This window comes from Rousettus aegyptiacus, unplaced genomic scaffold (genome assembly GCF_014176215.1).
Source record: "Rousettus aegyptiacus isolate mRouAeg1 unplaced genomic scaffold, mRouAeg1.p scaffold_m13_p_15, whole genome shotgun sequence".
Taxonomy (NCBI): domain Eukaryota; kingdom Metazoa; phylum Chordata; class Mammalia; order Chiroptera; family Pteropodidae; genus Rousettus; species Rousettus aegyptiacus.
This window is the reverse complement of record NW_023416290.1, coordinates 3,681,165-3,825,343: the sequence shown is the minus strand read 5'-3', so window position 1 is coordinate 3,825,343 and position 144,179 is coordinate 3,681,165. Positions and strand designations below refer to the sequence as shown.

Sequence of the window (144,179 nt, the reverse complement as noted above, 5' to 3'; positions counted from 1 at the left end):
TCTCCTTCCTTTATTTTCCAAGGGGCGGTATCATTACAAAATCAAGTCCCTTTGCACAATTTAACGATTTCAAAATCCCTCACCCCTGTTACCTCACGAGCACAAAGTAAGATTAAAATTAGAAAGTCACTGGCTACATGCTGAGAAATGACTCTGCAGAGACCACTCGGAGCCAACTAGCGCTCAGGCCGAACCAAACTCCAAAGTGGACCACACATCCACAACTCACCCTCTGTCATGAAAGCCACTGAAAATGAACCTGCCACCTGACTTTTGAGATTCTGCGAAGAGACCCTACTTAGAACCTTTGTCGCTTTCAACTTCCCAAGTCTCCTTCTCTAGATTCAGGAATGATGATTCCCAGATAAGCAAAATGAGCACAAACAGTGAGGTTAGAAGAATTTAGTCTACTGCTACAGCCGAGTTACTCACGGCATAAACAAACCGGCTCCCACATTGGTAAGTTTCTCTGAGGCTTTGTTTAGAGGGGTCTGAGCTAAGCCCACCGGCTTGTCAGCAGTTTGAAACAGCTCTGTGGAAATCAAATTGCGTACATATATATATGAAATGTGTCTACAAAGCCTTTTATTCAAACTTAGATGGAGAATTTTATTACCTCTTTAAGCTTAGAAAAATATATTCAGTTAATAAAAAGGAGGAAAGATAAAATTTGTATGACTCTTGCCCTTTCTATCCACTAGCACCTTATTTTCCCCCTATTTCATCAGAAAATAATATATTCTGTAAGAAGGGTTTTTTTCCCTAAGTATTAGACCAAATATTTAAGTATACTAAATCTCTATATTTATTAAAGTTCCTCAGATATAGTTACCTTCCTAAAAAAAAGGCAAAAGGTTCAATTTTTTTAGGACTAAAGGTTTGTGAATATTAATGATTACACTCTCTTGAAATCCAGGCTTGTGTTTAGGAAGCTTTTGAGCCATTCCAAGCTATTTGTTCCCATGCTAAAGGGAGCTTGTTTCTCCTCTACCTTCTGCTTGTACTTTTCCTGCTGAAGCAATATCTTACTGAGGCTGCGACCTGTCATTATTTGATCTGAGGTTCTGAAGGTCAGACTGTATATTTTCCCTTCCACAAAATAATAAGGGTAGGTTCTGGAATGACTGTTTGCCTTCAGAAGCCTCCTTTCCCACTCATTCCCACTTTCTGTCTATGGCGAGGTGTCTAAAACAGATGAGTACACTCTGTCCTGGTCACATATGAATCAATCATTTGATTTATTTGACTCATATTCAAAGCAGCAACTCCTCAAACAGGCCCCTTCTTCCCGTGGGCGCAGACTATTCGACAGCCAGGATCTACTGCTACCATCGGGAAGTTTTCTCCAAAATAGTGCCGCCAAGATTTTTGTCTCTTGTAACTTAGCCACTTGCAGGAATTGACTGAGCTTCTGTTATTATAATGTCCATCAACGAATGGATAAAGAAAATATGATATGGGTAAAAAATGGAATGTTATTCGGTCATGAGAAAGAAGAAAATACTGCCATGTGTGACAATATGGATGAACCTCGAGGACATCGTGTTAAGTGAAATAAGTCAGACAGAGAAAGACAAATGCTCTACGACCTCATTTATGTGCAGGGTCTCATGTACGTTAAACTCGAAGACACAGAGGCCGGAGGGCAGCGGAAATAGGGAGATGCTGGCCGATGCACACGCTTCCAGCTACGAGAGGGGCGCGTCCCAGGCCTCGTGCGCAGCACGGCGACGGTACTAAACCACACTGCCCGTGCTGTAAGGGAGCAGATCTTAAGTGTGCTCGCCACACACGCTCGCCAGGCAGTTATGGGAAGCGATGGGTGTGTTAACCAACCTCATTTTGGTTGCCTGTGTGGCCATAAACACGTGTAGCGAATCATCACACTGTGCACCTTAAACTTACACAGTGTTATATGCCAGTCACACCTCTATAAAGCTGGAGGGGTGGGGGGGGACAGCCAAACGGAGCAGGGCGGGGCTGGTGGAGGAAGCCACCGCCCGGAGCAGTGCCGAGGCCTGTCCCCTGCTGCTGGGCAGGCTGTTCCCAGCTGCGGGGAGGGCGTGGGGGCGGCTCCACCGTAGACTCTAGTGGGCTCCAGGCCGCTTTCAAAGCTAGATGCTGAAAAACGTATAAATGACGTTAAGAAAAAGAATAGCGCCAATGCCTCTGTTCTGTTTATGGTCCCCTTGGCAACTTTTCCCTTCGAAACGCTCCTCTCTGCATTTCTCAAATCGGAAAAACTAACATGAAACAGTGGTGTCCAAACTTTTCATCACCGACCTCTACACCAAAAGAAAAGGTGAAATTTTACGGCTCCTAGTAAATAAGCCATCTTTAGATTTCTAATATTTATCAAGAGAACAACGAACAGTTAGTTGCCTGCTATGTGCCAGAAGAAGGTAAAAATAAAACACAGAGTTTGTTTCCAGATTTTTCTTCCTGTGCCTTTAGCATAAGAGCTATTTGGCGTCTGCAGGGGTTAAGCAGACCATGACAGAACCCAGATAACTCTTCCCACATCTTATTTCTATAAAGTTGGTCCTAGAAGTGTTCAATAGCCTTGCACTCTGATTTAAGGGGATATGAAAAGAGCTGCCAGCCCCAAAGTATCTATCTCTGTTACGTGCACACTGGAGGTGCCCTGCCATTGGCTCAGGACGCTGTTTGTTTGTTTAAACAGTAAGAGTATTTTCTATTTAATGAATGGGTACAGATCTTCACCAGAGCACCTACCCCACCACATAGCTCAAGAAGAACTCCGAAGGGAAGGAAAGCTATATCAGCAAAATTTCAAGGTTCCATCCCTTGCTTAAGAGATGCTGATGAGCTTGTGAGACTTATAGAGGAACCTAGGAGCGCTGGGTATTCACCAACTAGATTAGCAAAAGATGATGGAAAATAAGACTACCGCCAGGCCAGGGGTACATTAAGTAGGTGAAGTTTGTCTCTTACACTCTTTCCTCTCTCACAGACCGCTGCTCTTCCCTGTCAAGGGTCTCTCTTGTATCTTTGGTAGGCCTACACACACACATACAAACACATGCACGCGCACACACACACAAACATGTAGGCACGCATGCTCATACACATACATAGAACCGCAGTCTGCTCTGTTGATATTCAGCTTATAAAGAAGGTGTAAAACACTCTGTATTTTACAGACATTGAAATTACTTGCATTTTAATTAAAAAAAAAAAAAAAACTTTTAGTGTCTCAGAACCTTTTCCGACAGGAAGTTACTTCTCATACTGGCGGCTGGCAGTTATAAGAGAACATTTGGGGAGCACAGAGACTGCCTGACCTCTTCCCACCCACCATCTCCCACACCCCCTGGAAAATTCATCGACACACAGGTCGCGGTCCCTTCTGCTAAGTCAAAATCGAGCTTTCTCAGCATCGCGGTTTCACACGGAGCCCCGAACTCATATTATGCTCTCGACATGCATTTCATTTGTTGACAGAAGGAAGAAAATATAAGGGCGAAGTCCTCCGAAATTAGTTACAACATTTAAGTCAATATAGATATAAATTCTGAAATTTAAGGTGAAATAAAGTTATAATTTGAAATTATTTTTTAATTTTTAAAAAACTCTTTTGGAAAATCCAACCACTAGTTTAACTCTATATTTTTAGAGAAGGCATTTGGTCCAAATGAAGAAAACCTTAAATTATTATTCTTTTATTCCAAAGCAAACAAGGACTTATGTCTTCTTTTCATGAAATATAATTAACAAAAAGAGAATAAATATTTCATATCCTTGAAAATTGTCAAAATATTCACCTTTTTCATCGTTTCCATAAATCTGAGTGTTTCCCATCACGTCCTCTTTGGCCTATACTATGGAGCTGAATATCTACTTTGCTCCTCAAAAATAACTCCATCAGACTTCTAAAAATACAGTTCACAGAACCCACCACCAGAGGGCAATAAAGATGTTAAATCATGAAGCTGTGCGGATGCTGAAAGTCGTGGCAGTTGAAAGCATTTCGCAGTCTGCTTTTCTGATGAGCGCTGCATGTAATAACTTAATGGGTTGCACGTACGTGAATTCAGAAAAGTCATCAGCGCACTTCACTGGTTGATTTCCACGACCAGGGGAGTTTAGTTTGAGCGCAGAAAAACAGTATACTCACATCTCACAACACCTCCCCCGCCAAATCTACTCACTATTCAAAAATTGTAGGAATAATAGCTTTCTGTGACTCAGTGACCGGGCTACCATTATCAAGAGTAGAATTTATCTCCTAGTGATGCTCAAATGCACAGGAAAAATGCATATCTGGGAGAAATAAACCCTCGAGTGACATAGGAAAATAAAACCAATTCTTCAAATAGAAGATGCATTTTAGCTAGAAGGAACAGTTAGCTCTGTACTAGTGGGGATGGAGATATACATAAAGAGTCTCCAAGAAAAATAAAAATCACTTCCAGGAAGTAATTTTAGGTAGAAGAGAATTAACGGTTGAGAGAGAATAGAGCTGGTTTTTAAGATATTTTCGTTTGATTAATGTGCTTCTATCTTTGGAATACAAGGAAATGGTGGCTTTCAGACCAGTATCCCAAATGGAACCGAAAACCGAGGACTATGCTGGAGACCAGCCAGCGTCTGACCACCTTGCAGTAATACTGGTGAAATACGGCCAAATCACTTGAACTGTAAGTATCTGCTTGGAAAATAATCTTAAAGCATCGATCAGTAGCACAAATAAATGCTACTTATTTAACACGAATATATATTGTGCTACTTACTATGTTTTCTTTAGAGAGAAAACACAGACTCTAGATCAAATAAATGATAATGTCGGCAAACCTCACGGATATAAAATATTCTGAATCCTATCATTTAGAACATGCCCCTAGAAAGGAACACTGGGTGATAATTTTCCCAGATTTCATATTCCATGGATACTTTTTTAGATAAGAAGCAGCACTAGTAAAGTAGAGTGTTAGACTTTTTTTCTTGGATGGTCTCCACTCAACAAGTGACAAGAGTTCTTGTCCCTTCCCAAACACATATGGGGAAGTGGAGGTAGCTGTGGCTTAGAGGAATTGTCTAAACAGAGCAAAGTAATCAATACTTTGGTTTTTTAAAAAAATAGAAACTTCTGTTTAAATAAAGTGTTTGCACTGAACAACACTTAACACCAGTTCTTGAAACCTGGGGTAACAAATACTTTAAGCTTGTACATACAGTCAAGACCATCTATAAATTATGTTCCTTTCTCTCAATATTGATTGGTAAAATATTAGATGACTATAATTTCAACTATGAATTACAGTTTTGTGGAGTTGATAACTGTGTCTTATTCGTCTGTGTATTTCTTACAAAAATACACAGTGTGTTTAGCCAGAATTTAATAAAATTTGATTGGCTGTATCACTGACTTAAAAGAATATGTACAAGAGATATAAAACAACTCTAAATTGTATGCATCATAACGGTTTTTACATTTAATAACATTGTGAAATTATCTGAATTTCTTAACAACCATGATTTAAAATTATTGATGTATTTTTAAGGACTCATGTAATTAAAGATAAATATAAAAATCTTTTAAAAAATTCAGGTCTTAAGGTTTTTTTTTAAAATAGTAATTATAGGGGAAAAAAGCATTCTAATCACAGATATCCCTCTACAATGCAAGCAAGTCGTGATAACTTTACTGCTTAAATGGCACCCTTATCTTTCAATGAGGAAACCTGTTCCTACGCAGTGGCCTATTCCTGCTGTTTTCCTCCTTTACACATTCGCCCTAGTTAACAGAAATCCCCAGAAGGGCTGGGGACACTGAGTCTCAGTGACACACGGAAGTGTGCGGATCGAGGGGGCCAGCTGGAGGGCGGCCGACTGTCTTGCTCTGATGTTAAGCCTCATTCCTTAGACTCCAGAGCGTAACTCTGGGAGATTAATTTTCTCACTGAATGGGCATTCATGCACGCGGGGCCTCGCCAATTTTGAGTTAAACAAAAGTGAGACTTAGTCTCCCCGCAGTGTGCTTACACCCCGTGCGAAGGAAAGGCCACTGTCAATACACCAAGAGTCGCCCACGCTGACAGGAGAGAAGGGGCAGGGGACATTTGCCCTGCAGCCCATGGGATCTGAGGGGTCAGCGCCGCCTCCACCCTACGAGGGGCAGCGCAGCGACTCAGCACGCGCGGTCCTGTCGCAGTCACACACAGACCAGACCCCCGCAGCCCTCTTCTGGATGGGGCTGCAGGGCGTTCACGTGCCCAGGCACTGGGGACCAGTCTGCCAATAAAAATGTGACCTGCCATCTTTTTAAACTATATTGCTAAGACCAATCGCTCACACATACACACACACACACACACACACACATGCTTCAAACACACACCTTGCAAAAATTTCATCAATTATTTCATAATTAAGTAGTATAAGTCTGCTTGGGTTACAGAGAGGAGTGACAAAGGGAGAAATTTAATTGTAAAATGGCAATTATTTGGTGGGCTCAGATTCCTAGAGCATTGTAAAGGACAGTATATGTGCAGCACATGAGTTAAGATTAAGCAATCCCCAAATCTTTATTCTATCCTCTGCTCGATGAATTCTTTCAGTAAATATAAAACTCTAGGTTAAATTTCATTTTCTTTCAGAATATTGAACACATGAATCCATCAATCTACCTTCCAACATTGCCGCCGAGACTTCTGAAGCAAGTTTTACTCTTTTTTTTTTAATTTTTTATTTTAGACGAGGCGACCCTTGGTTGACCTCACAGATTGCAAAGACCTTGTCACCTTACAATCCCTTATTTTTTATTTTTTTTACGCTTACGGCACCTGGTTTTCCTAGGTGGTCTCCCATCCAAGTACCAACCAGGCCTGACTCTGCTTAGCTTCCGAGATCAGACGGGATCGGGCGTGTTCAGGGTGGCGTGGCCATAGCAGGTCTTACTCTTAATATTACATGTGTGTTTCTTTAGTTCTTCTCTTTTCGTTGAGTGAGTAGAGCCATAAATTTGTTCCTAAATGTTGTTTCCAACTTCACAATGATATCTTAATTGAATCCATTCTCTTGGGCACATGCTGGGTCTTTCTGTAGAGAATTTCAGGCTCTTTCTCTGGGAAAACCACCCCTCTGATTCCTCCTTCCATCTTTTCTAGGCTCTGTCCTTCCGAAACTCACAGCATTCACAGGGTGCATCCCTCGAATGGGCCTTCCGATTTCCTCCCCTCTCATCCATCCGTTTGTCTTTTTGTTTGATTTCTTTAAAGATTTTCCAAATTAATTTCCCAGACCTTACTGTGTTTTCTGTTTCTTCTCTGACGCATTTAGAATGTTTTTATGAAGCGGAGGGGGTTGCCTAGAAGCGTTGGTGTCCAGGGCGAGGGGCCGAGCTCATGAGACAGATTTGTCTTTATTTCTTCAGGTTCCATGAGAAGTGCTTGGCTCATCACAGAGTCTCAACAACGAAATGGTTGTGGGATAAATAAACAAGCAATCAGGCCCCTGACAGTTCTTTCCCACTTCATCATTGGCAAGCTGCGCCCTCTATTGGTCTGTTTCTAACTAGCAATTTCGGATTCCATTTCCTCTGCCCCAGACAGCTCTGACCTTTCATTCTACCAAGATAATGAATCTCTACTTTTTGTTAACTGCACGCTGTTTGATCCTTGTGACTGTTCCCTAATCATAAATACAATGTACACACACACACACACACACACACACACACACACACACACACGCATGCATCAACTTCGGTTAACTAAAACTTTTAAACTATTTCATATACAGAAATTATTATCCAGGTAGAAAACAACTAAGGAGAGATAAAAGAACTGAGCTCTCTAGTAATTGAAATCCACTAAAAATCCATCTCAATTTATAATATTTTTGCTGGATCTTAACGATATACTTATAGCAAATATACCAGGAAAAGCAGTAGCATGGCGGTTCGGTATACTGAGGTCTTCTTGGAATAAATTTCAAAATAATTTCTTATATCATGTATCAGACATCCAGCTATCCACATTAGTTCATTAAGATGTGAACTAATTTTATATAATTTTACTCATTAAGCAGGGATCACATGAAGAATTTTCTTATGACATGGAACAGTGCAAAATATCTTGATTCTGATTACAGAGAAGCTTTCGAGCCTTGCTATACAGTTATTTCATTTTGTAAAAAAAAGAGTTTAAAAGTAAGTCTTCTAAATTCTAGATTTCTATACCTTTAAATCAGTCGGGTAACAGCCAGATCTTCTAAAACCTTGACTTCGTTTGCAAATTCACTGGTTCGAAAAGCTCATTTTCCATTCCTCTCGTTAAATAAAAGCAGCCCGTAGGCAGTGATTTCATCGTCTCCGGTGAAATTGTTTATCTACAAAACGAAACGAAAAGAGTACAAATTAGAAACACTGATACATCTTCTGACATTATTCATTTAGAAGCTCGTTCTCAAGTTATCGTTAGATTTACCGCATAAAAATCAGAAATGATTTGTTTGGAGAGCTACAGCTATTTCTAGACTCAAAATGTTTGGACAACTGTAGATAAAGTTTCATCATCAGACTGAACTAAACATGCTATAATTACATATAAATCAGGGTGATTTTTGCTCCATGAACCTAAGTTATTCTTCTTCTCAGGCTGAACATCCGCGATACCTAAAATTATACAAGTGTATTTATCAGCCAAGAATGTTAAAAGTGATGGTTGGAAATAAGAATAAAGACTGATTGGATGAAGCCATGTTCCTGTCATGCGACCGTCTCCATCTTTCTTCTTGTTTCACAGGCCGCCCTCGTCCTTCCACAAAACCTTGTGTTTCCCCATCCGTTACTGCTCATCACGCTTGAAATTACTAGTTAGACGTTTATTTCCTCCAATAAACAATAGGTTCACTAGGCCGGGGGACTCTGCTATCTTGTTTTCTTCTGTATTTCTAGTATTACCACACTAAGAATCAATATTTTTTTGAATGAATTAATTAATGATAAATGAAGGAAGGAGGGGAAAGTAACTTCTCAGGCTGGTAACTGAATCAGGGAACAGAAGCTGGAACGTGTGAATTGACCCTGTGCTCTCCAAACATTTTCCGCGGCAGCAGTTTGCCGGAAATTTGGTAAGCAAAACGTTATGTGCATGAAGTTAGCAAACAGTAAAGAACGTTGTTGGCACAGGCGACTGTAAAGGTGGGTTTCAGCTTACCCAGGGCCTAGGAAAAGTGAGAAAGTAAAATAACGTTCATATTCTGGACTTCGCTATCTAAGAAACAGGATTTAAGAATTCATCAGTATACTGATTTTTTATGATTTCTAGACTAACTGGCATCATAATTCACTCAAATGACATGGGATGCAGACTCCTCATAAAATTTACCATGTTCATCAAATGAAGAATGACAATGAAATTTGCATTTACCTCCCCAGTCTGTTGAAATTTTATTCTATGGTAAAGATGGGATTGACATTTTTGATAACTTTTTTTTTTCCAGAATAAAAACTGTTCACTAATTTTGCATTTGTGTTCTTCTTAGAATGATTTCCTAATGTTTTCTTTGCAAATGTTAAGATATTTTACGTAATGTTTCCCCGTAGGCATACAACAGAACTGGAATGCCACAAAGCAGTGTTTCAGACATAATCTAAAATATGTTCTCATGTGCAACAGCAGAGCCCAATGATTCATGAAATTGCTCAGCACCGGGTATGTCCTTTCTTACAGAACTAATGGTTTGTATGAGACGTTTTTCTTCAAACTTTGTAATCAAAGTATAAACTCCACTCAGTATGGCAGCATTCACATTACAATGAAATTCTTACTCATGGGAAAGGCTTTAATTAAGTGTATTTAGAAGTCTGGAAATCAGCAGCATAGCATGGCAAACAATTTAAATACTTCTCTTCTCACTTGGGTTGGAATAAAACAAAAAACATAGAGGAAAAAAACAGGAGGGAGGTCCTTCTTCAGCCTGTCAAGAAAACTATTAATGTATCTGCATCTGCCCTGGCAAACTCAGCGTCCCTGGTCTAGAACAACTATCCATTCCCCACCAAAGGCTGCTGCTGTCACTGCGTCACTCACTGTCAGGATTCTAGTTTTGAAATGATCTCCAATTGATCCATTGGCCAATTGATTGATTGATTAGATTCCCCTTTTAAGAGAGATCATGCAGTATTTGTCTTTCTCTTGTCTGACTTAATCACTTAGCATAATGCCCTTGAGGTCCATCCATGTTTTCACGAATCCCAAGATTTCATTCTATTTTATGGTTGAATAATATTCCACTTAGTGCATACACACCACATCTGTATCCCTTCATTCATCGATGGACACTTAGGCTGTTTCCATGTCTTTATTATTGTAAATAATGCTGCAATAAACATAGTGGTGTAGTTATCTTTTCGAATTAGTGTTTTCATTTTCTTTGTATAAAAACCCAGAAGTAGAATTGCTGGTTTATATCTTATTTTTAATTTTATATCTATTTTTAATTTTGTGAGACATCCTAAATTGGCTGCACCAATTTACATTTCCACTGGCAGTGCATGAGGGTTCCCTTTTCTAAACATTCTTGCCAACATTTGGTAAAGATTATATTGCATCCATATATTGCTTTGGGTAGTGTAGACATTTTAACAATATGAACTTTTCCAGTCCATTAGCAGAGAATATCTCAATTTAATTGTGCATTCTTCTACTTCTTTCATTAATGTCTTATACTTTTTAATATACAATTATTTCACTTTCTTGGTTAAATTTATTCCTGGGAATTTAATTCTTCGTGACGGAATTGTAAATGAAATTACTTTCTTAATTTTTTTCTTATACATCATTACTGGTGTTTAGAAATGCACCCGATTTTTGTGTATTGATTTCATATCCTGCAACCTTGCTGAATTTGTTGAATAGTTCTAGCAGTTTTTCTTCTTTCTTTTTTGTGGAGTCTTTAGGGTTCTCTCTATATACTATCACATCATCTGCAAAGAGTAACAATTGTATTTCCTTTTCAATTGAGATACTTCTTAATGATTTTTCTTGCCCAATTGCTCTGGCTAGAACTTGCAATACTACATTCAATAAAAGCAGAAGGGTGGGCGTTCTTGTCCTGTTTCTGGTCTTAGAGGAAAGGCTTTCAGCTTTCACCATTGACTATGATGTTAGCTATGAGCTTGTCCTAGATGGTCTTTATTATGTTGAGGTACGTTCCAGCTATATCCACTTGGTTGAGAGTTTGTTTAATCACAAATGAATGTTGAATTTTGTCAAATTCTTTTCCTCCATCTATTAAGATGCTCATAAATTTTTGTCTCTTTTGTTGTTGTCATTGTTAATTGAGTAATTTGTGTATATTGAACCATTTTTGCATCCCTGGAATAAAACCAACTTGATCAGGGTGTATGGTCCTTTTAATGTATGTCAAATTCAGTTTGCTAATATTTTGCTGAGAATTTTTGCATCTACGTTCTTCAGGGTCATTGGCCTATAATTTTCTTGGAGCATCCTTGTCTGCTTTTGGCACCTGGGTAATGATGGCCTCATAAAATTATTTGAAAGCATTCCCTCCCTTCTCTATTTTGGGAGAGTTTGAAAAGGATTAGTATTAATTCTTCTGTGGATGTTTGGTCAGATTTACCAATGAAGCTGTTTAGTCCTGGACTTTTGTTTCTTGGGAGGTTTTTGATTCCTGATTCAATCTACTTTCATCATGATTCATGTTTCTAGGAATTTATCCATTTATTTTAGGTTGTCCCATTCATTGATGTATAACTGTTGATATATAATTGTTAGGTTGTCCAGTTTTCTGATGTGTAATTGTTCATAATTCTTTGTATTTCTGTGATATCAGTGATAACATATTTCTTCTATTTCTGATTTTATTGGAGTCCTTTTTCCTTTTTTCCTTAGTGACATTGCTAAAGGTTGGTCAGTTTCGTTCATCTTTTCAAAGAATCAGCTCTTAGTTTCTATTTTTTTTTATTCTCTTTTTATACTCTATTTCCTTTATTTCTGCTTAGATTTTTATTTCCTTCCTTTTACAACCTTGGGGCTTCATTCGTCCTTCTTTTTCTAGTTCCTTAAGGTAGATAGTTCGGTTGTTTATTTGAGACTTTTCTTATTTCTTGGGGTAGGCAACTCACTATGAACTCCCTTCATAGAATTGTTTTTGCTGCATCCATAAATTTTATGTAACTTTTCCACTTTAATTTCTCTCAAGGTATTTTTTTTTATTTCTCTTCTCCTTTCTTTGTCGATCCATTTGTCGTTTAGTAATATGTTTTTTAATCTCCACACACTCGTGAATTTTCCAGTTTTCATCGGGTAATTCATTTCTAGTTTCATACCATTGTGTTTGGAAAAGATACTTGACATGATCTCAATCCTCGTAAATTTATTAAGATTTGTTTTGAGGCCTAACATATGATCTACCTTGTTCCATGTGCACCTAGGAAAGATGTGTATTCTTTTGCTTCTGGATGGAATGTTCTTTAAATATCTAAATCCATATATTCTAATGTGTCATTTGAGGCTGATGTTTCCTTAATTTTAAATTTTTTTAAATTTTCAATTACAGTTGATATTCAATGTTATATTAGCTTTGCACACACAGCCTAGCGTTAGAGAGTCATGTAACTGACAAAGTTATCCCCCAATAAGTCTTGCACCCATCCACCTGACACCATGTACAGTTATTAAGATATCACTGACTATATTCCCTAAGTTGTACTTTACATCCCCATAACTATTCAAAACTGCTAATTTGTACTTTTTAATCTCTTCATCTTTTAAAACAATATTTTAAAAATAACTATATACCTATCAACAATTACTTTAAATGTAAATAGATTAAATATTCCAATCAAAAGGTAAATAGATAAAGAAGTGGTAAATATATATGATGGGATATTATTATTTGGCCATAGGGAAAAAAAAATGATGTCTTATAATTTGTGACAATATGGATGGACCTAGAGAGTATTGTACTGAGTGAAATAGGTTGGACAGAGAAAGACAAATACCATATGATCTCATTTATATGTGGAATCTAAAAAACAATATTCCCTTTTTGATTTTCTGTCTGGATGGTCTATTCATGGATATAAAAGAGGGACTTAAAGTCTATTATTCTATTTTTATCTATTTCTACCTTTAGGTCTGTTAATATATGCTTTATATATTTAGGTGACCTATTTGGAGTGCATATATATATATATATATTTATAAATATCATGTCTTGTCGGAAAGACTCTTTTATCATTTTATAATGTCTTTCTCTGTCTTTTATTCCAGTCTTTGTCCTAAAGCCTTTTTTGTCTGCTATAACTATAGCTACTCCGGCTTTACTTTGGTTTTTGTTTGCAGGCGATATCTTTTTCCACACCTTCAGCGTTAGGGTGTGTGTCTTTGTGAAATGAGTCTCTCATCAGTGGAATATAGATGGGTCTTGTTTTTTCTAATCCAGTCAGTCTCCCTATGTCTTTTGATTGGATTGCTTAGTCCATTTATGTGTAAAGTAATTATCAATAGATATGTCCTTATTGTCATTTCGTTGATTGTGTTCTGGCTATTTTTGTGCCTCCTCCCTGTTTCTGTATTCTTCTCTTGCTCTCTTCCTTTATCATTGGGTGACTTTCTTCAGTGGTGGCATGCTTACACTCCTATCTCTTTTGTGCATTTACTATAAGTTTTTGCTTTGTGGCTACCGTGATGATTACATAACACATGGGGATTACATAATAATCAGTTAATTCTGAACATACGTTTATTGCAAGTAGTTAGAACTCATAAAAATCTTGGCGCAATAGATTACTATGTACTTTTATATTATCTAAATGTCCTCTATCTTGATAGAAGGACAAGTTTAGCTCTTGTGACTGGCACGGTGCATGGACACGCATTCTATAAACAGTTAGGCTCTGACAGTCAAAACGAGTAACTGAGAAGAGCCCAGTCCAAATTATGAATGCTGGAGACGCCCCAGTGACCTGGAGAAGGCGTGAACGTAAGCATGGAGGTTCTCATATTGCATTATCCTTCATCTGCTTTTAGACACCAGGTATCGATAAAGCCACAGGTGTTCGCTGTCCCGCTAGGCTGTCACTAGAGAGTTTTCTGCCTTTTTGGGCTTTTCAGTTTCTATAATAACATTATTCAAAAGATGAACCAATTTCAATTTTAGTAACTAGGAAGGGCTTAAATATGGACAATTTAAAATATTCTTTCTAAAATAACACCTTTTATGACAAATCTATTCTTGGAGTTTTAGGGTCTGATAAGTGACAATTTGGACCATTATCACTCATTGCAAAGTGGTCAAAGGCAAAGTCTAGTCTAACTTTTAATAATTCTCCCATTAAAAACCCAAATGTAATCATGTCAATCCCAGAGACAGAACACATAAACAGGGCAATCTGTTTAAAATAGTATTCTTGCTGAGAAACACAAGAAGGAAAAAAAAAATCTCTACTGGAAGAAAAAGGCGAATAGCAAAAATAATGAGCTTTCAAGTTAGAGACAGACAAAAACTTTTTAAATAACTACTTATATACAGTGTCGATGGGCTATAATTCAGAATAAAACCAAATAAAAGTCATAATTATTGTATTGTTGTTGTCAGTGATAATTTTTTTAAAACACGCTCTTTTTCAAATTAAAATCCGAGAACATGTATTTACTGATACGGCTGACACGTGGTATTTCACTGGCCTTCTCATCGTTATAATTACTATCAAATTCATGTGGTCAAAAACATCAGAGCGACTATGAACTGAGATGCGCCAGGTTAAAGGCGGGTGAGCCGGCAAGCCCCCTGAGTGACAGCCGATCGGGGCCGGAGCTCCTCATGTCACCGCATGCCGGCCGGGCTGATTCTGGCAAGATGGGCCCCTTCCCTTTCACTGTCCCACACTTATGGCATGGCGCACGTTCCAAGACAGGTGAGGTCATAGGTCGCTGGGCTACACCGCCGCTGTCGCCAGCATTACTTTCCTTCTGCTGTTTTTATACCCGTCTTGAACGTGAGCCTCCCGGGGGCGGGGACAGGGACTGCGTGGCTTATGTCATTGTCTCGTCTCCATTGCCTGACACAGCGGCTGGAGCGTGAAAGGCGCTGAGCGAAGGTTTGCTGGACGGACAGACAAAGGTTGGTACGCCTATGCCTTTCAAGCGCGTATAACGATGTTTCAATAAAATAGCAAAGACAGAGAACCGGAAGGTCCTTAGTAGATATTCGTTCTAATCTACTCAGATGCAAACCTCCACAACAGCAGCAGCGGGCCCACCTGCACGTCAGCACCAGGCTCAGTGCGACGCGGACGGTAGGACTTTCCACGCCAGCGTCGAAGCACGCGTGATTATCTCCCTTTCACCGACGGGACAATGAGGCGTAGGAAGTTCAAGACACACGCCAACGGCCCACGGCTAGAGAGTGATGAAGCCAGGACTCTAACTGACGCTGGAAACGCTCGCACATCAGCTCGGATGAAGTGACGGCGGACTTCGCGGTGGCGGGGGCTGAAGCCCAGGGCCGGCATGGCAGCTGCGCTCCGCAGGGTTCTTAGCAAGCCAGGTCACTGCTCCGCCAGCCGTGAGCAGTGGCTGTCATCCTCCGATTCCAAGGCGGGTGCTCTCTCCCGGGGAGCGCGACGCAGGGCGAGGCGAGCCGGAGCGGCGACGCACCCGGGGCACTGTGTCTTACGGACGGCTCTGCTCGCTGGCCCGCTCGCCTCCCACGCGTCACTGGCCGCCATGGAGTCACTGTCACGGGTTGAATCGCGCCCCTCGAAATTCGTATGTCGAAGTTCTAACACTCCATACCTCAGAATATAAATAGAGCCATCGAAAAGGTCATTCTTAGGCTAAAATTCTGAAAAAGGGGCGAAATGTTTATTCCAGGACAACAGGCAGTCTCTGCCGAAGTGTGCTGCACCCTGAGAGAGGGTCGCAATACTCGACATTTTGTTGTATCTGTCACTATTAATTACGAAGAGTATATTGCGCTGAGGGGGCCAAAGTTTTGCTACCCAGATATGCCTTTTGGGGCATTGATTTTAAGCTGGTGATTAAGTAACAAAAGCCTCAAAGAGAACCTTTGACCCTCCCCCCCTCACCTGCCTGAAGGAATTCAGGTAGCAACACCTGCTTAGAGGAAGGGAGCGTCCCCTCGGCTTCATTATAAAAACCGATCGTGGCAGAAAGGGAGGATCTAGCGGAGCCTGTGCTGGGCTTCCATCCGCGTCCCATGGAGTCCGGGCGGCCCGGCGAGCACTTGTTCCCCGCACGCGCGCGCCTTCTTGTCTCCCTGTGAGCTGTCTGCTCCTCCTTCGAAATCCAGACCCCTGAACCCTTCCTCTTTGTTCAGAATGGCACGTCGACCTCAACGGCCCAGCGCGCCTCCGCGCCTCATGGCCTCGTGACACTTGCACTTGCGCGTCTGCAGTACGCTCTGGACACTTCCTCCTTCAACCTGTCTCGGATGAATTTGATTATGAGCCCAGCCAGGAGAACTTAGAAAGTGGGAGACAAGCTATTTTTGACCTTCACAGCACATCATATTTTGAACCACCTAGAAATAAAAAATGCTAGCGATTTAATTATGATAAGCCACCTACTGGAAGGTACATCCTTATGTCGGAGAAGATACAAAGCAAAATGGGCATCTTAGAACCAATGAAATATAGCAAATGATCTATAGACAAGTAAATTATAAGTACAGAAAAAAATAGTTTACTTGGGTTCCAAGTCGATAGTTTATTGTTTTATACTCTAGCTTATATAAAACAAAATGACTCATCTTTTACAGGATTAAGAAAACTATATATGTCATTATCAGACACAGAGGCTATGAAAATGTCAATACGGATATGTACCTGTTCTTTGATTAACCTTTTTCGAAAGACGTCCGCAATATTAGTGGATGTGGACTCAGCAGTATCACATATTCCCTTTGAATCAAAGTAAAATGTAATACCAGTCATGCTTATTCTGGAAAAGAAAGATAATTTGGGGTGGTAGCTTCATGAAAGAAATGTACTGTCCCTTTCTCCACCAAGTAAAAAACAATAATACTGCTTCAATTTGGAATAATAAAAACAAATGATCCAATATGTGAGATTATAAAAACTGTAAAATCATCAAATATAGTAATAATTAATTTCCTTGTTAAAAAAAAATGTTGGCTTTTATTTTCCTTTTCTCTACAAAACTCAGTCCCATTTACTTGAATTATTCTTCTCATTATGTAGTGGCTAAACTTCTTTAGAAGCAACTGGGATTTATCTCCTTAGGCTCAAAGGAAAGTTTTAATTGTATGTTGCCATGACGAATTGAAATATTGACACATATTACTAGGTAATTCTACAACTTTCTAATTTTAGAGGGCCTTATCAAGAAAGCCACTTTATTTAGATATAGCTGGGATCTAAAAAAATGCAAAGCATCCATTTCACAATTAGAAACAATGCAAGGGTCAGTTTACTTATCTGGCAAGGGCCAGGGAAAGGAACCCAGGACCTCCCACTGTGCAAATTTTGATCATTTTACATTTGTGAACCCATAACTGAGATAAATTCAGCAACCGAACTGTGAAACAGCACCAGTATTAATATTAATACTAACAATTATTGTTGTATTTAGAGCGTATTTACAGAACATAATAAAAACAATCTGGAATTCAATTACCTCAATAAGCAGCTAAAACATTTGTAAAGATCTGAGCTAATGCAAAGAAGAAATTGTTTAGAGGCTAAAGGTGGCATTTGGGAGGCAAGGAGCAAGGCTTCTCGCAAGGACAGCTGGAGAGTGTGGCTTTAAGCAGAGCAGCCTCTGGGGAGAGTCGTTCCTAACTCATTCTAATAACTTAAATTAATTTAAATATTCGTTAAGCAAGTAGGAGGAGAATGCAAAAGCAGGAACACGAATCCAGAACAACTTAAGAGCTCTACACAAGAGGTCCGTCTTCAGCAGAAATCCATTTACGAGAAAAAATTGTAAATCATAAAATTATTATCAAAGTTTGGATCCATTAGACTTTAAGGAATCAACAAAAGTAATAAAGCAGTTGTCTTCCCCAAAATTTTTATTACTAAACTCAGTTTTAAAAATACCTAACAAGGAGAAGGGAGGAGAGGGGAGGAAAGAAAGAGCTTAGAGCAGAACGCCGCCACCTTATTTTAAAGCAAATAATTAAAGGAAAGCAAGAATCGGCGGCTAAAGAAACAAGATAAAGAGCACGTCTTGGAAACAAAAGCGGCGGAGCAGTTCGAAGGGCAGAGTTTAACAGGTTCACACACGGCGACGATGACATTTAACATAGATAGTGACGTGAGTCCATCACTTACTGGGAAAGAGGTCAGCGGCGATTTGGGAAAGGTTTGGCGGAACGGAAGGGGAAGGAATGAGAGGAGAGAAACGGAGTGAGGAGGCACGGTCTGTTCTTTCCGGCAGCTTGACGCCGAAGGAAAGAGTAAGGATGGGCCGGACCTCGGGAAGGGGTTTTGGTCAGAAGGGATGCTGTAAAGGTTCTGGCTGTGCATCCCCTTACCCCCTCCTCATTCCTCTACCCCCCACCACGCACACACACACACACGTGCCCTCACTCACAGCCCAGAAGCTCCCCCACTTCGAGCGGCAGAGGGACCATTGGCTGGGAACCTTCTCGGCTCAGTACAACCTGCCCCCCACATCCCAAAACCCCACACGTCTGACCTTCTGCCTTGCTGTCGCAGAAGTGATAAACCTTCCCAACGAAATGAAAAAAATAAGCAGGTGGGATTGCACCAAACTAAAAATTCGCTGCGTAGAAGACAGTTACCTTAGAGAGTCACCCAAGTCTCAGCTGAGTTTAAGGGAATAAAAGGAACGTTTTGGTCAGCATTGCATTTTGCCATGGCAGAGTCTGGTCTAATGCAAATTCTCACTCTCCCGACCATTGCAAATTCCAATTTGATCTCTTTCAACTCTGGTTATTGTTTTGTATCTTCTTATTCTTTGGTCACTTTTTTGGATAGACATTTTATCCTTTCTTATTTTATATTCTGTACGCAATGATTTCAATACCTGATGTCTCGAGGTTTAAATTTGTTTGTTGTTGTTTCCTCCTGAATGTATTTGACGTTTTTTTAGTTGTATATTCACATTCGATTGAATTTCATCTGTGGAAGAATATGAGGGACCTGGGTTAAGGACAATTCCCTCCAGAGAGGATTTGCACAGGCCACTGCAGCAGACAGGACATCTGAACAAACGGAGGCTCCTGTGACTGACCCTCTCGGCTTCCGGTTTCCCCGACCCCCCAGGTAGAAGAATAAAGCAGAAGCCCTGACAGTGTGCGGCAAGCCTAGGGCACACATTCCAGGGATGCATTTTACCGCCACCCTCGTCACCTGTCAGCGAGGCTGAAACAGACAGATTTTCACGTCTGTTTCCATATCTGGCCGGCGGATTTTCCCAGCCCGCCCTTTCCCTGAGAGAATACGCCTTCGGAGAAGCAGGATTTTATGGAAATTCTACTGACTTCCTCCACTTCCATAGGCCCAAGACCTAACATCCTGATCCCCACTTAGCCTAAAATTCCGGGTTGGTAGGTCACCGCGTTTTCCCTCCCCCGGCCCCCAGAGATGCTCTGGACTTCATACTGGCCTACATTTCTGATGACAATTTTAAATGCTTCTGCGTTGTTAGGGAAAGAGGAAGAACCTGACAATTTCCTTTACTTTCCCGAGAAATCAGCTATGAATTTTAAAATGTATTTATTTTAGCTTGGTTCATGCATATGTGTTTTTCAGAGGAAGCACTTGAAAGAAACAAAATTTTATATGTTTTCACACACAGCTATATTCCCACCCCTTAGTACTGTGTGAACATAAAAATATTTAATAAAGTTACAGAACTGTTAATATTTTTTTAAAAACAACAACATAAAAATAAGACATAATAAATGTTTTTAAAAATTCCTAGTCTATGGCCATGCCACCCTGAACGAGCCCAATCCCGTCTGATCCCGGAAGCTAAGAGAGGTCAGACCTGGCTAGTACTTGGATGGGAGACCACCTGGGAAGACCAGGTGCTGTAGGAGTAAAAAATAAATAAATAAGAGATTGTAAGATAACAAAGTCCTCGCAATTTGCAAGGTCAACCAAGGATTGTCTCGCCTAAAAAAAAAAAAAAAAAAATCCTAAATATTTGAAACGTATAGAAAAATAAGGAGAGTAAAATAAGACAAACAGCCAAGTTCTGACCGCCCGGGTATTATAAATGTTGACATTCTTCCAAATGTGTTTCAATCTTCTTTTATAGTTGTGCGGTGTTACCAAAACAAACAACTCCCAATTAGAGTTCATTGAAGAGTGGAGGAATTATTTATGCATTCTTTTAATTATCATACACTGATTCAAAATAAAAAATTTTATACAATGCTCATCACTACAGATTTAAATAATATATTTTAGGTCAGTACTGAAACTATTCCTTTCAAAATAAAATCTTCCTATGGCTGGGTTATTGGCGATTCAGTCTTATTCCTTTAACATCTCTTGAGTGCCTAAGGAAGATCTAGCAGTGAAAATAAAGGGGAAGAAAATGCTCTAATTATGAGGAAACTTCTTTACTACTTACTGAAACTATATATCTAAAAAAAATGAACTCATATATACATTATTCCCTGCCTTTCACCTCTATTTATATTATTAATCCTTGACAAAAAGATCAATATATTGTAAATTCATTTCTATACACTCAAAATCAGTGAGATAAAATACAATTATGAAAGTACTATTACATAAAGAAGTACCAGATAGAACTATTATAGATACTTAGAGATGAGCTATGCCTCTCTCATTTCCTGTACTTTACGAGTACATACAATACTATTTCTTCCATTATGAATTGAAATATTCTTAAATTTGCTGAAGAATTTCAATAAAGCCAATGAAAAGAATTATTAATCCCCTTGGATAGTAGTGGGAAATGCACTGTAATCGGTAGGCTTCATATCAGAGTTCTTGGACTTTCTCCAAGTGCATTAGCAATTGGTCATCTTAATTACACGGTCCATTAGCCGAAATCTGCATCACAAAACTACCATCCACCATTCTCGCCAACTCTGCTCCATTCATTGTAAGGTCAAAGTTTTCTTGCTCATTGTAAAATGAAACTAGATATATTAAGTTAAAGTATTTCAAGCTCATTAAATATGCAACCTCAAGTTAGTCACTGTATCACATACAGAAAATAACTGCATTCTAGATAATGCCTCTGATACTTCCAGCTTTTTCTGATGTCAGGCAGTTCTGCAAAAGATCTGGGTACATTCAACAAATTTTAAAAGAGCATAGCAATTATTCTACTTTCTGCGCATTATAGATATAACTACCTACAATGAAGACACGAATGTCTCAGTCTAACCGCTAATAATCATTAGTGTGTTTCTAAATAAAAAGTAGATTCAGAGCCAACCTCATCACTGCCGGCAAGTATTTCATCCAAAAATATCCACGGACCCTTAACCAAAGCCACTTGCAATGTTTCTCTCAGCTCGGTCCCTACTCAGAAGTGTTCAAGTAACCAGCTCATACTGAACGGGTCTCTTCAATCTTTTTTCCTTCACTCAGTCAGACATCAACATTTTTGGAGCATATACTACGTGCTCCGTGCTGGCGTACCAGGGCAAATAAAAGACATTCTCGGTCCTCAAAACGCTAGCGACCCAGCTCATTCTATGTCATTTTTTCAAAAGGGCACAAATTTATCGTGCATTGTTTTTTATCATTTCTCCGTTTTCTTTCAAAAGGTATGATTCAAAACTTATTCAGGTTCCTCCCTAACACCCAAAGACTATGTCTACACATTTCTTGAGTCTCATTATATAATTTATCAAAATATGGAGGCTTGCCTAGAATACAGCATGTGATGAACTCAGGCTAGCACTGTTCTAAATCGTCACTATTCTTGCCAATTGCCTGTATGACGAGCCACTCTAGGCTTTTCCCCAGTACCGAAGCCGTGCGTAATGATGGATACGTCGCTGCCTCAGGCTTTCCCTTAATGAACATGGGGACAGTGGGTGTCTGTGTCCCCCCTTCCTGTCTTTCCTTTCGGTACCAGTGAATCCTTAGCGATCACCGAGAAAACCCCGAGCGCACACGCAGGTCGTCCCAGTAGCTGCCCTTCGATTATTCCCCGCTTCTCACGCAACTGTGATTTCGTCTCGGAGCTTACTCTGAACTTCCCCACCTAGAACCTGTGCCCTTTGGCATGAAGAAGAAACGGGAATGGTTGAGCACGTGTACTTCCTTTAGCTCTACGTTACGCATCTGGCTTCACTGCGTAGTCATGCCGCAGTCTTTACAAAGTAGTAGTGGGAATTAACAAAATCACAAAAACAAGCCCCCCCCCAAAAAAATAAAGCCTTATTGTTGTCCACACATTTTTCTCATCATAATTCTCAGTGTGCATCTGATATTGTTGTTACTCTAACATGTCTAAATATCATCTAGTCTATCTTTCTCTGAATTCTTTTAAAATTATCTCTTACTAAATTGTTCTCTGTGCAGCTAGATCCATTTCTATATAGTATCTCCATTTTCTTTCACATTTATTTGAATCAGTTGCAATTGTAGAGTCTGGAATTCTTTGGGCGAGGCTCCCAGCCTCCTTAACTCAGCCTCCCTTTTAGTGGGTCAAGCAATGGGATCAAATCTGCTATGTGGAAGCTTAAAGATGATATGACTTAAGTCAAATCATCTTATACAACTCTGTCTGGAAACAGGAATAAAGCCGTTTCCTGGAAGGAACCGTGTAGATAGGATGAGCTCTGTGGTGTTCAATCTAATTTCTAATCTTATTAGTCCCAGGGGAGATAGATAAAAGGACCATCGAAGTGGTCCAGACGCGTGCTGGCCTTGTGACTGCACCTCCATCTCTGACAATGGCTGCCTCCTCGTGGTCAGCAAAGAGGCTGCTAGTTCCAGAGAATTTCAGCAAAGGTGATCTTTGGTGGTGACAAAGATAAAGGGAACAAAACCGTGTGCGCTTATTAAACTGTAGCCGCCATGTCACATAGTGTTACTAAAATAGGCTAGACACACTGGCTCCACCTTCCAACACCCTGCGAGCCAAGAAACAAGTCGGAGTGCGGACAGGGGGGGGATTTTAAAGACGTTACCAAAAAGCGAGGGGATGATCATGTCGATGATGATGACAATGACCATGACGATGATGATACAGCACCAGAGCCACACCCTCGGGCTAACATTGTCAGGGAACCATCTCCCTCGGAAGAATCTGAACCCTCCTTTCATAGCACTTGAGGCTCCCGTCTGCTTATAACCAGCCGTTCACCAACATTTGGGACCTTTAAGGTGCTACAACCCTCCTCGCAAGGTCTCCATTATTCTCATATCAAACAACTTTCCCATTTTAAAAGTTAGGGTGACAGCAGGTCGCAAAACTCCCTTTACCTTCTCACTGTTCAGACACAAATAAGGATTCAAGCAGCTGTCTGAAGTGTTGATGCTTTGCTTAAAGAAATAAACACTATTTGAGCGTCTGCTTTGTTCTAAGCACCTATGTTTTGTATTTTTGCATATGTTAACATATGTCATCTTTTAGTGACTCAGATCTTACTTTTTGGGCACACTGATCCTCATGGAGTTCAAAAGGTGAACGAGAGCCACGTGGCTTTCTACGCTGCACTCCTGAGCCTCATCTCCACCCACTCTGGCCCGCCCAGGTGATGGTCTGAGGTCGGCATCTCCCATCATTCCTGCTCCTCCTCCTTACCTGGCTACATCGGTGTTTTGCTATGGTGACAAAACCCCTATTTCCTCCTTGCTAATTTTCATCCCTGGTGGACTCTGTTTAAAAGCAGAGAGTGACTATGCGGGGTCCTTTGGCTTTTCTCCCTGCAGACCTGGCTCTCTCTCTCTCCATCTGCCCGCTGCGAACCTTTCTAACCCGAACACGCTTGCATTCATGGCAATGTCCATTCTCGTCTCAGGACTCAGCTCTTCCCCGCATACCCCCCACCCCATTCCAGCGAAGCTCTACTTGGCTCTTCGGAGGAATGAGTATTTTGTTAACGATAATAAAGGAATTAATCGAAGGGCTTCCCATAACTCAGGGCATGCAAATTGACCTCAAAATTCCCATTTTCCTTCCACATTAGGTCCACGGCCTCCAGCCCCGTCTCTGTTTTAAAGTCGCTCCCTGGAGCATCCCACCCCCTCCCCCCAACACGCGTCACTGCCATCTTGACCCGTTTCTGTCTTTCTTTTTTTCAAATGTGGCTTAATTTGTCTCTTCTAACATATCACATCCCCCGGTCATCAATAACACTGTCTTCAAGTTGACAAAAAGGCAGCAAAATAAAAGATCCTCCCATTTGTTATCCGGACCCACGCTCCTTACAAAGTGACTATGAGCGGATCGGACCACATTTTTCTCCTGCATATTTAACGCTTTTCGAATGCACTTTATGTGCAGACCCCATGGGAAGTGCTAGGAAAACGGAAGGGAGGGATATACCGTCGCATAGTAATCGATAAATATTAGCTATAATTATCATCTCTCGAACTTCATCTCTCCTACTATTTCTATGCTTGCGTCTGAAAAATCTCTTTGTTGTCCCTCTAAGTCACCATATTTCCTCATCTTTGTGTCTTTCACCTGCTTCTTCCTCTACCTGCATCTCCCTTCCACGCTTCCTCCAAACTTCCTTCCAGCAACTTCTCTCTCAGGTCTAACTGTGGATCTCATTTCCTGCCTCAAATTCCCTAGTGCCGAGGTGATGCCTTTATTGGTTTCCATCAGTCTCTTGCACAACTTATCCAAGCACTAATCACTGTGTTCTCCTTCATTGGATTATAAATTCCTCACTATCTCCCCAACAACCACCACTGCCACTGGCTAATATGGGCATAGCATTAGCTTTTTAGAACAAATAATCTAATTTTCAAGGGCATATATGATTTAATTTGATCTGACCAAGAGCCATATCACTATTATAAGCTCTCGAATTGCCAAGCTTTATGAACCGTGATTTTTGAAATATGTATTTCTTTAATGTTAAGATCTGTGTCTTATTCACTTTTACCTCTCATAACTAGCAACTAGAGGAGTATCATCTATGTACAGAATAAATATTCAATATGCATTAGTGTAAATAAAAAAGAAAATATATCTTTTAATTACACAATTACAAGATGCTTTCTGTGTGCATGAAGCATGGAAAAGTCAGTCTGGGACCAAATTTATTTTTCCATAAATAAATGCCACTGGGTTTTATGTCTTTAATCCTGATGGTTTATATTATTTTTAGAGTGAACATTTAAAAAAAAAAAAACTAATGGACATGGTATTATTCAAAGAGAAATTTTGAAAAAAAGAAAATCTGAGGATTAATGTCCTTGATATTCATTTCTGACAGCCTATGTTCAAGTTCAGGTTATCTGGTCAACATTTGGGTCTGACTCGTAGTTTCCAAATCATGGTGTGTCGTGTTCTTAATCATCTCTCCAGGAGAGCGTTGGAGATCGCTTTCCACAGGTTTTCTCAATTAAAGATGCATCTAGTTTTTACCCACATCACCCACATCTGCTCATAAAAAATGAATAATAGAACACACATGTGCTGACTTGCGATTCATCTCAGCCTTTCGCAGGTGCAAATGCAAGTTTTAAGGTGCAAAGTGGAGCCACAAACGTCGTGGGCTTGTCCGGCTGAAATTCTAGCCTCTAATCACATCTAAATAACTCCTCAGGTGATGCAATCACGGGATTTTGCTCACAAAAAGGGTGTAATAAATATTGCAGATTGAACTGGTATATAGCAACAGATGAGGCTACATTATTTAGAGAAAATGAAATCCAGCTAATTTTCACCAATCTGGTATTTGACAAAGCATTCTTTTTATATATTAACCGAAAATTCACCGTATGTTTTGAAGCAACTTCGACCAAATGAAACAGGAAATAAAATACTTTTATTTGTATATATAACTGATTTAGAGATTTACATTGACAGATAACCCAAATCTATTGTAATTACCACACATCTCTGCAGCTGGGAGAGACTTCTAGCAGACACTAAGTCAACACTCGGGTACAAGAAGTAAGAGAGGCCAGGGGGCCTACTGGCGCGGATAATCCTAAAAGGCAGAAAATCCCAAAATTGTTTCTTTTCAGCTTGGATATGCATTCAGGAGACTTTTTTTCCCCCCAGCAGACTTCCATTCCTAATTTAATTTTCTTAGGTTAAATTCTGTGAATTACACACCTTACTAATGATTAACTCGTCACACAACTTTCATTAGACAATGTACACGAAAGTGTGTCTCTTGCCAGTTAAGGTCATGTAGGTAACAGAGCTGTTTGAAGATGGAGCGTTTTCTGAGGGGACAAATATCCCCACAGTCACCCTTCGTGGCCAGATTTCCATGAAGTTTATTAAACACAGTATGCTCTGTGTCTTCTGATGCCCACCCGGACTCCCATCGTTATTTGCTGGAGTAGACAATACTTTTCCCTCCCTACTCTGGTAGGAAAAAACGGACTGCATTCTCCTTGTTTATGAACTAGAGAAACCCAGGTTACAAAGCACATACGCGTGCGCGCACGCACACATACACACACACACACGCTTGGTTTCATTACGACATTGTAAATATAAAATAGTATCATAATTATAGAAATCTATTATTTTCTAAACAGATATGAACATATCATTATCCAAGGGAGCAAAATAGAAAAGAAAAATTTTCCAGGGAGCCTCATTTTGACAAATCTAGTGATAGTGAAAGAGAGATAAAAAGCCAGGGAAAGAGAAAAGGAAATCCCCTTTGGCTTCGTGCTTAAACATATTCATCTTCTCAACCCCAAGGCAGAGAAAAATGACAATTAAGTTCTGCCTTTACACTCTGCTGCCGTGGTAGCACCTCTCACGCCGACCCTCCTTGCTCTGTTTATCTGGATCCAGCCCGTTTTTCAAAGCGCAGCCCGAATCCTGCGTCTCTGGCACAGCAAATCCCCGGCCGCTTCATCTGGAAGCAACCCGTCCTCCTCCTAAACGTCCACGGGACTTCTCCATTCTGCTCACTTAGCACTTATTATTTACTGACTGGTAGACATGTCACGTTTGTAGAAACATCGCTGCCATGGTGGAGACTTTTTTTGTTTTAATCCTTTTGTATAGGAAATAAATTTATATTTTTAGGCGCAAAATAGGCCTATGTGTTTTTACTGTTCTTCGTGGATCCAAAATCTGGTTTGTTAGGTCACACACTACAGCATCATAGCAAAAGGCAGCGTGTACGTGACGCTTACAATATGCCAGACAGTGTTCTGAGAGCCTTAGAAATACTAAAAGTTCTAAATACACACACTAATAGTCCTAAATACACGTGAGTTCTAAATACACATAATGATAGAAGTTTTATGTGTGCGTGTTACTTTTTTGTGCACCTTATTTCATATGTGCACGTGTATGTATGTGTTTGACTATAGATGTGGACATATATATACATGTTTTGCTCTTATAAATACATATTGGAGAATTAAAGCAAAACAATATTTATTCAGGCATTTATCGCAAATACATCAGTAAATTATTAACAAATATAAATTTGTCATTGAATTGATGCTCCTTTTTCACTTTATAATAGACAAGGGAAACAGGATATCTCAGCATTTTCCATCTTTGAGGAAGAGATGGAAATTTTAGAGGAAAATAATCCATATATTTGGGTAACACAATATTAGATTTTATGTTACCGAATTTTGGGCCCTCTTCTTTTCATCCAGCAGATAAAATATGTTGGTTTTATTTTTCTTGGGAAAATAAATATGGATAAAAACAAAAATACTCAACAATTACCTAAAAGTCCTCGATTCACCATCGATTTGCTACAAATAATTAACCTTTCTGTCGCTCGATGTCTTCATCTAAAAATGAGGGGTGCCGATTTAATAGAATTATTTCAGTTTCAAATTTCAAAATCCACACATGATTTTGTCCATATAGAAGACAGTATATTTAAATGAATTTTAAGAACCATGTCTGCTACCAGTTTCTACCATTATGTAATTTGATTTTTAATGTAATCCAGGCAATACTCTCCATTTTCAGAGGCTGATAAAGATGAAAGTGATTAAAATAAAAATTATAAGAACATTATATCTATACCTACATTATCCTTTTACAGGTTTGAATTCTTCCTGAATTGGCAAGATTATGAGCGTGCTGGAGATGATGGAAATCATTTAAAGCAGATGAGCAGAAAAAGGTCATTCGAAGTCCCCGCGTCTGTGCTGGGTACATTCTGGAAAAAAACTCCACAATCACCTGCATCACGGATACGTTACCTTTTCCTAGATGTCTTCAACATCTAACACTGAGTGTACTGCTTGCTACACAAGCCAGTCAAATACAATCGCATTTATGTCACTGGTAATCCACGCTTCTGGATTACGTCTAACATTTCTTTGAAGAAGATTTTGAATTTAAAATACATTTGTTTTTTATTTAAAAAAAAAAAGTCATGTCATGAAACAAATAGATGAAAAGAAAATATCTCCCTGCCTGTATCAAAGTCAGGGAGTTTTCAAACTCCTTTTTTATATTTCTTGTTAAAATAACAGTGACTTATGAAAAAGAAATTTTTTAACGTGACAGGTCGTTCTATATTGCATTACTTTACTAATAATCTGACACTAAAGATCATTTCCAATGAAAGAGACAACCCAGAGTGAGGGTCTAAGCTAGACGAATGCTAAGAATAATATATAAGCATGTATTAGTAATATATACACATATGCAATCTATAAACACACATATATTCTCAGTGTTCGTGTACCCAGTTACCCGGCAGGCTGATGCCACCAAGGATTTATTTTAAAGAGACTGTTAATAATCCTCAGAAATAGTGATTCAGACACTAAGAGCAAACCCTGGACGCACAAACCTCTGAAATGAATGCACCAGGCTACGGAGGGACAAAGCCCACCCCTCAGCTACCCAGGCACTGTGCTCGATAGAGAAGGAACTTTCCTTAAAAGGGAGAGCTAGGGATGCAAGGTCTGCTTCTCAGACTGCCCAACCTCAAGGGCCTCGGGGATCTTAGGAGGAAAGAAAATGTGGAAAGTTTCAAATGCAAATTCTGATGAGAAAGCAGGAGTAAAGAACTTTTTTTTTTTTCACAAATGTCAGTAACGGATGGTTTGTTTACTGCCGTGACTATAGGAATTAAAAAAGGAGGAAAGACAGTTATTATGTCAAAGCAGAGAACACTATGCAGGCAGCTAAGGCAGGGTCTTTGGGGGAGCAGAGAAGATGCTTCCCACCAAAGCTCGTTGTTGGTAACGAGACACTACAAACAGGAGGCGGAAGGTACCAGGTGACAGGCCCCAAAGCCCACAGAAACGAGCAGGAATGCTGGGTGCTGTACTAGAAACTATTTCTGTGATGCTCTGAACCCGCCCAAAAGATTATGACAAATGAAGAAACAGGAAAACATGGGAAAACCTTTATATTCCATAGATTGAGGAAGTCACTTGCTCATCTAATTTACTCGTCCTGAAACTGTGTTTTTGTTTGACATTCGGGAAGGGTGGGAATCCATTATATAGCATCTTAAGTTTTTCTTAATCAAAAGCCATTTTGTATTATTTTTATTTCCTAATATTCAAGCCCTCCCAGTTGATATTGACTGTTATTGTTAGTTGTTTTTAAGCACACGCATGTTTTCTAACTCGAGCTGGGTTACAGGTATCCTTGGAGGGAAAACGAACACACCGTACACGTATTTCGCCCCGTCCTCATGTGCAGCAGAAACCTAGTGTGCGGGTTGCACACGTGGAGGAGCACGCAAGGCGGGGTGTCCCCCTGAACGCACCCATTTCCCATGTCCAGTCTCCCCGTGGGAGATACGACGGCTGGGATGGCCGCCATTAATCTTGAGTAAAGATTTATTACGGTGTCAAATTAGATTCTGAATTTTGAGTCTCTAAAAAATTAGAAAATGGGAGAGCTATCACCTCGACGGGCATTTTTTATATCTATATACATTTTATGAGATACATTTCCTTCTGTCTTAGTCTTCTTTTGGCCATCTGCTGCTTCTGTCTTCCGCAGTTATTCAGATGCAAGTTTATTGTTATGATCAGATCAAGCAAATCTTTTTTTTTTTTTATCGGCATTTTCTTTTCTTGACACAACAGAAGAGATGAATTGTGAGCAGGAGAGAGTCCTGCGTAGACAAAAGTAGGAAGGAATTGAAAGCTTCGATTACTAAGGGGGGTAGAACCGAAATTGTACCAACCCCCCAAGCGTCTCTGTAGGAAAGGTTGAACAAACTTGCCCGTCCTTTGCTCGTATTATTTATTTTTTATTGCAATTCAGTAAGTAAACTGGAACGCAGGTAACAATTTCCTACCCTTTGGTGCCATCAAGAGGCCAGAATCATAAAGCACCGAGAAAAGTAGATCTCCAGGGTCACTCACGGTTTTGATATTTTCTTTTCGTCCAAGATGCAATTATCCAGAGAATGAAAGTTTATTTCAGAATGAAATACAATTACCTTTACTATAATTGAAACCCTCCAACCAACAAATCATAGCTCCTATATCTACATAGGTAGTTTATTGAGTGGAATAACACGTACCTTAAGTTTTTAAGCAACTGTGAAATTACAGTTTGGTGAATTTGGAGTCAATAAAATATTCATGTCTGGAGGTCACATAGCCATGACCTGAAGCTTTTAGAGTATTTTAAACCAATCACAGCAATATCCTAGCTTTATTTATTCATTTTTTTTCACTCTATGGTGTCATAGAGGAGCATGTCAGACAGTATAACAAAGGACGTGGGAGGTGTCAACACACGTTATGATATCTCAAGAAGAGAAGACGCTATTTCAGGATGGAAGATCTAACAACAGGAAGAATGTGACAAAGCAATGCGCTGGCGAGAAGAGCTAACGGATACGCGAGGACTTCACAGCGAGACGGAATCAAAGTACAAATCGCTACCGCGTTATTCGAACTCGAAACTGTCGTCACAAAGCACAACTAAAAAAAGTTACCAAAATGCTCTATTAAAGGTCTCAACCACACCTACCTGTCCTGCTATTCGTGCTGTGTCTGTACTATTATCCCTGGGCTCATATCAGCCTGTTTTACAAGTACTTTCGTCTGCTTTCCCAGCCCGTTTAAGTTTTTTGTCTGAATTCTTAACGTTTTCTCCTGTGATGAAAATACGGTCTCAGATGATGGTGCCTCCATCTGACTTCTTCCCATCGGTCCCCAGACTTCCGCCCACTGCCCTCTCGTTTCACCTCCACGGCGGGGATAAACCTCGAAGACCCCACGCATTCCGTCCGTAAGGTGTGGGATGGGAAGTGGGTTCCGCAGCTCTTCTCACTCACTGGAAAAGCCACAGACAGGGCAAAAGCAAAACCCCAGAACTGGTTTGAACAGCCTTTGCCCGTGGCGCGTTCTCTTCCCTCCCTGCTCGGACCCGGCCGCATCCTCACGGTTTCGGAACGATGGAAACCAGAGGCGCCATCACTGACTTCGGTGACAAGAAAGGCGCCCGAATTGCTTTCTTTTCTCTCTCTCATCTTCAAAACAGATGTGGTTTTTTTTTTTTAATGTTGAATTTAACACGAGAACTTCCCATACCTTAGCACCTTTCAAACGCGCACCGCAGCAGCTACCCGTTGTCACCACGCCGTGTGCGACATCCCACGACTTACTTCGTAGCCGGAAGCGTGCACCGTTTGGTCCCCGGACCCCTTCACCCACCCCACAGCCCACCCTGCACGCCTGGCAGCCACCGATCCGGTCTGCGTGTCCGTGACTCTGGGCACACAGATGCAGAGACGGACCTTCCACGCGTGTGACTCAGCCCCGTGCAAAGTCAGTGGCATCTCCCCCGGCGACCTGGCCGCTGGCATCTTTCACTAGAATCACAGTACAAAACCGAACTTGGCCTTGGGCCTGTGGCCCCATTTGACCCCTGTAACTGCGCTCATTACCTTTCCCAGGGACAAAGTGCAGTTAAATCTCCATTGCAATGGCCACAAAGGCCCCCCCCCCGCACGGGAGTCATCAGCATCAGACCGGTTTCTGGTTTCTTTTTGGTCCAGATAAAATTCTCCAAAGCCCCAGTTTGATGGTCATTGTCATTAGAGCTAAAATGGAGCACTCAAGTCACCTAGAACCTCCTTCAGGCAGGACGAGACTACTCTATGTCACTTGTTGTACAATGTCCAAATATTTAAATGCCACCTCATCATAATTCTACTCATCTCACAGGTGGAGATGGTTTCTTTCCATCCCAAAGTCATTGTCTCTTACTTTTACTTCATTATGTAGTTTTGGGGAAGAGAAATAAATTTAGGAGAGAACCAAGCATACGAGTATTCGATTTAATTGGGATTTAAGACAAAGGTTCAATTACATACACGGAAAGTATTGAATGCATGAAGTGAGTCACACGGGTTACGGAACGAAGCGGTAAAGAAACGCAGAGATTGTCGATGGCAGGGGCCAGTTCGAATCCCCTGGTGAAGACAAAAGTGGAGACAGTGTCCGGGAAGCCCAGAGAAGGGGGAACCACATCACTCTACCCAGGAGGAGCTGGGGCCAGGTAGGCCCCAGACGGAAAGGCACACCTGAGTTCTCTGCTCTTTCTCCCCCCCCTCCACGGCCTTCCAATTTCTGGCCAACGACTCTCCCTGCGTCAACCTACCAAGACCCCCGCATACGGGAGCCTGAGTCACGTGGCCGGCCGGAATCAGCCTCCCAGACACGTGGACAGGACAGTGGAACTGGGAGGAACGGGTCTGGGTCAAATGCTCGGGACTGGCACCGAACCCTGGGTGGGTGGAAAAAAGGGTTGCTGGCTATTTGTTGGAAGGAAAAGAGGAAAATCTAAAAGGCTATAAATGCCTGGTTTACACCTCCTTAGTTCACATATTTCCCTTTTGTGTTCGGTATTATTGTTTTAAAACAATCTATAATTTTTTTTCCCCAAAACCAAATACCTTCTTTTATCAGAAAAAAATGGCACATAAATATTTTTATTTCTTTGACACCTTGCAATTAAGAATGATGTATAATTTAATATTAATTTCTCTTTTTAAAAGATAAACTGTTCTTTCCCTGCTTAAAATGGAGTTACTGTAAAAATAATTTTCAACCGAATTAGTTTTCCATTTTATTCCCTGCTGCTAGTAATAAAAACACATCTCCCAGCTGTGATGAAAGCGTAATTTCTAGTGGTTCACAGCAAAGAGAGTTCATTTTTTGATAAAGTGGGGACAGCCAAAAGCAAAATCACAACTCATTTGAATGCCACTTGAAACAAAATTACTGAAGGGCTCTTTGTTCCACTAAGAACCATACTAAAATTGTCAAGATTTTTTAAATTACCAAATTCAGCAAATTTTTAGCCTAAGAAAACAGATTCATATTATTACTTTGCATAATGCCTGTAAAACATATATAACAGACATACCAAAAAAACACGTATCCTAAATATAGCCCATTCCAATTTCCCATTCCATTTTTTTTTTCACGGCATTTTGCATAACATCTATAAAATTTAATCTAAAGACTCTATGATTTTGGTAGTAATCTGTCGCAAAGTACAAGTTAAAAAGATAGTAAGCTGACCCACCGTGGTATAAATTCACTAAATGAACCACATAACCGATGCGTGTGCTGTGACTTTCACGGTGATGAATGAAGTATTTGTTTCTCGTACTCGTGAAAAATCTGTAACGTGGGCCCTCTGCAGCAGCTGTGCCCTAGCAAGTTGCTCATGTGGCATGCTTCCCCTTCCTACGTCTGCATGGTACCTAACCCCACCCGCGGATAACCGAGGGAGTGCGCCATGCTCTATTCTGACACTGCATGGTAGGTGACGTTTTACACTAAGACAGGCGGCTCACGTGCTCCGACCTCAGTCGGCGGCAGTTAGGGGTCTGCCCGCCTCCCTTCTTTAAGCCACCGTCTTCTCCTCGTTCAGGACGTCCCCGCCCTTCACGGTTACCTGACTTCCCAACCTCCTCTTTCTTTCTCCACTGTTGTGAGCTTGGCGGAAATGCCATCTCCAATCACCCATTGACTCCCTGTTGCCTTAGCAAACAAAGCTTCGTCTCATTCATATGGCATGAGAAGCCCGTCATGAGGCGGCCCCGTGAGCCTCCCCGCCCACCGTTCTCCTTTCCTGTTCCAACTGCGACATCATCAACTTGCTTACAACCCTCAGAACATGCCCCCAGAGGAAGATCGCGGTTGGTTGCTCAGTCTGATGCACCCCCAGATGAGAAGTACCCCTAGAAGAGAAGTACCCCCAGACCAGCTTCACAGAAACCATGGTCGCCCAAGGGAGGAAAACCTCCTCCCGTCTCCTCTGTTCCTGGATCAGTGCTGGCCCCGTGGCTCACTGTGTCGCCTGCACATCAGACGCCTTCCTGTGACCCCCAGGAAAAGCCGACCCCCATGCCCCAGGCCATGGCATTTCATCCGAGTGAGGAAGTGGAAAGAAGGGGAAAATGTGTGACCTGCAATGTTTCAGAAGGTATCCAAACGCATTTCCTCACCGCTTGTGGTGCTTTGGGTTTTTTTTTTTTTTGAAGGATTTAAGAATTTTTTAACATGAAACAAAAAGGCGCTCTTCGGTAAATCATGAACCTAAACCTCTCCCGGGAGCTGGCTCCTGTCCCTGCCCCAGGACACGCTCCTACGCCAGCGAATCCCGCCCTCCGCTCCCACAGGCACGTTTTCATCTGTGGTTGGAAAGAAAACGACTCCTCTTTAAGTTTCACCTTTCATCGTTAAGAGCTGTCTACGCTGCCATCGAAATGCCCGCCAGAGCTCGCGGAGAAGAGGGTTGGCAAATCCATTTCCAGCTCTCTGTTTTTTATTGGGAGCGTGAGAAACAAAGGAGCCAGATTTGGTGAAGCGCCCTCATCACCTAGATCATACCTGTCACCAGTTCTGATTTCAAAGGCGCTCTTGCTGGCCCCTCCCCGCACTCGGCCGCAGGCCACACAGGCGCCCTGAGCATCTCCCACCTGGCTCAGGGCAAATCTCTCTCCATCTCCCTTCTCAGCTCTTCTCTCCCCCGTTCCTGCTGATGAATTTTAAATTGCTATTTCCTACATTAAAAAAAAAAAAAAAATCCAGGTTCCTAACCTTAGTTTCAAAGTCTTGCCATCGGCTGTCCCCCATTTTACCTCCTCCCATCCACTTAATAAATTGTCCCTCCTGGTCAATAAGACAGCCAACTCGTCATGCTTTTCTCTAAAACACAGGTTCTTAATACATTCCTAGCCTCGTTCTTGAGGTCAAAGCGTGCTATCTGGACCTGCTATAGCATTGTAGTTGAGAAACCAGACTTTTCAAAGAGTTAAAAATAAGAGGAAGAATCTCAAGAGAGGCTAAGAGAGAAATTCAGCCGTTCACAGCTAGAGCGGAGTCGTTAGCAGCTGCCAGTCCCACCAGAACCAGCTTCACAGGCACTAAGGATCGACAATTGTTTGTAAACCTGGGGAGGGCGGTCATCGTCTGGAATCTGCTCGTTCCCACTGGAAAAACTACAGTTTTCCTTTGAAAGTGACAAATACTACCTTGGGCCATCTGGTATCTGGACAGCATCAATTTCAAATACCAATCAAGCTCAATTCAGCCTGGGCCATTAGTATATACGGGCTTGTTGCCCAAAAGTTATAGTTTCAGGAATCGAATGAAAATGAGTCTCTTCCAGTATTACGAGTGGGCCATGTTTTGAAAATATGCTACTAAAAGTTATTCAGATAAAATGCTTTAATGGTAAGCATATGGTTTTATTTACTATTACTCTTTCATCCCTAAGTAATTATATTCAATATTCATTTTGAAATTGGTCTGGAGCCATGACAAAGAGGCCTAAGTATTTGGCAGCGCAGAGCTGCACAATTTATCAATATTTGGTGAAGCAGAAACAGCATTTATAGAGATGAGACAGTCTCTGCATATGAAATTTTAAGTAACGGGCATCACTTACACGTGAAGTAGAAGGTGAAAATAGGGGTAGAAAGGGTACTTTAGGAATACGGCAGGAACGCGGTTTTCTATGCAACGCTCTGTCCCTTACTCACAAGGTCATAAATAACTTCAGTTGCTCCTATGTAAGAATACAGCAGGACTAGATGACGAGAATTACTACCAAAGTTTAGATGCCGGAGCTGCAGGAGACATCACAGATCATCGGGTCTCCCAGTTTTGTAGATTATGAAATTGAGATTCAGAAAATGTAAGTGACTGAATTGTCCGGTTGCGGGTATGGGGACCCCGAGTGGGCGGCTTGTCCTTCCCACCAACCGTGCCACGTCAAGCTTCCTCTTCAGACAAAATGTCACTGGTTAGCGTCCCGCTAATATTCACTAAGTAGTGACAATTGATTAGGTACGAGCCCGAAGACACATACACACAAAGCTTGGTACACCCGGTAAATAGGAAAGAAAAGCGTGAGATCGAGGAGAGACCATCGGTTTAGCATTTGTCAAGAAGCAGCTTGGGTGGCGGCAAATGTGTCCTCGCTGCTCATAGCTTAAGTCAGCTTCGGGTATAACACTCGGAAAGTCAGACACGGCTTTCCAAACCAGTATCGTGATCCGTTTCTGATTGGCAGGCCTGAGTTTAATACTGCCGATGCTCTAAAATGTTCACACACGAACATGAACAAATTACGTGTTCCGCTTGTTAGAATATCAATAATTATAGAAACCTTTATCTGAAATTAAAATATAATTCTGTTTCTGATTTGAAACATCAGAGCCAACTTGCACTATTTTCTGAAGAATAAATGTGAGCATAATTCGTCCAAAGAGAATTCGCAGTCTGATTCCTGACTTAACTACAAAATGCAAGCTACAACGAATGAAATAACTTTGCTTCGAATGACAAGAGAAGGAATTTCAACTCGATGGAATATGTTTGAAATCGCGTTTCAATAAAAGAAAAGTAAAACCTCTCATGTAAGTCACTGATATCAGCATGTTATACTGATGCCTGTTCACTTCCTGATCCAAAATCTAATAAAGTTAGTTCTGAGGCCGAAGCATCCCATCCACTACAATGAAAGGAAAATTACAGGTTAGTGATGTAGAGCAAATAATAAATGTCAACACGAGGACAATACATTCCTCTCTATTTCAAATAAATACATCAAATGCATATCAAATGTCTATTTTCACTAATAAAATGATCATTGAAATCTTGGCGATTTCCACACTAAGGTGTCTAAAGAAAGATGTCTATAGTCCTTTCATTTGTGCCAGTTAAAATTGCTAAAGGTGAAAAATAAAAGAAACACTTCTTTTTCTTAAGAAAACTAAAAGACAGGATTGACTCTGTAGCATAATCTATGATTGACTGGTGCCGAATGCCACGTAATGAATGCCGAATTGAGATCAGGTGCCGAGAACGTTTGCGCATGTGCAGAATTCATTCAGAGGGCACACTTATCTGAAATTCGAAGGCACAGACCTGGACAGCGCTGCCTTTAATCACTTTAAACACCACTTGAGCAGAAAAACCCATAAGAGATGGGAAACACAGAGGTGCCTCTGTGTTTAAGCCTGCTATACAGAGCCGAAACCCTCTGGATGTTGTTTGGAACTCGGGTGTAAATAACGCGGATAGACTCGAAAGAGTGAGCTCTAGTAAGGTGGGAGGACATCAAAAAAGGAAGCCGAAACCTCAAGATATGCTAGCATTGCCAAAAGAACAAAGACTAGAAACCTAGAAGAACGAAGTTTTCAGGAACTCGGCTCGGCAGTGCTTTATTAACATCTATTGAATATAAATAAACTGTAGATCATCTCATAAAAGAATTAGAAAGGAGATCTCCTGCTCGCCTCAACTCAAACGCGAATACGGAACAAAGAGCAAAGACATATCCGCTCCAGGCAAAAGACGACGACAAGTCACCTTAGCCACCTCCACCCTGGCCGGAACATGCTGCTGCTTTCTCCCCGATGGTCTCTTCTCGCACCACTGTCTTCTCTGCCCCAAATGAGTTAAATACAACAACCACCAATGAGACGATGATTGCAGTAAAAGCCAAGTAAACAGACTCTCGTAAATTTGGCTTCTTAGAACGCTGAGATTTACATGGAGCAGGTCACTGGGGATGTCTCTCTGAAACACTGAGAAAGGGACAAAATGTGTCTTCCAGTATCTTTTCTATTGTTAGCTTTGCATAAATTCTCAATGGCTGCACTGGAAAAAGAAACATAAGATCACCTAGGTAGAATCATTGCCAAACACGTATAACGTGGATTCGGGAATGAAGGAAATAACAGAAAAATAGATATCGAGGGACATTTTGCAAAATGACTGACCTATACTCTATAAAAATGTAAATGTCTTAAAAATTAACTAAGACAACAACAAAAATTTGAGAAAACTTCTAGAATATCAGACACTAAATTGACAAACCTCCTTGATTAGTTTTCAGCATACGATTCTGGTATATTTTTTGTTACATGTATCCTTAAGAATTTCTTAATTATCGTGCCATTTCAAATGATGCTGCATTTTTAATATCCAGTCACACATTGTTTAACGTTGATCTTATATGCCAAAATCACTTTTCAATTTTCAGCATAAGTGCTCTACACAATAATATGCAAAAATGCAGAATGATTACAGCCTGTGCATCGTGACAGCATAAAAGCAGTGTCTTGACAACACACGCATTGTCGGATGATGAGAAAAAAGTTTCCGAAACCATTTGTTAACAAAACAGCAACAGAACAGACTTTCATATGATCGCTGAATAAACGACGGACTGGGTCACGTGCAGGTGGAATGCAAAAGCTTGGTTTCTAACTTGTGATAGTTCTTTAGCAGTTAAGAAACTTAAATCGGTTTCTATATTGATTAGATATTATTAAGCCCTCTTATCCAAATCAAAATCAATAAACGGGGGGTCTCCTCAATAATATCCAGCCTTTTATCAATCAAAGTCCAACTCTTGCAGACTTAGAGAGAGAGGAAGCTCAGACAGTAAAATCTCAGATAACAAATCTCAGGAGGTTTTAAGTAGTAATATGGAGAAACAAAATCCGGGAGAAAGGAGGGGTTGGAGGGGGACAGAAAGACAGAGAGACAGACAGTTCTATACTGACTAATTGATTTTGGGGGGCCTGGGGCAAGGGCGGGCTCAGAGGTCCGAATATATTGAGCACGAAGTAATAACAACCTGAGTAACAGACACAACATTTTCCCTGATCATCCCTTATCACATGGTTTCACAAGATCATCATCCATAAGAAGGGAAGAATCTATTTTCCAATCACTTCTGTGGAAGAAAAATACACACCCTTCCACCCCCTCCATCCTTAATTGTAGCTTTGCATTCAGCATGGTTTCAGCTTGGGCATTTCACAGTGTATAGATAAGAGGAAAATATAGTTCTAGAATTTCCCCAGGCAAACTGGATACAAATCAACTAACTAGTCATTTTTTTAAGTTAATTAAAATAAATAACACTTACTAAAAAAAAACCATGAGATGAAAAATATCATTTGGAGTTGGTTAGGACTACAGAATAAGAAGGGATGAATAATTTTCTGTATTTAGGAACATCGCAAATTCTTTATAGACTGATGTATTTTATAATTATTCCCATTTAAAATAAAATCCATGTTTTGTGTTCCATGTGAATTTTAAAATGGTTTGCATGCTTCCATATTTTTTGGGAATAGAACTCCAATCAAGTCTATTCAAAGGTTGAAAATTGAGGAAACAAAATATGAATTAACAAAATATGCAATATGGTTTTCTAGACCAAATTTCACATACTCTTTTTAAAATTATAAATCACACATAATATACCTGGAAAAAATATCTGTTTAGCAAGGCACATACTATCATTATTATATATTAAGAAAATAAATGATTATAAATGTGATGATGATCAATTACAAAGTGACCGATTTGCATCAGACATCCTAACACCAAAAAGACATACTTAATTAAAAATCCATATAATTCTTCAAAAAAGGGCAATGTGTACCACTATCTTTAAAGCCAATGAAAAATAGAACATAAATGCTCATTGAGTTTAGCACTCGCATACACTGCAGTAGAGTGGATCTCAATAAGTAATCTCTCCACGTCCCTCCCTTCCAGACGCATCAAACATCCCTGTAACGAGTCCAGGGCTGCCTTCCAAATCAAATGTTATCCCCCTGACACCACTAGGTTGGATGGCTCCACCTGCTGTCCCCACTTTAAGCATGGGTAGTTCTAGAATCTAAAGGTCTGACCAGACAGGGCGAAACCCTTGATATCCTCCTTAAACAATGCTAAGTCAGCTACATTGCTATTTAAAACTGTTTCTTCTAATTCCATGCTTTTTGCGGATAGATTAACAGGAATCTATTTCATTTAACATAACTTCTTAAAGGCAACTTTTCAGAAACGATGGCCTTTTCCTCCTGAGAAAATACCATTGTCTGTACCTATTTTGGGTCCAAGAAAGCATGTGTCTCTATTTAATTGTTAAGTCGTATTTTCCTCCTTCAGGACTCACCTTGAGTATCATTTTCTACATGAAACTTTATCTTCCCCTTTTAACCTTTATGCATAATTCTGTTTTATGAACTTATAATACTTATTTTTCCTCATATTGCCACACAATCATACAAATTTCTTAAGAGAAAAAAATATTCAACTTTTCTATATTCACTAGAGAAAACAGAAGTATAGTAAGCATACAGCAGGGATTAAATGTTTATTAAACTAAATTAAGAGAAACCATTGCTTTATGGAAGTCGTCCATACATGCTGGAGTAATCACGACTCCGATTTCGTGACACATCCTGACGCGTTTCCTCTGCCCTTATTGTCGTCCCGCCCTGCACCCACGAACCAACCCCATCTATTTTGTTAGGCTTTTCTGGCCTTTCAGGGCTCCCCTGGAATAGCTAATGACTAGCTCAACAAGTGAAACGGAAAGGCAGTCTGGAGTATTGGAACAAGCAAAGACTTCGAGTGAGCTGGGCTGGGGTTCAAGTTTAGGTTCTACTATCTCAGAAATAAGCGATTTTGCATAATTCGCACTCACAGACTCAGTTATCTGTGAAAGGAGGATATAAATAATAACTGCGTCGCCATCACCGTCCTCCTCGGCCTGACTTTGTTTTGAGTGTTTACTGTACTAACACTTCCGGGACCTCCACATATATGATCTCGTCTAATTCTCAGTATAACCATATTACATAGACACTGGTATTATCCTAATTTTATATATTAGAAATCTGAAGACAAAGAGAATAAATTATTTTGTAGACTTGACATAAGTATTAAGTAAATATGTAAAATACTCAATAAACAGTAAAATTCCATCCCTTATTTAGGCTATCAAGGAAATCAAATCAGAAAAGTATCTTTATAACCAAGGAAAATAGAACGGTTGTGACGGTCATCCTTTGCCTGCAAAATCAAAATATTATCCCCAGAAAGACTAATTTGTCTTTTCTTAAAGACTTCATTAGTGAACTTATCACATCGTATTGTTACTTTTAAGCCCACTGATAAAACGACAGGAAGAGGGATGTGAATTTTTCTTCCATTTTCCCACTTTAAAGCTGAACAGTGTCATTCCTTGGCAGTTTAACTTGCTGTCTACTGTAGCTCTTCCTAATGGCAATCGCCTTTAGAAACAATCGATATCAACATGGCAATATCTCCGCTTTATGTGAAGCCTTAAATGTCTCCGCACCGATTTGAAAGCAAAACGCCCTTAGAACTGCCAACGTGAAAAGAAGAGACAGAAAGAGACGTTTGCTATTAAAAATGGTTTCTTCCAAAACATTCCTAAATTCAAGGCAATCCTTACGGGGCTATGTAGTCACCCACCTCAGTTTCTTTCCTTCAAATTTACGATCTGTCCTTAAATATTCAGATAAGCATCTTCAGCATGGTAGGTAGGACATAGGCTTCATAAACTAAATTAGAACTTCTTAATCCTGGTCGCACACAGAACCTCTAAGTGCCTTGCAAAAAAACAATCATGTGCACACCTTACTCTTGATCAATCAAATGAAAATATCTGGGTAGAAACTATAATTATTTTTTTTAATTAAAATATCTGAATGGGAGTCTGGACATAAGTATTTTATAAAAACTTTCTAAGTTGAGCTTCCTGTGTAATGAAGAATGCAAATGTTCAGTCCGTGGCACCCACTTGCAGGGCCACCCGTGACAAAGCACTTGTCGGCTCATGCACACCCGAAATCCCGGCTTAAATAACAGACGATCTGAGGCAGGTATATATGCAAAAATGGTTACCAAGGTTAGTTAACATCTTTAGCCCCTACATTACTGCCAGTGTGTGTGTGTGTGCGCGCGTGTGTGTGTGTGGTGCGCATGCATGTGTCGCATTCTCTTTATCCATTCACCATTGACGGACATGGGTAGTTTTCATGTCTTGGCCACTGTGAACAACGCTGCAGTGAACTCGGGGTGCAGACATCTCTTCCAGATGGTGTTTTCAGTATCTTCAGATACACCCCCAGAAGCGAGACTGATGGATCACAGGGTGGGAGCCCACAGGGTGCCAGCACTGCCGCCTTGGGGTCCACTTCAGCGCCCTCCCACATGGGTCGGGTCCCCCTCCTGGTCTGGGAGGTGGGTCGTGGCCCCAGGGTGTGAATCGACCTCAGAGCATCCTTCCCCATCTCTGTGCTTCGCTGGGGGCTGGAACCTTCCGCGCTGCGAGGGTTTGTTCCTGCGCAGATGGTGACTCGGGTCGTGGGGTGGTGAGTGGGAGAAATTCCTGTGTGGCCAGTTTTCAGCCCACACTTCCCCACAGTCCTGGTCTGCAAGCCGGGAACTGTGGGGGCAGCTGAGTGACAAACTGCTCGTCACCATCTGACCAAACGGGCCCCAGCCCTCCCCGCGGAAACGCAGGTGGTCCAGAGAGGCGCGCCACACTTCTGGGCTCTTACAGGACACCGCGGGACGCCCACATCACTTAGGCCTGCTTCTTCCTGTCCTCCAAGCTCACGTCACTGCTTTCTCTCCCCCATTGTTCCTTCAATGCATTCCCTTAATTCCTGTTCCTTTCATGCATTCCGGACACACCTTTTCTCTGTTCTCAGAACATGCAGTAACAGCTCGAATTCCAGGCACCAAGACGACAGCAAACCTTAAAGGGACAAAGAGAAAATGCTGGTGGCGTCTTGTTTACGGAGCCTCTGCTGCGAATCCAGTCCGCAGGGGGTTCGCTCCACACACCTGTCATGCACAGCATCGAGTTTGAGGTCACTAAACACTGTGCTTCACCACGCATCATCTGGGCAGGGCATGAACTTCGCTTTTCTTGCCTTTTCAGTCCATTTTCTTTACTCACATCACCTTTTCGGCACCACTGCACCCCGCTTCTGCGTCCCACTGCGTCAGGGGGCACCCACCCCAGCTCACCGCCGAGCCTTCGCCTCTGAATCTTGTGTGACTGCCAAACCCAGCGGCAGGGCCGTGACATCAGGTCTGGCGGTGCGCATGGAACTTACCAGAAATTACTAGTGGTGCCTCATTTCACCCCTACGACCTGAACAGAACGAGTCAAATACATTAGGCCACTCAAATCAAGCACAGTGACAGGTTATTGTGGTATCTTCCTGGATTATCGTCTAGTTTTAAGAATAGGTCCTTAGGAAATAACTCAGTCACCTGTCTAGAAATTTAATGTCCCCTGTTGTGGTCATTAAGGGTTATATAAGGCGGAGGAGACAGGATGGACTGTGCTACGGCGAGCTGGAAGCAGGGGCTAGAGATTTGCCCTATTCTTAGTGATCCGAACATTATGGAACCACCACTGTGCGTTAGATATGAGTGGAGAACGGGATAGTAAACCTGTAGAAACCACACGGCATGAGCATGTGGATGAGGAACTAACAACACACAAGCTCTAAGGTAAACCTGGGAAGGACGTCCACACCGCAGGCCATGGGAAGTTGTGTCGGGACCTGCTCAGTCTGCCGTTATTCTTAGAAAACTGAATAATTTAAAGCTCCGTTAATGGAGGCAGCTCGATCTTCAGTCTGGGTGCAGTGTCGAAGACGTGAATTGCCCTTGAGAGAAATGTGTTTATAAGGGAAAAAAAACAACCAAAGTTTCTAGGGTCCTGGTAGTATTCTGTGAAGTTTCGCTGTGCATAGGTATGGCGCATGTGGCGTGTTTATACATATATGCATATGTCAATTTTAAATGTTTTTTTTTAGAACGTGACAAGAATTTTGAAGTGAGATCTTGTTTATTTTATTTTATTTTATTTTATTAATTAAGTTTGTCTCTTTCCCATTAAGTGTTGGCTTAGTCATTCCAACTTTGTACTACTTTTAGTCCTTTTCCAATTTGTGGTTTTTTGTTGTTTTGTTTTTTTGGTTTTGGGGGGGGTTTTAGTTTATACAATTCTAAGTGGACAATAACTTGGTTTAGCGGGTTTGCTGACTTGAAAAATCAATTAAATGTGCAGTAGTAAATCCGTTCAGACAGAATAAGTCCATAAACCATCACGACCTCTCTGCCCCAGGGGGCAGCCTCGACGCGAATCAGCGATAAGAACCACTTATATCTGAAAGCTGTAAAAACGTTTTTACTGGCCCTGAATAGCTCGAGGTCCTCTATTCCTTCAAACATAAGTGAGGATAAAAACCCAAAGTCAGACAAATTCACGGGAATTGAACATTTCAACACATTTCAGAAATTCCAATTCTTTCATTTCATAAGTAAACAGTAACCAAGAAATTAAGTGACTTCTTTGGTTCTGCTAAATAGCGACAGAAATAGAATCAGACCTCAAATCTCTCAACTTCCAGGCCAGCACGTTTTACTCCTCTGGGCTTCCTCTCCACAAAAACTTCTTTTACAATCAATCAATCAATCGATCGATCGATCAGTGTGTGTGTGTGTGTGTGTGTGTGTGTGTGTTTCTTAATTAGTATTTACATTTTTCATGCATTCCCAACAGATTCCTCTTCAATAATAAAATGTTTCGCTTGTCATGGAATTATCTTATTTATCGCCCTTCAAATAACTCCTCTAAAATTGCTTTCGAGCCATTTCTGCATCTCTGACTGTTAAATGGTCGTCTTATTCATTTATTTGACGTTTTTGAGAACCTACTTACACCACGTTCTACAACCGGAGCTTGGTCTTCAGACGTGGAGGAGGTATTTGCCCTTGCAGTACTTTATGTCACGTGAGGGATGGATAGATGCTAAAATAATTAACATAAAGATGAACAGGTGTAATAAAGAGCCTGACTCCATTTTCAAGGTTGGATTGCTAACGGCTTTCGAGGTTACCACTTCCTCTTTCTTTACGCCCCGCATCTGGACAAACAGATAAGAAAGCTCTGGCGGTTCCTCCTTTCTATGGTGCCAGTGTGTGTGTGTGTGTGTGTGTGTGTGTGTGAGAGAGAGAGAGAGAGAGAGAGAGAGAGAGAGACTGACTCTGTAGAGGCTTCTATATCATATATATGAAAAAATATCAACAAGAAAAATGGATTTTATTTTTAACCACCACTCAGTTATTTCAGAATATTAATGACCACTTTCTAAGTGCTGGGACAGCACTAGGTGTGGACAATTACACAGTAAACAAGACAGTCGTGGCCCCAACCAACCTCCACTCCCACGCACGGTCCACAGGGTCCTGCGTGTAGAAAGGAGAAAACGTGTAGTTATCCTGTGGACGGTGGCTCACTCCCTCGGGAGTCACACTTTGTACCCCACCTGAGGGCCCCGAGGGGACAAGCCTAGTTACAGGACTGGAAGCAACTAAGGTGGTGGGAGTGGGTCCCAGGAACACCCTCCTGGCTTTGCTTGGGGACCGGCTCAGGGGAGGCCACCGTGCTCTCCTCGCGCATGCACACCTGAGCGCCTCACGCCGACACGGAGCGCCCCTGCAGCAGGGGCGGGGAGACCCCTGCCGCCGGCAAAGAAGGCTCAGAATTTAGGGCTCAGTGTCCCCCGCTGCGGCAGGGCCTTCCCGCACGTCCCTGGGGCAACGTAAAGAACCCCGTTTCTCCCCCCATCAGTGCTGGCACCTGGCCACCGACACGCTAGGAGGCCCGGAGGCCAGGTGCGTCGCAAGTCTGCCAGTGGCCGGCTAAGGCCTGCCCTTGACTTTCGGCGATCTCGGCCCTGGCTTCCGGGGCCGGGTCTCCTTCGGGTCCTGCCCGTGCCATGGGCTGGGCGGCGACACCTGAGCTCCCCCTTTCATTTCGCCGCTTTGTCCAGGGGCGCCAGGAGCAGCCACCAACCGCGTCCCATTTCCCTGCTGCCCAAAATGTTCGCGGTCACCGTGAGTCGCTTGGCGCCCAGCTCCAGTGGTGGCTTCGCCCTCCGCTGGAGCTAGACGACAACAGCCGTTCCAGGCATCAACCCAGACATGTCCACGGTCACAGGAAGAAAGAAAACAGTGGCTCTTCCCGAAGTCCCCTCCCAGCATGAACCTCCTCCCGAAAAGCTGAGCACCGGGCGTGACAGGAAGGGCTCAAGCCCTGTTAGCACATTGGGCCGCGTGTAACAGACCCAGAATAATGCTGTCTCTAAAGATAAGCCTTTTCCTTTTCTTTTTAATCTCTAAGCTAAGTGTTTAGATGTAGACATCTCGAGACTAGTGCCGGGGTTTTGCCCTTGCACCCCACCACGCCTGGGAGACGTATGGGGCCTCTGGGTGAAGAGAAGAGGCCTGTGTCTAAAGAAGTGGGGTGTCCCGCCCAGTGACTGGCGGTTTGGAGAAAATCTAGGCGAGGATGCTGACTTGGAAGCCGTAGTTAGTAAGTGATTCGAGGAGGGAGAGATTGACCGTGTCAGATGCTCCTGACCAGGTGGAAAATGCATTCTGAGAACTGACTGTTGGGTTTCGTGACGAGGTGACCAGGAGTGACAGCGATGGGAAATGCTTCTCATAAAAGTAGGTCTCTAGGCTCCGTGTTTTTCAGGGAATGTCAATTGATCCCATGGAAACTTTCTACGCTCCTTAAAAATAGAAAAGAGTGTCCATGCTTTTTAGCATAACGGGAATGATGTGCAACAAGCAGAACGAACAGGATTCGTGAAAAACAGGTCAATCCTCAAACCTAACGACATTTACCCAAAATAGAATTTCAAAAGTTCCACATGTTTAAAATAAAACAATTGTTTCTGGGACATTTTTTTTTAAATAAACATTTGCCAATAATGGGAAAGGGCATCAATTTCTAATTCTTGGAATTATAAAATTATTACTATAATCTAATTAAATGTCACAGGACCCCAGTCCATACTTTAAAAATAGGAGTTTTAGTAATAAACAATGTTAATGACTTTATGAAGAAAGCCAACGAGAAATCATAGCCCCAAATCTGATTTTCTAATATTTCTCTAAGGATCTCAAGAGAACTGTGATATTCACAATCGATTTTTTCACTTCAATTAAAAATAGCTACCATCACTCAGTATTTGGCAAAGCAGAGGAAATCTGTCACTACAGGTGACCTAACCAAAGAACTGTAGACAGGATTTCTTACTGACATGATATACATATATCACTATGTATGACATTTATATAATTCCATGTATTATAAAAAATCACGGCAGACTTTGATCAGGACTTTTAAATGAGTGTGACTTAAGCAGTTAGTAAAGCTGCCCAACTCCATGGAAATAACTCACTTGCATTCTCTATTCTTTTCTCTTTTTTTATTTTTTTAATAAAGGACAGACCGGGTTTCCCAAGGGGACTTCTTAAAGTCGTTAGATACATGATCTTCATTATAATTAGCTTCATTTACCACCACAAACTGGGCTTCTACACAGTCTACCTCATTCTCCCTTCTAGACTATTAGGTAGCTTCGTTTCTAAATGGAAGACACACTCTAGATATTTCGATGCAGGGCATCTCTTCTTTCCAACCTCAGAAAGAGGTGTGTCTCGGCTTCTCTATGGGAAGCTCCAGCATCTTCCCCTCTTTTGAAAGGTCAAGGACCCAGCGTTCCCTGTTCTTCTTTGTCCACCTACATCCACCAGCGCTGAGCCTTCTTAACCCTTTTTCAGCCCAAAGGATAAACTGCCTCATTCGAGACCGTTCAAAAATTGTACATTATGAAGTAAATACGAAGTCAATCTTTCACGATAAAAATGGGGCAGTTGTGGCTATCAGTTCCTAAATAGTATGCAATTTGGATCCCTTACTACATCAAAACGCCTTCTTAAGAGTTCAGTGAAAGACAATAAACAAAAATGTTCTGGTGACTCATTTGACATCTTTACTAAAAAGTTAATATTCACGGTAGTGAACAAAAGGAATATATTTGTGCTAGGCAATCAAAATTAAATAATATTCAGACACATTTTAAATTGCCTTATTAATATTAAACAATCTTAAAACTCATCTTTAAGTTAAAGTGTACTTTTACACTTTAGAATGAGAAAACTAAGGAAATGTGCCTATACGCAGAGATGATGTATTATGATACAAATTAATATTAACTTGTCCCTTTCATAAGTGCCCAATGAAGTACTTACATGCATTTTTTCCCATTAACTCTGAATATCAATACTTTTAACATCGTTTATAAATAAAGCCACTAAGGCCCAGAGAGATGAATGACTTGCGGAAGGTACAAAGCTTGTAAGAAATAGGTTTGGGCTCGACCCAGATCTCTGATTCTGATTTCTTGCATTAGGCACATTGCAAAAGATCAGAGGCAGAATTTGACTCGAGAAGCCCAGATTCCAGTTCTAGCGAGACTTCTTCATCATGCCTTCAAGTCCAAGAAAAAAAATCTGGTTTGCACTGCCCCTGATAGTAATACTACTTTAGAAGAATGTTCTGGAAGGAAAGAATACTAGTCAAACTTACTTTTAAAGTCTAATTCTTTTTTTGGGGGGGAGGAGGAGTATTTCCTAATTTTCCTATGCTAGGATAGGAGGGAAAACAAAGCCTAATCTTACAATACCAACCACGTGTGTGTGTGTGTGTGTGTGTGTGTGTGTGTGCGCGCGCGCGTGCACATCTGAATGCATTTGTATTTGTGAATATAAAAATACAATGCATGAGAGAGGCAAGGTCGGTGTCTATGCAGCAAGTAGTAAACACAGGGGAAGCCAACAGTCTCCATTACAATTACCGGTCACTTTCCTTTTGCTGTGAATCAAGCTGAGTATATTTAAAATTCACAGCATTTTGGTGAAGCCACCGCCCAGCTCCTTGCTAGTCGTGTCCCGTCTCGTCTCATCTATTTGCAGTTCCTTCCGTTACTTATTTTATTTACATTTTAGAGTTCAGACACTTTACCACGCTGATCATTTTCTTCAACATAACAACTCATTTGTCAAATGTGGTATATTAAACCCGAAAGGAGTTGTTTACTGTTATGTGTAAAAAATTTAAACATAAAATTTCCAATCGACCCGTAATTCTTCACCAGACTAACATAATTCACGTACACCGTTTGATAAGTAAAATGAAAAATCCCCAACTATTTCATTCTGAAAGAGAGATCGTAGTACGTACTGCTCTATAATATGCGGGCAAAGTGGATTTTCTTTCTGTTCATCTGTAATATTGCCTCGTTACATGGTACAAGGGGATGGTCCATTGACACTGCCTAACGATGATAAATGAACGTGTCATCCCGCTACGTACTAAGCAGTCAGACATTTGAAAGGATCCTTTGTTCCCAATAGACATACGTAGTACACGTTTTTATTCTCTATTCTCTGAGTACCTTTTCACTTTTATTATTCATCATGGATACTTAACTGCATTCACTAAACTGCATCGTAAATACAAAAGTAGACTACTTCGCTCTACCTTTTATGAGAATATTATACCAATATTTGAACACTTGGTATGGGCAAATCATCCCAGCCAGTAAAAGTGCAGAGAGGTTCAGAGCATGGAGTTGAGAGTGCGTGCTCCTAGATTGTAGCAAATCACTTAATCTCTCTGAGGCTTCATGTTCGCATGTGCAATATTAGAATAATTACATTACTGAACTCATACGGCATATGGTAGAAAACGTTTAGGTATTACGTACACACAAAGAGTTTATCTCGCTGCCTGACAGTAAGGATTCATTCATTAATTGTTAACATGATAACGACGATGATAATGAACCTGCCAGATGGCACCCCTGTTAGACCTGCAAGAACGGGCGACTAAGCCGCAAGGCCTTGTCTGTGCACATTTGCTTTCCAAGGCCAGGCTGCCTCTGCCTTCCCGCCCCCGGCTCCCACTTCCCGTCTGTGTAGACTACCGTGATGACTCGGGTCTTCTCTTCTGCGACGCTTCTCTGAACTACTCCTTTAGAACAAACTGCAAATATGTTGCTCGCATTTGCATTGTGTACAGATTTCTGCAGTGAAATTTATAGTGCTTCGATGCAACTTTTGTCTCTACATCAGACAGCAACCATTTTGAGGAAAGAAACTGGGTCTTATTCCCACGGCCTAAAACAGTGCCGAGCACATAGTCAGTGCTCTGTGGTCACTATTGTGGTGGTCGTTCAATGAACGAAGTCGTGAAGAAAGGAGGGAACACCTGTTATAAGAGACGCTGCTTTCTAGAAGCGAAGTCATAAACACTTAGCTGAGCACGCCAAAGCTGTCTTTTCTAGAACGTTACAGAAAACGCTTAAAGACAGGTCAGCCTCACTGATGTGTACAGTCTTAGGCACAGCCTGTCTCATAACATGTGTGACTCCATGCGTAGCAAGAAAAGATTAACCAGTGACAGGCTTTCCTTTTTTATATATTTATATAATCTTACACTAAGAAGAGCCATCTCTTTCTTCTCAGCTAACTCGTAAGTATTCAGGGTTTCAATACTAAAATAAAACTGAGACTAGCTTTCCTTCATAATTCTGTCTTCTCGTATTTAAAAAGAATGTCATATTTTTAATTTCTTTGACTATCATCCTCTTCCAGATTTAAAATGTGGTTCTTACCGTAAGCCCAAGTTTCAAAACTAATAGGAGAGAGTTCAACATATAATGATTTCAACCTCTGGTCAGTCTCAGCATTTCTTTAAAAAGAATTCCCATTGACCATAATGCCTATATTTCAGTCTTTTTTTTTCCTACTAAAAATAAGAAAAATTTCATAGTGACAGTTCCAGAATTATCCACGAGAGGGCAACCACGCTTCACACACACAATGAGGGGGACTGAGCAGTCATCAGTTTCATTGGCAATGAGTCAATAGTGAGGTTTGGCCCATATTACATAGAAAAAGGGCTGCAGAGGAGATATTGTTTTTATTTTTGCTTTTTATTCCTATTTCAATGCTGAGGAAGTACCTCTGAAAGATGGAGACAGGTAACAGTCAGACAAATGTCTCCAGAGATCAGCCGAGGACTTGAAACCGTACTGCAAGCTCCGCTACTATCAGTCTAACGAACTGCAAATTAAAAAGGAGTTTTGTAAAATGCACTTCCGAAAGACTCTCATATAACGCCTACCTCAGCTCAGACGATGTGGCTGACGCAGGAGTCACGAAACTGCACACCGAAGGTCCGCCGACAGCACCATGGACAAGTCCCGCGTGGCAGGGTGTCCTCCGGCGGTTCTAGTGGGTTCGCGCCCAACAGATCGCGATGAGTGGGGATTCCCAGCTCTTGGGACCCAACGCACAGTCCCAACCCAGGGCGGACCCGGGGAAGCCCCCACTCCCAGTCGCACTGGTCGCGCCCAGTGCTGACCCTAGTGAGAAAGAGCCGTGGGCCGCTTCGGCCGCGGCGCTGAGCCGCCAGGCGCGGCCAGCGAAACCGTGCTCGGGGGTCTCCTCTGAATTCAACTCTCTTTCCCTCCATTCCAGCCAGCAATGTCACGACCTCCCCTGCTCCACCTCTCCAGCTCCTCTTCCTCTCTCTGAATTCTCAGTTGCTTCTTATCTCCCTGAGAAGACAGGCAGGATCAGAACAGAAGCCGCACGGGCTCCAAACCCCCCGTCTGCCCACCGAGGCGGGCGCCTGAAACCGCGAGCTCTGCCTTCCTCCTCCCGTGGAAGAATCTCGTGTCCTCTGAGCTGAGGCCAAACCCCTCCCCACCCCGCCCCATCCCTCCCTCCTTCCCGCATCTCCAGTTATTTGCCCTCTACTGTATGTTCCCATCGGCACAGAGACGCCATGACTCCCATCTTAAGGAAAGAAAATCCTCTCTCCGTTCCCATACCCCGTTCCAACTACCGTCCCGTTGCTCTGATCCTCTTTATTCGACCATAACTACTCAAAGAAGAGCTCTACTTGATGCTTTCACTCTCTCTCTCCCACGGACCCACTTCCGTCCTCCCCACTACGCAGACGACATCCTTCTCAAACGAGTTAGTTATCTCTGTGTTGCCAAATCCCATACTAAAGGCCCAGTTCTCATCCTTCTCAACTTTCTGGTAGCGTGAGACTCACGATCACCCCTTTTTCTTGTTAACGCTTTTCCGCTCGGCTTCTGGGGCACGGCTTCTTACCTCCCGCTCACTTCTCCGTGTGTTCGGACCCTCTGGATCCTGCGCGTCCCACAGCTCACTCCCCCAACGCCATCTGCTCTCTGCCTTCGCTTGCTGCCAATGTGACTCCATCTCATCTAAAGACCATAAACACCAAGATGACCCCTAAATTTTCTTCCGCCGCCATGACGCCTTCCTCTCCTGAATTTTGTATATCTAGTCAAGACTGAAAGGCACCACAAATGGGATCCTAAATCCACCTCTTAATCACCCGAAGCCCTCTCTTGCCCATTGCCTGAAAGGCCCTAGATGATTCTTCGCTCACCTACCTTTCCAGTCTCGCCTTCTAAGAATTTCTGCCTTTGATCATTTCGCTACAAACGAAGCCCCCTGGAACGCACGAAGGAGAAGCCCAACTCCCCAGATGTGCCGGGGCACCTTCTCGAGGTAGTCGCAGGGTTCGCCCCCGCGTCCTCCGCATTCCCACCCAGGTGCCCCTCAGCCGCCCGCGTGGCCGCCCCGCCGCGCATGCTCCCGCGGCCCCTTCGGCGTCTTCTCCACCAACTGCCGCTAAATTTGTGTCACCTCCTTCCACCAAACGAGCGCCAGGAAGAAGAGATTTATTCGTTTGCTCTATATCTCCAGTGCCTAGAACGGTCAGTCCATAGACATCTACTGACTGAATGCCGACCAAGCACAGAGCATTGAAACCTCCTTTTTAATCAAATTTTAATGTCTTTTTTATTAGTCTAAATAAGATTTGAGGAATCAAATATTCCTTTTTAACTAAAAAAAATGAAGAATTATAAAGACACAATTCTTTATAAATACTATTCGATAATCTATTCATTACGATGGAAGTTTTCGTCGAAGAGTACTTTTCTGCAGAAAGGATTTATGGGTCTCGTCAGACTCTTTCAAAGACTTGAGGTTAAGAGGATAAAGAGCATTGCCTAAGTGGATCGTTTTACTTTATGACTTCATAACGATGATTATTTAAAAAAGGTTTGCCTGAGAATTGCTTCTACCGCGCTATTAAATGCATCATATGCCATGTACTAAGCATTTCACCAAAGCGAATATGCATTTCACAATTCAATGCGGAGCTGCAGTTACAGACTAGGACCTGTACTACACAGACCCGGTATTGTACGCCAACTCCTTACAGGAAAAGCCAGGCGAGTCCTTAGCGATGCCGACAGAAAGCTTCTGTTCCGTGCAATCGCTCCCTCTTCTCGCATTGTCCTGTTTCTGTTATATCCGCCGATACTATTCAATGTCTGATACCGATCTTTACATGAATGAGTGTTTTCTTGGACTGTTGCATCAGTAATCTCATATTTATGCAGAAAATTCTTATTCAATCTCTAATTACTTGAAGGCAACTCGATTTCTATTACTATTCTAGAGCTTTGCTCTCCCTGAATTACATCTGTACATGTTCTACATGACATGCTTTCTGACCTACTGAAGAGAGTAGATGTTTGTCATAAAACTGTAAGATCTCCAGAGAGCATAATTCATCAACCCGAGCCCAGCACCTACACACACACACACACATACACACACACACACACACACACACACGCATGCACATACCCCACATGTACTATGATTACAGAAATTCTCCTCCCATCCTTCCACATAAGTCAAATCATATCAAACAATACTGATCGCTGTGCACTACTATATGCTCGAGTCTTTCCTAGTAAAATAAGTCCGCAGCTTCAGGCAGACCCCGGTGGAGGGCTGAGAGCGGGAGGCCTGGAAGTCAGTGGGTGACAGATGCTGGGGCCAAATCACCCTGAGGACTCCTCTCCAGAATAAATCCAAGAAGCTAATCTCTGCTAAATTGTTAATGGCTGCTAATGAGATACCTGATATTTGGTCACCCCTCCTGAGGCTGTATTTGCATTTAAATGGGCCCTTCTGGAAGGCCTCCCAGGCCCAAGGAGAGCTTCTGAGGCAGACAGCCTGGGGTGAGCAGGGCCACTGGCTCTGGTTTCCTGTTGTCCCTTGCTGAGACTCATGACATCATTCAGCCACTTGATCTCTAATTCCAGAATATTAGAAGGGAAGCTTGCGGATCTCAGAGTCACAGTCCAAAAATTAGTTAAAAAAATAATAATCATAATCATAAAAGGATTGTGCAACGAAGAGTTATAAAGTAAAAATGTCGATATCCTTCGCCTCACTTCAGCGTCCAATCATTAAACTAAACTGTCTGGCACATTGGTGTATGTCAAGTCACACGACACTAGATTCAGACCCAGTGTGTTGACAAAGGACATTTCTCACTTTTTAGTCTTCTCTTTTACGGTTCCCTTTTGCCTCCTGTCACGATATAACAGCAGATACCAAGTCTGCTCAGAGACACCGAGATGTTGATTCCTGTCATTTAACATCTTTGCTTCTTGTCATTTCCCCGGCGCCATCAACGCTCCTTCCGGCACGTGCAGTCTGATGGGTGGAGGAGCCTAAATTGCCCCGAGAAACTGTCTGCCCCTCCAGTGAGTGTGGCTTCGCGGGATGGAGACTCCACCAAGAAGGACACGAAGTCGTGCTCTCAGACTCTCCCGAGTCACCACGCTCAACTCCCACTGCCTGGGACACATTGAAGGAACGCCACCTTCGCTCTTAAAAACAAGCCTACGTGACAGCCACTGTCCTCATTTCAAAAGTGAGACAAAGTCGGGCTGGGGACGGAAGGGTCCAAGCCCAGGTCTGCTCAGCAGCCAAAGCCCCGACCTTCAGAGCCATCCGGTCCTCTGATCCTCTCCCCTTCCTCCTCTCTCCCCTCAGCCTTCTGCGAACCGTGACCTGATACCCAGTACCTAGCGGATCCTTCAACTACGTTATGAACGATGGATTCTTGACCAAAAGGTTTAGCATGTTCTCCCTCCCAAGGCACTTAGAACTTTAAAAGGAGATGGCAGCCTGCACGAGTGGACAAGGGGACCCTTGTCAAGCATCAGCGTCTCCTCACACCTGTGCCAGGCAATTTCCCGCAATGTCATTATAACTCCAACGGTTGGCAGCCTCACCTCTTAACCAAGGATCCCGTCCACAATCTGGAGCAGCCTATGTAACTCTTCTTAAAACAACATGTTTGAATTCATAAACTATAATATATAGAATTTCAAAGGAAACTACCAACTTCAAAAAACGCAGTTTTAGTTTGTTTAAACATTTCTAAAACCAGATTTGTGATATAGAAACATATGGAATGAAATGAAATGAGGTATTTAAACTCATTAAATAACAAGCCGTAAGTGTTTCTATTAACTACTCTGATTTAAATGGCAATGCTGGGGCAACAGGTTAAGGATTCTCACACTGCTGTCCTTGCCCTGGACCTGAATGGCTAAGTCAACGGGTGGACGGAAGGAGGCGCACTTCTCACTGCTGGAGCAGGAATTTACAGATAAGGGGAGGAAGCCAATGGCCCATGTATTAGTGGATTAGAGTTGGAGACATCAGTCTGCACTTATTTAGCTCAGTACAGATACAAATGGTTCATGCAGAGATATTTACAGACACGTGTCCGTACATGGGCCAGTATACGGATGTATTTCTCTGCTCTCTCAGTTAAGATGAGCCTAAAGGAATGAGGCCCCATCAGAATCAGCCCATCTAGAGCTCAGGCCTAGTTTCTATTAACGTTTTCCCATAAAAGGGAACAGGGCTCCTTGGAGAAATGGCTGATTCTAGGACTGGGGCGGGGAATATATAAGACAGGCTTGGAGGATCTAGGACTGCCAGATAGTAAAGAAATGCTAACATACACATACAAATGCGCACACGCACACACACACACACACGTCATGGTACTCAGGAGCCCACAGGAAGCGCTCTCAATGGCCGAAGCTGGAACAATTACTACAACAAAACAAAGCAGTGTTGGATTAAAACCCAAAAGATAAAATAAATGTGCACAAGTCTATAAGAATATAAATAAATAACTGAATAGATTAATATTTAGTGAGAAAAGACACATCTGTGCAGAAGAATTCCAAGTCCGTCAGGTTGTACTCTACCCTCATCGAGGCGGGTGACCCCACCCCTGGGCGAGGGCTTCGCATAGTGACTTCCTTCTCACCGGCACGTAGCCGAGGGTGGAGGGGCAGCTTTCCAGTGGACAAGTCCAAGACACTCCTTCAACCAGGTAGTCAAGGTCACCATCAACAGCCACGAGTCCCACTGATAGTATGTACCTTTGATACGTTATAAAAATGACAATGGCACTTTATCAACGTGGTCATTCTCCCAATAAACCTTAACGCCAGCCTCACCGTGAGAAAAGCATCCAACAGATGATAACGATGAGGGCCAGAGACCTGGCTCGGCCTCCTCAGAACTGAGAGGCGCATCAAAAGCAAGACAAGCCTGAGGAAAGACCAGAGGAGCCTAAGGGGACATGACAAGTGTAATGTGTTGCGGTGTCCTAAATGGGAGCCTGGAACAGAATTAAAGACACTTGGTAAAACCCAAGAAAATCCGCAGAAAGCACAGACTTTGGTTAACATTAACGAATCAAAACCGGTTCATTAACCGTAACGAAGTCCCCACACCGACGTAAGATGTTAATAAATGAGAAAAGTGGGAAATGGGGTACACGGGGGCTCGTAATATCGCCGTAATGTTTCTGTATAAATTCCAAAACCACTCCAGAAATATAGTTTATTAAATAAAACAAAAAAACATAGTGGCAATTTCATCAGAGTAATATTTTGAAATATCTATAAACAAACTGCAGTAGAAAATTGTCTATGACTTCCACTGGTGACAAAGTCACAAAGACTTCTAATACTGCTGTCTGTTGTGCGCATGTATACTTAAAGGAAATGCTAAATGCTAAATTTCAGTGAGAGGTTAGTAGGACTAAAGACGTAATATTTCCACCCAGATCCCACTCGCCCCTTAGATACAAATTAAGACCCCACTGAGCCATGACATCAATGACCTAATTACAAAAGTGAGGCTCAGAGAGATGAATTCGCTTGCTCTAGCTTTCAAAAAGCATACATTTAAACAATAAAAGACGATATTTAAAAAGCATAGATTTTAGGGCCAAGGATTCTTGCTGAGTTTTGTAATTCTGTTTCACTACCCACCCCCCCGCCCCGATTTGGGGGTAAGCAAAGGGATGGGAACCTCGCTGAGCAAAGGTGCTCCCCAGCCGGCTTATGCAGCGCTGTTCAGGTCGCTGGACAAAAATCCACACTGTGAAGCCAGCGGGGACCTGGTGACGGGCAATCCCAAAGCGACGCAAGTCGAATGAGGGAACCGCACTCACTCAGAGCCCCTGGTGTCAAGGGGCCTCTCTCTGTGGGTTCGGCGGGAGAAGAACTCAGGCTGGCTGTAAAGAGAGCAAAGCCTTGGCGCCCCGCCCCCCATCCCCTTAAAATCCCAAACCGATCTGGCCAGCAGAGGAGGGGCTGGAGGGAAAGGAGCGGAGGGAGAGCGAACAGGCCTGTTGGGACCTGGTGGCAGCTCTGAGAGAGAGGAAAGAGGCTTGGATGCTTAGATGCTCACACTGTTGCTAAGGCCCATCCTGATAAATCCTTTGGGAAAGACGGAGATAAAGCCATCGGCTAGTGTGGATTCTGCCTCCTGGCCCCCAACTGTCACAGCTGTCACCAGGGCGGCCGGCGCAAGGGCAGGGGGGGTTACGGCAGGAAACCTCTGCGCACTGAGCGCCCCTCTAAACGGCAACGGAGCCTCAGTTTCCCCGAGCGCCGGCTCGGGCCCCGGCGTCTCCCCTCCTTCGGGGGTTCCCCGCTCCGTGACGTAGGCGAGAGGGCGCGAGGTCCCGGCTCCCCGCCCGTGTCGCCGCGCACGCGGGGGCGCGCTTGTGAGTGGGCCGCGGGGGGCTCCGGATAAACGGATTCGGGTCTGAACCATTCCGGATCGCGGAATGTTCGTCCCAAAAGTCAGCCGGGTCTCGAATCCAGCGAAAGGAACCGTGCAGAGGAGGAAGCCGCCGAGGGCGGGGAGCCCCGCGGGGACTGGAGCGGTCCATGCCGCCGGGGAGACGGGGGCGCACGGCCGGCACGGCGCGCCGCGGGGACCGTCGCGCTGGCTCTTCCCTGGCGGCCCGCGGCCGGGCGACGCTCCCGACGCGAAAGCGCCCGCGGGAAACGCACCCGACGCCCGGGGCGGGGGGCAGGGGCGCCGGGCGCGCGTCCCCGCGGCCCGGGAGGCGCCGGTCCCCCCGCGCCGGCGCGCAGTGCGGCGGCCCGGCCCGGCCGGGATGACTTCATGCGCTCGCGGCGCCGGAGCGGGAGGCGGCAGCTGCGGCAGGCGGGCCGGGCGGGGCGCAGGTGGCGCCAGACGCGGAGGCTCTGCGGCCGGCGGCCCGGCGCGCGGACCCGACCCGGAGCAGGTAAGCGCCGCGCCGGCCCGGGCCCGCGGGTCGCAGCGGGCAGCGCGCGCGGGCAACGCGGCCGCCCCCTGCCCTGCGCGGCGGCGAGGGACGGAGCGGCCACGGGTCGGGGACCCTAACCCGCCGAGCGCCCGGATCCGAGGCGCGGGGTCCCCGGCGAACAAAGGGCGCCGCCGCCCCGGGGCGCCTAGGCTGCGGGGCTCCAAAGGCTCGATGCCGGTGCAGCTCGGCCACCTCCGCCCTCGGCCTCCCGCGGCCGGTCCCCGTGGGAGCGGCGGGTCCTCGGCGACAGCCCGGGGGCCAGCAGAGCCTCGTCTCCCTCGGGCGTCCCCGGCCTCCGCGCTCCGCGTCGGACGGGTCTGGGCGCGTCCCGGTGTCGCTCGCCTGCTCCCGGGCTGACCCCGTAGGAAGTGTCACAGCGCAGAAGGGACCCCGCTTGTGCCCCGGCGCTCGGCGTGCGGCCAGCCGCACCTGCCGCCGCGTCTCGCTTCTTGACCATCTCCTGTCAGTCACCTCATTGGGTTTTTTTTTTTTGGGGGGGGGGGTGCCGTGCCCACCCGCAGGCCCCCTCGGTCAGCTCCCGCCCACCACCCCTGACCCGTGGCCGATTCTGTCAAGGACCCCGAGAGGGCCCTGGCCCAGCCGCTCTGGGCGTCTCTCTGCATCCCGTCGCCGGCGTCCCCCTCCAAATACATGGCCCGAAGAAAGTCCGCCTTTGGCTCAGCACCAACATGGTTCCCGACTCGCGCTTCGCCGCTGTCCGCGCCGCCGGCAAGGTGTGTGTGTGTGGGGGTGGGGGGACGCCAGCCTCTGCGGGGTGGGGGCGCGGAGGCCGCACCTGCACGACCTGCCGCCGTGAACGTCGGGCTCTCCGGTTGTTCTAAAGCTCGGCTGCGAGGCCCCTAGCCGGGTAGGATCGGGGGCCAGGTCTCCCCAGAAAGCCAGCAGCGCGTTTGTCCCAGGATTCCCCAGGACCTCGAAGAGCTGCCAGAGAGGCTTTCCCCCGGGCGCTCAGAGAGCCAGCGGGGCGGCCGGTCTCGGCCTCCAGTTCCTCGAGCATCCTCCAGTCCGTCTCTCCCCGGTCAGGGGTTCGGAGCTTGTCCTAGGGCTCCCCCACAGAGCCCTGCTGCGCAGCCCAAGTGCCTGCTCCCGTTGCCACCTACCTAGGCTGCACATCTGAATAATGCGCTGTGCAGCGGTTAAGATGGCTGTGATGGGGACTGCAAATGTGCCACTCGGCCGACGGGGAGCACTTGCCATGAGCCAGACAGTGGAGTGTCGGTGCGCCAGGATTCTGTGTAAGAGGAGATCTGTTATCCTTAAACTCGAGATTGGACAGACAGTCTGACTCAACCGCCGTGTAATTTCATTGCAGCAAATTAAAATAGGAGGTCGGTGGGGAAAGGGACGGGGTTTCCAGCCCAAACCCTGACCTCTGCTTTCCTTGCTTTCGAAATATTGCTCATAGACAAAAATGCCGGTTCTGAAAGATCGTGTTAATTCTGTTCTTATTGCTTTTCTGATTACAAATCCTTTTTATAAAATACACTTTAGAAAGATTTGCGCTGGTTTCTTTGTTTCCGTCTTCAGTGTACGAGGCGCGAGGAGGGGGGCAAATCCCACGCCAAATGGGATCACGAACGCCTCAAGGTGATTTCGTTTTGAGCTCGTAGTTATCATCATGTGTTGAATGTGATTTGAGTTTGAAATATAAAATTTTCAAAATTCAAGAATTTTGACTGAGGCTCACCAACCAGAAGAGGGAACAAAGAACAAGAACAAAAAAAAAAAAATCCCTTTATTCTATCACCCTTTCTTCTCTAATCTTAAAATATTTAACTATACAAATGACTCATCTGAATATTAAGTAGTAACAAATATGAATCATTCATTAAGAAATCTGCCCAAGGCATACGAAATACGGGTTAGTGCAACTGATCTTAAGTACAGTACAAATTTCTTTAATTTTAAGAGGCGTCTTTATGGTGAAGAACAGTGCATGAGAACATCCTCATGATGGCTAGAAATTGAAAGTGTCTGTTACTTGGTTTCTGAAGAAACTTAAATCTTTGGCGAGAAATGAGTCAAGATTAGCAGACCGTCAAGATTCGCTGCCTAAATTGGCATCATACCTTCTGGTAATGTCACACGTGAGACGAATCTACTAAGTTATGGACTAGAGAAGTTATGGATTAGAGGTGCCTTTTCAGGAAGGAAGAAAATGAGTCAGAAATTTTAATTTTCTATTTCAGAGCCACTGGGGAAGATAATGAAATTTAAGGGATTTCTGAATTTGGACTTTGTTATGTTTAAACAATTTCTCTGAGGACAGTTTCTAAATTCAGGGCCCTAAAAAGAAACCTGAGGATGATTCCAAGACCGAAACTGCTTCACGACTTTATTTCCTTTTCTTTAAACATCTACTGGGGAAAGGAAAAATTAATTGCCTGGGGTTCAGACCCTATGGAGAAGGAATGAAGTGTAGAATGATACGAAATATTACATGCCGAGCGAACTGCAGACACTTTTGCACGGTTGACATGGCAGAATCTACTGCTTTCCAGTCATGTCAAATACAGAGTCTGGAGGCAGTCGGGGTTGTCAGGAACTCAGAGGGTACAAATCGAGGAGTCAATGTTCCCTCTTGTCACAAAAGGCGTTTTCTGGCACTGTATTGCTGCCATCAGCTACAGTCAAAATAGCCTCGTCTTGAGATGTTGAAAAATGGGAAAGAAAGAAAAGTAAAAATAATAAAGCTGAAGAAATGTCGTTTCTATACGACCGGTGCCTCCACTGAGAACAGCAAAAAAGTGCTATTTTGAAAGCCGTCACTAGCCTCTGAATCGCCAGACTTCTGTACCGGTGCTTCCTGTTCGCGTGCTTGTCTTTTTGAGTGCTCTTTGATGTTATTTTTTGTAAGATACTGACATTTAAAGTTATTAATAAGTGGTGCGTGTCAGGTACTGTGATCCCTCTTTATCCGGTGTCTTACTAATCCCCTAGGAATCCCCCAGGATCAGACTAAACCAAGTGGTCTTTATTTTTGTGCCCCGTGATGTCACGTCTGTGTGCCTTCACTCGCTCCTTTCGCTCACCCTGCTGCACGTGGACCCTTGCTCACAGTAGTCGCGGCCCCGTCCGTGAGGCCCTCCCTCACCCGCCCTCCCTCCCCTATCAGAGTCGTTTTCTCCCTTGCTTCATATCCTCCGGCACTTTCTATCTTGAGCTGTCCTTTTGTGTGAACACGCTTTGCTCGTCTAAAACAGCCTTGGAGAGCGGGGTCTGTGACTGACAATTTTTTATTGCCTGCAAAGAATACTACAGTGCCTCGCTATGTATCTGCATATGCATAGTAGATATTCAGCAATTTGATCTTAGTAAAGATATTTGTTATTATTTCCCAGGGCGCATAGCTACCTACTTTCTCCACTAGCCAAGCTAGGCTCTGAATACATGCACAAGTCCCAACAAAGTTGTTTAAGTGTCTTATATAATAATAAACACAGCGAAAGTACATTCAAATAGTCATATCAACGGAAGTTATTGCGTCCTTGCATGCCATTAAGTGGAAATTAGCTCATACATATTCAAAAGCATCATACGCATACCAAAAGAAAAAACTTTACCGAAGATGCTGTACCTGCCTTCAGTATGTTTGCATTCTGTTCGTAAGGAGTGGGCACTTATCTAGTGTCAAGGCACGCTGCCGGGGACTCGCACCATGGTATCATCCTTTCAGCCTTCTGCTGTATGACAGTTTCACATCGAGGAAACTAAGACTCAGAGTTGTCACCTAAATGGCAGAGCTTCCTCATCACCATGCTGCTCTCTGGAGCATCACAGTGAAGGAAAGCATTATGGAGACATAAGGTCAGAGCCGTCAGAATAGTTTAAAATTGTTCTGTGATTCATCCTTCCCGTGCTTCTTAACCATCTGGGTCTTAACATCCCCTTTGGTGATTCAATGAAGATAACGCGCTCATGTCCCACACACACACACACACACACACACACACACACACACACACACACACAGATTCTGCACAAAACCACAGGTATTGTATAAGGACCCAATAAAGCCTCCCTTGGAAAATGGTTTGAGGACATCCCCTGTGGGCTCACCTGGACAACATGCATGTCCCTTATGAGCCCAGAGATTTCTGGCACTTGCCATGAGGCCCCCGTTCCATGCGCCATGCTTCAGGATCTAAACAGACAGCTCTTCATGGGCACAAAGTCTCCCCAGAGGCCTAGGAAGCAAGTGCCAGTGAGAAGAGTGAGTCAGAGAACCTCGACTCCTGGAAAAGGAATCCCAGAAGGAGCTCTGTGACACATTCCAAATGGCTTATTTAGGGTTTTCCAATCAAAACAATTTTTACGGAAAGAAATAGTTCTCAGACTCAGTACCAGCCTGCCAAACATGCAGAAGAGCAATGCCAGGCGCTGAGTGGTTTTTCTCCTTTGAGATCCATTTGGTTTTCTTGGGATGGATGTGCGTCTGCCTCCGAGTTACTGTTTACTCCCGGTAATATCATCCGCAGGACTAGATTCGCTTTTGCCAAGTTAAGAAAGGAAGGGCAAGGCACGTCCACACCTCTGAGGTTCTAAAACAACTACCACATCAAAATGCATGAAAATTCAGAGCTCATACTTGAGACCGGTACTAGCGAGCACGGTTCCTTCTGAGGCTAGTAGTCAAAGATGTGTGAGTCAAGAACAACGATAAACTAGACAAAAAAGAGATGGAGAGATGGAGCACTCAGGAGGACGATCTCAGCTGCCGCTTTCTGTATATTTCCCAAAATGTGACGATGACCGTACACATAAGCTCTGAGAATGAGTGCAGTTTTATGAGAACTTCACAATATGCCTAATATGAGGCAAACGTGTGCTCTATTATATAGATTTTCGTTTTTTATTGTGGTAAAATATGCAACAGAAAATCTTACCATGTTTAAGAGTACAATTCACTGGATTAACTGATATTTTCACAAAGTTGAGCAACTATCACCATTATCCATTTTCAGAACTTTCTCAGCATCACAAATAGAAACTCTGGACCCATTAACCCCCATCCTCACTCCCCTCGGCCTCTGGTGGACACTACTCTACTTTCCGTGTCTGCGAATTTGTCTGTTTTACATGGGTCATATGAGTGGAATCATAGGATATTTGTCCTTTCGTGTCTGGCTTCTTTCATTTAGAATAATGTCCTCAAGGTTTATCCATATTATAGCTTGTGACGAGATTTCACTCCTTTTTAAGGCTGAATGATATTTCATCATATATATGCCATGGATAGAAATTTTCAGTTGCCAAACACTGAGGGCACTGCCTTTCCGTTATATTAACGACATCTCACATAAAGCGCTACCCTATCACCTTTACTAGGTGCCCAACGTGTACTATGAGGGAGCCAGAATTTTATTCAATCAAAACCCCTTGGAAGTCATTTATTATGTCCCAAATTGTTTCATGATTTCAAGCTACGCGGTAATGGACGTAGAGGTACATGCCTATTCTGGCACTTCTACTTTTGATGGAAAAAGTCTTGGAGTGGTATGGAGTGGTACTGCTGAGTCAGATTACACTCAAAGACTTATCGTTTGAATACGTACATTGACTATAAGAATCATACACTTCTTAAACAGATAGTATTTTTCTAATTTCTGTAACCATTTCTAACAATCTTAAAAGTGAATACGTGTTCTCTAAAGGAACCCATGTGACATGACTTGAGCAAGGAAATACTTTTTATTTTTTTTTTCATTTGTAGTTCATGCAGGGAAATTACTATACACAAGTATTGAGAGATTTCAAGTCTCTCAATCACCCATTGCATCATTTCAAAAACATTACAGAGCACACTACAGACGTCAGTGGAGACTTCTAACTACGTAGAAAACGAGAAACATGTATAGTTATTTTATTATTATTATTATTTATTTAAATCTCCAGCAATGAGCTATTTGTATCCAGCTTAATCTGATATTGGTCTATGTTGCTGGGTTTTGTTTTGTTCGTTTGTTTGTTTGTTTTTTACAGTAGTTTCTCTTCTATGTATTCTTTCTACTTCATCCTGAAAGAGAATAATTAAAGCCCAATGATAGAGGAGTCTTATTTAAGCTAAACTACAGAACACTGGACTATCTGAAGTGTGCAGAGAATGGGCAAGACTTTTAACCACGCTTCTCAGACGGAGACTGTCTCGATTTGTATTGAGAGCAGCAGAGAGCTTGCTGGGGATTGCATCATGCTTTACAGGAATCAGACATTAATATGCTAACAGGGTGAGCGACTTAAAACTGCAGAGCTGCAGGGACATAAACACACCCCGGACATTCAGGACAGCATTTTAGGGTATGCTTTTTCTTTGATCGATTGACTTACTAATAAACGTTTCTCCTGTTACCTACTCTGGTCTTCGTTGCTGTCTGATCAAAAAGATAGACATAGAACAAATAAGTATTCTGATTTTTGCCTGAATAAGCAACAAGAAGCCCGCATTTTAACAGTGCACTACCGTGGCTGTGGGCCTCGGGGTTGTGGTCATTGAGATCATAGCGGAAACACAACCCGCTCCGTGCTTTCTGTTGTATACTGCAGAATCGGACTGAGTGGACACGGAGAAGTCAGTAATAAACCCCTAACGCCATTTTTTACACTCCCCTCCACGACCTCGCACACCCAGGTTCTCTGATCACTGACATGCAGTGGAAAGCAGCCAGGACGTGAAGACCTTCGATCCACTCACAGACGGTCCTGCCACGATGTGCAGAAGCAGTGTCGAATCGGGGCTGCTGGTGACACACTGGTCAGACTCCCCAAGTCCAAATGCACATTTAAAGACTATCAAATGTTAAAGATGGTAAAGATTTAAGGAGTTTGATATTTGTTACATATGGTAATATATATATAAAAAAGAAAATTAAAATGATATGTATGGATTTCTAATTCTAACATATGCTCACTTAGATAAGAATGCATTTCAGAAGGATTCACCCTGAAAAGATGGCATTCGCACTTTTTTTAAACCACAGCTTTCAAAAATAAGTTGCGACAAGTCATTTTTCATCCAAGTTATTCTGTCATCTCAAGGAAGTGAGTTGTTTTGGGGGAAACTGACTTTATCCGTTGCGTGCTTTCCCGCAGTGGACGAAGCCAAAATGAAATGGGGCTGATGCCCCCCCAACTGCTGGGGCACCCGCACATTTACTGAAATTGCCTGAGGACCACACAGAATGGTTTTATGACGAACACGTAGGTACCAACTGAGAGTCTCCGCTGATAAAAGCGAGGTGAGACATGGGGCGACCTTGCAGAAGAGAAATCTAGGCTGCTCTTCCTACACCGTCTCCACGTGAGAGACCGCCCAGGACTGCAAAGACGCATTTCTAGGGACCTTATTGGTGGCACCTACTATGCTGAGCACTCGATAAATGTAAACCGTTATTTTAAAACAGTAAAATATCAAGAACATCAAAATTTCCGCAACTCGAATGGTCAGTTTGGTGTTTGCCTTTATTATAGGCATTTACAAAATACTTGTTGAATGACAAAATGAATCAATACCATTTCATTTCAAAAGCTGCCCTCTAATACAAAAGAACGAGTATTCTACACAAGTTCAATGTGATTATTTTTGTAGGTGTGGTGAGGAGGGGTGAATGAAGGACAGGCCCACATTCACATTTTTTTTTTTTTTTTTTTTTTGCAAAATTGTACTCTCTTCCCTCTGAGGTTTTGGTAAAGTGGGAATTAGAGGCGATGCATATTAAAGTTTGGGAAAATAGCTAGGCAGCAGTTTAAGCCACGTAGCCAAGAGCAGTCCGCTCACCCAGGACCCTTCTTTCTCCAACTACAACGGATTTGGACTTTTAGAAAATTCAAAATGCAGGCTACAGATTTCGATATTAAAATATTAGTCAGTGGTTATCTTACCTCCATGCCTCTTTCAGTCTCATTTATTGTGAAGAACACGATCACGGATTGGAAATTTTTTCTACCTGCATGCAGGTTAGAGATAATGGACCTGTAACATAGGGCTTTATGATGTCACTTTTTCACCATAAAATGACGTGACACTAAACAGTCCATCGAGTAAGCAGAGGAAGGCTAACACCTTTATCATGGTTTGCAAAAAAAAAAAAAAAAAAAAAATTCATTACCCCATTCAGTCAAGATAAAATGTTTAAATTTCTCCCCAATAAATAAAATAAAAAATGAAATAAAATGGCAGCAGAATGTCATGAAAGCAAAGCAGTTGGGTTGCTCTCAAAATGTCTGGCTCTAAAATCAATGTATTTGGTTCAGATTGAAAATAATCTTATTCTTAGAGCTCTCAGGCAGCTTTTGCTCATTGTCAAGATCAGTCAAAAAGCTCTCAGCATAATCTTCAAACGGACCCCCACCCTTCCCTTCCACTCTCTAGTTTTTACTTATTTTCGGAAATGGCTGCCACTTCTGTCCAAATCATTTCTCTCGGGAGGTGAACTGGAGCTTTCGTTCCCACCTAAGCCCGAACCCCGCCTCCACCACTGTCCAGTTCCGCAACTTGGGGACCACTCCGCAGGCTCTGCCAGTCGTTTCTTGATATTTAAAACGGGAAAATCACGGGGGTATTGTGAAGATGAGGGGAGATAGCCCAGAGGAGAACTTAGTGCAACGTCTGAAGCATAGGAAGGGTGAATAAATGTTTTCAGTTTTTATTGTTTCAAACCTCATGGGCGGTTGACGACGAGATCTCATTACCAAAACGTGTATGAACATGTTCTCCTACCTCTGCCCACGTCAGTTAAAATGAGCCTTGAGATGACTTCACACCTCACAGGGTGACGTCTCAATGCTCGCAAGGGCAGCAAGGGGAGAGGCTGAGGCCACCACCGTGCAGAGCTGTCAGCTCTGACCTGACAGTTGCTGTGGGAATTAGACTTTGCTTCTATTTTTAACTCTGCAAGTAGTTGATCGGATGACCTGGGAAAAGTCAACAGACTCTTAATTCTGCATCCTATTTTCTTTCTGAATTGTACCCTATGGTCGATCACTCTTTTCACTGACTCAGGATCAGAACTGATATTAAGGTTGTGGAATAAAGGGGTTGATTTCAGAAGCAAGTGTCACATAAAATGGGAATGCTCCCTTTCTTAAAATCAACCGTTGACTCCTCCCCTCACCTGACCCCCAATACAGTGTTGAATCTTCTGGGGAGAACAGCTTCCATTCATAAAGAGTTGTTAACATACACTCTGTCTAACAAAAGCGTTTGAAAATCCTGCTAATTATCTGTCCTATATCCAAATATATTTTTTAATGTGTAACTACTGAAGAAGTTTCTTATGGTTAATCAATACTGCTAAGTTGTCCAAAGAGAAAATTAACCTGGAACTCCATTGTACATCACATACAAAGAACTCCTTTGGCATATGATACCTTTCTACTGACTGAAGCTCAAAGAATATAAGGGAACATGCAAGCATTTTAATATTCAGGGTCTTGTCCATTACTAGGTGCTACTGAATAGATTTGACCAGTAGCAACGTCTTTAAATAAACTGAAATAAAAAATAGATCCTCAATTCATGTGAAAACTTTAGTACCAGAAATCCCTGCATTGTTAGCATCCACATGCTTTCACGTGATAACGTTTTTTATTGATCTTGAAAAGCACGCAACTTTACATTTTTGCGCATTGCATTCTGATTATCGATATGGGCCGTTCGGGTTTAAGGAAATAAGTACAGAAGCCACCCAGAGCCCTAGTTTTAATTCACAGCTGAGAACTCTGCGGTGACCGACAACACCAGCCAAATTTGCAGTAATTTATCTCGAGCAGTAGAGTCTGTTTCTGTCGACCTAACTTTATTCCTTCAAGTAACAAGAGCAAATCATTGGTAGGAGTAAGTCTGTCCTAAATTTCCAAGCAATACTGGATTCATTAGCTGTTCTCTCAAGGCTACAGATTTGGGGCAGAGTCTGATGCTAAGATAAGATGCTGCAAACAGCGAGAATACCTGTTTTAAATACACAGGTATACACATATGTATATATGTATTATCAATACATTTTACATATTTATGTGTATTATATATTATATTAGACCAATTACCTATGTGAAGCTACATACATATATGCACATGTCTATTTTCATGAACGTTTTCCTTCTATTTCAAATATTTGATGATGTTACAGTTGGATTTCATTTAAAGAGACAAATTCTTGGAGAAACATTTGAAGATTTGTTTTCAGAGTCGAGTTTTGCAAAAAAAAAAAAAACCTTATTTTTTCACTTCCTGTTTATTTTTCATAAGTTCAAAATCCATTTAAAATTTCAAAGTGATTATTTAATATACGAATATGTGTTTACCTACTTCAGATTGCTACGTTATGTACAAATATACATAACTATATGCCAATGTAAACGCATATATTGTTTCGCTTTGATTTCACGGGGTAATATTTACCATGTGAGAACAGGATTTTCCTGCCTTTCAGCCAGGAACGCTCTCATACCATGTGATTATATCTATCCGTTAAGTTCTCAGGCCTTCCGTCAGCTCTCTGCTTTGAGGGATACATTTTACATTGCATAAGAATATTCTTCTATATCTGTGCATCACGCCATAATTTCCCAGTGTCTCTCAAAATCCTAATATAAAATGTTCTCATTTGCATAGCGTTTCAGAATAGAGACTTGTCCTGTTGTGAATCATCAGATCAGCGCGTTAGGTGTTTCTCATTTTTTCTGTTGGAGAGGGAGTAGAGAAAGAAGGAAGGAAACTGTTTGCACTGTGGAACATTCCAGTCCTTTTTCTACACTTTTATACTTAAAAAATGCTCTCTCATGGAACACTAGAAACGCGACTGGCCGTTATGTAGCTCCAAATTAGGGCGTAGGCACAAAATACTACAACTTTTTCAAGAGAACCAAACTCGGTCTGCTGTTTATTTCAGTCTTCCTCACCACCCTGACCCGGGGAGTACACTATTAACGAGATGTTTTTAAGCCATTTGTTTATTAATGATGTCTATTTTTGGTTCTGATTCGATTTAACTTAGTTTCATAAAACTTTTATGGAGGCCGATATTAACACATCCATGAGTGGGTCGTTGGGTTTCCTCTTGCTCTGCGTCTGATTAGCTCTACAATTATAAATGCTTAAACGCCAGACTCCTATCGAGAAAATATATGCACGAGAGAAGCAGTGCTTTTAACATTAATTATAGAATACATTTCTCTTAATTTTAAAGACATATCTTATAGAGGGAAGTTCAGATGCTTTATAAGTAATGTAATTAAGCATGTATTAACTTATACTACCAGAAATTCCCTCTAAAACTTTTCCACGATACAAATATTTGTGACATTTCTTTACGGTTTTCATTTTATTAGTTTATCGAAGTATTATCTATGTGATATTTTACATAAACACATCCATTGTAATACTAATTTAAGGATTTTAATTTGGTATGGAAATCTACTAACTTCTGTTGAAATTGCTACAATTAATTTGATGGTACTGGTATTATTTTTCTGGTTTCTAATAATTGCTACCTCAAATAAATGTGTTACAAAGATAAAAATATCCCTGGCTTAGGGCTTCTGCCCCGGGAAGAACATACTATGACGTCTCTTGGATTTCAGTAAAATGACATATTTTAGAACATAGCCTATGAAATGACCTGCCAGTTGACAGACAACTTCTAACAATAAATAAGGGATTGTCCCCTCATGCTGAAATAACAATGATAAGTAATATTTTTAAAGCACTGATATACTTTTACGTCCCTCTTCTCATTGGACCATCCTAGCTCTCTGAAGCTGGGTCCTCCTTTTGCAGAGGGTTAGGGAAGCGAAGGTCATGAAGTTGACTCATTTGCCTACTTCCTCAGTGCACGGAGGTATTAAGCGCACAGACGCATTAAGTGACAGGGCCAGAATTCACACCCGTTTCTTATCACGGCCGATCGAATCCTTCCGCTGTGCTGTGGGAACGGGACAGGTCTGAGAGGTCGGGACAGGTCTGAGAGGTCGGCGCAGTGATGGAAACGAGCCTGGATCCCCCTCTAGTTACAGATTTGCCTGTAGATCCCACTGGAGCCTGAACCAGGAAAGCCTATATTAGTTACTTTCTTCAACCCAAAAGAAACGGACACGTTAAACAAGTTCCTAGGTTTGGAAAAAAATCTATATTGTCTATTTTTTTGCCGGCCACATTCCAGTGTGTATAGCTTGTGTCTGTCAGTCTCTTCTCCAGAGAAGCACGCAAGCCTTCCACCTGAAGTCCTGCCCTGCTTAATAAAGACATTGACAGTGCTGACGGCTTCCCTGAGTTAAATACTATACCAGTCTGCTTCGCACCGACGTAATGTTGACAGGCATGGGATTGTATCACTTCATTTGCACGTGCGCGCGCGCACACACACACACACACAGTTTACCAAGTCTAAATTAAAAAGTAATTTTTGCTCCAAACTAGAACATTATTTGTATAATTTGCAACCTAATTGGGACACTTGGCCATATAATCTACCACTTTTAAAGGTAATAACTAAAATGCACAGAAAATTCTCTCCTGTAGTTACATTGAACAATTTTAATGCATCTCTGCTAATTTTCTGTTAAGCAAAAAATTATTTTAAACAGGTCATTTGCGAGAGCTGCCTCAGTATTTATATGCTCCTGATATATCACCACTATAACCTGCTTTTTAAAATAGTCTGACACCCACCGAGTACTCTTTCACCTCCTACAAGAAAGCAAGAAAAAGAAAGCATTTATGTTTTTAATTTTAGTGAAGCTTCTTGATTTAAGAATTAGTCATTTGCTGCCATTTGAATTTCAAGTATGCTCTAAGTACTTGAGTTTCTTTCTCTGTGACTTTTCTGCAGAGTTTTCACATACATCACCATTAATTTCCTCTTTCACTTGGGATTAGTAAAATCAAACCGTTAATTTTCTACTATTTTTAGTTCCTTTCACTTTAAATATTCACTGCCTTCTCAAAAAATATTATTGTGGTTTTGGCTGTTTGGTAACAGATAATGCCAGGAAGTGGTGATTCTGGTTTTCAGTTTAAAAAAGAAAGAAACTAAAGGAACAATTAGTACAGCAATTTTTTCTCCAGTTAGCTAATCAGCCATTCACGACAGTGAATGTTAGATCTTGAGACTCTGGATCCAAATACTAAACATTTTACATGTTCAGATAAGTGAAAAATAATACATCCTGAGCTTATTCTGTGCTAAATGCTGTTTAAAACCAACAGGTCCCAGTCCTCCCAATGACCCGAGGAGGCAGGTACTACTGGTACCTATTTGACAGACAGACGAACTGAGACACAGACTGAATGAACACATTGCCCACGGTCACAGGCCACCGAGGCACATAAAAGGACTTAATGTCAGGTCGTCTGTTACTCTGAGAGTCCGCATTCCCAGCGCCCGTAATGAGCATGGGAGTTTTGATCCCTACTATTTGTCCATTTGCGTGCTTTGTCGAACTAAAAGGAGGTAAGGAGAGAGAGGGGCAGGGAGAGAGAGAGGGGCAGGAGGAAGAGGGAGACAGGAGAGAGGTCGAAATTCCGCCAGCTTGTGGCACTGTGTACGGCAGCGCACAGGGAAACCCAACTACGGGACTGCTAGAGATTTCAGTAGAATAAATAGTTTTAAATGTCCCCAAGTGAAGTCTCAGGAAATGTTATCAGATGGAGACAGCGAGTAAACTTCTATTGAATTATCACTGCAATACTACCGTGGTCTCATATTTGGAGCAATAACAATTCTGTAATGTTCACAACAATAATTCGATCTTTTCTTAGAATTATTATCAGATTTTTTCACCCTCAACACTGTCAGCTTGTTTAATTCTAGTACCTACCCTTTTTAAAAAAAAAAAAAAAATTTGCACATTTTAATTAAGTTTTAAGTTGGACTCAAACCACTGGAAAACGGAAGAAAGATTAGGGTCTGCACCCCTCCCCCTCTCCCCCAGCACAGCCCCCGCGGTCCATTCCATCAGAGCTACTCTGCCAGAAAGGAGGAGGGACTCTGATTGGTTAGATTTCACTGAGCATTCACCGAGCCACATTCTACTGTTACCTAGGGTCACTGTAGATTAATCGGGACACAGCAGCAGGTCCCAGGTGCTTTCTCTCGCCCTTCATAGTGATCCTTCATAGGATCACTATGAAAAGCAAGGCAGGGGACCTAGGCGGCAGGCTCCTCTCTCCTCCCTGTCAGGTGCCAGGTGGGCTTCCTGCATTAAAACAGAACAGCACCTCCCCCACTCCCCCCACTCCTCCCACCAACCTCACTCTACCCCCAGCCCGTGCAGATGAGTTGAGCTCCATTCGAAGCCCGGAAAATCTTGCCTGTTCTCCAGTCAACTTCTTCCTTCGGTATATCCTCAGAAAGTGGTGCCATGCCTCCAATAAGCCTTTATCTCAGCGCTGAACTCAGCGTTATCAGGATGTAAGTCCAAATCTCAGATGTGTTCTGCATCTTCACAGCTAAATTATACTTAGAGTTCACATTTATTCTGGATTATTCACACATTCTCGTGCAGTTAGAACCTATTTCCATCGTAGGTGCTTAAAGCTAGGCTAAGTACAGATCATAATTAAGGTAACATGGGAATCGTACCACGTGTTTATTATGTGCCAGCCACGTCCTGGGTCCTGACTGCTGAGCGTTAACAGAATAGTTACAAACTACACTCTAGTTTTCAACAAGATTGTCAAGAAAGAGTACTTGACATTCAAATTCAAACAGGAAAGGGAAGCACAGAAATCATGCACCAAAAAAAAAAAAAAAATCTCAGTTTAATATGTGTGGTTGGCATTTAGGTGAGAGAAAAAATCTAACAGGAAGTTTTATGAGATTTGATGACGTATAGGCATTTCAGTTGGACTTTGTTTTATTAAAAACAAGCAACTTTTTTTCAAATAAGGTCAAAAAATCATTGATAGTAATCATGCAACTTTCAAGTTCCTCATTTTAAAAAGATAAGGTGCTTCGACTTATGACGTGTGATAATTTTAATATTTCTAGAAACTAACCTTAAGCTTTGCAAATTAGGGTTTTTCTATGATGAAAATTCTAATGTTTATCCATCAGTATACGCCTCCAAAATTGCACTAAAAATTTCCAATTTTAAATGACAAACCGGCAGATTGTCTGTTCATTCTAAGGTTCCCAGTGTTAGCATAAGAAACAGTAGGTGAGAGGAAGTTGTCATGCTGAAAGCGGACTGAAATTTGAACTCTGAAACTCTGGTTAGTCGATATTATCACAGTATCATATGCAGTGGAAGAGGGCGCAGTCAAGTTATCAGCATCTAGTCCAGCAGTAGGTTTGAGAACTTAGTAGTGTTTAAGCTACCTGATCACATATCCCATTCCAGGTACCATGCTGGTCGCCGGGTAGTCAAGGATGACCAAGGCACAGTCTTGGCTCTCAAGGATTCCCCAATGCAGTTAGTCTTGGCTTCTCGCCCTTCAAGTGGCACCCATCCCATGCAGCCGAAAGTACCACAATTTGTACCACAATTAAATGTAGATTGGGTCAGACGAGTTCTCAAAAGTCAAGTTTAATCATAGAAAGTGCAAGGACATCCTTTGGAATGTTCCTTGATGAGCATCATTATCTAGCTCCCTGAGATGTAATCATGGAAGTCAGTGAGTCATCACGGACAGTCCTCTGGGAACCAAAATGACAAACACAGCCAAGGCGCTTCAATTTTCCCATGCCAAGAAATCACCAGTAAATGCCGGTGATGGTGGGTGCGGGCTGCTTACTGCCATGGGGTTGAGAAAGCATTCTGTCCAGCATTTTGGCATCTTGGACCAGAAAGTGGTGTTTAAATGTAAAGAGCGTTTTCTATTGAATTGCTATTCATCACCCTATGAGGAAATGACCTATTAAGAAAGAGGACAGAGTACAGGAGAGCTATCATGACACGAGATTGATTTCTGCTAAAGAGACCCCAGAGTAACTACGTGTTCAATTTGTGGTTGTTTCCAATCATTTGTAAAATACCACAGTAAAAACCCAATATAAAAAAAGGCTATTCGAATTTGCTTTCCAGCATAATTTCCTGGGCAGTCATATTTCATTCTTATTCTCTGTCTCTCTCTTTTTTTTCTCTCTCTCTCTCTCAGAGCAGTGGGTCTCAAGCTTTAGTGAGAATCAGAAGGCTCATCAAAACAATAATTTTTGGGGCCCCCCCTGGGCATTCTAACAAGTTCCTAGGAAATGTTATTTGCTGCTGGTACACATTCGATGAACCTGCTCAGGTAAAAGGATTTTGGATGGGAGAGGGAGGTATGGAAACTCGAGGCCAGCCTGGATCTTACTCCCTCAGCCACCCAAGCCATTGGAAACATAATCACCGCTGCCCCAGGGAGCCCACTGAGAGTCACTGGTCCTCCTCCAGGTGGGCAGTGGCCATGGGCAGCAGGTAGAACATGCCTACACCGCCACCCCCCTCACTGGCAAGCCCAGGTTTACAGTTACTGAGCCATTTAGACTCTCTGCTTCCGTTTTTCTTAGATATAAAATAGTAATGGTAATTTCTCTTCTCTGTTATTAAACACACACACGCACACGCACACACGCGCACACACATCCTGATGGTGCTTTCTCTACATGAAAAATTCTTTGGATTCATCTGTTATTCTGATGCAGTAAAGAAGAGCTATAAAAACTCAACAAAATCTCTCCCGAACATTTCAGGCTTTTAAGTTTAACTATTTAGCTAAACATACCAAAAACCATGCTCTCCTGCCAGGCGCCGGGCACCTCCCTGGCTCTAAGAGGTGGGAAGCCGTGCGGGACCAATCGTGTAAGGAGACCCCCAGGGCGCCGTCTGGCCTGCGCCCCCCACCAGCCCCCGCTCCCTGCTCACCCACCGCTCTCCTCCTTCCACAGACAGGATGCCAGTCTCCTGTGCTTGCAACACATAGCACTATCCTGCCCCAAGGCTCGTGCATGTACCATTTCATCTGCCGGGATCGTCTAGAAAAGTATTCCGCATGCGTACAGATGGCACGTCATGACAGAGGGCGTGATAACAGGGAGGATAAGGCCACCTTCAAGGCTGTGGTCAAACATCGCCTCATGAGTGAGGCCTTGCTCGTCCTCTACCCTTGCGCACATTGTAATTCACCCATTCCCTACCCCATCTCGGGTAGTTTTCTCCCTTGGTTTTCACCTGACAAACACGATATTTTCGTATCGGTTTATTTTCTGTCCCCTCCCGAGCTAGAAGGCAAATTCCGAGAGGCCGGGGTCTAGTCTTCTCATTGCAGAACCTACGTCAATCAACGGGCACATCTGTGCCACTAAGTAAATATCTGTAGAATGAAAGGAAGAGAGGCGTTGTGGCCTGACAGCTGATTGTCCTCTGAAAGCGTCGGCATCTCTAGTGCCACCTGCTCAAATGGTTCTGACACTGCAGCTGTTCACAGCTGTCGGTGGCTCCGGACGCCCCCACTGCTCACCACGCCGCCTCCGTGACCTCACGCGATGGCCTCTGCCTCCGTCGTTCATTTCTAAAACTTTTCCGTGTTTTACACTCCTATGTGTGTGAGTGAATCATGCGTGGTATTAGGAGAGGACTTTTAAATATGAGAAATATGATTTGTAAAGTTGAGCTTTTAATGATGCTATTGTTTGTCCAGTCCCAAACGCTGGAGAAAACTTTGGGAATATTGCCCAGAATCGTATAAGATGACACCCACCAAGCAGAACCGGGTTACTCTGGGTAACAGCTGAACAATATGAATCATGGGCTGAACTGGAAATGCTGTGGTCACAGCCACCTCCACAGATTTCAGAGAAAAGGAATGGCTTGCATTTTTCTTTTTTTATGGAGGTGGCTAACAGCATGCCTTTTGATACAGTTCTGATATAGTGAGGAATAAGATATAATAAGTCTGCTAAAAAGTTCCACTAAAAAGTTGGGATAAACTAACAAGACCTTAATATCAGAAATGAGACTCCCTCGTGTAGACCCAGCATGTGTTATGATACCAAGCTGTCTTCACTGTGTATAATTATTATTTAATAAAATATTAATAATAACATGATAATAATGGTTATTATCAATAAAAGAGCTCAGTTCACCTTGTCAAGAGAAATTTAACGCATTTGTCTGATTCTTTACAAAGACTCAGGTGCGTGTTCTCAGCGTTCTAGAAACGGAAGCCTGTGGACATACTGACCGCATCAGGAGAAGCGACTGACTTCTCCTTAGAAATGGCGTGTGGCATCCGCCCCACTGCTCATTTATGAAGCCGAATTCCCACCCTACGTGACAAATCTTTTCAGTGTCCAAATGTCTCGTAAGGATTTATGTACCTAATCCCACTCTGTTTGAGTTGAGATCAAGAATGCCTCTAGGACCAGTGTTCGAATCCAGGCTTGCTACAGCTCATAAGAGCCAGCTCGGCCCGCTGGCCACCCGGTGCTTCTTCCCACACGGGGAAGGTTTCCACACAGTGGATGAAACCCGGCCTCTGTCTCTTTAGCAGCTAATGCACCAAAATGGATAATTTTATGATCATGCTAAAAACATGAACAGTTTCTTGACTTCACTTGGAAAATCTGTCTCTCTGGTGGCATCGTCTGGCGTCACAACTCTGATATCTTGCACAAATAAGCAGCTTATATAGAGGACCATATGGTTGAGGAAAAAGAGATTGTCAGTAATTCCATTTATGAAGAAAATTCTAACTAGCATTTTTTTTCAGTTTGAGGTTAATTTGTTTACATTCGAGTTTATCATAAATAGCTATACACTCAAAGTACCATGTTTCTCACCCCAAAGACTTTTGATTTTAGTTTCCTGGATAACATTCTCTCTCTCTCTCTCTCACACACACACACACACACACACACACACACACACACACGAGTCAAGTCATCTATTACCTCAAAATAAGGGCTAAGGCTGTGTGGCAGCATCGAGAAGCCCTGTAAAATAAGCCAAAATTAACAAAGTTTGGGCCAAGTTCAAAACCCATGCATTTCAGTCCTTTTCATTGAAACTGGCACTTGATTGTCCTTAGAAATAACACCTGTTCAGTTCTCAAACCAACTACACATATACTGTAAATATCTTGGTTCTTCTCGCTGTAAAGTATATGTTTTCTGAAGCCACAGGTGAAACTAACCATTTAACTATCTTCCGAGGACAGTGATCATGTTACAAATCAAGTGGAACTATCAAATTCTATTTCTGTTTTTAAGTGCGTAACCATAAAAGTCATCCTCAGATTCTTAAAGAAGAATTTAGTCGTTAACGACAGTGTGTTGACGACAGTCTGTCCGCTCATTCATTCAGCATTACTGAGCTGGTGCTTCGTGGCAAAGGCTGTACTAGTGGATTAAAAAATGTTTGACGAGCTAACCGCCTACTTAGTCATGCATCCCATCATGACTAAGTTTTGAATCAGAGAAAAAAAAACATAGTTGAACCAATAGTTGTTAGATTTTGCACACAGATAGCCGCAAGGGAGCAGAGAAGACTTCTTCCACGGAAAAATATATGCCTTCGCTATAATAAATTAATAAATATCTTAATAATCTATATTTCAATTGAGGGAAAAAACTAACAAAATCATTCACTGCTTTGAGTTATATGAAAACTTGTTGCTAATTTGAGGCTTTCTAAATTTAAAGACAAGATAAGTTGAGTAATTAATAACCTTGAAATTTAAGAGAGTGACTAAGGACAACCCTGCCCTAGTCACTGTTTTAAAAATCGGGCAGGCACTACAAAATTTTCCACCTATAAATATTAGTAACCCTCCTGAAAAATTTCCAGATTGACTTGAATGGACTTAAAATGTAGAAAGAAAGAATGAGGGTCATCTAAATTTAGTTTCTTTAACTTGCTAAACAGCAACATATTTCATTCGATTTACTTAACTTCAGAATTTTCATTTGTATAGTTTGAACCAAGAGAAGTCCTTTATTGGTCCATTTTTTCCCTAAAATCTTCAAATTAAACTGTTATTAAAACACCTTCATAAAATTATGGATAAATGCTTTCATAATTATCTCATGAATATCAAGATAAAAACTTGAAATTTCTCAAACTATTACACTAACAAAGTATGATTTCTAAAGATATATCTCAAGTCAAGAAGGAATAAACTGTACAGATATAACGTTCAATGCTCTTTATCAAAGGATAAGAACATGCTATCAGAAACGTAGTATAGTAATAACTTCACTATGGAGCTGAGATGCTCCCTGCAGCAGAAAACGATCAGGGAATATGTGACTAATTTTTTTTTACTTTGCCAACATCCCTATTGCATTTCCTATCATAGTTTCATAGTGTAACTGCATTTAAAGCATGCTCTTAAGCATTTGTCAATTAAAGAAACTCAACATAAAGACCCGTCTGAGCTTGCTGAGTGACGTAAAGTTAATAAAAACTTCAGCTCATTGGCATCGAGTGTGTCACATGATTTTTTGCACACTCATCTCTTCAAATGATTTGTTTGGGTTCTGGACAAATTCCTCGGTACCCTGGTTAAGTGGGCTTGCACAGAGTTTTTGATGTACACGACCCCTTCAAATCGGGCTGATAGCTCTGTGTCTGCCTCCTGTTCTGTGGGAAGAAAGACTAAAGAGCCCAGCAGGCTGGCTTTCTTCAGAGCTCCAAGCTGTGACGTTACCTACTGTACCTACGTGAGGCTGGGTCATTCCCCAGGAAGAACGGGCTGCCCAAAAAGCCAAATAGACACGCCTCCCTCCTTGGGCTGACAGCCCGTCCTACCTTTATGTTAAGCTATATAGTAAAAGAATTTTGTTTTTTTCAATGATGGTGCTATTATAACACAGGGATGTGTTTCTGATCAAAGACTCTGCATTCATAAAATATGATAAAAAACAAAGATATAATTATAAAATATAATACTCAACTCATTGAAATAGTAAAGTGTATTCTAAACCTCACATAATGGACAAATATTTGCATGTGAGATGGTGGTCGAGTCTCCAGTACATTTTTAAAAAGTACATATTTTTATATTAAAACCACATTTCTACTATATCTTAAATTATAACTACATGAAATTAACACACTAACTTTAATTACCACTTATTTATGCGAATATAAGTCTGTTTCCCAACAAGAAAGATGTATGTATATGGGTTTTGTTAAACTGTCTAAGAAAGTGTGAAGTAATGAAGTTCCCTGTTGCGTGAGGAGGGAATCAAAATCATTTTCCCATATGTGCTTAATTCTAAGGTGCCACATGTTATATGAGATGTCCTTATGTCAGTATGACTTTTTTTTGGAAGAAGAAAAAGCCTGTACAGCAGATGTGCACATTAGAAGAAAAATTCTGGTTTTATAAATTTTCTGATAAAATAAACACCCTCAAAATGGAGTAAATATCTTTATCAACCTTAAAATTAAATTTTTAATTTGAGCTTCATTTCTACAGTAATCTTTAGAATATTTTATGCATACTTTTTTGAAGATAATTTACAATTTATTTACAATGATTTAGAAACTTCCGTATATTTTAAAAATTCAAGATTTTAGCTAAAACTATCGATTATCTGGAGTCTTTTCTCAATCTGGACCATCCAGGAGGCTGTCGCCTGCATTCACCCTAGAGTGAGCTTCACAGAGAGACAGCAAGGATAGTTCTGGTTGAATAATTTACAGATTTGTAGATGGAGAACAGAATGAACTTCTCCCAAGTTTGCTCATAAGTCTGAACCCTTGAAATCATTTTAATACCTAAAGAATGAGTCTAAAGCTACCAGGAAAAGTGAATACTCTAGCCTACTCACCGTCGCTCTGAAACAAAGTGTAAAGTGTGTACTTTGTGCATAAGTGTAAAGAAGTATATTTTTGGAAAACAATTCCGCTTAACAGTTACAAGATGGTCAGTGAACGCGGAGGTCTCAGTTGTTGCTGGTGGGAGAGTTTAGAGCCACGGAAAAAATTTCTCTGTAGACACTGACACGATGGACCTACGTCGACCAGCACTTATGCAAGGCCACCAACTGCTGGGCACCAATGAGCAGAATATTGGGCAAAAATCAAGTTTTCCCCCATCATACGAAACCTAGACGGCCACTGTTAAAGGACAGAATGAAACAGGCAAGGGAAGGTTCATTCCAGACTACTGCGCCAGAGGAGAGAGACGGACTCGATTCTGCTGAAACATGAGGTGGAGGGTGTTTCAGGGCCCAGTGGGCCGGGAGATCAGTACTGAAACGCGGCATGGGGGGGACTGGTCCCCCCGATGAGGACATCTGCGTTTGCCCATGGGCACTCACTGAAGTTAGGCTCTTACCCTCCCACAGAGAATGGGGGTCCTATCTTCCTGATGACTGCATTTCAAAAAGATGGCTCCCAGGTCTTTAAGAAAGACATTCCTTGGTTGTAAGACTCAGAGAGGCTGGAAGAAGATTCACATGTCAGAGAGGCAGAGAAGGAATTCACAATTGCAAGTTTTCTGAAGTAAATGCTCCAACAGAAGGGGAGGTCAGGGGCGGACAGGCAGGGAGAAACTGACTGAAGTTCAGCCCAGCTAAGGGGACTGTAAGGCCGTCCTGGTGAGTCCACACCTGGAGCACAGGTACAGGTCTGTTGGCCAATTGTAGAGAAAGGTCGAGGAGGACAGAAAGCCCCTACCTTCCCATCCTGCCTCCCCTGATTTAGATGTTTCCCTTATGTATCTCACGGTTTGCCAATGTCACAGAGCTTCTCAGGGCAAATTGCAAGTTTTTGTCTGTTTACTGCTCTTGTCGCGGGACCATGAGCTTCGCAGGGACTGGAGTCATGTTCCCGTTGATAACTTCAGGACCTCCTGTGATGCCCCTCACCCTGTGGTAGTTCAGTTAATGCCTTCCAAGGTGAACCGAATTCTAAAACTTCAGAGAAAGGCGGCCGATGGGAAATGAGGATGTGGGACTTGCAGAAGAATTAAGAGCCTTTAGTTTGGTAAAATGAAGGTTACACGGGAGTGTGATCGGAGGCCATGTATTCCTAGAAGGTATTAACTTTTCTAGAAAATCCTAGAAAATCCCAGTGAAGACAGGGAAGAGGGTTCGCAGTTGACGTATGCTCTCCAGTAGACACCACGCCAGCATATCAGCTGAATCCTTTATCCGTGAGGGAAGCATTGCAAACCCCACTTAATGGTCCTAACTCACAGAGTCATTAAACTTGGCCACTATAAACTTTAATCATAAGAGTTCAAGGTTTAAAGGAAAGGAAAAATAATAAACTTTTACCTTTGCATATATTAAATGATACCTCTAAGGACGGCACCCTCGAAATACATAGAATCACTACAATATTAGATGCATCTTTACAGCTAGAAGCAAGGAAGGTTATAAAGGAAACAGGGACGCCTCGGAGTGCCTTCCAAAGGGTAAAGGTGATATCACTACGAAGAGACCGTCTCGTGGCGGCGCCATCCGCTGCGCATTGCTGAGTCGGACGGACATTGAGGTGACATCAGCGAGTCCTTCTCTTGAACTTGGGACATTTATTTGTGATTCTTTAGCAGTGAAAGAATAACTCTGTTTCTTTGATTCCATTATCACTGAATAAGAGGGCTTGAAGGAACAACCTTTGTGTGTGTGTGTGTTTAGATATGGTTTAGGAATGCTATTTATTAACTCTCACTCTATGCTAGAGATACATCCCTATATATCAGGACAAGAAGTAGTTAAGACCACTGGTGTCGGTCTCACCCAATTCAGTAAACCGTTTAAAGGAAGATGTTCCTGGACCGGGGAGGGATGTCTGGGATAAGAGCAAGCAGGGTGGGGAGAAGCGAACGCACAATTCACGTTGATCTGACATCCTGATACAATTCAGATGCTCATGTCGGGCTCATTGACCATCTTCGAAATAACATGGCTGGACAATTTTTCTTGAGAATTTGGGGCGAGAAGGAAAAAATAATCTAGTCCACAAAAGGAATGTATACATTTCTTACATTTCTATGAAATCCTTCGATGAATTCCTTGACTTTCCACCTGACTGATTTTACCCCTTTTCCAGAAAAAGTGAACAGGGAAGAAGACAGACCTGTGCTTTTCCAATGCACTGTTGGCATTCTCCCAGTTCTTCTGGAAAATACCGTTCCATCACTTACATTGCTACGGAACTGTAAGATGAAATAAAAGAACCCTCTTACACAGCCTCTTAGACAAAAGCCTGTTAGACACACGTATCCGGCCATCCTTAAAGGAACCATATTGAAACACGCATATTTAAAATAATTACTAGTTCGTCATCATGCCCAAACAAGACTGTGGGGTTGCTTAGCAACAGAATCTGGCATCCTTAACAGGAACATGCATGGGAACAATAGTAAAAAGTGATCAAACCCTTAAACAAGCAAATCCTTTGAATTACATCTTTATGAAAAGACACTACGTCATGGGAGAATGAGTTTTTAATCCAAGAATTGTGTCTGAGAATGATGCACGATTATTTCATAGCTAAACATGAAGCACACAGAATAGGTAAAACAATGGTATTTTTAGTCTACACAATTTAGAGCACTTAGCTCATTTATAAGGGCTGGTTTGAAAATGCATGATATTTCTATGCCTATGAATTATCTTTCAAACTCTAGAGATGTATAAAAGAAGGTACTTACGAAAATAAATAAATGCTATAAATATGTTTGATTATGTGTTCTGCTTTTCTGCCATCATATAAAATTAGGCAAAAATTGTATTATCTTTTGAATTTAAAATATATACATATGCATTATATATCTGTGTGTGTGTGTGTATGCATTTTCTATCTAATTCCCATTTCTAGTTTAAAACAAAAAATGCCTTCAAAGTTCTGTCACCGTGGGAATACTAGACCGACTAGTTTTTGACTAGTCTAGCTGAGTGGGGTGCATGTTCCCTACCACACTTGTAAAGGCACCGGCTTGTTCTGTCGGTGAGCATGAGGACCGGTCCGGGACATGCGGGCGCTCTCGGTAAATGCGGGACCACCCTGGACGGCGAGCGGAAAACCTCCACTCTCATCTTCACCTCTCAGCCTGTCCCTGGCTCTGTCAGTCGCCCAACCACTCCAGACCTCACATCCCTCCTCCGGGAAAGGAGACGTCCAGGTTTCTGTCCAGGTCTGACGCTCCACAGTGTCCTTGGCTCTCAGAAGCATCACTTTGTTTCCTCGTGGAAGAACTGGCCGTCCTAGTGAACGGTTATTTGGCCACTATCTTTATGTCGCCGTCAGAAGTAGCGGGTCTGTACACTAATACCGTTCAAGTAGCTGGCAAAAAAAAAAAAAACAAATTCGCGACGGGCTTCTCTTTGGTTTTCTTTGAGTCTGATCACTGGTTGCCGAGCTGCCTTTAGTCCTGGAAACCGAAAACATGCAGATGTGACTTGTGGCGGCGCTGTACATGAAGCCATTGTGTCTGAAAACGACTGGCTTTTTGCAGCCTTTAGCAGAGGGCGAGATGTGCACATCTGTTTTCCTCTTCTTGGGAAGTTTTAAAATGTCACCGAAAGGTCATCCTCGCACAGTCGGACGAGATCAACAACAAAATCTTGAAAAACGGCTAGTCCACCAACAAAACAAACCTGACGGACTCGGCATAGATGTGAGGTCGAAACAGGCAGCAGCACGCGACAGTGGGGCAAAGGGGGGGGCAAAATACTTCAGGGGCGCAGCAAAGGAAGTCGCAGGAGATGCCGCGACGCTGAACTGCTGGGAACCAGCAGCGACAACCGACCCCGGTGCCACTAACCCGGAAAAGGTGCGTCTGCGAAGGGGTTGGAAGTGAGTCGAAGGCCATGAGTCGGAGAAGCAGAATCACGGCCAGACCCACACTGGGTCCTATGTGCAACTTTTTTTAAAAACAAAGCAGAATTGATGTAAATATTTTAATTCCAAGGAAGTGAAAACGTTGTTTTTAATCCGACTAGTTGATGTCAGGGCAGGTTTCTCAATATGCAACTGAGGATGGAGTCCTACTCCTGACAGCTAAGTAGTACAGGAGATGCTCTTCCTCCCCAAAAATACCACCTCTCCTGCTAAGAATTCCAAAGGAAGAGAAAGCCTCTAACGGAGAACACTCTGAAGAGAATCATAGATATTTAAATCCAAAATCTTAATATCGACATAAGAAGCAAGTCTGTTTAGGGCGAGAGCAAGCCGCCGAAATCATCGATGGTGACTTTGTAATTATAGTTGAAATTTTTGAAATCATCAGCAGAAATGGAGAGTTCTCTGCAATCTGCATTTTATCCATGATTCGAGGAAGTGGCTTACTGGAGGATTACCAGGATGAACAGCCACACGCAGGGGACTGTGGCACTATCGATGCAGAAACGCGGGCATAAAGCAGAGACATACTTTTGTAGGAAAGAATTTCACCGGATTCATAAGAGAGGATCTTATGATCAACACCGGAATCATATTGTAGTTATACCTAATATAAATTTTAGATCATGGAATAAATACATAAACATTTGCTTAGGAGAAACAACCAATAAACTGCACATAATATATTACAGTAGTAAATGACAGGCTCTTTTCGATGAATAATTTAAAAATCTTTTTGTGGTCTTTTCAAGGAGCCTAGTTTTTGAAAAAAATTGCTTCAAATTGGGAAATGACAGTTTAAAATAAGACAAACCAGATTTCTACTATCTAGTTTCTGAGGCTCGCAACATGAGCAGGCTTCAAAACGGTGCGTGGCTGAGTCCGTGTGGGACCCGCGTGGCCCCTGAACTGTCTGAATCACATTCTCCACTCTGTAATGTGCGGAGGCACAAAGCATTCGTAAGTTACGCGTTCCAAGCAAACTTTTGCACAGGAAGAGCTGTCGTCTTCGGAACTCCCCTTTCTAGCTGATCAGAACAGGCCTTAGGCAAACTGTGACATTCGCTTGTTTCATCCATCTCCCTTTCTGAGCGTCATTCCCATGAGAGTCTATTCATCACTCTGTCCTCTCTGTACCTAATGCCCTCTGCGGAAGCCTCAGGCCCTCAAGTTCACGTCCCTCTTTCCCGTCAGCAAAACTTGCTCTTGGATTGCACAGGCCGAGGGAAAATGACTAAGATCCCAAAGTACGAGGGGCATCTTGGTGTCAAGGAGAGAGAAGGATCTGAGCTGAAGGGATGCGTCTTGGAGTAACGGGGTAACAGTTGACTGTCGCACGTCGGTGAATGGCGGGGAAGACGATTTCAGGAATCAGAAGTGTTTCACATCTCCCGTCATGAGACCAACCCCACACGCCACGTGGTTGGAGAGAGTCGTATGAAAGGCTCAAGACACCAGAAAACAGAAACAAAACCACTTCTTAGTTCCTAAATAGGATGTAGGTTTACTAAAGAGGACAGGAGAAATTGTTTCCTGTTTCCTGAGCCTGAGCCAGATGACAAGGAAAAGGAGTTGGATGGAGTGGCTTGGTGGCAGCGACTGTCAGGGACAGCTCAGTGTGGCACTGCAGTGGGTACCCAGATGGTGTGTGTGTGTGTGTGTGTGTGTGTGTGTGCACGCGCCCGCACATGTGTGTAAAAGCCACTTCTGTGGCCTAGGAAAACACACTTAAACTCTCCAAAGTTATTGTTGCACTAAGAAGAAACTATAAACTTCAACGTCATTTTATCACTACATCGGGTCACATCTGAGGGGGGAGCCGGTATCAGTGAACTCCGGGAATGTCTCCTAAGGCTACTGATTCTCTTTATGGCACTGATAGGCAAGGGGTTCGTTTTAACAGACAAACAGGAAATGCAAGCTGTCAAGAATTCTGGCAGTAGTAATTGAACAAAAACTAAAATACGGTAGAAGTCACAGTTTCTTTGTCTCATATACAAAGTTAAAATGAAAAAGTGAAAAAAAAATCTAAGTTTTATTATCTTTAGCAGTTATGTAAATTAAAAAAGCTGACCTTACTTTCAATTACTAAAAAAAAATCTACTTTGAAATGATTCCCAAATATGAACGCATGTCATACTAAAAACCAGAAAACAGAAGAAGACTTCGTTTAATCGCCATAGGCTAGTATTGGTATTATTGACCATTATTCACGGCGCGTAAAAATTTAATTTTCTAGCATTCCATATTTTTAATTTGTCATTGTTAACAAAAGTGGGTTTTATTTTTCTTATGAGATGTTCTTTGCTAAGAGACTAAGAAAAAAAACAAGTTATTAATTCTAAGCGAGTCAGCTCCCTGATCTGCCTGATGCTCACGACTATGAAAGGGGCTTTCTCTAGAGTACAGTAGCTCCTTAATCACGAGGAGGCTGGCTGTAACATATTCTACAAAGAAAAGTGTGCCAAGCCATAGTCAGCAACCTTTTTTATTATTATTTTTAGAAGTTTGAAACAATTATTATACTTTTCATAAATTTTACATTTCCCCATAGATCCTTTTTACTGTGGAATGTATGATGTCGTAATAGCACATTTATGAAGAAAGTATAGGAGGCTTCATATAACTTACACCGATGACATTTAAATTCTACCACTAAATTGTTATTGTTTCATAAACTGGGAGAAAATTGCCCCGAGAAGCAGAAGAAGCTGGCAGGGACAGCTTTTCTACTCTTTGCTTTTTATTGTTTGTGATGAGCCTAATTACTCTAGTTGGCCAATTAATAGCAACACATGACAAAACTTTCCTGACTACTAATTAACTCTCAGGTCACTAGTTATTACTACTTAACTAAAGTTTCCACTAATTCTCTTACCCTACTCATTCTTATTTTTCTCCTCGAACTTCCTCACACTCAGAAAACTCATTTTTATCGACTTGAGAGGAAATGATACTTATAATAATCAGAGGGAAGAAAAAAGAATGAATGTCATGCCCATCAGCATAACTGTTCATTAGAAGCTATTCTGAGAACATCAAAACAGACAAGGGATAGAAATAATAATAGTTTAGTTTTGGGAAAGCTATCACCTATGAATAAAACCCAAAATGGCACGAGAGGTAATTTTCCGGGGATTTAATATGTCCGATACACATCCAGTGTGGGCTCATGGGTACGAGCAACTAGTCGTAAAGGAGAATCACAGAGTTACATTTCTGGACAAATTGGGTTATCGAAATGAAGTAATAATGGCACGATTTACCTCAATAATTTTAGGTTTTCTTTGTTTATCATGCTAGAAGTATATAAGATTATCTGAGTAAAAAGCATTGTGACTAAAGTTATGTGACACTTTTTTAAAACTAATCATAGAATGTAAATTAGACTAACTATAAGCTGTTTTTATAACTACCAGAGCAAATGAAAATAGCATTTTGTACAAAAAGAAAAGATTTTCCTGTCTACACCTCAAATCCTTGCTCTCCTCTTATCTGAAACTTACTTTTGCTTAAGATGTATTTCGTACATCTTAAAACTTTGACAAATCCAGCAGAGCTATCCCTCTGAGAAAAGATCTTTGTCACTGAAATACCTTAAGCTATGAACGGTGATAGCTTATGTGGTAAATGTTGATAATATTGACACTTGATTCATCGAGGAGAATATGACAGAAATGCAGATGGACAGTGAAAGAACAAGAACAATTTTTAGGTAAAAATTGCCTGGATACTTAGACCATCGGCTAAGATAGAGTATGAAGGACGCGAGAACAGGTTTCGTTCATTTCCAGGAAGCACAGAATTTGCAGATCGCTTAACACTTACCAGGCGTGTCCTCACAGTCTGGAAGTGTACACGGCTCTTAGATGTGTCACTTAATTTAACCATGTCCTTCTGTAATAGTGTTATCCCTGTTTGCAGATGGGAAACAAGCTCAGAACGATTAAGAATGTGACTTACCCTAGTCAGTAGCAAAACCTAAACTGATCTAATCCCAGAGAAAGCTCTTTCTGCCGCATCAGTGTGGGTCTTCGGCTCTTTGAGAATTGATGCACTCTGTGAGCCTTCTTCTAGAAAAATGCATTAAAAAAAGGGGGGTGATATATAATACAAATCTCACTAAGCGACTGGTGTACTTGGACTTGGTTCTGCTGGTAGATCTTTAGGAAATCGCTTTCCTCTGAGACGGTGTGCTTTAACTTTCCTAAATCGTGCTTTGCTTCAAGTCTAAAGAAAAAAGAAAGCTTATTTAACTACACCTAGGTGCCAATGTTGTCCTATATACTTGACATCTGACAGGGTTCAAGCTAAGACGTGTCCGCGAACTGTCCCTGATACCATGATGCCTTTCTGATATTGCGAAGGAGACATAATTTAACAATCACGAGGGAAAAGGGGAGGACACTGCTCCTGGTCCCCAGCATCGCGCTGGCAGCTACCCAAGTCGGGTCCTCGTTATTTCCGTCTATAAAAGGGAGATTCCAACTTTATCAGACAATCCTCAGAACATCCACAGTGATTTTAGTTTCTTTTACAGAGTTGGATATAAAGGAGGCACTCAATATATGGCTAGTATTTTTACTACTTTATTATTATTTAGGTCTTGATTTTCCCTGAGTCTGCATGTCCCCATAATGAATCACAATTCCCAGTAAATTGGGTAACACTTATTATCAGGAAGAACTTTAACTGAATTTTACTTTCTGGTGCAACCCAGATTCGTTTTCTGCCTTTTTTGTTTGCCTTATGGAGTTGTTCGATACCAATTTATTTAATAAATTAATGAATAAACCAGTGCATGGATGAATGATTAAGAGCTACTTTTTGAGATGGTAGAACAGATGAGAAAGGGTCCATGGGGGAAAAATGGCCAACTCATGTGTGCACCCAGGCTCAGCCTAGAACAAATTGCTTCATTTTGAAAAACACAAAGGAAAATATGTTGAAATAACTTATTTGTAAAAGTTAAGCCCAAAATTTCCTGATGACTTCCGTATTTGGCACCAATAAAAAAATAATGGGAATTCACCATATTAAAGAGAGAATGCTGAACTATAATCACATAAAATAACATTACGTAGTCGAAATTTATGGAATGTTTCTGAATTGACTGATAAAAAAGTAAGACAGTGAGTGGCCTTGAGACAGCAAAGACAGAGAGAGAAATGGCCTTTTCTATGTTCTATTGTGCCTCTAAGTAAGATGCTTGGCAATCTAGCTACAAAGCTATCGTCATATGGCATTTAGGCACCTACTGTATCGAGTTTCCCCTGTGAAGGTCACTCTTTGTCATGGAAGGGATCTGTAAAAGTAATACACACGCCAGTGTCATTGGCAACCGCCAAGTGTCAACTAACTCCAATTTAAATCGATGAACATAATAAAACAATAGTATTATTTTCTTGTGAGATTTTGGCAAAAGTGGCTAGGAAATGTGTAAAAGTGAAGACTTTATAGGCTGAAATAACAAAACATCATTTTGATAACATAAAATGAATTAACTAAAGTTCTTACAGCATCTTACATTAAAATCTCATTGTACTTTAGACATTGCCCACAGTCAATGTGTATGATCATCTCTGCCCTCTGAAGTGGACACAGGCCCATGCCAGGCATTAGTCCCATAAAAGATTAAACACTGAAAAGAAATTCAGCATTTACAGATAGTTTGCTTTGATTTATTCAGTGGGTTCTTCTAAAAGGGCAATAACAAGAATTACTACTTATTGAATTAAAGTTACAAATCATTTCAGAGTTACTCAGATTTTTCTTCAACATCGATATCAATAAAGGTACAGAAAAGTTACGTATTGACTGAGAAATACAAGCACACAATCCCAAACAATTTACAGCCACCTAATAACTCAGTGCTCCTTACAGAGCCATCACCGTACAGGGACCGAGACGCACGTCACGTGTCACCCCTCCTCGTTCGTAATGTTTTTAAACATAGGGCATGACCTTGAAGAGAAAAATAACTTATATGAGACTGCCCAATGGGTAAAGGGAAGGAGAGATAGTGTCGTTTGTTTTCCATTAATGACGCTGTGGAATTTACAGGCAGATGGTCTGGAACAGGTGTCACTATAATTTGAGGAGCCTGCTCCCTTAGTAACTCAGAAAACTATTATTATTTTGGAAGCGCAGCCACAGGACTTTATGGCTTCACTTGTCGTTGTCTTTCATTTTACCCTAACAGCTAACTTTCTAAATCACTGATTGGCAGTCGACAGATTTATTCTCTCTCTGCCATCTCATCACAAAAAGAGACATGCGGGCGTACGTGTGTGTGCACACGCATGCACACACACACAGTTTTATGTGTGACAGTGCTTGGAAAGATAAGCTCATAGTGCATATACGCATTGGATGATTTCCTGAAATACTAGGTGAAGACCGAAGAAAGGAAGTAAATTTTAAAGTAAAAGACTCAGAAAACGTGCCTTTTTTTGCTCTCACTTTGTTTCTTAATGAACAAAGAACAACGTTTTCTGAATTCTTTGCTCAGATGCGAGGCCCAAAACCTGTACTCTCCCCATAGCATGTTCACTTTGTGAGTATTCAAACGTAGGAACTGTGAACTTCCCAAAAGTCGTCATACTGTTTAGAAGACATTTGCTTGAACGTTTGCTTAAGACTTTTAAAAATCGAGATCTATATAGAGAGATAATTTCCCTTTCTCTTGCCGTCTCCATTTCAGTTGGCTGAGTTTCTGAAAAGGCTGGATTGCCCCAAAGGAGTGATTTCTGGGAGAAGCCTGAAGGTCCGATCCAAGAAAAACAGTCCGGTATAGCCAATGAATTAAGAACGAAGGTTTCCACTCAGGTAGGACCGCTTAATCCCATACATTCAACCACCTTAAGTAAAGTACGCTGCTAGCCGGATGTGGTGTGTCTGCTTAGGAAAAGAGGGGCACATAACCTGCCCTACGAGGAGGAAGCCGCTCGCAGTTCCCTTGGAGGCTGTGGTGTTTATCAGAGCGTACCTCGGAGGAAAATGAATACAATAACAGCATGATGCTTTTTTCCATTTTTAGCTCATTGTTCACTAGGGATTTTGGTGCCTGTGGTTTAACCCCAGGGGGTTAGGCACGTGGAGCAGCAGATTAACCCTCCTGGATTTTTCTTCTGAGACAAATCATTTTCATAGGGTGTCTCCATGGCCTTCTAGTCAATTATCAAAATTAAGGGCCACGATGGCAGCTTCTAAGTGAGGAACGGCCCAGTAATGGTATGAAGGAGCTGGCTCGGTCTGGCTGGAGCACAGCTGTCCTAGTCTTGGCACAAAGCGACTGCACATAAGAAGTTAGAAAGGAGGAGAACGGGACTTGGGGCAGAGGAGATGTGTTTTTATTTACCTATTATGTCAATACCCCGCTAACAATTTCATTTTAGTTAGCAACTTGAGATTAAAATTTAGGGTAAAGGGAATAATGAAGATGCTCCATTATAAGGCAAGACAAAAGACACTAGTGGCGTTGAGATCGGAGCCCGCCCATCTCACTGGCAGTTATATCCTCGGGGCAAGCACAGCACTTGACCCCTAATCGGTACTCGATATGAAGACACCCATTGGATGGCTGATGGATGAATGAGTGAAAAACGTTAATGCAGTAGCAAAGGTATTTGTCCTTGCATTTCCTCGCATGGGAACTTCTGTATCGCGAGGACCCAGCACCGTAACTGACAAGAGGAATGTAAGCAATAAAATTTGTTGTTAAGGGTCCTATGATCCTGAGGATACTTATAAAACACACAACCCACATTTGCCAGGGTCTATGGCAGAAATACCCGGGAGATGAAAGCCGGGATCTCAGACTCCCGATGTGACTGAGAGGATGGTCTAGTTGTGATCATTTACATAGCATCCCGCTACGTTCGGCCTTTGCACCTACATTAGCTGTATTGCTAAATGACTAGAATACAGATATTAAATCCCTTCGATAAGCTTCCGTGCCATGTTACTCACAGACAAGATGTTTAGAGCATTTTTATAATAACGAAGTTAAGGGCGATTTCAGAATCACTAGCTGCTCAAGTTGCTGTTTATACAGCCATAGCACTAGGGCGCTATTTCTCCGTAATTTGCTGTTCCATCCTCTGCATTCCCGAAGGGAATAAGAGCTAATATTTTATTAAAGAATGTAAAATTTAGCATCATGCAGCTTCCACAAACCCCCCGTCTCCCCCTCTTTCCCTCTCTCATTTTCTAAGTGAAGTTTTCTTCTAACGATGATTTTGTTTTGTTTTTTACTCTCTCAAATGTCTATGAATTTGATGAAGCCCTCTGTATAAAAATAAAATCTAGAGTCTCAGGGATGAAAGTAAGTTCTTCAATAAATTTATAAATTTCTACCTGAATTGAAATTGGAGTAAGTGGGCATGAAATCCATAAGGGGAAACCATAAGGAATTCTCACAGTAGTAAGTCAGAAACAGCTGCCCATGTTTATGTGTAAGCAGGCTATGATCAAACAGGAGGGCCAAGACTATGTGTGTCCAAACAGAAACTCATCCTTTTAAATCACCTTCCACAGCAGGCCACGTAATAACAGGACAATTCAATAAGTAAATTAATTCTCGTTTTCCACAATTTCTTAAATCAACACTTAGAAAAATGAAAAACTTATCTTGAGCTCCAAGAAACATGGGCAGTTATTAGTTAAAGCAAATATGTTGTTCTGCTGGCCTACACCTGCTATAAATAGCAGTAAGACTCAAGACTGCCCCTGGGCACTGAATGGGCTTTCTATATATAGCTTTTCCTTTCTTTAAAGGCTTTTAGAAGAATGCTATCTTTTGTGGAAACTTGGCCTTTATAAAGGGCACATTGAAATTAAGGTCAGCGACTTTTAGATCTTGAAAAGATTTGAAATGTTTTCCTTAATCTTGGCAGCATGAAAACTGATGGCCAATGAAATTAAATATCTTGACCAGCATCAAATGGCAAACAAGTAACAACGACAGTGCTCAAAGCTGTCTTCTTAGTCCCTTGAACATGGCGTATCATAGACTGCGGTCACGGTCACTGCTTATTTTCAGGGTTTATTTTCTTTTTCCTCAACACCACGTTCCCTCTCGCCTTGTGAAAAGGGATGATAAAATGATCTACGAACTCCATCTATAACTAAGATTTTAAGTTTTGCTTTCTGTACTCATTTTGAAATACTGTTTCTATGTTAAAAACGTGGAAAGGCATTTCCTTCCTCGAAACGCCCTCCCTGCATTTATATTCTGTTACTGCTGAACTGTTGTGTTGACAGTAAGTACAGAAACACACGTTCTAGCAGTAAAGACGATGCTGGAGCGACAGAGTCGGGGGCTCAGTTGACATAAAGGGACACAGGAAGAGAAGGAAGAGAACATAGATTTGATTGGTTTGAAGAAACTTAATGGCAATAAAGAGCTTCACCAGGAATTCCAACATTCAGACGTATAAGGATGAAAAACCTTAATTATAATACTGAGCAAGGACATTTTCAATAAAGGAAGATATCAAATACTATATAGAACACTAGAATCTGCCAAGCAGAAAAATCGGCAATGATTATACATATATTTAAAGTGTGTTCGAACACAGTCATAGCAACTGTTTTTCTTTTTGACCGGTAGGAGGCGCGCTGGAGCATTTAAGCACCATTTTGGTTGGAACAGATATTTAGACACTACGCAGAAAACACTTGATTGCAGAGGAGCAGATGTGAGCATGCGTGTGAATGTGTGTGTTTGCCATTAATGCCTTTCCATTCAGACAGGAAGGAAGGCCAAATTTACTTTAAATGTGGCATTCCCAGACGTTACATTGCATCTCCTTAGGCTTTGCTGATGTCGCTGAGCCTTTAGCTCATTCGCCAGAGGGCCATCCTGTTGTTCATCCAAGTTAGAAATCAAGAGGCAACCCCAGGATTCTCTTAGTAGGGTCCCCCACCTTCATGCTCCCCAGTCAGCACGGCACCTGTCGCTGGGTCTCTCACACGAGACACTCCCTTCAACACAACCTGCTCTCTTGTTCTCGGGCCTCAGCCTCCGAATAAAGTCCATTCTTAAACCTTCCTCAGTCCCAGGCAGTCGGTTACCTTTTCGAAGCTTCACACTTATCAAATGTATTAAAATGTACCCGAATCACACATGCAATATAATCTATAGATAACTCACGACATGAGAGCCGAGGAACACCGCAGTTGACGAGATGCGCTAATAGAACTGGTGAAAACATTAAACGAGTTTTTATCTCGGTTTTGTGGATTTGCTTTCATATTTTAGAATTATTTTTTCAGGTGTCAGACAATTCTGTTAAGCCCTTTTCAAACTTGTAGCCCCTAGCGAGTGTGCTTCTGCTGTCACAAGGCTGAACAGCCGGGACAGTGAGGTGTCTGAAGATGAGGACTGTCACCTGGTAGGCCAGAAATGTGGTAGTTGGAATGCAAAGCATTTAGACAACAAATACAGAAACCGAGGAAGAGATGGTGGTGGTGACTAATGTGCACATCAGATGGTAATATCATAAAGCCGGGTTCTGTAGAGATGGCTTAAATAAATATCACCCTACGAAGTAATGTCTCAGAATAGAATGCAAGCTGCGTACATATTTTAAAAGAAATATTCATGGCAAACCAGTAACAGAAAATAAAGCTTAGTATTCTCCAAAACATACCAAATGTTGGAAAATGCTGACAAATTGCAACTGGTTTGTAAGTGGTTAAAACAGCTCTCGGTTTCATGACTTAATGTTTCTAAACTCTTGTTATGTCATCTTTAAAACTGGGATGAGAATACCTATTTGACAGAGTTGTGGAGAAATTTAAATAATGTAATTCACATACTTCTTAGTGTATCTGGCAAATATGTGATATTTTTTGTTATTCTTATTTATAATGCGTGAGTAAACAAAAGCTGTCTCATTATTCTTAATAGTTGTTGTTACTAGTTGGAACAGACCAAAAAATAGTACTGGGCTTGATTTCACCTTTCACTGTAAATTTTTAAAGATGGCAAAGTCAATAATGAGTTATTTTGAGATGAAATTGCCGATGCTCTAACATCCTTTCTCAAAAGCTAAATATTTATTTGAAGTAGAAAAAATAGTCTTAGTTTCATGAGAAGGAATAGATTGTAAATGTCTTTCCTCCTTAAACTCATTCAGAATCAGCAAAGGAAGCTAGAGGGCGAAGGACTTAGAAAGCACAGTATCACATGACAATTACATGACAAAGAACAGCACAGGTCCCCAGGCTCTCAATGCTTTTGTGATTTCGATGCAATAACCCCAGGTCCCATTCTGACCTCAGTACCACCACTGACTCTGTAAGACATGGTCAAGTCCATTAACCTCTCTGTGCTTTAGTTTCTTAATCTGTAATGTACAGGTAATATTTATTACTTGTCGCTTACCAACCAGTACTACTTCTTCAGCTGGCTGTCTCAGCAGGGATGTTGCAAAGGTTAGCTGATAAATGATTTACAATCCCTCTGAAAGATTAAATAAATGATGTAAAGAGCCCTAACAAGTGAAGAACAGAAGAAATCATTCCATGCATTGATTTGCTACTTTTGTCATACATATTTAATTAAAAACTTAAAAAGATGTAGCCATCGAAAAAGTGAAAACAGGATAGATTATTAGGAATTCTAGGATGCTGTCTGTTGCTTTTTTTTGAAATCTTGGTATAATTATGAATATACAGAAGAAAACGTGTATCAAAGGAAATGATTACAAGTCATCTCCTTAAGTTGATTAAAAGTCTTACAAGACAGAAAAATGAACAGAGTAGAAATAAGAAAATGTGCTTTCTCAGCCTACTTTAATTATTGGTAATAGTATGTATAACCTCGACAACAAATTTACTTAACCAATATGGATATCGAGTAAGATAATTAAAAACAGATCCACGAAGTACTTTATGCAGATGTAAGAACAACATACAAAATCCTGTGCCAAGCATTGTGAGGGACTCAAAAAGCAAAGACCCAGATCTTAAGAAAATGTAACACAGGGAGAAATCAACATGAAATTAATTCCTGCGTAGTGCTGAATTAAATACACACTGCAATAAAATTATTCATTATACTTGGACATGGGGAAGGGGGCCGTGCTGCTTATAAACAGATGCAAAGATGAGGGTTTCATCGTTTGGCATGAAACAGCCTGAGGAAAGAAGAAGCAGAGTAGAGATGCTCCAAGTGTGGGCTATGATCGAAACCCCCAGGCACAGGACGCGGGGTACGGGGAAGGGGGCAGCGAAGTAGCTTGGCTCAAATTCTAGACGGACATGCCAAAAACCAAACCGTTTCGTGAGTTCCTAGCAGCCGCTGAAAATTTCTTAGCCCTTCATGTTTTATAAAGTTAATCATTCTTGGCGATAGCATAAAGGGTAAGTTGGAGATGAACAGGCTTAGTTTGATCAGTAAGTAGTTAGCCCACAACTGCAGTAGTCAAGAAGGAGACGATGAAGGTAATGACCAGAACATGAATGAAGACAAAAAATATTAAAGTGACATGAATGGGCAGAATTAAAACAATGAGGTCTATGAAATGATTGGATGTGAAGAATTAGTGAGATCGAGTGACTGAAGACAATTCTAACATTTCCGTCATAGGTGCCTGAGAAAGTAGTGGTAACGTACCCTAAAATAATGGGGAGAATGGATAGTTTTGAGGGCAAAGGTGGAGATGGAGCAAGAGATCCCATTTCGAATTTACTGAATATGAGATTTCAAGGAAATCAATGGTGAAATATCCAATAGGCAGTAAAAATTCTCAAGCTACTCTTCAGAAAAATATCACTCCCCAAATTGATGGATTTGATAGTCACATGTATACGGGTGGCTGTTAAGCTATTGGGGTAAATGCGATTACCAGACAGAACAGAAAGAACAAAAATGGGAAAGAGCAAGAAAAAAAAATTAAGATTATGGGGCAACCAAGGGAGAAAACTATTTCAAGAAGAGAGGAATAACAATGTAAAATGATGTAGATAATTTGATAGAGATGATTATTGTGAAACACCTATTGAATTTTGTGATTCATATATAATAGTTTTTCTTTGAGAAAATAATTCTAGTAAATTGATAAACATGTGAGTCAGATTTCAAAAGAATTAAAAATAAAGCAATGTAGAGGGAACAGGAACAATTAGCATCCCTCTCTAGTTTTATAAATCTGAAAGTAAATGAAAACAAAACAGGCAAGTATATTAAAGAACATACAGCATTAAAAGATGGAATATATTTTATAACAGGGAAAATGTGAGCAATTTTATAGGCATCGGAGGAGTAGAGAAAGCAAGAGACTCCGGAAGCCCATGGCAGGAATGGGAGGGAGGATGGAATCGAGAGCACCAATCGGGGGTTCGCGTTGGGCGAAAAGACTCGTGAATAAAGACATGGACAATTTTCGATATGATGGAAAAGGGGAATCGAAGAAATTTAAGTAGGATGACCTTGATCTTCTCCATGACGTCAGCAGACAAGATTTTCTGTGAAGACTGAGAAAACGAAATATAAATAAAGAAAATTCTGTTGTTCGCAATCATAAAGAGATCAGCTGAAATGAGCAAAGGCGTTCAAGAGTAGCTTTAAGGTCGTTTTTTGTTTCCTAATTAGACTGAAAATACTTCCCAAAGGAAGATACCCTGTGCTCCTGGATTCTTAACATTTATAGGCTTGGATTTCTCACCGTAAAGTTTTGATTTGTTAAGCATCGTGGACAGGAAAAACAGGATTTGAATCTTTGCTAAAGTTCAGAGGAGAAATTGAGCAATGATGCAATTGGCTAGATTATGAATTTATAAAACACGAAAATGTGTCCAGGTCATAAAGAAGGATATATTTACATGCACCTTGAATGAAGGCATAAGATTCACAACTGTCAAATCACTGGCGGTCAGAAATAAGTTGAATATAAAGATTAAAAGGAATAATCATTTGTATGAAATATTGGAACTTTTTTGAATGAGAAGTTTTATTACACAGTGAAAATCAGGGAACAGGTGAAGAGCTTCCTTGAACTAAGGTAGATTGGATATTATCTCTAATACTATTATTTAAAATCTTGCTGTGAAAACCATTAAAATATAGTCTTTTTCCCTCTTATTTGGCAAAATTTAGTCTAGCACTATTTTGTGATAAAAAGTCAATGCCTTGGGTTTAGAATAAAAGGGATTTGGTTCGACCTAGTTAATATATGTTGGCCTACGTCTGTGATACAACTCAGTATGTGGGATCGATTTTGTAAGGTGTGCTTTTGATTGGACATTGGCCAAACTCTCATGGAGTGTGGAGTGGGTCACTGTTCCACTAAGGTGGCCTGGAGAGCATGCGAAGTCATGACCTGGTGCTGGAATTACAGTTATGCCTTGACAGAGGCGTTCCAGTTAACCTGTTGCTGTTGACAGAGTCGTGGTTCTTGTTTCTCCTTTGCTGTCATTCACTCCAAAGTGTGGCTAGAGATACACCAATTCGAGTGAAGAGCGAATTGAAGTGGCATCAAGTTCTGGAGCCTTGGTCTGAGCTCGTGAGACTTAGTTTGAAGCCCTCCGATTTGTGAGACTAGCAGGTTGTTTTTGAACATAGGCTACGAGATGGTCAAGAAGAAGAAGAGAAAAAGATGGACAGTACTTAGCATGGAAACAGATCAGCTGATACTTCCAGAGCATTTTAGGAATCAAATATTTACTTAATTTTTTTTTTTTTACAAAAGGTTTTCCTTCTATAATGTATAGCATTTATTAAATTGCTTTCTTTTATTCTTTTCAAAATTTGAGCCCCAGACTCCAGCATTTCCCCCAAACCATTGAAATCCATCCCTGAGACACTTATAACAGGTTCACAAGTTCAAGATGACTTTCTTAATAACAGGAATGCCATCTGCCCTTTTCCCTTACCTGACATTTGCACTCAGGATGCACACGCGTGGTGGGCAAACGCTGGCACCGTAATCAGTTCAGTGGCACCAAACTCTACTAGTGACCCCCGTGTTCTCCACAACACACTCACAGTTCGTATTTCTTAAATGCAAGATCTACCGAAGATTGTATTTGATGAAACAGTAAAAAAATAATAGTTTTGTTAGATCTTGACCCTTATGTACAGGTCTTTTTTTATTTATTATTATTAAAATTTTGGGTTGACGTTGGTTAATAAAGTCAAATAAGTTTCAGGTGTACAATTCAACAGTACATCATATATGTATTGCATTGTGTGCTCACCACCCAAAGTTAGGGTTCCTTCCATCACCAAATGTTTGACCTCTCTTACCTCTACCTGCCTCCCCCCACCCCCTGGTGACCACTAGGCCACTGTCTGTGTCCGTGAGTCTCTGTCGTTTGTCATGTTCATTTGTTGCTTTCAGTTTTATCTCCCACATGAGTGAAATCATTTGGTTTTCAACTTTTTCTGTCTGACTTATTTTGCTTAGTGTGATGATCTCAAGATCCATCCATGTTGTCACAAATGGCAGTATTTCATCTTTTTTCGTGGCTGAGTAATATTCCATTGTAGCCAATCATCTACCGTAGGACACTTTGGTTGCTTCCACGTCCTGGCCACTGTGAATAACGCTACAATTACATCAAAATGCATATATCCTTGCTGATAAATGTTTTCAGCTTTTTTGGGTAAATATCCAGAAGAGAGATTGCCGGTCATACGGTAATTCGGTAATTCTATTCTTAATCCTCTGAGGAACCTCCACGGTGTTTTCCATAGTGGTTGAAGTACAGATCTTTTTAATACTCAATGTGATGAACTGGGAAGTCGCTGGAGGTACTTCGGCCATGTGCCAACTGCTTGGATCACGAGCAGACTTAGCCACTTTTTTTTCATGAATCACCATTTTTACTTGAAAGAACAACCGACAGGCAAACTGTGCATTTTCAGACTTGGCTGTTTGGCGGAGATTTTCTTGAAAGTGAACAGAGTGAGCTTGCCACTTCAAAGGAAGCAATATCTAACTGTATCTGTTGCCAATGATAAAATCTGAGCTTTCAAACAAAAATTACAGTTTTGAAAAAGTTATTATCAGCCCCTGTGAACTTTTCAATTTCCTGATTCTTAAAGGCTTTTCTGCTGAGATAGGTGGATTTACTACCAAATGTAATATTGTATAATGAAATATGATAGAATTTGGAAGTTTTGTATAACCCAGTAAACCAATCTTTACCAAATGACCAAAGCTTGATATTAAAAAATAAAAAAATGTACATGGGCAAAAGATCCATTTAAAGTGGCAGGTATACAATACATTTTAATAAAACAGAGTTTGGAAAGCATACTCTTATGGTTTTAGGTTACACATTAAAAAATTATTTTTAATCCACGATTCTCTCAAAAGGCTATAAAAATTCTCCTCGCTTTTCCAACTAAAGAAATCTGTGTGAGGCCAGATTTTCTTCATATACTTCAACTAAAACAACATATTGAGACAGATTGATTGTAGAAGCAGAAATGAGAAACCAGATGTCTTTTATTAAGCCAGATATTTGCAGAATTCAGCCAGAGAATTGCAAACTGTAAAACAATGCCATTCTTGCCACTATTGTGGTTTTTTTGCTTTGAAAAACATATTTCATGTCATTAAAAATATTTATGGAAACATGTAATGGTTTATCATTTATATTTTTAAGTCATTAATAAATAAATTTTTGCAGTTTTAATTTCTCATATGTAAATATTGGCAGATATAACAGAAACAAAAGCTCACTGGCATTCTCAATAATTTTTGTGAATATAATGAAAATCTGGGACCAAAACACTTCAGAAAAGCTAATGTATAATTTACTGAAGGGTTTTCAACCCTTCAAATGGTTTAATAAATTAGTGGTTGAGAAATTATACAATTGGCGCTTGTAATAATAGGACAGGAAGAATTTTCCTTCTCTTTTCAACTTAAAATAAATCATGTCATTTATATTAGAGAGAAAGAAGTCTTCCGTGCCTACTGATGGCATTCTCTCCATTCTTTCTTCCAAGTCTGTGAGTCTCATTACATGTGTCCCCATTTACAGGAGTAAAATTAGCATGCAATCCAGTCACCATTTGGCTCATGACTCAGTGTCACTATAAAAATCATTTTCGCAGCTTCATAGGCCCAACTTCCAGGACACATCTATGTGGAGCGCTTCGGTTTGTTCAATCTAGGAGACGTAAGTACACACTTTTCCTAGCCTCTTGGAATCTATCTAAATCTGTAAATTCTACTAGAGTAAAACCTGCTGGTGTATTCACTCAGATAATTTGTGAATGTGATATTTCAAAAGGTAAAGGGAATGAAAAGGAAAAGACCAACGGGAATCATGAATCTCAGTTTAGAAAGCCGTTAGACAAACGAAGAATTTTGATGATACCGATATATTCCTTCTCTTGTTAAAAAGTGAGAAAGTGAGACTTTTTCGAGAAAGAGGAAAAGAAAGAGCAAGCTTTGTTCTTAGTCATGGATTTTGATTGGACTTTTAGAAACCAATATTTAGGGATTTGTGCCATAAAATTTAATCTACCTTTAAATAATAAAGTATCTTTTTTTTGCTCTCAAATCATGCTTCTACTGTTAGTACAATTGTCTCTTGTATAACCAGATACAAAAAAATAACACCATATTATCTTGTTTATATCCAGTATGACCATTTTGCCATATCTAGAAAATGCTTATTATAGCAGCATAAACAGGAAAAGTCTGATGAAGAATCGAAGACCAGTTTTGGTAAAATGTCCAGGTTTTATTCTGATTAGTTTGTTTTTATAAGGCCAGAGTGTGTGCTAATCTCTACTCTATTAGGCCTCTACCTGCTGCTGATACTCACCAGAAGGTTTTTTGTTTTTGTTTTTTGTTTTTTGCTTTTACTTTTGCCATTTATTAATGAATATCTGTTAGAAATAATCATTTGGCAATAGTTTCCCTAGAATTTTTAAACAAAACTCCCAGTCACTGTATAGTGGTATATTTGGTGTGGAAGAACTTTCTGTCTCTGGCTATCAAAGCAAGAAACTGAAGATCTGTATCTACATGTTTAACTGAAAGTAACGTAGCTGTCATGCATGTGAAATTTCTATTTTTGAGCATCTACTGGGAATTCACTAAAAGAACTACAATCATGGAGGGAGAAAAAAAGAACAGAATTCACAGCATCTATATATTTTGTTTAAAAATGTCATTGTATTCTTCATTCATGTAGTTCTCTATGTGCTATTTGTCCACTATTGTTCTCTCTTATGGGAAAATAAGTCTATTGCCTAGAGAAAGAAAATGTAATAAAAACGAAATTCGACTTCTATGTTAATAACTGTTATTATAATAACTGTAATGGCTAATATATAGGCGTTACCTTAAAGATTTAAGATCGGTGCACATCAATCTAACAAATACATTTCATAAATGCTTAAGCGGAGGAGAAGTTTACAGCAATTCACTCTTCTCACAATCGGCATTATCTCTCACTCAATCCAGCAGGAAGATATATATACACACACACTTCAAAGGTGAACACGATGTACATTTACATCTTTCGTAACCTCGTTTCTTCTCCCATGCACTCGTTACTTAGAAACACACTAAGTGAAAATTCAGATTAAGTTGCTGGCTTCCCTCTTATAAGTAGAATTACCAGCAGTGTCTTTTAACGTTCCGAGATACACTTTTCATGATGGAGTGCACCTTCTTTTAATTCATATCCTCTCATGGAAAATATCACCACTTTTTTCTATAGCATTCTTGATATTTCAAATCTCCTTAAAACTGTTACCAGAACAGTGAATTAGATGGAAACCCCACATGCACGTGCATTGCTATGACAGTCTATAAAAAATGATAATGGCAGAGAGCAAGGACCTTTGCTGCAAAATACAACACTTGGTACACAAAAGCTCAGACCTGGGTTGGAGTCATAGTTCTGTGTTTTATTTAGTAGTCACTTAACATCCCTGAGACTTATTTTCTTTACCTGAAAATGAGCATATTTTTGCCTACTTCATAGCATTGCTATTAGATGAGAAAGAATATCAGCTGTGCTTTTTTTAAAGCCTATTTTTAAAAAGCCATAAAGAGACTAAGAGTGAAGGGCAATCACAGTGATTGACAGGAGCTTATTCTGGTAATTCCACATCCCCTTAAACTTTTGAGATACATATTTACTAGATTGATGTTTTTATCTAATTCTAAATTGTTAAATTAACCGAGAAATTAAATACTGTGTTGGATACCGTTGGAGAACTAGGTAAGAAAATATATTTATAACTGCTAGCATTGAATTATTCTAAGGTCAAATGCTTATTCAGACTTGAAAATTACTCATAGACAGGCAATGGTAAAGCAAAAAGACCGGACTAGAACTGTGTAAACCTTTGTTAGAGACAATTAATAAATTGCGCGAAGATGGACAAATCACTTGAACTCTCTGTCCTCAGATTCTTCACCTGTAAAATCTTCTGGATTTTTAGGACTTGGTAATTTAGTATAATTAGGAAATACAGAAGTTCTCTGGGGCTACTGATGAAGGGTGATTAATATATTTCTTCATCACTGTTCAGTTCTATTCACCATGTTTTTATTTAGCACCAACTATGAGCAAAAAACTCTACCAGGAGCTGTGTGCCATTAAAGCGTTAACAAAATGCAGTTCCTGTCTTGTGAGAGCTGCGATACGTCTAGAAGGAGAGGTAGCCATATGCCATTTAGAATGTGAGTGCCCTCTGCAGGCACAAATCGAGGCCCTTGAAAGTGCCAGCTGATGTAAGAGGGACACGAAGACAGAGAGGAGATGGCAGTTAACAGAACGCTGAGGGCTAAATCCATGTCAACGAGCGAGTCCGTTAGGGGACGCGTTCCTGGAAGAATGACAGCTTTGAACAGAGGCGCCGGCCGCGAAGCTGTGGAAAACAATGCATTATTCTGCAGCGTCCCAGGTTTGAGAGCCACTTAAAGCCAAAGCAGCAGAAGTGTGCTCCTCCCGAGTCATGGAAAAACTCAGCGATAGTCCTGTGCTCTACAAGATGTAAATATGAGCGACATCAAATGAAAATGGACGGGACGTAGGCAAGTGATTAGACACAGAGAGAGAAATGAGCGAAAATGCTCCAACGTGGTGCTCCCCGTTCGCGTGTTTTGCTGTGCTCTCGTTTTGCCTTGTTGAATTTGAAATGCACGTGCAAAACCGAAGGAAGAGAAACCTGAAAAATACAAAGATCTGAGAGGATGCAGCCAGGATCGTAAGGTGTCATGGATGCTGAGAACGTGACAGCTGTTGTTTTATTTTGCTTCGTTTTGTGTTTTGTTTTATCAGCACCTACGCGCCATGTGCCAAACATTGTGTTAGGCTCTTTAGATACATAATCCAAATAGATTCTCATAGCTACCTTGAGAACGAAGTATATTGATTGCAATTTACAGATGAAGAACTGAGTACAGAGCAATTGGATACAGCATAGCAAGCAAATGGAAAGTCTAGATTCAAATACAGATGGGTCTGACTCGTGAAATAATAAGCTTGCTCTGGAACTTGCTGAGTGTGCTAGGAGAGAGTTTCAAAGAGCATGCTGCCGGCTGGGTCATGCACTGCAGAGAGCTCAAACGAGGTGGACACTCACGAGAACCTCCCACATCAAGCTGTTACTTAATGTTAATACGGATCATTGCAGTGATCGGTAAGGAAGTAAACTCCACAAAACATGCTACATAAAAGGCAAGGAAATATAAAAATTCTAAAGGTTTGTTCAAAGAAATTGAAAATTAAAATAGCCAAACCCTTCTGAGAAGTTTAATGAAGAGATTAGTCACTGCAAAGGTGAATGAAGGTTAAAGAAAGGATATTTGTTTGAATTGTTCGTTCATTTTTTTTTTTTAAGTAAAAGAAGACTTGAACATGTTTTTAAACTTAAGGGGGAGATCCACAGGAGAAAGAAGACTCAAATTATTGGGGGGAAAAATGGATGGACCAAGGTCTTGCAGGAGGTGACAGGAATCAATAGTATGTCTCAAAAAGAAAGAGGCTAGTTCATTCCGAAAAGAAAGAATAGTGATTTACAGAGAAAAGTGTTGGAGAGACAAAGAACTTTAAGAGAACTCGCGGCAGATGTCTTATATCTTCTCAGAAAAGGAAGATGCAAAGTCACCTCTCAAGGCAGGTAGTGTCTGGTTCTGTGGGCTGGAAAGGGTGTGGATCCCTCCCACAGAGAAAAGCACAAGGAAAAGTAAGCTGGAAGTGAACAAAAGAATTTCCCAACTACGCGGAGTGTCTACTAATAATAGCGTCAAAACTTTCCAGTTGAGCCAATTGGCACAATTTTGTGGCTTTTTCTGGTAACATTCGGTCACTCAGTAATAAGATCAGAGAAAGTATGGCACGGTTTCTTCCCAGGTGAGGCTCAAGAAGGTCGAGGTGACGGAAGATCATGGAGACTTCTTGATGCTCATTAGAAGCTACATGAAATCGTGGGCGATCGATCCAGACCAGAACCAGAGAACACTAAAGTAAAACGGGTTAAGAGAATTAAAGATAGGACCAGGATGAAGCACAGACCCACTAAGAGTAGGAGGAAAGGAAGAAGGATAGGTGGCTACGGCCATAGAAAGGAATTTCCAAGTTCAAGACTGTAGAAATGAGGTCGCTTCGGACGACTGCTGCTTCCACACCTTCACGCGACACGCCTGTGTCATACAGCTGTCCCACTTCACTGCCAGACAACGGGAGACCGGGACGTCGGCGATTTTCCCAAAGGCCATCCGTGGTGCGGCGGCAGAGCCAGGACTAAACCCAGCATCCTTCGGGGAGCACGTTGAAATTCTAAATAAAACAATAACGACCGTTCCATCCTATTCCCGTAAAAAAAGGAACGGTGGACCCCGTCGAGGGCCTGGAAAGCGGCGCCGCCCACGACACAGCCACAGGAAAGCACGCGGCATGTCTCCGCTTCCTCCCTCCTTCCCATGCCGGCTTCCTCTTAAAGAAGAGGGGACATGAGAAGTTTCTCCATATTGCATTAGCAGCTCCCTGGCCCAGAGGCGTGGGGAGGAGAATAAGCCTGAAGGAAAGGGCTGCTGGCTGCCATCCTAAACCACGCGGTAAGCGGCATCACGTTATATCAGTGCCGTCGTGCGTGTCCGTGACGATGTATGGGTTCCACCAGGTGACCTCCCTCCCTAGTTCTTATATTTGGAAACGGTCCTTTGACGTGATAATCGACATGAGTTTTTAATCTTAAACTATAGCAAAATGTAATTGGAATGTTTGGGAATAGAAGGGAAATTACGTTATTTTAAAGTTCTGTTTAAACAAATGAACGCAACAGAAATTCATCATTTTGTATCTTAGTGTTCATCCCTCTTTTGACCTTTGAGGTAGGATATAAATTTAAACATAGAAAAAGAAATTAAAGATTTGCATTGGGTAAAAAAAAAATTTTAAAATAAAATAAATAAAATAATATAAAATAATTTTTAAAGTTTTTAAAATTTTAAAAATCTTTAAAAATAAAAAATAATTTAAAAAAGATTTGCATTTGGTATTCTTTTGTTAATATTCGCGTCTCACATTTTACCTTGAAAATATTTTTCTTCGTTATGTCTTTAATTAAGTATGTGTATCACCGTTTTAGAAAACTCACTTTCATTGACTCCTTTGTACACCGAAATTTAATTGCAAGGATTGAGTCCAGAAGATTGTTATCCATCTCAAGCACGGCTTAGCAAAGGGGCCACAAGGAGCTTCTCTCCCGGACTGGGAGCCGCATCTGATCACTGACACTGTGCAGAACTGCTGGTTGTAGGCTGGCGATAAAAAGCACACTGGCTTTTGGCCAACCTCCTTGTCGTTCCTGGACTTTTGGCAGACGGGGCACTGGCTTGCTTCTTCCCCTAGGCTGGCCACTTCCGCCCCACCCCCACACCTTGGTGTGCTACTGATCTCCAAGCCCTCCCCTCTGGAGTGAGAATTTTATGATCTAAACCAAGTGCCCACAGACTATCACACGCAGGTCAAAACCAGCCCTATGCCTATTTTTGTGAATATAGTCTGTTTGTTAGGTTTGTTTAACAAATTGGCTTCAACTGCTTCTGCACGCCAAAACCTCAGACATGAGTGGTTGAGACACAGACCATATGTCCCTCAAAGCCAAAAATATTTACTATCAGACCCTTAACAAAAAAGGTTCTCCGACCCTTGATCAAGAGTCAAGATCATGCTTTGTGGACATGTAAGCAAGGCAATCATTTCACATTCACACTCTAGGCCAGGAATTTAACAAGCATCTTTGATATGTGTTTACCACTGACCAACCTATATTTACCTATTAATTTTTCTCTGTTTTTCAGTTCCTGCTATGTGGATATTTGTTAGCAATGACTGATGTGGAAACTACATATGCAGATTTTATTGCTTCGGGGAGAACAGGTAGAAGAAATGCAATACATGACATCCTGGTTTCCTCTGCGAGCGGCAACAGCAATGAATTAGCCCTGAAACTAGCAGGTCTTGATATCAACAAGACAGGTGAGTTCACATCTCTCTGTGGACATGGGGTGATCTGTACCATTTCCTCAAGCGGGGCTGAGGCATGAAAAAGCACCTTCAAAAGTAACGTAACAGAGTTATCGACAGTCCAAAGCGAGACAGAAGTAAGGAACTAATCTCTTAATCAATCACTCCCACCCATTTCCAATAACTTCTTACAGGGTTTCCCGCTCAAATGCCGTACAGTATCGACAGCTGTAAAATGACAAACAAAACATCACTAGCTGAGAATTGCGAGGGGTGTCCGTTTTAATCCCCGAGTGTTTCAGCTTTTTAGTTTACACTCCACGATGTTCCTGCCCTGTGTTTACCTTGACTTATCAATGATCATCTGGTTAAGCCATGGCTCTGTGTTTGCTGTATTATGCTAAGCAAGCCCCACGGGAGCCGAATTCTTCATCTTGTCTGTACGCAATTACTTTCATCCTTAAATACTCTTCTCTCTTGCATCTTCCCTAATCTGACTTCATGCCTTTGGTCACCAAGATCATCTCCTGTTCATCAAGTTCTTGTTGCATCTGCACATCTTAGGTGGGGCCACCTGCACATCTTGGAGCCTATCCATAGTTCTAATGATGAAAGCAGCCTGTGGAAACGATACATAACGCCTGGCTGTACCCTCGGAACCCCTTTAGAACAGACTCTTTTTTGTTGTTGTTGTTGTTGTTTTGATCATAGAACTACTTTCAACTTCTGTAAAGTACGGCGGGCTGTTTTGTGTGTAGGTGTTAAGAGTAAAGGAGAAATTGCCTTTCAATATTTCCATCTGAAGAAGGGACCGGCCCATTTACCGCTAACCATTTGAATCACGGCAACAAACTCTTAGCAAAGACTGTTATAATTTCATTATTGCAACACCCCCCAGATATTTCATCCACTAAGCAGTACTGGCTGCTTCGTAATGAACCAACACATGCAAACATGTGGATCTTTGAATCAAGGACTGTCCACGGCTTGCACTCAGGTAGAATGGCCGATACGGAGAGAACGCACTGTTGAATCTGTGTTCGCCGGGTCGCTGGCTGAGGCTGCGGAGGAGGACGCAGCTGTGAGGGTGGTTTAACTGGAGTTGTGCTTATGTTCTCTAGGCCTTCACCGTCACGTACCAGCTGCCACGTGCCCTTTCATCTTCCACTTTTCATCTAAATGAATTAAACCTCTGAGACGTCAGATGAGTTATCACAAAATCCTTAAAATATGACAGTCAGGAACGAAGAGGCAGATTTGCTTTCCGCTTCTGATTTTGGCCTAAAGACACACGTGATTTCTGCAACCTGTGAAACTATATACAAGGGACGTGGCCTGGGCATGAGATTTCCTAGTTATTTATCAAAAGCGCAGGTGACCAGTAACCCCTGTGAAAATGCAGTTATTATTTGGTTTTTGAGTCATGCTGGCCCAAGTTCACAGAATAAGAATTAAGCAGCCCTTGAAAGATTTAAACTATTTTCTTGATGAGTAATTAATTACCAAAAAAATACACTTGTTTCTCTGAAGAGTTCAGATTTCTGGATTATTTCTTAAATTTCCAATGCAATATACTGAGAGCGGGTAAATAAATATAAGTAATGGTTTTTATTTTGCCTTTATCCTCGTTTCGACATCTCTTACAGAGGGCGAAGAAGATGCCCAGCGAAATTCGACAGAACAAAGCGGAGAAGCTCAGGGGGAAGCGGCGAAATCCGACAGCTAACACCCCGTTCTGATCTCCATCACCACCTGACGATGTCTCCCACCTCCGGGCCTGGCTGGAACGCACTGGTCTCCAGGAGCGAAAGGGGGAAAATGAAAATGGCCGTGTGGCATCGCAGGAGTCCGCTCACTGTCGTGTTCAGAGCGGGGGCAGAGGCTGCGGCTGCAGGCAGACTTTTCTCTACCTCTGTCATTAGCAATGGCTGAAATCATGTGGCCCGTGTCGGGATGTCAGTTTTGTACGGATCCTTTCACTTGACCATATGATGAAATGCTTGTAGAGAGTAGCACTGACCTAGGTGATGATTCTTCCTGTAGCATCTGGCCCCTCACGACGTCAGAGGATTTAATTGTGTCCAATTGCAAAGGGTTGGTTGAACCCCGGAGTTTAGAGAACTCTGGCCCAAGTATTCACCCAGTAAGAGAACCATCCAGAAAGCACTGTTTCTAGCATTACGTGTCTGTGTGTTCCTGCCGTGTGATTTACACTGTTTTGTATCGTACAGTATAGGCGCTCAGCACTGCCCCTTCTCTGACTGCTCATGAAAAACAAAAGTCATGTACGTTACTGTGAATTTTTATACCACTCATTTTTAAAAGGGCTGCCTTTTTTCTTCTCCATAGTGTGGTGGTGTACACAGGATAGAACACCTTTTTTTTTTTTTAACTTAATCTGTCCCCTCCGTTCATGCTGATGAATTGATTAAGCCTAAGAGATTCATCGAGTCTCCTTTGCTTTTATTATATAGGCCTTCGAAAATATCCATTAATGTGAATATTACCCAAATTCAGTGTGCCTGCTGTCTGCACAGACCAGAATTCCACCTACAAATTTTACTTTATTCCCAAGGGGAGAATTTCTCCCAACTGATATTTTCTTTTTAATTGTGAGGATTTGGGAGAATGAGAAAGGTGGGAAAGAAAAGCCGAGGTAATACTAACAGCCAGAGATGTTTTGTTCTTTTGGAATCACCTTTCCCACAATGCCGTATGCTACTATTTACATGTTGAGGACGGCTTGTCTCCAGGGCGCTGAAAAAGATGGAGAAATGGATCTCCTGGCAATCATGTGGACACCAATCACAAAAGCGAAGCCCTCGTGTTGTGTTTTTCATGTCTTTTTTCAGCCCGATCAGATTCAAATGTTATGATACACTTTTTAACATTTGTAAACTTTTACTAATAATTAGTGTGAACTGCATTCAGATACAATAATGATCATCGGTAGAAGCTAACAAAACCTGCAGTAATGCTGCGGGCGGCCTCAGCTGTGTCTTGGCATCGTGGTTCTTACCTGGAAAGTTTCTGTGAGCTGTGTGATAACCTCGGGTCGGTATTACGAACGCCGTTATCCGTGGTAATAAATCAGGAACCAGTAACATGCCAATGGCTCATGAATTACTGGACAAATAGCGGGAAGACCTGTTACCATAAAGAGCCCACTTAACTCCTCCGGGGCTCAGGTACAGACCCATGTGAACTAGGTTAATCAGCATCTCAGCAGGTGACCGATCTGGACCTACCAGCAACCCAGGCCTCCATGGTACTTGTGTACAGAATGAAAGGTAAGTCCCCTCATCTCCCTTCACACTACGTTTTAGATGAGAGGGATGAGGGCGTGGGCACTGTCTGGTCCTCAATCACTTGTAACTAGGAAAAAAATGTTAATAGTGTGAGTCTCTAAAAAAATAGAGGAAAAATCAAGTCCTAGAGCGCCTCCTTCTAGCTAAACCGTTAAGGTCCAAAACGTCCAGTTAAAAGTCAACGGCTCTACCTATCAGTAGACTTATGAGTGGGGAAAGCGGTCCCCAAGGCCATTGTAGACAATCTCCGCTAGTCCACTTTAAACGTCCCGCCCGTAAAATCGCTTTTCCGATCCTCATTTACTATCCTCATAGCTTTCTTGTGAATCTAGCTTAAGTCCCCTTCGCCCTTAGAATTGTGGAATTCCAAACTGATCTCACGTGGTTTTGTAAAGTTTAGGACTAGTGCTGAGTGTATGTGGAGGGTTTATATTCCTATGTGATATACTGTGATTAATGCATGTGGTGTCACGCTCGTCTCTGAGTATCTAAATAGTGCTAAACTGCGAAGTCATAAGGAGCTTTTGAATTATTTTGACCTCTCACTGCTACTTTGTCTGCTGTATTCAAACCCAGAGGCATTCCCAAACTCAAAGATAAAAAGCTACTTCCCAAAGCACCTACATTACAGCTGTTGCTCAGTGCAAGTTCACGGTATCTTCCAAATGTTACCGTAAGCTCTTTCACTTGCAAGTCCATGATGTACATAGAAGCGCATGTCGAAGGAGAGAAGGAAAGGGCAGAATTCGAAGGCGTCGTTTGGCGGCACCTGCTGAATGTCTATGAACTAACGGACCTCGTACAAATCACTGCCCGGCACATACGTCCCCATCTAACCCTCAAACAACTCAGTTAAAGTAATGTTATCCCATTTCACACATTAGGAACTTGAGGCGCAATGAGGTATAACTTTTCTGAGCTTAGACAGATAATGAGCGATGATAGTGAGATTCGAACCTGTCTGCCTCCAAGGAGATTTCGACAGCACACGCCATGTAACTAAAGCCAATCGCAGGGCACGTGTGCCCGGAAGGGAGCATTTAGAGGTGGACAGGTTCGGGCTCCCCAGTTTAGAGAGAGAAGCTGAGTCCCAGCAGGAGGACCGTGCTCCGCAAGGCTACCCGCACGGGCAGCGACACAGGTGCGTCTGAGTCACCGAAGGCGCACTTTCAAAAAAACAAAGAAATGCAACTCGAGTTTACTTTCCGTGGGACACTTCCCAAAAGGTATTTTTCTGCCATGCGGTCTATAAATTTAGCATGGTTCAGTTTTTGATGCCCCAAGCTACCCCGTTTTGTTTAACAAGAAATATGATAATTTCGGTTTCTCGACTCATTTGCGAACAAGCGTGAACTTATCAAATTTACCTTTTATCAGTCATAAGCGCCCTATGCTAACGTGTTGTTAAAATAAATTCATAGATTTTTTTCCCCAGTAGATAACAGGCAGCCTTCAGTTTACGCACTGCCCCCCAGAGCTGCGCACTGTAAATGCCCCGAACGTGACCTTACCCAGACCTGGTGGAAATGCAGCTTTTTAGAAGGTGGATGATATTGCTGTTTCTCTTCAGAGAAGCAATGATGGGTAATGAAACGTAACTGCCTGAGTGTATCGGAGCTTCTGAGCGAAGCCCACAGTAAGAGGGAGGAAATGTAGAGCCATCAAGTGAAATCAGGAAAGGATCTATGATCTATGATGTCTTAATGGGCCCTAAATTGTTCTCTGATTAAGAGTGGCAGTCTCTGAAGTCATTTGTGAGCTTGTATGACTTTTGTATTTAGCAATGTTGCATGCTCACATAATTGATATTAAAAGTAATAACATTTTCCGGAAATGTACACAGTCTATTAAGAGTATTTATTGAACGCTTACTACGTACTTGGTACTCGGGACAGCGTTGCGGGTGACAACGGAGAAACCCCAAGCCTCGGGCGTCCTGGGGCGACATACCCGGCATCTGGCCTCACCCTTTCCCAGCCTTCACTCCCATCATGTCCCCCTCCGTTGCACCCCGGGCTTCATGTCTACCAGACAGAGCCAACGCTCACATCTGACGTCAAAGCCCCAGATTCACTCCCATGGTTTCCAGCTGCTCATCCTGCAGGACAGTGATCTAATGTCAGAAGAAAGACAGGTGTTTTTCAGGATCTCCCGAAAGTTTTCCGACACTCCCTCTGCCACCCATGCGCACACGGATCCGTCCCCACGCCACCACGTCCCCTTGCAGGTGCTCCCGTGAGGCTTCCCTGTCTCTCCTCCCTCACACCCTCATCCCCAGCGACTTGGGAACCAGAGACCTAGAAGTACTAGAAGCACGAGGCTTCCAGACGCACCTGCCCTGTTCACTCCACCAAAAAGCTTTAAAATGACTCAAAAGAAAAAAAAAAAAGTGCTTGCAGACACCCAGGGTTTTACCGCATTAGGATAACATCTTGGAGTTGAGGAGCAAAGAAAGTTTAACTTCTCTTATCTCGAGGTGGCTCTTTGCATCGGATTATTTTTATCACACGAGGGCAGTGAAGACCAAGCAGAGACCGAGGCGGGAGACAGTGAGCATCACGCAGCACCCAGCCTGAGCCCAGGGAAGGTCTTTCGCCACAGGGGCGGAAGAGGACTGTGGATCTTTAAGTTCATCTTACTCGAGTGACAGGATAAAGCACAAGGGATTCGGGACAACCCGCGAGCCAGTGCAACAAGCTTGCGTTACCTCTAGTGCCTCTGTCCTTTGCATAGCTTTTGCACCTTTCTAGTCCAGGATAAGGGGATTTGGCATCTCTCATCGTTAAGTCGAGATTAACAAAACGATTTGACTATAACCCATCGGCTTTCTAATCTGCACCAGTCTCCTTTCTGATCACATCGAGATGGCTATTTCCTCAGCGACCCGCCTCCCCGTCTGGAATTCGTTGCTAATCTCTCTCCTCATTGCTCTCACTCGCCTTTCTTTCTTGCCTTCCTGCCATCTCTGCCCAGTGAGAACCAGTCAGCCCACCTCCCTTCTCGGTAGCCGTCTCGGATGGATGTGTAAAGTTCACAGCAATGCTTACTCATCGTTCACGACCTCAGTTCAGACCTAAGAGCTGCACAGCTCTCTTTTTTCATGTCCTCGGGAACAGAGGAAGCTTCCTACTTCCTGTCTAACATGTATTCCTTCATCCGAAATTTTAAAACAATTTTCGTTCTGACCTTAACAGAAGGCCTGCCTGGTAACTAACCTTTCTCTCTACCAGTTCTACCCTTCTCCCCAAATGTGCTCAAGTTCTCAAGTTCCCCTCTTTCCTGCACTACTGATTCTTCTCGAAATAGTAATCTATGCTCCCCGTTTTCACGCTCCTCCGCTTTATTCCTTATCCTTTTGCATTCTGACTTCCGATTAAATTTCTTTCTCATTGCAAACAACATCTTCAGTAGCTCCCAGACTGTCAGTAACTGTCACTGAAGCCCCGGCCAACACGGGAATTAAAGAGTGACAATGTTACAGAGGACTCAAGTTTCACCTGAAATCAAAGTCAATGGTTTTATCATTTTCATTGGTATGAGAGTGACAGGTGTGGCTGGATAATAAAGACTTCTTAAGGAAGGAATCTGCATATCCCAAGAAAAGGTCAAGTTTGTCCTTCGAGTTCACATCTTCCATCACGCAGGGATGCGTCGCGTTCTCTCCATATCTGTTTGACACGTGCTCAGATCCCACAGTGCTCATGGGGGTGCCTGTCCTGCGTACAGGCTCTTACCTGGAGCCTGGACATCTACAGACAGGCATGGTTATCTTGAGGTGTTTTAGAGTCCAGCGTTCCATTACACCCTGGAATTACTTCCAGTAATATCCTTAGTTCCTCTCAACAACAGCCATGTCCTAACAAAAACACTCAACTTCTTTGTACTCAGTCCCATTCCAGTTTTCTGAATTAGACCTAAACAAATATATCAACCCCAATGCCAAATCTAAGGGATATTTACGCGTGTCTTATTAACCTACCCTATCTATGACATTTAACCTTGTTCACCACGGAATCTTTTTTGATGCTATTTGCCCTCCTTTTTTCCCCAGATTTTTAAAAATTCCATTAGTTAGCGTTTGTTCCTTTCTCTCTAGCAGTTTCTCACGCTCCTTAACTAGTTCTTCCTTTCTCACCTCCCCAGTAAATGCTGCGGTCCCCGGGGGTTCCATCCTCTCTCCTCCCTCCAGTCCCGCCTGTAAGAGGGCCTCTCCCGCTCCGACGTCATGAACCCATATCCACAGCCCCGAGATGGCTCCCGATCACCTGACCTGCTGGATAGACCAACACGGGTTCCCCAAAAGCATCTTAAAAGTTAACATTCCAGCGCCGACTCCAGTACCTGACACCACTCTCGAACCTGCTTTCCTTCACATGCCACAGATCTCACATGACAATAGTGCTGGCTTCCCAGCAACCTTTAATCTACATTCTTAGAGTTGTCTTAACTCTTCTTTCTCTAATTGGGTTTTCCGTACATCAATGCTAATCCTTAACTACTTCTGGAAATGGCCTGCTTCTTCTTGCCTGTACTTCGGCCCTTTAAACCATTGCTTAATAACAATGGCCACTCACCAGGAGCCGCTGGGGGGGAGGGGGGAGGGGGCGGGGCACTCTACCATCCACCTTGCAACCAGATGTGTCCTTCTAATGCATACTCTGACATTTCACTCTAATTTAAAACATCCTGCAATTTAGCCAGGCCAAATTTTTTGACGTAAGTACAACATACATCAAACGTCTTGCTCTGTGTTAGCTATCTTCCTGTTCCTAAGATGTTCTTGCTCATGCTTGTTCGCAAATTCTCTCGATTCTTTCAGACTGTTCTCCATCTTACCCTTTTCTTTACAGCTTTTTGAGCTGCGCCCCCATTTGCAAGCCCCACCCTAGGAAACTGGCTGCTTGATACTTCTTGCTCCCCTAACACTTGATCTTCAAACTTATCTCACTAGATCACAGCGATTTGTTTAGAGGTGTCTCTCCAGCTAGAATATGAGCTCTTCGGGAGACACAGCCTCCCTCCGGTATTAGTCTTTGTATCCTCCTTATCTACTAATACTCAATAAGCATTTGTAAATGATGTCTGCCCTCCTGATGTTCACGATATAGCTAAGAGACAGAGTTTACACACAAGTTGATTAGGGGAAAATGTAATTCATAGTATTGCACAACAGAAGGTAACTTCATTTCTATCACTTTTTTTTATAGTTTATGCAATACAGTCTCTATTTTTAAATGATTCTCAAACTGTATGCTGCGCGCGCGCGCGCACACACACACACACACACACAAAGATTTGATAAGGCCTAACAGGGATGAGATCTCAGATAGGAAAATGTGAAAATAAATAAACAAATCACAGTAAGCAGTCTGGCTAAAAAGTGACCCCACTAAAGGTATTTCTTAGCATCCTGTCCTACAAATTCCACTCAGTCTGCTGGAATTGGGAATGGCCATAGAAGAAAGCTGTAGTCATAGGAAAAAATGGGAACCTAATACAAAGGGACTAAGAAACACAGTCTTATAGACTCAAGAAAGAAAAGACACTGATACATATGTATAAAACTTTCAATATTGTACCTTTGAAAAATAAAGAAAACACAGAAAAATAGCAGTAATCTATATAACAACAGAACTCTGACAGGACTAAAGAAGTATTATGTGCATTTTGAGTCTGAAACTAAGAAATAAGAATGGCCGAGCTAATGGTGTAGGTTACTCCTAACAGAGCACGTTTGCAAGTGGCCACGTGATTCACCTTACACACTCCACCTGTGTAGGACAGTGTGACCGATGACTATCCTGGTGAATTTTTAAGCTTTCTTTCATCCCACCCATTCTTTGGAATCTATAAAACAATACGGAACCATAAATTTTAAGGGAAAAAAGTTATGTAAAAATCCTATAGCGATGGAGGGACAACTTAAACAGAAGGTGGCCTTACATAAAATCCAAGAAATCGTCGAATCTATTTAGGAAATATTTACTGAGTATTCAGTAAGTTTAAGTCTCTGTCTTAGGTGCAGTAAAAGGTGAAATTTAAAAAAAAAAAAAAAAAGACCACAAAAATAGTTGACCCATAAAAACTGAAATACGTGACAGTGAACACCGTTTTTTTCCCTCCTGTCGCCATTCCCAGACTTTCTGTGCCACCGCACATTCCTTTATTATGAGGAATTTTTCTTTAATTTTAGAGTCTGATGAGAATTTGCTTTGGACTCGGCTGCTTCCCAGGCCTTTGAAACACGAAATTGGGAGAACAGATACAGACACAGGTTGGAGTGATGGGAGGAAACGCGTTTTTTTTCCGTGGAGAATCAGTACCAGAGTCCATCTTTGTGAGGGGTCAATCAGGTAATGGTTCAAGAAGACGAAAAAAAAATTTTTTTTTCAGACTAACGTGTTTAAGTAAATTTGCATATAAAGTGCTAATAATTAGAGGGAGGTTTAGAAAAAACATGAAATTGAGGTTTCGAAGAAAAAGCTTGGGAAGGATGACAACTAGGAGGTTTCAGTGGAAAATCAAAGAAAACTGGAAAAGTGAGAAAAGAGTATTTTTACGGGTCGTGAAGTTGACCTTCTTTAATATTCTTAAAGAGAAATACATCGCTATAGGGAATATTTTTCAATGATTTATGGTTTTTAAATGAGATTTTTTTTGGAATGTGCTCCCTACGAAGACAAGGTCACAAGAGACCATAGGGTTTACTAAAGTATACTCACTTAAATAGTGATGGCGAGACAAGTACATACATGCATATCATAAATGTCCGGAGATGATGAGCAACAGTAGAAGAACGTGGACCATCCCTGCCGATTCTGGGGGAGAAATGTCATTCGACAAGAAAGACCATGGAAAAGGATACACTAGAGCAATTTCTTCAAGTATTATTTCATTGAAGAAAGAGAAATCAGGCATTCCGCGTAGAAAAAAAATGACACAAACAGAGGTAAACAGGTAGAAATACACAGGATCATATGTTTTTTAAAAAATCCACGTTGGCTAGAGCACAGCGTGGAAGCGTTGAGTCCAAGGAGACCCGCTGGGCCAGGTGGAGGAGAGAAACCCGAGACCCTGAGCAGGAGGACCTGGAAGTCCCCGGAGCTGACGAAAGTCACCGAGGACGCAAGGGTGTGCCTGGCAGCCCGGCGGCAGCTGGCAGACCAGCTCCAAGGGACCGCTCACAGGGAAGAGCGCGGGACGGGGCCCAGGCACCAAGTCGCAGGTGGGCACACAGGTGAGGCCCCTGCCGAGGTGCCTAACATCAAAGCGGAGGCGCTCTGAAAGCGAGAGTTGAGCGTCTGAAGGCGGCTCGGGCTTCTGGATGAAAGGGGACCCGAGGACATATTCCAAGGTTAGGAATCCGGCCGCTGAAAAAGCCGCGGGTCAGAGGGAACGTGAGACGCAGCGGACGGGCGCCCAACAGGTGCGGACAGGACCCGCCGGGCCGAGCGGCTGCCGCTGCCCTTCACCGGGGCTTCCTGCGCAGGCTCCGTGTCCTCGCAGTGTTTAAACGCACCGGATGTCTCTGCGGACAACATGTGATGCACGGATAAAAAAAGATCTTTTTATATAGCACCACGGAAAGGGGTACAAGACTCCTTGATCTTTGCTCGGGGTGATAAAACCAGGTTCTGAGCACGTACCGGAGGCTTGGCTATACTACCTCCGTTTCCTGCGATCGCTATGAAATGCGTGCACGTGTCTCCTTGCAAATGACCAACCGAAGGCTCACCGAGCTCAAGTGACTTGCCCAAGACCCTGCAGTTTGCAGTTGCAAAGCCAGAACTGAAAACGATGTCCGTCTTCTCCGATGACAATTCCCAAGCTCTTTCAACGACACCAGAGCTGTCTGACATGACAATAGTACAAGCCGATCATCTAATTGCATGTTTTCTAGCAGCCGCATGAAAAGAAAAGTAAAGCGGTAAAATAACCCTATATATAATATTGCCATTCAATATATAATCAGTATAAAAATGTAAACATTTGGGGGGCTGTCAGTTCTTCAAAATCCGTTATCTGTTTCACACATGCTTCTCAATTCCGACTACCTACACTTCAAGAGCTCTACTTACTCATATTGCCCGTCTCAAAACTATATGCCCTGTGCTTCTTCCCAAGGATAAAGCAGAGAAATGACACACTTCCGGGGGGTAGTGGGTGCACAGAGTGTGCACATGGGTGTATAAATAAATCTTTCTCGGTGGCTCTCAACTCCGGCTGCCTGTCAGGCGCACCTGGGTTTTATTGTAGAATGAGGGCCAGCCATCAGTATTTTTTTAACTCCATTGAAGAAGAATAAATATTAAAAAGTGCACATAAGTGTGGAGCTCTGTGGATTTTCATGAAATGAATCTACTCAGGCAGCGGCACGCGGATGAGGGATCAGAACGTCCCGGCCCCCGTCAAGCTGTCTTCCAGGCTCCATCCCTGCGAAGGGCCAGCTGGTCGGGTGGTAACTCCCCACCTGCTCTTCCAGGCCAGACCCTGGAGCTCAGCCCGGAGCGGACACCTGACACAGGACCGCTCACTGCGGCCCGCTCTCCTGCAGAGTTCTGTTCTCGAATTCTTAGGACAACTTGTGGCCCCAGAAATAACAAGCAACCTGCCAATCCGTCCATCTTCCAGCAGAATCCTACCCCCGAAACGCAGGTCCTTCGGAGCACTGTATCCCCTGGGCCACGCAGGTCCCGTCCCCATCCGTCCCCGAACCGCCAGGTGGCTCTGTCGCAGTTCAGCCCCTCTCAGCTGCACGGGCCCAGGAACCTGGCTCTTCTCTCCTCCTTTCCTCCACTGTCTCCCTGTGTCCTCACCCAGGTTCTACCTCCCTCAGTATCAACAGATCGAATAAATGACAAACTTGCAACGCCAGCGGCACAGATGTCCACTTCCTGCTGAACAGGCTTCAGCCCAGGCTCGCATCGTCTTCCCTGGTACAAATCCCCTGATCCTAGAAATGCAGTTCTATCGAAACAGCGTTCGTTCTTCCTGTTGGTCATTTATCTTCCTCAGATTCAGGCGATTTAAAACACATTTCTAAGAAAATTCAAAATTAATGTCTTCAACCGATGTTCCATCGTAGATGTACAGGAGAAAAGTCCATCAGTTAAGACGTTTCCTAACTCCAGCCAAGCTGAACAACGTAACACTGCATTGAACCCTTGAGCCTCAGGTCACAGTGACTGCAGATGAGCGAACAACTTCCCTGTGTGTTAAATACCCAGCAACATCTGGCCCGTGTTTGCCGGAGTTACAGCTGCTCCCCAGGGTGTCCGCCTGCCCTCAGAGCCCTGCCTCGCTGCCCTTCCGGCCCATTCGAGAGCATTTGGAATGAGCCTGTTCCCGCAAGGACAACACTTGCGGTTAAAAAAAAAAAAAAACAAGGAAACGGTGGCCATCTGCTCTCTCCCCGCGTGGTGCAATCCGAGGCCGAGGCCGTCCCAGTGCGCCGTCGGCCCCCTCGGCCCGGCCCGCCCAGCCCACCGCCCCGCTCCCCCCGCCGCCCACCTGAGCGTCTTCACCTGCACGGGGCCCCTCACGCTTCTCTCCTCCCGCTGCACGTACCACCACCCTCTCCCACCCTGTCATTTCGCGATTCCGACAGCCCTCAGGGAAACCCACCCGGTGGCCTTCATTCTCCACCCTCCCATCTCCAGCTCTCCCCCTCCACCCCTCTGCACTCTGCCCGGCCACGACCAACGTCATGTGCAAGAAAGAAAAAAGAAAAAGGGCTCCATCTCACAGCTGCTGGATCAATCTAAGGTTCGCCGGGAGTGTGGGAATAACCCCTAGGGACCAAGGGGTAAGAGGGACGGAAGAGGAAGCAAAGGGGAATGATGTGTAGACCGCACTGGTGGCGAGACCACCCTTCGCCTCCGTCACTAGGGATTTCCACTCGGTCATTTATCAGCCGTGGGGACAGCGGGTAGAGAATACACGGTGACAGCGACTGTCACCCTCGCCACAAGTCAGACCTTCCACCAACGCCCCAAATGTCAGACAGACTCCTTGATTTTTCATCTGTCCATTGAGTAAAACTCCAGACGACGGACAGTTTTAGGAAATACTTAGAAAATGTATTTAGGACAGACCTATTTTGATAGCATGGGCTCAGAACCCAGTCGCCTTACTAACTAAACGTATGATTGTTTCCAGATTTATTTAAGCACAGTTTCTTACCTGTAAGAGGCAATAACAGCATCTCTCAGGCAGGGCGAATGGTTCTGGGTGAGGAGAATGGTATGACAAGCACTGGGAATAGTGCCTGGCACTCAGGACAACTATCTGCCAGTAAGGATGCCATGGCAGCTGCGTTCTTATATGAAATATGTATTTATAGCCTTAGATAGCTCAGGAAGCATAGTCGCATGGCTCTCACCTCTTAATTAGTCGTGCCGCCCAAATGGCACAGAAGTTTCATTTATTCACTTATCGAACAAATATGAATAAGTTCCTTGCAGGCACCAGGTGCTTTTGAGGATGCTAACTATAGAAAGGTTTAACCCTAGGGATCATCTCTGATCGTGTGAAGCCCACAAACCAATAAAACAGTGTAGTTGGCTCCTAGCAAACAAAAGTTAGTGTTTCCTTTAGTCTATAGCAGAAAAGCCAAATTTTGAGGAGCAAAATTGGAATGAGGAGGAAGACAGGAAAAAGGAGAGGAAGAGGAAGATACAGAGGGAGGGAGAGAGGGACACTACTTCAGGACTGTCTTAAGAGTCGATTCAGGTTCAGCTAACTTTTCCTTGCAACTGTCACCTTCGCGGATTCACAATGTCAACAGACAGCAGAAGAGGACGTAAGTTCTCACGAGGAACACAAAGCCATCCGGATTGGCACTAGAGGAACCAGGAGGGTTGGTGAATGGGCTAGGGGACAGGCTCAGTCAATGACACTGACTTCCTCCGTCATCTCTTACTGGAGCTTCTGAGAGCTGTTTCTTTTCAGTCCTCTGACTCAGTGCCGACAAAATCCCATTCTCTTGATCCCCTTAGTAAAACTGAGACCTGGCAGAGTCTGGTAACCACCAAGGAGACCGAAAGGCGGAAAACCGGAATACAGGTCGTTTGGCTTACTAAAGGAAGGTTTCTGGTTTATTAATCTAGTTAACTTCGGTCCAGGATCTCAAGGCCCATGCGACCTTCTAAAGGGAGACGAGACACCACCCAGAAAATTCCCTCCTTTATCTATGGACTCTTTCTCCAACCCCCGTTTCTAGACTAAGAGGCTCCTCTTCCTCTAGTTAGACACATCTGGAAAGCTGTGTTTAAATAGCTATTTACTTCCAGAAGACAGTATTGATTATGTGATTAATATAACGCTCACATATTTTTCCTACATACTGAAGAAGCGTTTTCTTGTTGATATATATAAAAAAATAATGGTCCTGAAGCCCTCGTAATCTCAACCAATGTATACATTTCAGTCTGTTTACTTAACCAGAAAGCTGACTTTTAAAATTATTTATACAATTTTAAAATAAAAAGCATTTTCTCCTTGTAGTTGATAGATGGTCACGGGGATGAGGAGCATGGCTTAGGGAATGCGGTCAGCAGTAATGTCATGGTTGCGTATAGAGCCAGAGGGAAGATAGAATAATCATGAAGATCATTTCATAAACTGTAGAAGTGTCTAACCGATGTACTAGATACTTGAAACTAATAATAAAATAAAATAAAATAATAAAATAAAATACCAAGCATTTTCTTCTTAACATTATGCAAATACTATATAATAGATACTCTGGTTAATCAAATACCCTAAATTTCTTTGAGTAAATATTTGTGTTAAATAAAGCGCCTCTCTCGATCTGATAAGAAACCCTCATTTAACGATAATGAAACCATTCCTTCATAAATCTCCAATGAAAACAAAAATATGCCTTCATACTTGCCCATGTTTCAATATTTTTCTCTGTCTCTTTTCTCTAATCTGCATTTCTGTAAATATTGATAAACAATAAGTAATGGATATCTGCCTCCTGGTGGCCATGTGCAGTTCTAAAACAAAAAATACTCGGTGTCTCTTAAAACACTCAACAAAGAGGTTTTGACTCAGAATTTTGTTTAGAAAGCTGCTCACTCTGACGAGCAATGGTAGGTCGGTCTGGAACCAGGAAGGACAAAAGTCTGCAGTGGCAGCCAACACGAGTGCCTTCAAGGACACCACAGGACGCAGAGCTTCCCCTCTCCACTCAGCTGGACCCTGAAGAGGAGAACCAGCTTCATAAAACTAAAATGTCTGCCTGGGAATTCTCGTGCATTTATTAAAATATCTTCCCTGAAGCCCTAAAGCCCTAAGGTACAGTGCAGTCTGCCTTTATAACCTTCAGCCAAATGGCTCTTTCTTCCTATTTATTTTCCTGACGTAAGGTCTCTGTGTCGGTCAGATACGCCCAAAGAAATATGTGCTTCTTTGTTCAGTTCAGCACCTTTACTTAGCAATGGAATAAAACCTCTTCAGAGTATCAAACATGTCTTGACAGGAAACTGAAACTGTGTGAGAAATACAGGAAGCTTTGTCAAAATAATAATTTACTGAGACCATTTTTAAAACTACAATTTATCAAAATCTAGTCAGTTTTGAAGCGTTACTTCAGTAGAAATAATAGTAAACTTGTTGTATGTCATGTTACTAATAAATATGTAACTTAAATACTTAAAACCCTTATGAAAAGGAATAACTTCTAAATAGAAGGAACATGTTTCAATATCCAAACTTAGCAACTAAAATTAATTTGTAAAGATCTGTAAGTTTGAAATTTTTAGATGAATCAACTTGTCTAATTAAGTGTTTAAATCGCTTTTGATTGCAAACTATGATTTAGTTGGAAAAGTTACACGGAAAATATTTATAATTCACTCCAAATGTCTTGCAATGTTCCTTCGATGGGAGTCGGTCTGAAGGAGGAAAAGAAGCGAATGGCTATTATTTAAACACAATGAATAAGTCAACTGAACCCAAATCACCGAACACACCTGTGTGTAAAAATTTTTGTTAAACTGTACCAGAATTTTCTTACTATTGTTTTGAGAACCTAAAAGGATTGTATTATCACAGAAGAATGCCGCCTTAAACAACTGTAGGAACAATGAGTACGTGAGAAGAAACAACACATTTGACGAGCAAAGACGAACATTTACTCATGATATGAATAAACGACAGGTCGTGACAGCTGCCTAACGTAAATTTACACTGTAAGCATTTACTAATAGAACACTTTTAAACAAACCAAGTAAAAAGTGGTATAGTGAACTCCCTTCCAGCCATTATCCAGATTCAACACCATCAGCTTCTGCGGAATTGGTCTCGTCTACACTTCCATAGCCCCCAACAACAACGGGATTATTTTTAGGAAGCCCCAGACATCATGTCATTTTAACTTTAAAGACGTCAGTTTGTACCTCTGAAAGGCAAAGACTGTTTTACATATCATCACGGTCGCACTACCGCAAGTCAAGAAAAAGAACGCTATCTTCCCACGAAATAGTAGTCACCATTCCGGCCTGTGACAGTCTCACAGAAGCCTCCGCAGCTGGGCTCATAAGCTACGCCACACACGGTAGTCACCGATGGGTGCTGTAAAGCCCTCCTCTACGCAACAGACTTCATTATTTAGGACAGCATTGGGTGTGCAGGGTAACTGAGCAGGTAACACAGAGTTCCCGTGGGAACTATTATTTACACCTTATATTATCATGGTACAGTCTCTGGAATTTGTTTTTTAATACTGAATCTCCCTCACTTCCTTGTAATAAATCCCAATTGGTCGTGGCTTATTATTTATTAATGCGATGATAGACTCTATCTGCTAATATGCTTCTTAGAATTTTTCGGATGGATATATATGTATCAACACACACACATATATAATCGAGACTGGTCTGTTATAAAATCTTATCTTTCCTCCAAGGATGGCAATGGTTTTATTGAATTTTACGAAAGCCACGCTTATCCGTGAGTTAGCACAAGCGAGTTATCTGAGGAATACGCCGGGCCTCCTCAGCCAGACCTAGGATGCGTGTCAAGGAAGAAGTAAAAAGCTCTTTCCCCGAGTTCGAGAAAGAGTCCAGTGTCCAGACTTCGGCTCCGGGGCCCTGCTTGTGAAAAACTAAAAATCTTGCTTCAAAGTCCAAAGGATATTGGTGTTTGACATTTCCCAAAACATAAACGAGAATTAACGGTGAGTCCACACTTGATCGAGGCCTCCTTGAAAATAAGATTTACAGGAGAGGCCGCTTCGTGTCTTCACTGAAGTCCCTACTTGTGACCTCCTCCGTGCTCAGTGTGTTTTCATTGTCACCTGAACTGCCGATCGGACCCCCATTTGCTCCCCGTTTTTTTTTTTCCACTGGGCCGCGTTCGTGCCGGCGTCAGCCAATGCCCATAGAACTTGTAGGTACCAGAGAGACCAAACCGCACCCGGAGTCACAGACGTGGCATGGTTCAAATTTGTGCGGCACTAATGAAACGTATGCAGAACTGTAATCTAAGATTCATTCTATAATTTCAATCCAAGGGACAGCATTCCTTGGTCTACATGCTGTAAGTGGAATACAAGAAACAGCATTTCCCGATTGCGCTCATCAACCACTTCTGCAAAGCCGGAGAAACCTGACGGCCGACCCTGATTCCTCTGCACCTACCACACTGTCCTCATCACGCAGAGAGCGACAAAAGCAGAAGTCTCCCGTTTCTGAGTGTTATGATACAACTGCCAACGTGAAACCGGACGCCGCTGTACCACTGAAACAGCCTCTGCTCCTACGTGCCGGGGTGAACTCTGGCCGGGCCATACACAACGCACTGGGTTCGCGAGCCCTGCACGTGTGAGCATTCCCGCGAAGGGCAAGACAGAAGCAAGTCGCTCCCCGGCGGCCAGAAGACCCGCAGGCCTGGGCTCACTTGTCTTATGTTTTTAACAAACCGCTAGTGGTGCTATGTTGCTGAGGCCCAAAATACTTCCTGCTATTCTTAACGGCGTTTAAATCTGTCTCCTGGCTGTCCTCGCAGTTGGCTTTGTCAGTCAAGCACCAAATGGCTCCTTTAAGTCCCAGTTTGCCTGTTATGAAAGGCTATTTGCTTTGGGAATAGAAAGCAGCTTAATTTAAAGAATAACAGATCAGTCTTTCCTAACTTTGGTTGAGATTGACCACATTGATTTCATAAAAAAAATAACAAAAAAAAAAAAAACCCGATGATTGAGAATAATACAGGGTTTAGGAATGAAATTTCTGTTACAAATCCACAGAGAACATTCCTCCTAGGAAATAAATTCTTATGTACAGTTGCCTCAAAAGATTTACTATCCTGAGAATATGGGGTAAAATAATATTAAAGGTCTGAAGTAATTATTTTGGTTTCAACTGTGGTTGAATGTACCCTGTCACACCATTCTGAAATTGTCGCAGATTAAATATTTCGCAAGTTTCGTGGGCTATAGAATTTGACTATAAAGAGAGCCGTCTGCTGAGTGTTGATGGACATATTATGGAGTATGTTCTCCTTCTCAGCCCCTAAAATTATGCAGATAAAATTAGGCTACAATGAAATACCGAGGACAATGTTAAGAAAACAAGTGTGTTACAAAGAGATAACTTTAAATCAGAAAGAGGAGAAAGGCCGAAATATGGTAATATGGTCTCTGAACCTGGTCTACACGGCAGCCTGGAGTGTCGAATCTGGACCACTGAAATGTATAACAAACAGCTTCTTCCCAAAGCTCTCAACGATGAACGGCCTACTGAACATTCGAGTTCAATTCCTTTGGTTTGAAACGCTCTCGCACACGCTCCACGGAGAGGAAGTGCGTGGCGACGCCTCGCCTCGGTGTCACAGCGGCCTCGGCATCGGGTCTGTGTTCAGCTGTCACCCGCCCCTCTTCACCTCAGCCCCCTCGCCACGTCCCTACAAACAGACTCAGGCTCCATACCAAGGCCATCCGCAGAGGGCACTTAAACACGCCGCGAGAGGCCGATCATTTTGGCAACAGGAAACTAACACGATACCCAATTTATGATCCGTTGCTGCCCATGAAGAATTCCTATTTCGTAGTAGGTATATCTCGCACTGACAATCGAAAGCGTATTAGGAAGAAGACGGCCCCCGCCGAAACCTTCGCCCCTTCCTCCACTCCGCGCGGTTAGCACGTGTTTCTTCCTCTGGACACTGAGCACACGTCCGGCTTCCAAACCCTAAGTTCCTTTGAGGGCGGCGATTGTGATATCTAAGTTTATATTATTTCTGCTAGAAAAAAATTTCTCAACACATGCTTGGCATAAATACTTGTTTTTATGTGTACGTGTATCCACATAGATGACTTTTAACATTTACTGATCTAATCTTATCAGTAAGACTATGGGAAGTGCCATCTTTGAAAAGGCTAATAGGGTTTAGTTGTTTCAATTTCTATTGCTTCGAAAGTTTTGACACTCAGCTCTCTAATACATGTTTTGACTATACCATGTGGACCGAAGCAGGAAAACTTTCTGCTAATTCTGATGTCCTCTCTTGTCCCCGACCACTGTGCGACATCGTGCTTGTTCATGAGCCCTGACGGGAAGGATGAGCCTCTTTTGGATGCAAAGCGGATGCTCTCCTCAGTGCGAACCTCTGCACCGCTGGTGGTGGTGTTGGGGAAGCGGAGGGGTGGTCGGCACAGAAAGCGATGGGGTTCTAAGAACGCGGTGATTTCAGCGCGTCACTTAGAAACTGGAATTATCCCCAATAACCATCTCATGTACGGCTCAGCTACACGTGTTTCTGAATCAAACCGTCTTCTTGTTACAAATGCAAGTGGATGCCAAGTGGGACTTTTAAATTCATAATCGAAACCCTTCACAGATTCAAAATTTGCTTTTCAAAATAATTTTAGCACAAGACAAAAAAAGAGAGAATAGATTGAAGTTGACTGTGGCCCCTAAGCGTGCAAAATGGTAGTACTCGGTGAGAGAAATTGGGGATCTCTGACGGGAAAAAGACTTTGGGGGGACTTTGACACTCTTAATTTTAATTCGCTTAGGGTCGTGACAGGATACTCAAGAGAAAATGTCCTACAGGCCATCAGAAACGGGAATAGTCAGAGCTGTGAGTAGGCCGGCACTGTGATCACTCTTCACGTAACCCTGGGAAGCGGGCATTCGTAAAGCTTAAACGTTGCACGCCTTAAACACCTCCTGTACCACCGCCAGCGGACTTCCACGCCAGAAACAAAGTATGGAGAAGCACTTCTAAGACCTGCCTGTGTCCCTGTTAACCCCGGGCTCCTCTCCAACTTTCTTGCTCTGAACTAAACGACGACGAACAGAATCATGCTCTCGCCACAGCATCTAACTCACTTTCCCACCTCTCCTTGCACTGTAAATACTGGCAAAGGTTCGGGAACATTTCTACACTCTGTCCTAGGTTCTACGACGCTTCACTCTTCAAAGACTTTTTTTTTGAAATCTCCATTTCACTGGAAGTTCTCGGATTTTGAAACGACACTATTTTTACAGACCTTGGAAAACTAAATCACAGCAGAACACAAGTTGTCAACTTTACATGTATATTTCATAGTTCCTTCTGGGCTTAGGCTAAACAATGTTACTTAAAAATGAAGATCAAAAAAATTCAAAGATTCAAAGGAACAAAACAAAGCTCTTTGCTTTAAAAAAAAAAAAAACTAAGCTCATGCTAATATAGCTATAAATACATTCTGGAAAAAAAATCTTAATATCTTTTGAGTACTTAGTAAATACAAAGTACTAGACCTTTATTTTGTTTGCTTCTCACCAGAGATATGCATTTGTCTCACAGGTGAGAACCCAGACATTGGGAGAGATACTTCTGTTATTTGCCTCAAATCATATTAGTAAGTAGCCAAAACGATCTAAAAATCAAACCTTTCTCTTAACTGCCAAACGGAAATGCTTACCAGGAGTTATAAAGGGACATAAATGCAAGCATGGCATCTTAGAAGATACAATAGTAATGATCATTATAAGCAGACTCGTTCGTGTTCCAAACTAGTTTTTACTACATTTTCAAAACCTAAAAACTTGGTTTAGCCATGTTTTATATCTTGATCAGAAACATGAAATTAAAGATGTGTAAAATTCAAATTTTATACATTTATAAAATAACACTAAGAAATACTTATTCATAAAAAAAAATAACAACATGAACCATCAGAAGATCCAGTAAATAATGACACGATTAACTCGGGACATGTTATTAAAATAAAAATAGCTAATTCTTGAATATTTTAATTATTAATAAGAAAAGTAAAATAAATATCTTCTGGTAATCATAAGTTTAGAGCAATATTATGCAGCTGTTATATATGCTTTATCTTCCAAAAGGATAATTTAAATTACTTTTTGAGAAACTCTTTTTAAGTTCTTATCTATTTCTACACTGACTTATGGACATCTTAAAATATGATGCAGATTTAATGTAATTAATGAGCTCTGATAACTGTATCCATTTTACATATATATAATTTACATACATACTTACTTCTACGCGTAACTACATATGTGTTTTCTTTTTCATGCTTCCCTTTTTAATGCAGTTTCTCCTAGCTAATTCCTAATGAAAATCCACTAGGGGGCGACCAAGCATCATTTCTTTTTCTTTTCTTGCTCCAGTTCCTAATATTATTTAGCTAATATTAAAATTGTATAAATGTTTTACTATAGGTTAATTATTAATACTCCTGAAGATTTTCCAAGATACTAGAAATGTCTGAGCAAAATCGAATCCAATACAAATTAATCTCAAAAAGTTTAAGATTTCTAAATCCCACATTTTGTTTAGTCTTAAAGCATTTGATGAAGCAATTGCGATCCTCTTAAATTTGGAATAAAGGTCAAATGTGAACTATCAATTGTTTACTCAAGCAAAAGTGAATTTTTTATTTCCTCTGAGGTAATGTATTACATAAATTAACCACAAGTTTGAAAATAAAATGTAATCTGAAAACAATGGGTCTTAGGAATATTTCTTAGCATTTGAAAAATTATATGTTAACATGAAGATAATAAACTATAATAAATGGTAAGTCTATTTTCAGAAAAGTAATCAATTGGTTGACTACAGATAAATTATTGTTTCATTCTATTTTTCCTGCTTTACCTTGAAAAACATTAATAAAAATATATATTAATAATCACAAAGAGAAATTATAATAGCGTTTATGTAAAAAGAAATGTTTTAGTAGTTTTAATTCTTAAAGGACTGAGGCTTGGTACGAAATTTGGAGAAAATACAAATTAAATTATCTATTAACATTTCTGAAACAACGAGCAACTATGCTATAAATGTCTTCTATTCACAAAAATTGAATTAATATTTACATTAATGACAAAAGAAAGAGAAGTGATTTTTTAAAAAAAAAATTAGTTGCCTATCAATTCTCCCAACCTTTGCACCGTGAAGCAGGCTAATAAAAATAAGCAAGTCAATGCCATTCTCTTATTTTCCAGACAGAATGAACCTCTGGTGTCAAACTACTGAGCTTTGCTCTCAGGCTCTGTCATTGGCTAATTGTGTGACCTTGAGGAAACTAGCTAAGCTCACTAAGCCACAGGAGAGAGAGGAAGTAGTTTTTCTCTCACGACACTGCGAAGTGAATTAGCTGAGATGCTGTGTACGATGCACCAAGCGGTAGGCTAATAAACGTGGAAACTTTACTACACCAGAAGCTCTGCAGCTTGTGAGGGGGTTGGACAAAACGCATCGTCGTCACAGTGCTCGGCACTGTCTCGCAGACAGGTCAGTTATGTGCCATCCTCTCCTTTCCATGGACCATTCCCTCCTCTCGTAGCTTTCAAGGTCTCCCTCACAGAGGCCTCGGAATATCCCATTTCAAGGATTTTAAGTGTTATTTAATTCGACAAAAGCTTTTGGAATCATAAATAGAATTACAATGATTACACACCCATGCTTAGGGCCTGGCATTACCCTGGATTTGATAAGAGACTGAAATAAAATCTGAAAACATGGTCTCTATCCTCTAAGATGAGAATGAGCCCGAGCAGATGACGGGAGGGGAGGAAATTAAATTTGTGTTGTTTTAAACCACTCAGTCTGCGGTCGTGTTTTAAGCAGCCCTAGGATATTAATACAGAGGGACTTCCTCTCCAGCCCTCACGGACACGGAGAAGGAGTACCCAGAACACACAGCTGGGAAACTAAAAGATTTACGGAGCCCTGGGTGTCCTGAGTAATGCAAAATTCTGCAGGTGGGTGGAGAAGGCCTAATCGAAGGGTCGGTGACTCCCGAGTTATCCAAAGTGCTCCTAGATGGTCTTTGGTTTGATTTTGATGTCTGCGGTGCTACGGAGCAGTTGGAGCTCCGACGTAAGGGTCACAGTGAAGGGGCCGGTGTCTTCGCCTGGTTTCTCTCGCGGTGCCATCGCATTCTAACAGATCCATCTGTCCTGGTCCCCACCTCTCACTAACGCAGAGGGGGTGGTACCTGTGCTTCCTGACGCACGTCTCACACGATGCTCATCACACCTGGGCACTGAAAACGCGAGTGCTGTTCCCAGTTCTCAACTACGTAATCTCAGGAAAAAATAGAAACTGGAATTTATATGAATCTAATAACAGTAAATGATTATGTGCCAGGAATCCTGTCAGGTATATTCATGTACTATTTGATTAATCTTTTTTTTTTTTTTTTTGCTTAAATGACTTTACTTTTTTCTTTAATTTATTGTTTTCAAGGCTGTCCACTATTGCCACTGTTATTCAATATAACATTAGAAGTCCTAGCGAGTGCAATCAAGCAAAAGAAAGATGTAAGAGGCATCCGAATTGGAAACGAAGAACTCAAACTGCCACTATTTGCAGATGACACGATTCTCTATATAGAAACCCCTAAGGACTTCACAAGAACACTGCTAGAAACAATAAGCAAGTACAGTAAAGTTTCTGGATACAAAATCAATGTTCAAAAAGCCATAGAGTTCCTATACTCTAATATGTGATTAATCTTAACGACAACCTTCTGAAGAGCTATGACTGCCTCTACTTAGAGGTGGAGAAACTGAACCCAAGGCAGCTGTCAAAAGTCCCCGGAGACAGCAGATGGGATTGTGGTTCTAACATGGGTATGTCCTTGTCCAGAGATTCAGCATTTAATCAAAACAGCCTTTTCAAGCAGATAATCTGCCTTACCTGAGCAGTTGGCTCAGAGTCAGGGGATTACTGATAATACTCGAGATTGCCTTTATCCTGCCCAGGCAGCTATAAATCACGGAATGGATAGGTAAGCCTTTAACAAGACGTCTTTGGTTGGAGCAGACCCTACCCGGAGCTTTTCCTTCCATAAATGGCTACAGAATATGAATATAGTATCAAAAAATGTAGAAAGGGTTCTACGGTTAGCATAAAATCCTTGTTTTACGACAGAAGAAACTGAAGGCAGAGGGGATCGGTGATCCGCTTGAGGATTACACAGCTAGCTAGTGATAGAACTTGGACTAGTATTACTAAAATTCTAAAAGAACAAAATTGCTCTGTTGAACCTCTTGGAAAAACTAATTAACAAAAGGTCAAGTCCAAACTACTTTGGAAGGAACCTTGCATTTATAAAGAAGCTTTTACTGAAATTTTTATCAAATAATATTTAAATTACAGTAAAAAGGCATATGTACCAAGGGACCCCCAAATGTAACCGCTAAGGAGAAAAATCTCGAGTAGAAGTTATTCACACGGTTCTGTTTCTTCTTCAGATCTAATGCAACCATTTTTAAAATGCATTCTTAATTCCAACATTTTGTCAAATGGTCAACCAGCTAGGTCTGTTATACTGTTTGTAGAAACAAGTTCACCTTTGACCTAATCTGTCTACTTAGTTACTGCAATTCTAATTAATGAAGTAAATAAAGAAATCACAAACTAGCATTTTGGTTACTTTTTAAAGATTTACACGCAGTCAAACTGGTGGGAGGGGTTTTGTCTGTTTGTTCAGTTGGTTTTTAGCATACAGTTCTTTAGGTTTTCCCATGTGTATAGATTCACGTCGGCACCATAACCATCATCACACGCATTCCCATCACCACGAAATTCCCCCTCGTGCCATCCCTTTTACAGTCATTTGCTTTCCCCCTCCGACCCTCGCTCTCTAGAAACCGCTCAGCTATCCTGTCCCTGCAGGCTTGCCTTTTCTACATCATATAAATGAAATAAAATAGAATGCGACTTTTTGAGACTAGCTTCTTCCATCCAGTGTCATGCCTTTGAGACTCACACATGTCGCTAAGTGGATCGGCACTTGTCCTTTTATATTGCTGAGTAGTATTTCATCATACTGATGCATCAACAGTTTATGCAACTGTTGAAGGACTTTTGAGTTATTTCCAGGTTTGGGCAATTATGAATAAAACCGCTATGAAATTCACATGCAGAATTTCGTGTGAACAAAAGTTTTCGTTTATCTAGGATAAACACTTAGGGGTGAAATCGCGAGGTCAAATCACTAAATCTATATTTAACGTTAGAAGAGGCTGCCAAGCTGTTTTTCAGAGCAGCTGTAGCATTTTGCATTTGCATTAACAAAATATGAGACTTCCAGTGGCTTCGTATCCATGCCGCCCCTTGGCATTGTCCGTTAGTTTGTTTTTGTTTTAGCCATTCTAAGAAATGTATAATTTTGTATAATGGTATGTCATTGTGGTTTTATTTTGCATTTGTCCCATGAGCCATTCAGAAGTGCGTTTTTTAATTTCCAACTATGGCTGTATTTTCCATGTATCTTTATTAATTTCTAATTTACTCTCATTATGGTAAGAGAGACACTTCGATGATTTCAATCCTCTAAAATTTCTTAACATTATCCATCTTTCTGAATGTTCCATCTGCTTTGAAAAGAATTTATATTTCAGCTGCTTTTGAGTGGAGAGTGTACAAATGTCAATTAGCCCCAGTTGACTAATTTAACCGATAGTTCAATTTTTTAAGCATTTTTTATAATCGTTTTGTCGACTTATTCTATTAACTAACAAGAGAAGAAAGTTAAAATCTCCAACTCTAATTCTGAATTTCTCTATTTCTTCCTTTTTACCATGAGGTCTCTTTTGCAGATACTCAGTTTTGACATTGTAGTGAAAAAGCGGCCTTTTGTACCTAAATGTGGATTGCCGCGTTCCAATAAAATGTTATTTACAAAACGAGCAGCTAGTCCATGCGCTGTAATTTGCCAACTCCTGCTCCAGACACCGAAGATTTAACCACTGACTAACACTGTCTCTCCCCCAAACAAATCCCCTTTTTCCCACCCAGCCTTTACGACAAATAACTAGAATCAGTTATAACTGAATTGTTACATTAGAAATAAGTATACTTTTTATAGTTAGGATTACTTTTTTAACTTGAGATTTATATCAGTTTAATATCGTTGTTATTTTTCACTGCTTACTTTGTTACATCGACTCCTCTAATTTACTGAACAAGGTAAATTTCAACCAAGCAAAGACCTCTGTAAAAAATACAGCCAGCCAGAGTTACCCAGAAATGGTCACTGATTCTACTGCCTTCTAAAATTCCTGGCAATGCTTCTTAACATCAGTACAAAGTCACATTGGAAGATAACGTCAAGGAAGCGGCCAAATAGAACTGCCGCCTTCAGAAAATGAGAAATGAGAAAGGGAACTGAGGGACTGAGAAACGGTAAAGATGGTTTGAAGAGGAGAAATAAAAGTGAATTCAACATTTCTTTCCCCGGAGGGAAAAAAAAATAGCATGAAACTATTTGACTGAATTCTTTCTTCAGTTTGTCTAACTCCTATTATTTTCATAATATGGTGTTCATATCTAATGTTATCCATCTGCAGATTTTTTTTTAGTGTCCTAGGTTTCATAAAATATATTAAACTTTACCATATCAGTCTGTCTTCCTGTGTCATCTCCTAACCTGGAAAACGTTATTAAATTTCACTCAGTTTTACATCCCACATTCCCACGAGTCGGAGTAAAATGTCCTAGGTAGAAGACACTGCTGTGTAAGAGTGAACCATTACTTTGGGACATGAAAAGTCCCGTAACGTCCTGTAAATCTTTTCCATATTTTGAAAGTTCTACCAGGAAATACATCTGAAACAATAAATACTTATCTTTTCATTTCATAAATCTGGTGATGTGATTAATTTAAAATAGAAACACCAATGATTAAAAAAAGTTACTGATTTATGACCTGACTCTAACATTTGTTTTTCATTTCACCTGTGTAGCACGTTTGCTAAAAATTGTTATTTAAAACCAAGATTTAATACCTGCTTTACATCCAAATTAGAGAGGCTCATAGAAGACCCTTCACATATATTTTTAATGTTTTAGTTTCTAAGTATCATGATCAAAATTTGTGATTTCAGTGTATTATTTTTAAGATTAACTTTTCACGAATCTACTATACATACATGCAGATGTTAACGGGACTGTCACTTAGGGGGTCAAAGAAAAGAGTCTCACTTCCACAGCAGCTGAGCTGACCATCACAGAACTGATGTCATGTCATGGAGTCCCACCAAGCTTTCTGGTCGTTCTGCGATGGAGGTACCGACCATTAGCCCAAACACTAATAGCGTGGCACTTTGTTTCACATTTTGCTATTATTTCTCATGGATAATCTACTTCAGGTACCCACTGGTGACCGGAGTAGTAGGCAAGGGAAGATGTATCTGCAGCTGACCCTTGAACAACAGGGTTTAAAATGCGGGTCCCACTTACATGCCAATTTTTTAAAATAAATATGCAGTCAGCCCACCATGTCCATGGATTTCACATCGGCAGAGTCAATAAACCACGGGGCCTGTATGCAGAGGGCCAACTTAAGTGACAGGAGGATTTTTAACTGCCCAGGGTCGGCACCCCTAACTCTCGCTTTATTCAAGGGTCAACTGTACTCATGTCCTGGAGAACGATAATACCAAATAAGTAACTCCTCACTTAAAATCATCGGTAGGTTCTGGAAAACTGGGACTTTTAACAAAACAATGTATAATAAAACTGATTTCCCCATCGGCTAATTGATATAAACAAGAGTTAATCTCCAACAGCATATCTCCGGTCACAAAATCATCACCAAACTTCTAAATAAAGACCCAAAACCCTTCTAATATTAAACATTGAAATAAATGTGAGTGGCATGTACATTTAAGAAAGATGGATAAAAACAAGATAATTCTTTTTCCAACCCTCTTATTCTAATTTAGGGATGCAGGTGGCCTCGGTGCATCCTGGTAGCTCAGGTCACATGGCAGGAACCCACCCCGAATAGGACACACTCATTCAGACTGGGACAACGCAGACATGCCAAAGCATGGGAGGACACCAGAGACCACGGAAAAAGCCCACGCAGACATGGAGACAGCATGCAAACTCCACACAGACAGGGGCCCAGCTGGGAAGAGATTTTTTTTTTCTCATCAACATTATATGGAAACCACATTGAACTAAACGATATTATTTGAGGACCTGCAGTATTATAAAATCACACCCTTGAATCTACCCACTCTCGCTATAGTGTCACTGGGTCATTTCAGTGCCTTCTGAAGGATTGCCCGGCTCACTGTCCCTACCAGTTACAAACATCTTAAATTACACTTTTTAAAAGTGTTTCAAGGCTGAAGATCCTTCGCTGTCTATGAAACAAATTTTAATATCAAAGCCCAGGGCTAACGAGCCTCGGTAAATACTTGTATAATTAATTTTCCATCTTCTACATGTTCTCACCATCCCCAGAACCTGCCATTATCGTTCCTGCCTCTTTGGCCTTGCTTCATCCCGTGACCGACCCCCTACCCAAAATACATGTCATAATCCGACACATTCTAAAAAACGAATACAAAATCCCTTTCCTACAAGAAACTGCCAATTCCAAACCATGTGGACAGGTTTTTCCTTACGGCTTTTGACCTTCAGTTGACATTCTAGCATTGTGCGCATGTGTGTGTGGCATGTACTCCGAGCATTTTGGGTTTCTTATCACCCCATCTAGACCATGAACTTCCACAGGGCTTCCATTTTCAGTACCTAGTCTTCTCCAGGAAGCCTTCCCCAGAAACTCGGTCTCATACAAGCTCTCTATTGTGAGTATTTGGTACTTATGTTCTATGGCTTTCATTTGCCCCTTAATTATGCTCTCTATTTGTTACTCGTCCATTGTTATTATTGTATTCTTCAGATATTCTCATTCGATTCACTAGATTTAAAGTTCCTTGAGGTCACGGCTTTCAAGCTTACAATGTTGAGAGCTGAGCTACGTAAAATTTGCATATATATAAAGAGACATAAAATGACAGCCTGAAGGGCAAAAGGTCAGAAGTCAGAAGACCTGGGATCTCGTCCCTGCATTAGCCAAGTGACCACATTACACTACATGGGAAACGGCATGCATAGCAATACACTCATCATAACCGTTACGTGTTAAATTATACCTCTCCAGTTACCTAAAAGGACAGTTTGAAGACCACACCATTCACTCATATCTCTTCAGTCATTTAGTAAATATTTATTGAACACCATTGACTAAAGTATTAAGCTAAGTTTCTCAAAACCAACAATGCCCTATGAAAATGTAGAGAATTATCAAAAGCACCAAATATAGTTGATATATCTACTAAAGTTCAGCTAGGCATAGGATGGAATAACTTTTCATAATAGCACTAAGTCATGAAATTGGCACTCCTATCCATCTATAAAGTGGTCTTAGGTCAGGTCCACCGGGAGCAGAGATTGAGAGGGAGATTCTTGTGGAAGTGATTTGTTAGAGATGGGAAACAGGTTAGGGCAGTAGAGAAAAAAAAGATAAGCAAGGATATAGTCTTATATGAAGACCAGCTTCAGCCCGCCTTCACTCAAAGGCTAGCCCGTTGTACCCAATAACCGTGGCCCCCTGTCCTGATGATGAGGGCCACAGCCTTGCAGGTACAGCAGCACTCTTCATAAGAAAGGGCAATTCTTTAGAGAAGGAAGTAGCTATGGGTTACCGGCCAATATTCTCATCAGCTGTGGCTGGATGTACTTTCCAGTAAAGGCAATTGGAGAACAGCCTCCACTCCGAGGGGTCACTGGGATTCATAATGACAACCGCGGCACCGCGAAGCTGTCCAGTGCTCTCTGAATTTTCAAAGAACAACTGACTGACACCCACTATATGACATGTCTATTTTAATGTCTATTATGACATTAAAATTCTTTGAAAACTGATGTTCCTTGGATTATATGTAAGCTAAGTTCTTATGAATCCTAACACTTTAGTATCTGGAATTGCTCTTTCTTATGAAAATAGAAACCTAATTATGTTTTGAAAACAGAGCCAGGAGACTTATTTGTTTTGTTCATTCTGTTAGCTGCTCAGAAAATTATTTAAATGTACATAGGCTTAAGCAACTCTGTGTTTACTGGAAACAACAAGCAAACAGTTGTTGGATACATATGATAAGATTAGGTAGACAATTGCCAAATTTATAGTTGGGTATACATTCTAAGCACGAAGTAAGTAAATAGAATGGTATACTTTTGATGCAAAACTGAAAACGAGCAACTTTTCTAGAATGATAGGTTTGAAAAAATGGACATTTGTATAAACAGTTAACGGCAGATAATACTAAATACATGTTTGCCCACAATGAAAATCAGAGCTTTGATTTTTCACTCTTATCTGTTTGTTCTTAAGTCAAAACCAAGTAATTGATTATATTACTAATTAGTACAAGTTTATAGAATGAATTCTCATGTAGCTGTTTCCATTAAAAAGATAGATGCAGAAACAATAGCATGTAATAATTGTTTTAAGAAACAGAACCATAAAGCTTTTAAAATTATAAATAAGTACCAACATACTCATTTAAATGATTTATAATAGAAGAATTTTCCTTCTTTGTCCTTAGTACAAATACCCAGACATTGTGATCAACATTATATTTTTTTGCAACACTTTACAACATTAAAACAACAATAACAACAATAAACACCCTCTTAAGGGCCCAGAAGGTTCTGTGATTAATACTAAGGGGAAAGGGGAAAAAGGATTCTTTATATTTTCTTTTCTTGTTTCTCTTTCCGCAGGTGCGAAAGGAACACCTGGAAACACTTGGCCTTCCTGGATGAACCTGAGGTTTACGACTTCTCGAACAGTTTTGGGTATTGGTCCCTATTTCAATTTTTAGAGTTACCCAATAACATAAAAGACACCAGGAAGAAAAAGTTTTCTTTCCTTTTCCACTCTGTATGTAAATTGACTCTGTTTTCATAGGATTTGGTTTGGCTACATTAATAGAAAATGCATAAGCAAATAACTTCATAATCTAAGGCGAAGAAAACTAATAACTCAAAAGCACAATTCACCAGGAAGTATATTAACAGAGTTGACAGGAATAACGCTAAGAATTTCTGTTCAACGAAAGGCATCATAAACAAAGTTTTCAGATATCTGACAAACTGGAAATAGATTTTTAAAATAATCAAAATGAGCAAGGAGTTAACATCTAAAATATACAAGGGATTTACACGCCCATAAGAAAAAGATAAGAATCCCAATGTAAAACGCGGATAAAACTAGGCAATCCACGGAAAGCCAAATCTGAATTAGGACATGTATGAAGAGCTGCTCAACTCTTAACTCAATAGATGGTCAAAACTTAGAGGTTAGCCAGCTATTAGCAGGATATCGGCATGCTTGCATACTGCTGACGGGCGTGTAATACACGAGCACAGCCATCGTGGAGCGCAATCTGGGCATACTTACTCAGAATGAATATGATCCAGGAATCCATTCTAGGGATGCATCCCAGAGAAACTTGAGCCCAGGTTCATAAGGGGACAGGCACAAAGATGTTCATTGTGGCAGCAGGTTGGGTGCTCATCACTGTAGAAACAGGTAAATAAAATGTGGGGTATGCAAACAGTAAAATACTACCCAGCACTCAAAAGCAATAAACTAGTGTTGTATACAGCAGCATGGGTAAATCTCTAAATGGATATTTAAACATTACAAACTGAATGAAGCCTATAGTACAATGTCATGCATGTAAATTAAAGACAGATGCATACATTAAATAGTACCATGTATGTTTCAAGGAACCACATATATCCAGAGATATCTACTATCTTAGAGCTTAAGTGTAATACAGTGGGGCTCACTGTTAGGAGGCTGGTAAATAGAGTTAAAATAAAAGATGAAAGGAAAAATAGAATTGAAAAAGACAAGATGCCTTTGCATGGACAGCTAATATACATGCTGAAGTATTAACTCAACACCCTGCATCTGAGATTAAAAATATATAAATTATATAACTGCAATGCCTGTACTTTGTAATTTAAACAAGGGGGAAAAAATGACAACATGAACTAAAAATTATATATAAAAATATTCTCCTTATTCCTTTATTCACTGTCTCAGAACATGCCCAGCTTGCATTATCTTCTTGAAAAGACTTATACCATCACCCCCTCAACCTGGGTGAATTCTACCTGTCCAATGACATCCTTCAAGGCACAATTTCAGTTCTACTTCTCTATAAAACCTTTCGAATTGTTCCCCTCATGTAAAAACATCTTCTCGAAACCAATGACTTTTGCATTCAGTCCCATGACATCTAAGTCTTTATACGAAACTGAATACATTGTTCTCTCTTGCTCTCTATTGTTTTGTCCTGGGCTTTCTCTTCTAGTTGATAACTTCCTAGGGAGCAGAGAAAACTCTTGGGAGCTTCCCGTAGTGCCTAGAACAATTCTGTGTACATAGGAGCATCTCAATAAGTATTTGGATTCATAAATTTTCAGTTGAGATTTGGAAGTATGGTGGCAAGGGATTGATAGATGGGATCATAAGCGAAGGCTGGAAAACACTTATCTTTTTGCAGCTGGGAATAAGTTTTGAAAATGGAGGAGAATAGAGATTCCTTTTGGAATTGGAGTTCCTTCCGGAACTAGATGAGAAAGAGGCAGAATAATTTCTTTCCTCTGTGAATAGAGTAGCTCTCTGATCAATGAAAGGAGATGACATTTGCTTTCGGTTCCTCCATTTTCCCTTTCCAAGACTATCACTAAATTTTCCCTGAAGACTTTAAGAAATTTGTTTTAACTTCAAGCTACAAAATAAAGCTAATAAGAACCCAATCAGAATGCATTTCCTCAATCTAGAACACTGTTCAACGGCCTCTTCTCCCCACTTTCAAAAGAAACATGCTTCTTTGGCTTTTGACAAAAATTATCATTTTATTGATTGTTTAATGTATGAATTCATTTGTATAAACTGAATTGTGGTGGGTTATTCCCCTGTAGGCTGTGTAAGAAAGAGATGCCCTACATAGCGAAGTTGATAAACTGAGTCGGATTCTCACTGAGATTCAAAACCTCGTTGAGCTGTGCTCCGCTAACCATTTGAATGAGAGCCAAAGGTTGTCTCTGAAAGGGAAATTGATCTGTGTGTAAGAACAGGAGGTCGGAGCTTTGAAAGGAGACGATATAAGTAGCTTGCTCAGCCCTTTGGAAGGTGCAGAGTGTGGATTGGCTCCAGGGAATGGTGATTGAATGGAAAGTAATGCAAGGTGGAAAGAATCAGGGTTATGATATAATGAGAAAAGGGTATATCTATTTCAGCTAATTGCTGGTCTTGGGATCTCGATTGAGTCAGGAAAGATCTCTGAACCTTTGCTTTCTTTTTTAAGGAGGTGGGAAGATCTCTAATTCATATTCATCTATATTATCATCAGCTGAAAAGATAATTTGGCAGCTAAAAACAAGAGCTTTGTAAACAAACGAGAGCTTAGGAACACAAGAGAAGAAACTGAGCTTCATTCATTTTTGTAACTGGCTAATAATGAAAGGGGCCTGAAATATTACAAGTGCTCAACAAATATTTGTTGAATGAATATATCAGAAAAATAGAATAGATTAGAAAGGAAGTAAAGTCGCAAGAGACCACCAAGACCAAGAGGCTCTCAGACCAGGCATGTAGGAAACAGAGGAAGGAACTTAGGAAGACGGAGAAGAAAATGTCCTCTTCACCCAGTGGTCAGAAACCAGGGAACAGCTACAGGAGCTAGGGCAGCTGTAGACAAAAATGCTAAGAGTCCAACGCATGTAGAGGAGATTAGCAGGCATGGTTTAGAGAATTAAGATTCACAGTTCTAATGCCTACCCAAATACACCTTACACAACATGCCTGAACGTTTGGGTTTCCATTTGAGGAAACTAGAAAGAAAGGTAAGGAAAGGAGGTAAGAAATGCCGTGAAATCATCATGGGTAGACCAGAGTTCAAAACCAAGCTACCATTCAGTAGTAGTATAAATGTTGCCCCTTCCTGCCCTCCCCCAACACAAAAAATGTAGTCTCTCTGAAACAATTAGCAAATGAAGTCTCTAATTAAATGAAAATTATAGTATTTATTTGTAGAATTGATTTTAAGATAAATAAGTGAATATATGAAAAGGACCTAAAGCACACCTGTGCTTTTTGAATTATTATTGTTTTGTTGTTTCTGTAGCTTTATTACCCAGCCATCTCAAACTTTGTCTTGATTTCAGTTCAGGAAGCTGTAATTTGCAAATTGCCTCTCTATTTTTGTTTTCTTCTATGTGTGCATTTTTCCTCCTTAGTGCTGCTAACTTTGTCTTAGTAACACTGAGGAAAAGGGCCTTTCTCCTTTAGTCAGGGTGGCTCAGTGGCCGGCATGACCGTGGTCTGGCCCACTAGCGCCAGAGGAGCAGAAGAGCCCGAGCAGGGGAAGGGCTGGAGTCCAGACAGACATGCCTGAAGTTTTCATTCATATGATGTCATATACTTGTTTACAATACCTTCATTAAAAGGAGAATAGGACTCTTGCTTTCTACAGGATACTGTAAGATACATACTTTTAAAATTAAGCAAGATTAGATAAAATGTGAAAACACTGCAACTGAACAGATAAATGAGAAAATTAATGTAAGATTTGTTATAGAAATTACATTAATACTGATAATTTACTGGTAGTTATACTAGAATTAACAATATGGCTTGCTTATCATTACTACATCAAGCTTTCAAAGATATTTAGTCCTGGTGACATGAATTAGGCTGCTAAGCAAAGGTTTTTAGCTAGTTTTGAAGTTACCTTAGTCGACAAAAGGTCACTGCCACCAATCCAACGCCAACAGGTGCCCCCAAATTGAGGTGCTGGGAGAAATTTTATTCAGACAAACTTTTGCAAGCGGGGAAAAGGAAGGCTCCGCGGGAAAATGCGGATTTCGCGGGAAAAAGCAGATTTCGCGGGAAACTGAAAGCGCCCTCCCAGAAACAAACCCGCGCTGGCCCTTGATTGGTCTATTTTTATGCAAATGAGGAGTCTAAATCTGCAGTTTGATTGGTCCAAAAGCACTGATTGGCTAGAATCGCACGTCCTGATTGGTCACTATGGAGCCATTTCGGGGCGTGAAGATGCAAAAGGCCATGCTGCTGAACAACTAGGACTGAAGACGAGGCTGTTGCCTGATGGGAGGTTTGCGAGACCTTTGTCAACGGTGGCTGCTAGCTTCCGATGACGAATCTGGGCCCAGCCAACCCAAGGAGTCCTTTTTGGGGGCAGTTCCGCGACTCTGACCGAAGCAGGCCGCATTCTGTCACGTGCATGCCTCCCTTCAACTACCTCGACCAACTCTAGTTTTGACGTCACTTAACACGTGGGGAGGCCAGCAGGCTCTCTGCGTTCAAGGGTGATGGAGCAGAGGGCCAGGGAAGAGGGGCAGG

At 41.7% G+C, this 144,179-nt stretch overlaps 1 protein-coding gene and 2 pseudogenes across 3 annotated transcripts; 2 read left to right on the top strand and 1 right to left on the bottom strand.

Annotated features, from left to right (window-relative positions):
- Positions 1-6,794: 6,794 nt before the first annotated feature.
- LOC118612119 lies at positions 6,795-6,912 on the bottom strand (annotated as a pseudogene).
- Positions 6,913-19,930: 13,018 nt separating this feature from the next.
- LOC118612283 lies at positions 19,931-20,049 on the top strand (annotated as a pseudogene).
- A 38,670-nt stretch (positions 20,050-58,719) lies between these two features.
- On the top strand, positions 58,720-113,298 carry PKIA (cAMP-dependent protein kinase inhibitor alpha). Of its 3 annotated transcripts, XM_016151489.2 has the most exons (4): positions 58,720-58,850; positions 91,393-91,517; positions 107,987-108,164; positions 109,799-113,298. In XM_016151489.2, the coding sequence occupies exons 3-4, from the start codon at positions 108,014-108,016 to the stop codon at positions 109,876-109,878; spliced, it is 231 nt and encodes a 76-aa protein (XP_016006975.1). In that variant the 5' UTR covers positions 58,720-58,850; positions 91,393-91,517; positions 107,987-108,013; the 3' UTR covers positions 109,879-113,298. The 3 variants fall into 3 exon arrangements, with proteins under 3 accessions (XP_016006975.1, XP_036088673.1, XP_016006976.1); XM_036232780.1 differs by lacking the exon at positions 91,393-91,517 and having other exon boundaries at positions 58,766-58,850; XM_016151490.2 differs by lacking the exons at positions 58,720-58,850; positions 91,393-91,517 and adding an exon at positions 101,583-101,831.
- Positions 113,299-144,179: the final 30,881 nt, after the last annotated feature.

Excerpts from the sequence above, each read along its gene's own strand:
- PKIA (XM_016151489.2), top strand. The coding sequence starts at position 108,014 with ATGACTGATGTGGAAACTACATATGCAGATTTTATTGCTTCGGGGAGA. Across the intron at positions 108,165-109,798 it reads TCTTGATATCAACAAGACAG|AGGGCGAAGAAGATGCCCAG; the intron begins GTGAGTTCACAT and ends CATCTCTTACAG.